Genomic DNA, 121896 nt, shown 5'->3' with positions numbered 1-121896 from the left:
TGGACTGTCTTCTGTGAAGTCAGTAGAGAGCAGATACACACACACACACACACACACACACACACACACATTGTAAAAAGTTCTTAATACTCTGTGACAGATGTCTCTGTGGGGAATCCCTCCTCATACCTGAAGGAAGTCACTTGAAAGGGTGAAAGGTGGGAGTGCAATTGGAATCATCTGTCAAAAAATACCAGCTAGTGACTGCAAGTATCTTAAGATTTGATTTCAGGCTAGTAGCACTAGCTGGTGCATGAAAATGGTAGGGATGGCAGAATCTTAAGATTTTTGACCTGAATGGGTGGGCGAAGGGGGGGGGGGGGGGGTGGTCAGCATCTGAAAGAGTGTATAAAATCCATACACTGCTTTGAGTGCTCTCTAGCTCTAGGCTCTGTGTAACGGAACACCATTATTTATTTTACTGTATCTGTAACTTTTTTTGTAATTGTGTCCATTGGTAGAAATTTGTATTTTAATTTGTAACATCATTGCTTTTAAGTTAAATCAGCTACTTGTATTTTATTTGATTAATAGCAAGCATTCCTTTCTCTGTGTATAAATTAGAACTTTTTTTAGCACAGTGATTTGTTAATAACCTTTATTATACGAGATGCACTCAGGCTTAATTCAGGTGTTAACAAAAGGTAATATTCTCTTACTATATTTATCATTAAGAGAACATGTGCGATTGTATTTTAGCCATAACACCCCTTCACCCTTGCTTTCTGTCCTGAGGTAAATAGTTCTTTAATTATCTAAAGCTGGGTATACACTGGGAGTTTAGCCCCATATCCACACATGCGACCTGGGTGCAGGGATCTGCCCTGCTGCGCTATAGTATTCTGACAGAATATGCCCCCTCTGTCAGAATGTACTGATCAGCACTGGAGCCATTGGCTGCAAGTTCAGTTCCAGTGCTGGTTTTCCAGCAGGACCATTTAACAGAAGCCAGTTTAACGACCAGCTTCTGTTGAACAAGTTGGCATACACACCTGCTGAAACGGTCTATTTTCGGGCTGTGTATGCCCAGCTTTTGTTTTAGGCTTATGTGGATTTTATGCACATTACTTACAACTATACCATCCTAAAACCGCTTCTACTGACAACAAAAGTACATGTGACAGACTGTTTATTGTAAACAACACTTCGTATTAACATAACCATTTCACTGTACTTTTCGCAATACTCTACAAAAATAAATTTATGGCTACAAAAATTGCTTTGTAAAATACTTTCTTATGCTATACACATTTTCAGCAGTAGTTTCACTAGTGGTGCCCAGCCTTTTTCTTTTAATATGGAGCCCATTTTTGGTACCAGTGTTTTCAATTACGAAAAATGTGCTGGTTTTGGGTCCCAATCAATAGGCTTTGCACTTTAGTTCTATGCTACACTTCTATTTGACAAGCAAAAAGACCTTTGACATAATGATCTTGTAAATCTCTAAGTTAACTAAATGAAGCACGAGTCATACTTTGGGAATTTAATCTCCATCTCAAAGTCTTTTCATCCTTTTTAGTTCTACTCTGCTGAGAGTCTGGTCGAGGGGTTACGTTGCCAGTTTCCTCTTTTGCTGGACTGCAGTAGACCATACACATAAGAGACAAATGCTGAGTCAGTTTTACCATGCCTACTATGGATGCTCCACCAACAAGCATAAGAGTTGGCCAAAAAAGGCAATGAAACACTACTGATCGGTCGTACTTTTTAATCAATATGACATCTTCTGGTTTACTGTCATGTCGATGAAAGCATGCAAACGGGGTGTCATTCTTGCGTTCGAAGTACTGTTTCACATCTAGAACACCATCCAGTAGATCATTCTTATCTCGTTGGCACTTTGGAACATAAAAGCACTTCATGAAATAAAAAGAAATATTAGGATTGTTAGTACTGATCAGTTTTTAGAGAGAGATTATGGACACTGTTTACAGTGTCTAGATTTTTCAAACACAGACAATCTGAGATTAAGAGTAATGAGGTCCATATAATATACAGTTATATTGTCAAAAGTATTGGGGCACATGAACTATAATCGCATCCCAATATTAGTCCGTTGGGTTCAATATTGAGTTGGCCCACCTGATCACGTTATGACCACCCACCTAATATTGAATAGGTCCCCTTTTTGTCACCAAAACTGCCCTGAACCCTTGAAACATGGACTCCAAACTAGCGTCCACATTAATGGCAGGACCCAAAGTTTCCCAGCAGAACATTGTCCAAAACATCACACTGCCTCTGACAGCTTGCCTTCTTCCCATAGTGCATATTGGTGCCATCTTTTTCCCAGGTGAGCAACACACACACACACCGGACCATTCACATGATGTGAAAGAAAACTAAATTCATTTAACCAGGTCACCTTCTTTCATTGATCTATGGTTCTGATGGTTACATGCCCATTGTAGGTGCTTGTCACTGTGGACATGGGTCAGCATGGGCACCCAGACTGGTCTGCAACTCCACAGCCCCCATACACAACAAACTGTGATGAGCTGTGTGTTCTGACACCTTGCTATCGGAACCAGCATTAACTTTTTTTAGCTCTTCTATTGGATCAGACTTCACAAACCAGCCTTTGCTCCCTTGTTTATCAATGAGCCTTGGCTGCCCATGACCATGTCGCTGGTTCACCTTTTTTGGATCACTTTAGGTAGGTCCTAACCACTGTAGACTGGGAACATCCAACAGGAGCTGTAGTTTGCGTTGCTCTGACCCAGTTGTCAAGCTATTTAAATTTGTCCCTTGGAAAAGTTATTCATAACCTTAGACACTTAGAATTTTTTTCTGCTTTCAAGCACATCAACTTCAGGGGCAAAGTGTTTACTTGCTGCCTATTATATCCCACTCGCTTTCAGCCTACATTTTATGAATTATCCTTTTGCCGAAATCCTCCCCTGATGCCCCTCTGGCCCCCTTTGCTATCTTACACAGTGAACGGGAAGATGCCTTTTACAAAACCACTGTAAAAGGCACTACTTCAAGATGCCTGCCCTCTTCTCATCTGTTATATTTCTAGAAACCGTTACTAAAGCTTCTATGAAAAAAATTATGAATAGAGGGGGCTGATCTAACAATCAACTGCCTGTCCTCCATTCATAGTTTCTGTTTTTTCATGTGTGTTAACTTAAAGATTTTAAAGCTGAGATATACAAATATTGACTAAATACAAAAGACATGTGTATTCTTTATTTTTACTTGAATCTTTGTGTTCTTTCTGAGTTTCTTCTAGATCTCTGCAGTAGTAAAGTGTGAAACGTTGCCTTTGTGCAGGAGCTTCCTGCAATAAAGACCATCCGATCTTGCACTCTCTCCTGTGTAGAATGACTGGTCTTGTATATGGCCCCTACTCTAAATCTGAAGGCAGCCCGTAGTTGCTATGTTTACACGTTAATAACTGCAATTTAAAAGGCATTTGGTGCACAAAAAGTGAATTTATATCCTTTGCAGCCATTAAAGGATAAGTTGCATGTTCCACCCATATTTAGGTGAGCATGGGCAGATGTCAGTGTACTCACCTTGGGGTTTATCTGGACAGCCTCTTCATTATAATGCAGGGCAGCAACATGACCAGAAGCAGACACATTCACCAGTATCTGAAGACAGGGGTATTTGGACTGGCCATGGCAATCTACACCACATGTGAATGAACAGTCCACCCAGTCATCCATTATATCCGCCTGGATAATTGTGCAGTTGGACTCTTCATTCCATACACTAATAGACAGAAAAAATATTTTCAGTTGAGGTTCATCATCAGGCACCATTGCTACAAGGCAATACCATGTGACCGTAATCAAATGTGGTCTTTTGTGTTCTTTCGTGGAATTTTGAGTGCGAATTACAATAGCATGGTGTTATGCTTTGGGTTTTATAACCCAGATGCTTTGTCTGCTGTGCACACGCATGGACATGATAAAGATGAACTGTGGGATAAGCATATATTGTAAGTGTCATGTGAATTCTTGCATAAATCTTGGTATGCTTTGTAGCTAGATCTATGTAGTAATCCAGTGTCTACTTTGACTCTGCCTTTCTGTAATGAAGTCAAGTCACTGCTGCTCTACTTCTCATTGTGCATGGTGACTGGTGTTGTATAATAAGACATTTGTAATCAAATGTCAATAAACAGTCTTAAAGCTCAACATGCTGGCCACTTACCCTAGTCACCAATATCAATCAAATAAGCAGTCCAAAGAATGGTGCAAGAAAAATTGCATAATCCAGCAATAATATATACAAAAAGCATAATTCCAGATGAACTATAGTGCTGTTGCAGCAAGTAATGCAAACTTGTATGTAGCGTTCTCTACTATGTCCAAATACAAGTTTTATTTACCTACTGTTAGAAATATTTCTTACAAAAGGCTATGCATACTTAAGGATATACTTACCATACATAAGGATATACTTACTAAGGATATGGTTGCATTGTGGTCTCTTTTTATCACATTTGACGAATACTTTTTTCTATACCCACACTTGATGTTGGAAGGGTTCTGTTTTCAACAGTACTATAGGTCATCCATAGTTAATATGCTTAAAGGGTAACTCCACTTTTGTGAGGAAAAAAATAGCAAATAAAGAAAAAATAATATAGCGTATACAATTGCGACACAAGTAATATTGTAATTGAATGTTATTAAAAATTATCTTTTCTTTTTCAATCTGGAGCTCTATAATTTTATGTAAAATGCAATATGGCTACCTGGAGGTGTTCTGTAAACAGAATGTGTACAGAATACCACCCAAATATGTAATTTCCTGTTTGATTGGCTCTCTAATTTCCCCAGTAGTCTGCACTAAGAAACAAGTCAGATTTCAGACACCCCCCTGCAATAAAAATGTCATTTTTGGTGAGGTACTCCCAATAGGAAATCACATCTAAAGGGATGCAGGCCCAACACCTTTCCTCATTAGTGCACTGCAGGTGCAGCAGCTGATTTATAATTATGAAGCCACACCCATTAGATTCATTTTTCCCACATGAACACAGACAAACACACAGGGATTTCTTCAGAATAACAAAAGCTAGAAATCTGCAACAAAGGTTGTTAAAATCCTTGCAATGTTGATAGATCAACCAGAGGGGAATGCTTTTTTTTTTTCCTCAACAAAAGTGGAGTTACTCTTTAAATCTCTACATAGAACATTTGTGGATGATGCAATGTTATGTATGTTTATCTGCTCTACTTATATAATTGTTTGATTTGGGGGGGGGGGCGGTCCGCCCTGTTGAGTTTTAAAACTATTTGCTAACATTTGATGTATTCTTGTTATGGGTTGTAGTTGTTATTGCTCAAATTTATGAGGCCACTGCCTGTTTAACCGCTTTAGCCCCGGAAGATTTTACCCCCTTCCTGACCAGAGCACTTTTTGCAATTCGGCACTGAGTCATTTTTACTGAGAATTTGATCATTTCTGTGTTTTTTTTGTTTGTTTTTTTTTGTTTTTTGTGCTATAAACAAAAAAAGAGCGACAATTTTGAAAAAAAAACAATATTTTGTACTTTTTGCTATAATAAATATACCCATTTTTTTTTTTTTTTTTTAAAAAGCTAATTTTTTCTCAGTTTAGGCCTATATGTATTCTACATATTTTTGGTAATAAAAATCGCAATAAGCGCATATTGATTGGTTTTGCGCAGAAATTATAGCGTCTAAAAAATAGGGGATAGATTTATAGCATTTTTATTTTTATTATTATTATTATTTTTTTACTAGTAATGGCGACGACCTTTTTATCGTGACTGCGACATTATGATGGACACATCGGACAATTTTGATACATTTTTGGGACCATTGGCATTTATACAGCGATCAGTGCTATAAAAATGCATTGATTACTGTAAAAATGTCACTGGCAGTGAAGGGGTTAACACTAGGGGGCGATCAAGGGGTTAATTGTGTTCATTAGTATGTGTTCTAACTGAAGGGGGGTGGGACTGACTAGGGGAGATGACAGATCGCTGTTCATGATCTGTCACTTCTCCCCTCAGAGAACCAGAATCTCTGTGTTTACACACAGAGATCCTGTTTCTCGGCGTGTTACAAGCGATTGCGAGAGCCCGGCACTCGCATCGGCTACAGGGATGCACACGCCTAGTTGCCACCAGAGGGAGCAACGTAACAAACTGGCGTTTCGCCTTCCCATGCCATTCTGCTGTAGTACAACTGCAGCAGCTGATCGGCAAGCTTATGTGCAAAATTAGGTGATATTTTATTTGCCTTTTATGATTGCAGATCTTAGTTTTTATCTCCTATTGTTTAAAACCTAAAATAAGCTGAAAAGTCAAGTAAAAGGAAAAAAAGGAGAAACGATAACCAGAAAATAGAGATGAGCTCAAGAATGGCAAACCAACATATGAAGCCAGTTCGTATCCACTGAACATGGTTTTTGGTATAGCTGTAGTTTTCACCAATTGGTCCCAATACAAGCAATTTATTTTCTAAAATTATAGCATTCTCTTTTTCCATGACTTAGCCATACTTTGGTACTCGGCTATAAAAATAATTCTGTCTGGTGCTGATAGCAAATTACTAATAATTACTATGTAAATAGTAAGGAAGGGCAGTTAATGTTTTTTTCCCAAAACGTCTTTCAGGACAGCACCCGAGAGATCATGGCCCCTCCCACAACAGGAAACGCCTCATCATCCAAAGCTTTAATAGGAGGCCTCCACCCAGCTTGCCTTCAGTTTTTTGTGTTTCTTCCAGCCGGTAGGAACACCTCTGGTGGGAGCCAGGATCTCTCAGGTCTTTCCTGGGAGACCAGAGGTTCTCACCTGAAAATCTTTTTATTTTTCTTCCAGGAGTCTGTGATCCTTCTAGCTTGATGGTTACGGTGGGCTCTCTCTCCTCCTTCTGTGCTCGGGGAGAGCCTGTACTGCCTGGGAGTGCTGCCCTGTGTTTTGGCAGATTGACAGTGTGCAGAGACCCCAGCTTGCCTCCTGCAGCACAGGGCAGCAGCGGTGAAGGCTATTGGCCCGATGAGAGCTCTCGGACACATCCTGTGCAGTGCACAGGAAGGGACGGCAACTCCGGGTTGGGCGCGCAGCGTAGTTTCCAGACGCAAAGTGCAGGAGGAGAGAGCAGGGCCACCTGGTGCCTTTTATCTTTAAGTTCTGGGTCGGCGCAGCAGCGTTTTTGAATCCAGGAACCGCCCATTCATTAAGCTACGCAACCTGCGCTTTGCAATGGAGGATGCAGGAGATAAGGGGGTAAGCCAAGGCACCAGCAAGGCCAAGGTAAGGGACTGTGTTCCTATTTACTGTGGGCCTTTCTCCTATGGGTTATCACCCCTCCCCCCACCCCACCCTTAAAAGGAGCTCTTCCTGTTGGTAGCACAGTGACTAGATGGTTAGCACTTCTGCCTTGCCATAGGGGGCTCCACTAGGATTGGTTGTGGTGGTGGGGCTCACTTGGGCAGAGGGAAGTAAGAGGTCCTTTCCTAGTGCACCTGGGTGTTTTTAGATGTGTGTCTGCTGTGCAGAAGTACTTCAGCATGGTTCTATTCTCTTTAAGCGAGTTAAGCGAATCCCGGACAAAGCTCCTTTGTGCAGATTGTATCACAGATTTAGTCAAGGAGGAGTCTCTATTTGTGGCGATCTTCTTACAGCCATTAAGGATGAGCTCCGCAACACTTTTCAAGCTTGCAGGTCAAACCTGACAGAAGAGCCTGGGCTCTCAGGGACCCCAGGATCTCAGGGGGTTTCTCTGATTCAGAAGGCAGGTCCGGCTTCCCAGGATACTTCCCAAGAAAATATTTCACCCTCTCAGGAGGTGGCGGATTTAGAAGAGTAGGAAAATGGGGCAGATACTGCCCCTTAGTACAAAATGTCCCTCGAAGAGGTAGGGGAGCTCCTTAAAGTAATCCATGATACCTTAGGGATAAAGGAGGAGAAGGAGCTCTCCCTGCACGACTGTATGTATGCAGGTCTAGGGGACTCCAAAAGCTGTGTTTTTCCCATTCATTCGATAGTCACCAGTGTTACCAAATCCACGTTCTTTACTGGCACTGCAAAAAAGTACCTAAAATGACTTTTTAGTGCTAAACAGTGCAAATATCAATATTTTAACTATAAACACATAGCTAGTCGAAGAATAAGCTACTTACTTGTGCCCACTTTTTGTTTTTGTAGGAAAGGCTGCTGATACACATTAGATTTTAGACTACAAGTCCTCCTAAAGTCAGCCAGTAGCACTGAGGTTTCTTTATTGCTAGTCACTGGAAACTGTATAATCTAATCTTACAGAACCAATCTGCTACCCCTGAACTGAAGTTCAATTAGACTTTTATTTAAAGAAGAACTTCAGTCTGCAGTAATCTTTTATAACCCCTTCCTGCATGCTGTTCAGCTTTATTCCTTTATTTTAATATGTATCCGCATTCTGGAGTGCACTGCAGGAGTCGCCGCCACCGTGGTTTCTTTCGATCGCCTATTCAAAACTGTCACCGGGCAGTACAATTGCGTTGCTGCGCATGCACCGCCCGCCGAGCACGCACAAGCTTCTGGCCGGCCTTGGAACGGCGCAGACACAGCTCCATTAATCTTGACCGTAGGGTTATTACGCCACCTTCAGGAGAGGACTAGGCAGAACATGTAATACATGTGAAAAAACAGAACTTTACAGTTCCGCCCAAGGGGTGGTTCCTCTGGTAATAACCCCTCAGCCTGCTTCCCACAGCTCAGTTTTTTTCTGCCTAGTGAAGGAGAAGGACCTAGGCTCCCTGCGGGATCATCGGTCCTTGGACTTTTTTGCTCAATGTTTGCCTTTTGCGCAAGATTTTAAGATCCTGTGATCTGCTATCAACAGCTGGCTGGGGTGACAGGCTGAATAATCTAGATCAGGGGTGCCCAACCTTTTGAAGAGCGAGGGCCACCTAAGCGACTTTGTGGCCTGCGACCGGTTACCATGAGCGGAGCGGGTGCATGGCAGCCCACTCTACTCTATAGAGCCCACTCTACTTTTTTTTTTTTTTTTTTTGCGGATCGGACTGGAGGTAGGCATTTGTAAAAGGACACAAATCCATTTACATCTTCTACTCCTTAGAGGTGAATAGAGGGTCCAATTGGGTCGGACTGACCATGTGAAAGGGGCTTATGGCTCAGTACAGGTAACCCCCAGGTGCAGGGCAGGACTTAGGGTGGTGGGGGCCCCTGGGCTTGAGTCACTTTCAGGCCCTACCTTCTATACATTACCGTATTTATCGGCGTATAACACGCACCCCAAGTTTAGGGAGTTTAAGGAAAAATCTTACATTTAATGCCCATCAATGCAGCCTTATCAGTGTCCATCTCCAGCCTTGCCCATCCATTTGCAACCTTGTCCAGTGTCATTTGTAGCCTTGTCATTGCAGTCTTGAAGTTTAAAAAGAGTCCTGCGTATCTCTGCGACTCTCGGGTCCTCGCAGTCCCGAGCGGAGTCGAGAGTAGCCGAGTGTACACAGCTCGGCTCACAGTCCCGCCCAGTCTCTGTGTTATGTCCATCATAGAGCGGGACTGGGCGTGACTGTGAACGGAGCCGAGCCAAGTACACTCGGCTATGTATCTCGGCGGGGCCCCCTATTGGTTGGGGCTCATGGGCTTGAGCCCAGTCAAGCCCAATGGTACATCCAGCCCTGCCCAGGTGCACTGCTCTGCACCTGCAGATCAGTTTGAAAGCAGCCCAGTAACCACTGCAGAACAGATATGCCCATATATACACTGTGATTTTAGTAATAAACTTACTTTTAATAACAGTATTCTATTCCATCACAGAGAAGGAGGTCGCGGGCCACACGAGGCCCCCGGGCCACTGGTTGGGCACCCCTGATCTAGATCCTTGTATCTCCTTAGCCTGGCCATCGAGCGCGTGCAGACCCTAGCTACGCTCTGGGTGGGCCACGACATGCCCCTCAGGCTCCAGGGGCGGCCGGTGAGCACAACGCTCTTGGGCACACATATGACCGGACTACCGATGTCTTTGTCACAGTGTGCCATGGCCAGCAGCCACCCGGCACTGCTCGGAGAGTGGGTCTGTGATGGGATGTCCCTAGCTCGTCCGGATGGTAAGTACAGCTCTTCCTGCCTCAGCGGAATTGAGCAGCTGGGCATTCCCTGGAAGTTCGATTAGGGGGTCCCTCTCCTCCCTCTCTTCTCTCCCTGTCCCTATTTTTACTCCCCCCCCTCCCCCATGGGAGATGCTGCATGATGGGCTGCTGAGCGGTGTGTGTACCTGTAGCCAGGGGCCCCCTGTGGGGCTTTCACCTTAGATTGGGGGCTGCACTGGGTATCTGTGTCCCTGAGTGTCGGGAGGTCTACATGTGCTGATCGGCATAGCGCTGTTCTGCCATTATTTTCTCTGTCCTTTCACTGTGTACAGTTGTTTGTCGGCCATTTTTGGTGTGCCTCAGTGGAAAGCATGGTCAGGAGCCATTTTCCTGTAGCTCGGCAGCCATTTTCTTTGTGATTATGTCCCTTATACAGGGCGGCCGGCGGCCATTTTGTTGTAGCCCAGCGTGGTTTTTATCCTCAGCGCTGGTTTCTGCTGCTCAGAACAGCAAGGTTTTTTGCTCAGGACACCTGGGAGCTAATACTCCCCCACTTGTAGTATTTTGGTTTATAATACACTGCGACACTACATGGTAAATAGCTAGCTTATACAATCCTACACTTAAAAGGGTAACGAGGTTTTACAGTTGAGTTGGGTGTGTGTGATTTAGGAGGGTAGTGGGGTAGGGGGGGGAATGTATACTCAATTTTTTTTTTTTTTTTATCTCTCTTTCTTCCCCCCTTTGTGCTTTTTTTTAGGCAGGACTGGTACTGTGGAGAGATTACGATCTCATTTTATAGGCGCTTTAGACGGGGAGTGATAAGCCTATGTGAGGGGTTGGTGAGCTCGGACACTTTCGAATGGGGTATGGGTATACCGGCTACAATTGAGACCCCTAGGGGTGGCTCTGATGGGCAGGGGTGGGTGGGGGGCGGGAGGGAGGGGAGTCTTCGAACGCATGCTGCGAGTGATGAGGCGGCGAAGGAGGACAGTTCAAGAGGGGGAGAGGTGATGGGGAGAGGAAGCGGTTCCCTCTCCCCTCACCCTCCCCTTCCTATGGGTATATTAATCATTGGAGCAGATGGGTGTGAGAAATACTACTATCGTCCATGGTTAGGTGGAATATAACCTCGTGGAATGTGAGGGGCTTGAGGGACCCTAAGAAACGGAGGGCCGTGATGTTAGAGATGGAAGGAAAGGGCCCCGGCCTTCTCTTTTTTCAGGAAACCCACTTGACCCCAACCACGGCCTCCCTGCTCCATGACCGGAAATTCCAGGCATACTATCACTCCTTTTACTCCTCGTACTCTCGCGGTGTGAGTGTGCTAGTATGGAAAGGTACGGATTTTTTATGTAAGGAGTCCCAGATAGATGAGGAGGGGAGATTTGTTTTTTTGCATTGCTCAGTAGCTGGGCACGAATACATCCTAGCAAATATCTATATACCCCCCCCCCCCTTTAAATTAGAGGTCATGGACAAATTTCTTATGTTCAGCCTGGGCAAAATGGGTATTCCATGGATAATCGCCGGTGACTTCAATGAAGTTATAGATAAGCGCCTAGATAGATTCCCTTGTTCAGCTGGGAACAAAGCAGGTAGTTTATATGAATTCCTATCGGAGGTTGGCTTAGGTGATATTTGGCGTATGCGACATCCCCAGGATAGGCAGTATTCCTGCTTCTCTAGTAGCCACCAGACGTTATCAAGAATAGACATAGGCTTGGGGAACAAAGAGGCAGTTGGAGTGGTGACAGATATAGAATATGGGGCACGTGGGATCTCTGACCACTCTCCTTTAGCCATAACTTTGAATACAGGTGAGCGCGCCCCTCTGAGGGAGTGGAGAATAAACCCCTCTTGGTTGGAACTAATTGATGGACCTAACCTTTTAGGGGATAAAATAGATGAATTTCTTCAGACCAACAGAGGGACAGCGGCTCCTGGAATGGTTTGGGATTCCCTTAAAGCTTTTTTTAGGGGAATACTTATCCAGAAAATTGCAATAATAAAACGGGAATCTCGAGCCCAAGAGGAAAAAATTCGAAATAATGTCATCAAGGCTGAGAGAGAGTTTGTGGAGGATCCATCGCCGGGGAAACAACAGACCTGGGAGGATAACCAACAGATATATAAAATGGCACTTCTAAAAAGAGCGGAGAATCAACGTATTTTTCAACGCCAATATTATTTTGGCGAAGGGGAGAAAGTGGGTCGAGTTCTCTCTTTATTGACCCGCACCAACAGCCCCCCTATAGGAATACAGGCAATCAAAACGCAGAACGGTGACATTGCTTTTAGGCCCTCTGAGGTTATGACGGAACTGGGTGATTACTATAGAACTTTATATAAATCAACTGTACAGGGTCGTGAAGAGCTAGTCACTAATTTCCTGCATCAAATAGATATCCCCGTGCTTTCAGATCAGGATAAACTGCATCTAGATTCACCACTCACTTTGGAAGAACTAAAATTTGCAATGAATAGCATGCCCAATTACAAATCTCCTGGACCCGATGGGCTTCCAGTGGAAATCTACAAGCGCTACAGTGAACAGCTGATCCCAGCATTATTGGAAACGCTAAATTACTCACTAGAAGCAGGGGAACTCCCTGCTTCAATGCGGGAGGCCAATATTATCTTAATTCTTAAAGAGGGGAAGGACCAACAAGAGGTTTCGTCATACCGGCCGATATCTCTGCTATGTTCAGATATAAAAATTTTAGCCAAGGCTTTAGCAATCCGCCTAAATAGTTGTATTCATAAATTAATACACCCAGATCAGTCCGGGTTTATCCCGGGCAGAACAACCAGTACCAACATTCGGAGAGTCTTTTTGAATTTACAAATACCTAGAGATGGTGATAGCCCAGGTGCCATATTAGCTCTGGACGCCACTAAGGCTTTTGATAGCCTGGAGTGGGACTATCTCTGGGGCGTATTAGAACGCTTTGGCCTTGGCCCCCAATTTATTAATTGGGTAAAATTGCTATATAGGGGTCCCAGGGCCAAGATTAAAATGGGGACCCTATTTTCTGACATGTTCTGTCTCGAAAGGGGTACGAGGCAGGGATGCCCGTTGTCCCCCCCTCCTGTTCGTGCTGGCGATGGAACCCCTGGCGGTGATGGCGAGATCACGCTCGGACATCCGGGGATTTCGGCGCGGACTGGAGGAGGAGAAGCTGGCTTTGTTCGCAGATGACGTTTTATTTTTTGTTGATGACGTGCGCTCTACTCTGAGAAACGTAGTACAACTGATGGAGGCATTTGGGCAACAGTCAGGTTTGGTCATCAATTGGAGCAAATCAGCCCTTATGCCACTATCGGAGTCCGAAGAGTTAATGTCGCCCATAGTTGAGGGACTAGAAGCGGTACCCAAGCTGAAATACTTGGGTGTCTGGATTCCCAGAGATGTAGATCGGTATGCTGAGGAGAACCTGGTACCACTACTGTCAAAACTGAAGCAGAAGGTCAATAGCTGGTGTCGCCTTCCTATGTCTGTGGCGGGACGTTGTAATCTAGTAAAGATGATTTGGCAGCCACAGATCCTGTACATCCTCCACAACTCACCAGTCTGGATCAATCAGAAATGGTTTGACAGACTGGAGAGATTAATTAGAGAATTAATATGGAAAAAGAAACAGCCTCGGATTCGGCTGCGGACGCTACAGCTCCCTGTGGAGAAGGGAGGAGTGGCGATCCCACATCTAAAAACATACTTCCTATCAGCCCAGCTCCAGCACTTAGCTGGGGCTGGTCTGGAGGGGGGTGGTTGCCCGAATCATAAACTGATGATTAACAATGCATATCATAGAATTTTAGTTGAAGTCCTGGAGGCCAATTCTTTTGCCTATAACTGTTCTACCAATGTTTTGGCTAGGAAAGTATGGCAGCTAGCAAAACGACTCCTGGACTATGGGGGGGTAACAGAGTATGCCCCCCTATGGAACAATAGAGAACTGGTGGAGCTAAGTGGCATAGATCGCTCCCTTGAGTGGGAGAGGAGGGGGATTAGAAGACTGGCCCATCTTTACCAGGGGAACACTATAAAATCTTTTGAAGACCTTCGCCAGGAATTCGGTATCTCCAATAAAACATTCTATATATATTTACAAGTAAGACACGGGATACACTCACAGTATGGCACACTTGCTACTGATAGGACGAAGAACCCCCTACTACAGAGACTCCTTGAACATGGACAATCAAAGGGTCAGATTTCTACCCTATATACAAAACTTAAGGACAAAGTCTTGAATGGAGAGGGTCCGGATAAGTGTAGGAAGAGATGGGAGGAAGACTTGGGTCCAATTGGGCAGGAACAATGGGACGAGATCCTAGCACAGGGGAACCTGGTGTCTATCTCCCCATCGCAGCGCATGTCGCATAAGCTCTTTTTATATAGGGCATACTATACCCCTAAAAAAATGGAGCGGATAAGTAGTAAGTTTAATGGTGAGTGCCCTAGATGCGGAGCGCCAGGGGACCTAATTCACATGGTATGGAAGTGCCCAAAACTATACCGCTATTGGATAGAAATTGTACGCAGTATCAATAGGATTTTTAATACCACCTTGGAACCCGAAGCTAGAACTTGCTTATTAGGGATTATGGAAATGGATAGAATCTCTGCTGTAACAAAAATATCCATATTTAGATGTCTGTACCAGGCTAGACGCTTGATTGCGCTGAACTGGCAAGCAAAAAGCCCTCCAGTACTGCAAGCGTGGACAAAAGCCATAAACTCCATAATCTGGTGTGAACGGGCAATGTACATTAGACAAAATAATCTTAAAAAATTTAAGTTGCTTTGGAATCCATGGTTGCATGATATTGGCTATCCTTTAGTCGAGCTAGTATAGGGCGGGACCTAGGTTGTATTTTCCCTGGCCTAAGCCGGATAGGGCCTGGGAGGCTATTGGGATGATTCTTGTTCTTGCTCCTGAATTGCCTCGCCGCTCCGTTACTGACTAGTTAAAGAGCTTTGATTGGATCCTCCAGCATGTGTTCGAAGAACAGGGTTATGGGGGGGGAGAAGGGGCTAATTTTGTAATTTATTAGGGATAACTAACGTGTTAATCATGGTTGTGTTTTTGACATTATGTAATGTTTTTTCTTTTGCTAAAGGTTAATCTGGCATTCCCTGCTGTTATACATATTTTTTTTATAACTGGAAAACCATGTTTTTTGTATGTTTCTTCAATAAAAATCAATTAATTAAAAAAAAAAGATTGGGGGCTGCACTGGGTATCTGTGTCCCTGAGTGTCGGGAGGTCTACATGTGCTGATCGGCATAGCGCTGTTCTGCCATTATTTTCTCTGTCCTTTCACTGTGTACAGTTGTTTGTCGGCCATTTTTGGTGTGCCTCAGTGGAAAGCATGGTCAGGAGCCATTTTCCTGTAGCTCGGCAGCCATTTTCTTTGTGATTATGTCCCTTATACAGGGCGGCCGGCGGCCATTTTGTTGTAGCCCAGCGTGGTTTTTATCCTCAGCGCTGGTTTCTGCTGCTCAGAACAGCAAGGTTTTTTGCTCAGGACACCTGGGAGCTAATACTGGACGCAGACACCTGTAACTGAATGGCGCAGCACATGGTCGGGGTGGTGAGTCCTGCAGTGGGGGCCCCTCAGTCTGCAGCAGCTAGGAGGGTGGGATTGTACACATGTCCCAAGTCCCCAAGGGTGGCAGACAGGGAGTGTCAGCATGGCTTCAGAAACTGGTGTTTCTTCCCCAGAACTCCCTGCAATTGCAACCGGCTCATCTGCAAACAGTGCACTGCCCTGGGGCGCTTTGTCGACGGTCCTTGAAATGTTCATTGCCAGGGTGGCCGCGGCCCTGGATACGCTTCCTTTGCTTTCCAGGGCTTCAATGTCAGCAGTGGTGCTGCGGCGCCTGATTTGGCTAAAATGTTGGTCTGTGGACCAGGCATCCAAAAAAAACTTGACTGTTCTCCCCTTCCTTGGTGAGCAGCTCTTTGGAGCCTCGTTGGAGGACATTATTAAGAATGTCACAGGTGGGAAGAGTACCTTGCTCCCAAAGGCCAGAAGTCTGCCAAAAGAGGCTTTTTCATCCGTCCGGGACTTCTGCTAAACGCTTCCAGTTCGACAGGATGACCGCTGAGGGACAAAAGCGTCCCTGGAACTGCAAGCCTAACAAGCCTGCGAGCAAAAGTGCTACCGCATGAAGGTTTGCCCCACCTGTCTCTCGGGTGGGGGGTCGCCTTCAGGAGTTTGCAGCCCGGTGGGCCTCTTGGCTGTCTGGCCAATGGGTCTGCAAACTAATTTCCTCTGGCTACAAGATAGTTTCTCTTTTGGCTACCAAACAGATTCTTCCCTTCCAGCATACCCTTACTCCCAGCTTGTCAGGAGGCCTTATTGGGGGCAGTAAGGGACCTCCTAAGCCTGGGGGTGATAGTGCCTGTTTCGGAATTGGAAAGGTTCCAGGGGTTCTACTCCAATCTGTTTGGAGTCCCCAAAAAGGAAGGGGTACGTCCAATCTTGGACATGAAAGACCTCAATTGCTTTGTAAAAGTACAGAGGTTCAGAATGGAATCAGTTCGCTCAGTAGTCGCTGCACTCCATCAAGGGGACTCCCTGGCGTCTTTGGACATCCAGGATGCGTAACTGCTCATACCCACATACCTCAGGCATCAGAGGTTTCTGCGATTTGCAATAGGGGAAGCCCACACAGCAGTTTGTGGTGCTCCCTTTTCGCTTGGCATCAGCACCCCAGGTCTTGACCAAGGTATTGGCTCCAATTTTGGCGTTGTTGTGACAATGCGGGATCGCAATCGTAGGTTACCTAGACGATCTTCCGCCTCAGAATTAAAGGAGGATGTGGCGATCACCATGCAAACCCTGCAGGAATTTGGGTGGCTGTTGAACCTCAAAAAGTCTGTGCTTATACCGACTCAGAGCTCAAGCTCTGTGGAAGCGGGAGTTTTTCTCCCTTCAGACAAACTGTAGGTAGTCGCCGCTGCGTTTCTGTATGCGAGTCCTGGGCCTCATGGTGGCCTACTTCGAGACTTTACCGTACGCCCAGTTTCACATCAGAGTTTTGCAGAAGGAGATATTGACAAAATGGGACAAATCTCCGTTATCCCTGGATTGGCAGATTCGGGTGAGCCAGTCCGTCAGGGACTCCCTGCTCTGGTGGCTGAGATCCTCAGCACTTCTGTCCGGGAAGTCATTCCTACCTCTGCATTGGACAGTGATCATAACGGACGCCAGTCTGATCGGCTGGGGAGGAGAACTGGGAGTACAGTTGACCCAGGGCCTCTGGTCGGGGGAGGAATCCAAGTTGCCGATCAATGTGCTCCAGCTCCGAGTGATCAGGCTATGCCTCTCCACATGGTCGACGAGACTAAGAGGGCATCCGATCAGGATCCAGTCAGACAACACCACGGCAGTGGCATATGTCAACCATCAAGGAGGAACAAGACGCTCGGCTGCAGCACGGGAAGTCGTTCACATCCTTCAGTGGGCAGAGTGACATGTACTGGCTTTGTCTGCCATTTACATCCCGGGAATAGAAAACCTACAGGCGGACTACCTAAGTTGCCAGATGTTGGACCCAGGAGAATGGGCGCTGTATTCGGAGGTGTTCAGGCCACACTGCCTGTGGTGGGGCACGCCAGACATGGATCTCCTGGCTTCCCGTCTCAATCGGAAGGTGCCGAGATTCGTATCCAGGACAAGAGATCCTTGGGCAGACGCGTCAGATGCGCTGGTGGCTCCGTGGGGTCAGTACCGACTGATCTACGCCATTCCTGCACTAAAACTGCTACCACGTCTGCTCCGCAGAGTGGAGGCCAAGGGGATTCCAGTAATACTGATTGCCCCAGATTGGCCTCGGCGTCCCTGGTACGCCGACCTGGTACGCCGACCTAGTACGCCTGGTTGCGGACGCTCCCTGGCAACTACCGTTATGAGAGGACCTTCTGTGTCAAGGTTCGATTCTCCATCCTGCTTTACCATCGCTGGTTTTAACAGCATGGCTGTTAAGAGCCAGGTGCTAAGGAACCGGGGCCTGACGGACTCTGTGATTTCAACTATGTTGAGGGCACAGAAATCATCTTCTCGGAAGATATACTATCATACCTGGAAGGCCTACAGCTCCATGTGTGAAGAGAAAGGGTGGCATCTGCGCACCTATTCCGTTTCCAGGATCCTGCTGTTTCTACAGCGAGGAGTAGACCAGAAATTGGCTTTAAGCACCATTAAGGGACAAATATCAACCTTGGCTGTTTTATTTCGAATGACCCCTGGTGTTCCACTCTCTAGTGAGCACTTTTATTCAAGGGGTCTGGCATGTAGTCCCTCCGGTGCGCCCACCTTTGCCCCAGTGGGATCTGAACCTGGTGCTATCGGCATTTTAAAAAACGTTGTTTGAGAACATCAGGGAAAAATTCCCTTGTTGACTCTTTCTCTGAAAATGGTCTTCCTAGTGGCCATTACATCGGCCAGGAGGGTTTTGGAACTGGCGGCCTTGTCTTGCAAGTCGCCCTATCTGGTTATCCATAAGGATAAGGTGGTGTTGCATCCACAACCTTCTTTTCTGCCGAGGGTGGTTTTGGCTTTTCGCATCAATGAAGACCTTGTGTTACCATCTCTGTGTCCTAAACTGACACATCCTAAGGAGGTGGCCCTTCATTCCCTGGATGTGGTCCGAGTTCTAAGAGTATATTTGTCTGCCACGGCTCCCTTTCATAAGTCAGACTCTGTTTGTTTCGGTATCTGGTCCAAAAAAAGCTATTGCGGTCTCGTTGGCCACCATTTCCAGGTGGATCAGACAGATTGTGGTACAGGCCTACGCCTTGAAGGGGCAGGTGCCCCCCTTTCCTGTCACGGCCCATTGCACCAGGGCAATTGTAACCTTTTGGGCTTTCTGACATCAAGCGTCAGTCACTCAAGTGTGTAAGGTGGCGACTTGGTCGTCCATTGATACTTTTACCAAATTCTACAAAGTGGATATAAGTGCATCTTCAAATGCCTGCTTTGGCCACAAAGTTTTGCAGGTAGCCGTGTAATGTGGCACGTCTGCACTCTTTCCTCTGTTTTAAAGAAACAGTTAATTTTGAGTATAATGCACTGTTGCATTTGTTGACCGTAAAGTTCTGATGCAGTTGGTTAAGATGGTGACTCCCCTGTTAGGGAGCACCATTGGTTGCAGGGGAAGTTTTATTGCTGTTTCCACACCTCGTTATGACACTGCTTGGGGACGTCCCTACAGTCAAGATTAATGGAGCTGTCAGTCAGTGAACAAAAGAGAAAATAGGATTTTTGTACTCACCGTAAAAATCCTTTTCTCTGAAGTTCACTGACTGACTGACTGACACAGCACCCTCTCCTCCTATTGGTTTACGTTATACTGCTTGTTGACGTACTGAGCTGCAGGAAGCAGGCTGTTTCTTTACATGTATTACATGTTCTGCCTAGTCCTCTCCTGAAGGTGGCGTAATAACCCTACGGTCAAGATTAATGGAGCTGTGTCAGTCAGTGAACTTCAGAGAAAAGGATTTTACGGCAAGTACAAAAATCCTATTTTTCTCGGGCCCACAAAAGAAGGTTCCCTTTTTGAGGAAGACCCTGACTCCATCTGAAAAAAAGTTCCAAAGCTGGATTCTGCCTTCTCACAGATTTCGAAGTCAACTGACCTCACTTTTGAAGATATGGGCACTCTAATTGAGCCTATGGATAAGAGGATGGACCTATTTCTTTAAAAAAGCCTGGCAGTTCACGAACAATATGAAACCGGCAATGGCAACATTTCTAGGAATCTAGAGCACTGGGTTAATCAGATGAAATCCCATATTACAGCGGATTCCCTGAAACAAGAGATTCTGGACTCCTTTACAACCTTATCTGCAGCAGTGGCATACATTGCGGATGCTTCAGCAGAGTCCATACATATGTCGGCTAGGTCCACAGCGTTGGCAAACTCTGCTAGGAGGGCCTTATGGCTATAAACTTGGCCCGGCAATGCAGTATCAAAGAACAGGTTGTGTGTCATTCCCTTTGCAGGGGATTTGCTATTTGGGGCGGAACTAGAATCCATTTTTGACCGTACAGCTGATAAAAAGAAATAGTTTCCAGTAAAGAAAATTAACACACAGGCAAGCAGGCATTTTTTCATCCCCAGAAAGGGCAGCAGGAAGATAAAACTTAGGCAAAAAGGAAGCCATGGTTCTTCCAGAAACCGAAAGGTAGGAGTGGAGTGCTCCTCAATCCTCCTGCGATTTCCAAAAAATCGCAGTGACTCCTTCCTCCCAGACCGGGGAAGGCTCCAGGAGTCTAGTCTTCTTCTGCAGCAGAGAAGTATTACTCAAAACCAGTTTATTTTAAACATACTCTTCCAGGGTTATATGATCGAATTCACAAAACAACCAAGGTTTTTGGTGACTTGCCATGAAGTTCCTAATTCAGGAACTGAGATCACAGAGAGTCATTGTTCCAGTCCCTACAAGAACGTTTTTCCAGGGTTTCTACTCACAGGTATCCCTTATTGAGAAACACTCAAAGTGCTGTCTTATCCTAAATCGCAAAGTGCTAAATCGCACACTAGTAGGTTACAGAAGATTTCGGATAGTTTCCACTTTCGCATACCAAAAACCTTTTGAAGAGAGCTTGGTTTTCATCCCTTGTCCAGATGCAGCCAAACTGTATTGGCACCTTCTGTTGAGACAGGACCTGCTGATACAGGGCCCTCTCTTCCACCAGAAGGTAGCAAAACTAAAGCTCACAACCTGGCTTCTGAAGAGCAGCTTTTGAGATAGAAGGGATTTTCGGATATGTTAGTTGCTACCCTCCTATCCAGTAGAGTGTTACCAGAACAATTTATTCAAAGGTCTGGAAAGTTTTCAACTCCTGGTGCACTATGTCCAGCCAGCCCTTGGAGGATATTTCTTATGTCCTGGTGTTCCTGTAAGAGGGAGCCGATAAGTTTGGCAGTCAGTACCCTTAAAGTCTAGGTTCCCATGCTGGGGGTGTTTTTCATCAGAACTAGGGATGGTCGAACGGTTCGCCCGGCGGGCGTTTCGCGGCGAATTTCGGCTGTTCGCCGTCCGCCCGATCGGCGGACTATTGACGCCGTTCGCCCGGCGGACTTCCGTGTTTACTGTGTAAAAGAACTTTGACCTATGATGACACATCCATCATGGGGTACAGGACAGCCAATTGAGACATTACAGCACATGGACACTTGGACATTCCCCCTAACTTATAAATAGACCCGATCCGGCGGCCATTTTACATTCTTTCTTCTGTCACTATAGGGAGAGGTTGCTGTGTGGAGCAGGGAGAGATTGCAGTGACCCAAATCGCTAGCTATTTGGTCCACAAAAGTTCTTTTCAGGACTGGTATAGGTGTAGTTCAGGATATAGGTTTGAGGCACTGCTGTGCTACTGATTGTTGCAGCAGCCTGTCTCTTGTCAGTGTAGAGAGAGGGACAGTACACTGTGTGCTGCAGGGACAGTCAGTTTAATCATTAGCTGTTACTATTAGGTCCACAAAAGTGCTATTCAAGTTATTGTTCCAGCAGCCTCTGTTTTGTCAGTTTAACCACTTCAGCTCCGGACCAATAAACACCTTAAGGACCAGAGGTCTTTTTGCAATTTCGCACTGCGCTGCTTTAACTGGTAATTGCGCGGTCATGCAATATTGCACCCAAACGAAATTTGCGTCCTTTTCTTCCCACAAATAGAGCTTTCTTTTGATGGTATTTGATTGCCTCTGCGATTTTTTTTTTTTGCGATTATAAATGGAAAAAGAGCGAAAATTTTGAAAAAAAAAGATATTTTCTTCTTTTTGTTATAAGAAAAATCGAATAAACTAAATTTTAGTCATACATTGAGGGCAAAATTTATTCAGCCACATGTCTTTAGTAAAAAAAATGTCAATAAGCGTATATTTTTTGGTTTGCGCAAAAGTTATAGCGTCTACAAACTAGAGTACATTTTCTGGAATTTACACAGCTTTTAATTTATGACTGCCGATCTCATTTCTTGAGGTGCTAAAATGGCAGGGCAGTACAAATCCCCCCCAAATGACCCCATTTTGGAAAGTAGACACCCCAAGGAAATTGCTGATGGGTATGTTGAGCCCATTGAATATTTATTTTTTTTGTCCTAAGGGATTGAATAATGACAAAAAAAATAAAAAAATTTTTTTACAAAAAGTTGTCACTAAATGATATATTGCTCACACATGCCATGGTTATATGTGGAATTGCACCCCAAAATATATTCCGCTACTTCTCCCGAGTATGGGGATACCACATGTGTGGGACTTTTTGGGAGTCTAGTCGCGCACGGCACCCCGAAAACCAATCACCACCTTCAGGATTTCTAAGGGTGCAAATTTTTGATTTAACTCCTCACTACCTATCACAGTTTCGAAGGCCATAAAATGCCAAAATAGCACAAAACCCCCCAAAATTACCCCATTTTGGAAAGTAGACACCCCAAGCTATTTACTGAGAGGCATGTTGAGTCCATGGAATATTTTATATTTTGCCACAAGTTGCGGGAATATTACAAACTTTTTTTTTTTTGCACCAAGTTGTCACTAAATGATATATTGCTCACACATGCTATGGGAATATGTGAAATGACACCCCAAAATACATTCTGCTGCTTCTCCCGAGTACGGGGATACCACATGTGTGGGACTTTTTGGGAGTCTAGTCGCGCACGGCAGTCCGAAATCCAATCACCACCTTCAGGATTTCTAAGGGTGCAAATTTTTGATTTAACTCCTCACTACCTATCACAGTTTCGAAGGCCATAAAATGCCAAAATAGCACAAAACCCCCCAAAATTACCCCATTTTGGAAAGTAGACACCCCAAGCTATTTACTGAGAGGCATGTTGAGTCCATGGAATATTTTATATTTTGCCAAAAGTTGCGGGAATATTACAAAAATTTTTTTTTTTGCACAAAGTTGTCACTAAATGATATATTGCTCACACATGCTATGGGCAGAAGTCAAATTACACCCCAAAATAAATTCTGCTGCTTCTCCCGAGTACGGGGATACCACATGTGGGGGACTTTTTGGGAGCCTAGCCACGTACGGGACCCCGAAAACCAAGCACTGCCTTCCGGATTTGAATATAAAATGCTATAAAAAACAAACTAACCAGAGTCACCCGTAACACTTATACGGTGATCAGTGGTGAAAGGGTTAACTAGGGGCAATCAGGGGGTTCAAATTTTTATTAGGTAGTATATGGGGGTCCCTGGCGCTATATAAAAACCTGACGGGGAACCTAAATAACTAACTGGCTAACCAGCGTCACCAGTGACACTTATACTGTGATCGCTGGTGAAAGGGGGTGAAAGGGTTAACTAGCAGCAATCAGGGGGTTAAAACCATTATTGGGTAGTATATCGGGGTACCTAGCGCTATAAAAACCTGGCGGTGAACCTAAAAAAATAACTAGCTACCTAGCGACTGTAGCGACACTAATGCAGCGATCAGAAAAACGATCGCTTAGTGACACTGGCAAAAGGGGGTGAAAGGGTTAGCTAGCGGCAATCAGGGGGTTAAAACCATTATTGGGTAGTATATCGGGGTACCTAGCGATATAAAAACCTGGCGGTGAACCTAAAAAAATAACTAGCTACCTAGCGACACATGCAGCGATCAGAAAAATGATCGCTTAGTGACACTGGCAAAAGGGGGTGAAAGGGTTAACTAGCGGCAATCAGGGGGTTAAAACCATTATTGGGTAGTATATCGGGGTACCTAGCGCTATAAAAACCTGGCGGTGAACCTAAAAAAATAACTAGCTACCTAGCGACTGTAGCGACACTAATGCAGCGATCAGAAAAACTATCGCTTAGTGACACTGGCAAAAGGGGGTGAAAGGGTTAACTAGCGGCAATCAGGGGGTTAAAAACATTATTGGGTAGTATATCGGGGTACCTAGCGATATAAAAACCTGGCGGTGAACCTAAAAAAATAACTAGCTACCTAGCGACACATGCAGCGATCAGAAAAATGATCGCTTAGTGACACTGGCAAAAGGGGGTGAAAGGGTTAACTCTAGGGGCAATCAGGGGGTTAAATCTTTATTGGGGGGTGATAGGGGGCTACCCTGGACCTAACACTAACTGTCCTGACAGTTTTTACTGTCACAACTGACACTGAATGCATTGATCAGTAAAGAAATGATCAATGCAATCAGTGACACTGTGACTGGGGGGGGAGGGGGGATCGGGGGGCGATCGGGGGGGGGTTTGTGTGCCTGTGTGTACCTACATGTCAGTGTAGTGTTGGTGCACACTTACTTTTAGTCTTCTCCTCGTAGTCCGGTCAAAAAGACCGCCCCGAGGAGAATGACATCACTTCCTCCTTCCTGTGTAAACAATACACAGGGGAGGAAGCTTCTCATTGGCCAGGAGCGATCCAGAGGGGGTGGCCGAAAACCAACGGCCATCCCCTCATCACGGAGCGCTCCTGGACCGAATCGGACCGCCGTAAACAGCGGGAGGGGGTCCGATCGGACCCCCCACCCGCTGGAAGGCAATCACGTAGATGTACGTGATTGTGCCTGCCTGTGCCATTGTGCTGACGTACAATGGCAATACGGCGGTCCTGAAGTGGTTAAATAGGGACAGGCATGAAGCTGTGTGTGAGGCAGTGAGGGACAGTCAGTTTAATCAGTAGCTGTTACTATTAGGTCCACAGAGGTTCTTTTCAGGACTGGTATGGTAATAGGCTTGTACACGTATAATATTCTTTCTTCCAAATATAGAAAGAATATTATACTTGACTGCTGCCCTTCTGCTGCAGTAGTCCTTTATCAGTATAGGGACTGAGGTACAGTCTGCTAATAATTCACAACTTACTTGTTCCACAAAGGTCCTTGTAAGGACTGGTAAGGTCTAGGGTGCTACAGTACATAGGGTTGAGTGAGGTACAGTCTGCTATTCCTTAAGGACTGGTATAGGTCCACAATACATAGGGTTGAGGTGCACTACTGCTGACTGCTGCCCTATACAGCTGCAGTCCTTTATCAGTATAGGGACGGAGTTTTGTCACAGGGCCATTTAAAAAGTGACAGGCAGAGGAAGAGGCAGGCCCTTCCGCAGGGGTGGTAGGGGTAGGGCAGGAGCAACAGGCTTGAGCCAAAGTGGGAAGTTACAGAAGGTGCGTTCAATTACTTTAAAGGATGCACCAGACTTGGTTGAGTGGCTCACTCAGCCTTACTCTTCTGCACCCTCCTCATCCTCTAGATCTGCACCCTCTTCTTCACTCTCTGCTATGTGCACCCCCAAAGACACTACCACCAACAACACCACCACCACCACATACCTTCTGCTTGAGTCACAGGAATTATTTTCCGATTCATATCAAGACATTTCTGATGCGCAGCCACTCTTGGTATTGGATCAGGAAGAGGAGGTAGCAACAACCGCTACTCAGCAGTCTGATGACAGTAGCCAGATCAGCCCAAGGAGGAGGTTGGTCCCCGGTGTTGCTGCCTACTCCGAGATCTCTACTTATAGTGGTGGGGAAGGTGACGTCGATGATGACGTGTCTAGTGATGTCACGTGGGTGCCCACAAGAGAGGAAGAGGAGGGGAGTTCAGAGGAAGATATGGACCAGCAGATAGGAAGGAGAAGCAGGAATAACTTGCATTGCACAGGAGGGACAAAGCAGACTGCAAATGTAGCAGGAGCGAGTCATCGACCATGTACGGTCACATCTGGCGCTCCCAGGACACCGGCACATGGCTCCGCAGTGTGGGCTTTTTTTAACGTGTCCGCTGCTGACGCCGGATAACCCTCTTGCCCAACGGTTGAGGGCTGGCTTGTCAGAACTGATAGCCCGCCAACTACTGCCATATAAACTGGTGGACTCAGAGGCCTTTCGAAAATTTGTGGCCATTGGAACACCACAATTGAAGGTCCCAGGAAGGAAGTATTTCTCAGAGAAGGGCCTCCCAGAGCTATATGGCCATGTTCAGCAGCAAGTGAATGCATCTCTGGCACACAGTGTCGGTGCCAAGATACATCTGACCACAGACACGTGGTCTAGCAAACACGGGCAGGGAAGATATATCACTTTTACTGCCCACTGGGTGAACCTTCTGACGGCCGTCAAGCATGTAACCCGTGGCACCCGTGTAGATTTGGTTTTACCACCACGGATTGCATGCAGGCCTGGCTCTTCTTCTCCTCCTCCTCCTCCTACTCCATCCTCCTCCCTCACCTCCTCGGCTGACTCCTCCTTTTCCGCTGCTAGCGTCTCTTCCGCTGCGCCGCCCAAGCTCCCCAGAACCTATTCGACATGCCAGGTGAGACGTTGCCATGCCGTGCTGCATCTGTTGTGCCTGGAAGCCAAGAGCCACACTGGCCCGGCACTCCTTTCAGCTTTGCGTTCACAGGCAGATCAGTGGCTAACACCGCTCAATTTGACAGTTGGTAAAGTGGTGTGTGACAACGGTGCCAATCTGCTTAGCGCATTGAAACAGGGCAAAATTACGCATGTGCCATGCATGGCACACGTCTTAAACTTGGTCGTGCAGCGATTCGTTGTCAAATACTCTGGAGTCCAGGACATCTTGCCGCAGGCAAGGAAAATCTCAGCCCATTTCGGAAGATCTTACACGGCCATGGCTCGCCTTGCTGACATTCAGCAGTGACCCAATCTGCTGGTCAGACGTCTTATTTGCGATTGCCCGACGCGATGGAACTCAACCTTCTATATGCTTGATAGGCTGCTCCAGCAGAAACGTGCAGTTAACGTCTACCTGTATGAACTCTGCGGCAGAACAGGTTCTGGGGAGCTGGGGGTTTTTTCACCGCGCCAGTGGCTGCTCATGCGCGACGCATGCAGACTTCTGCGGCCATTTGAGGAGATCACCAAACTGGTCAGTCACAGCCATGGCGCCATCAGTGACATGGTACCTTATGCCTTCTTTATGGAGCGTGCATTGCGTCGTGTCATTGATCAAGCTGTGGAGGAGCAGGAGCGGGAAGATGAGGAAGTCGCAATGCTGGATGAATTCCCAGGGGGGGCTACTCTATCTAAGACAAGTCAACAACAGGAGTCTGAAGAGGAGTCAGAGGAGGATGGTGCCGGGGCGGATGAGGAGGAGCAAGAAGAGCATGCTTTAAACCTTTCTGGGATCCCTGTTGTTGTGCGTGGATGGGGAGAGGAGAATGAAGAGGACAACATTATCCTGGATGATGAGCAGGAGCCAGGCCACCACACCGCTTCCACTTTAGTGCAAATGGGGGCCTTCATGCTCCAGTGTTTTAATAGGGACCCCTGTATAAAAAGCATAAGGGTCAAGGACCAGTACTGGGTGGCAACGTACTTAGACCCCCGGTACAAACACAAAATAGCGGAAATGTTACCGCCATCACAGAGGGCTGTCAGAATGGAGCACTTCCAGGCCTTGCTTCGAGAAATGCTGCATTCTGCTTTTGCGTGCGCTGGCAGAGGAGCAATTCCCACTCCCAGAGAAGGAGTTGCGGGTACCAATCCAACAGCGCCTGCAAGAAGAGGCCGGTTTGAAGATGTGTTGGTGACTTCGGATATGAGGTCATTCTTTCAGCCGACCCATCGACAGGTGTCATCCGGATCCAGCATCAGGGAACGCCTAGACCGTCAGGTGTCCGACTACATCGGGTTAACGGCCGATGTGGACGCTCTGAGGAGTGATGAACCCCTGGACTACTGGGTGGGCAGGCTTGACCTCTGGCCAGAGCTTGCTCAATTTGCAATCGAACTGTTGGCTTGCCCCTCATCCAGTGTCCTGTCCGAAAGGACGTTCAGCGCAGCAGGGGGGATCTTGACCGATAAGCGTACTCGCCTAGCTCACGACAGTGTTAACTACCTCACATTATGAGGGGCTCCCACCATCCCTGTGCTGTGCTGACTTCCTCCTGGGGCTGCTTATTATGAGGGGCTCCCACCATCCCTGTGCTATGCTGACATCCTCCTGGGGCTGCTTAATATGAGGGGCTCCCACCATCCCTGTGCTGTGCTGACTTCCTCCTGGGTCTGTACCTCTGCTGTGCATATTATGAGGGGCTCCCACCATCCCTGTGCTGTGCTCATTATGAGGGGCTCCCACCATCCCTGTGCTATGCTCATTATGAGGGGCTCCCACCATCCCTGTGCTATGCTGACTTCCTCCTGGGGCTGCTTACGGTGCAGGTGTCAGTGCTGTATATCACGGTGCTGGTGTGAGTGCTTTGTCACGCTGCTGATGTCAGTGCTCTCTATCACGGTGCTGGTGTCAGATCACTCTATCACGGTGCTGGTGTCAGATCACTCTATCACGGTGCTGGTGTCATTGCTGTATGTCACGCTGCTGATGTCAGTGCTCTCTATCACGGTGCTGCTGTCAGTGCTGTATATCACGGTGCTGGTGTTAGTGCTTTATGTCACGCTGCTGATGTCAGTGCTCTCTATCACGGTGCTGGTGTCAGATCACTCTATCACGGTGCAGGTGTCATTGCTGTATGTCACGCTGCTGATGATCATCTCCTGCACCCTCTTCTTTGCCTACCCTGACCTTCCCTCTCCTCCATTGCCTTCATGCGCTCCACAGTCCTGAATTGTCACAACAATTTCCCATATAATAAAAGAATGCTTGTAGTTGTCGATCCCAGATTCACCTCATACATGTGTTATGTCATTGGCCATGTAATTATTTTGTGGCTGCAAATTTGACCTGGAGGTTTGCAAAGTTCGCCTCCCATTGAAGTCAATGGGGCCCGCCGCGAACGTTGCGGTTTGCGAACTATCGACTGCGTTCGCGGTCCGCGTTCGCGAAACGTCCCGTCGGAAGTTCGTCCATCACTAATCAGAACCTGTATGTCTCATACACACTATCAGATTTTCTGATGAGTTTTTCCTTCAGATTTACCAAAACCATGTGGTGCAAGGGCCTGTTTGATTGTATACACATTGAAACTCCAAAGGTTTGACATCATATTATATGATTTTGGTAAATCTGAAGGAAAAACTCAGCGGAAAATCTGATAGTGTGTATGGGGCTTTAGTGATTAGATTCTTCAAGGCCCTTACCCAGTCCAGACCAATAGTAATTAGTGGGACTTATCTGTTGTTCTACAGGTTCTGACCAGGGAATTCTTTGAGCCTATTGATTTAGCCTCCCTGAGACTGATTACATTAAAACCTTTACATTACATTAAAACCTTTTTTTAGTGGCTATAACGACAGTAGAAGGATTAGTGAGCTTCAAGCCTTGTCAATCAGGAAGCCGTTTTTTTTTCTATTGTTCTCAAAACAGACCCTGATTTTTTACCGAAGATCGTTTCGGTCCAAAATTGAGTTCAGGAGATTATACTTCCTACATTTTGCACTAATCCATTGGGAAAGAAGGAAGAAGAATTCCATACTTTTGGATGTTAAGAGAGCAGGCCTACCTCAAAACCACTAAGAATATTAAGCGTTCAGGCTCATTATTTGTTTTATATGCTAGTAGTAAGAAAGGAAGGCAAGCTTCCAGGGGAACCATTGCCAGGTGGTTGAAAATGGCTATTACCGATGCCTATTCTTTTTCAGTTCAAGAGTCTAGTTAGTATTCTGGCTCATTCTACAAAAGCTTCGGTGGTGAGTTGGGCAGAGAAAGCTGGCGCCACCCCCAAACAGATTTGTAAAGCAGCTTTGTGGATGAATCAGACGACCTTTGCCCGTTCTGACAGCTGGCAATCAAGCTTTCGAAAGGAAGGTCTCACAGGCTATTGTCCCACCCTTATGGGGTAAGTCTTGATTATCCTCTTGGATGCTGTCCTGAAAGACATTTTGGGAAAATTCAAGTTAGACTTGCCAGTAACTTGTTTTCCAATAGTCTTTCACGACAGTAATATCATGCCCTTTGTTTTGGTGTATACTATGACATTACTGTTGCTTATATGTTTCAGCTGGGTCTGGAGGTTCTCTTCAAACAATGAAGGCAAGCTGGGTGGAGGCCTCCTATTAAAGCTTTGGATTATGAGGCATTTCCTGTTTTGGGGGGGGCCATGATCTCTCAGTGCTGTCCTGAAAGACTATTGGAAAACGAGCTTAACTTGATTTTTTTTTTTTTTTTCACTGGCAATGCTAGTAAGCACACTTGCTGTAAAATTGAATTTAATGTGGTACCTTGAGGCTTTTTGACCTCTAGCAATGACCCCTAAATTTTTTTTATCTGGTACTTACTTGAGCATGAATGGTTTCAGTATTGCAATCCCCAATAAAAAGAACATCATTACTGAAAGGCCCATCATGGTGAACCCCAACAGCATTGCTCTGTCTTCACCAGCATTGGACACTTGCTTCTTCATCTTATCAGATGTCTTCACCCCATCGCTGCCACTCTCTTTCCTCTTCTCCTTGCCGGATACTGGAGAAAAGGCTTCCCTTAAAATAGCAGAGAATCCCGTTATCATATGCACATGTTTGAATTAAAGTATATATAACCTCTCACCTTGTAAAACAATCCATTTAGTTTAAAATATTTAAAATAGAAATGAAAGGCAAAACATCTGTGCTGTCCACAAGGTTTAGGAGTGTGTCTATGGGAATGTTTGACCATTCCTCCAGAAGCACATTTGTGAAGTCAGGCACTAATGTGGACGAGAAGGCCTGGCTTACAGTCTCATTTGACTGTATGTTGCTACTGGGCCATTTAAGTAAAATATGCCTGCCATTAAGGAGTTACCCATAGCTATAGCAGACCACACTGCTGAGGACACAGCAGAACCAGGAGCCTAGTGCAGTCTGATCGTATACCAGTAATTATTTTTTTTAGAAAGCAATAGCATCTGTTATCATTTATGGAGAAAACAGTTTGCATAATTCTATCAGATTGCTATAAAAGATTTTTAAATATGATAGTACTAGTTTTGTAGTGATATTGTGCAATAGAATGTCAAATAATGATTCCGGGGTCCTGTCATATATAGTAATTATTAGGAATTCCCACACAAGATGCCACACCCTAGAGTTATTGATCTTCCCAAACTTCCCAAACTACACATGCTACATATCTAAATAAATCCAACTTGCAGCTAAAAAGTCAGTGAAATCGTTCACAGACAGTAAAACTAGAAGAATTCTCCTCTGAATCCCGTGCAGTCGCTTGTCGCCAGTCCTCTTCAACATATACATCCGCCCACTCTTCCAAATCCATCAGATTTTCAGACCTCTGCTTCCACTCGTATGCTGAGGACACGCAACTTTACTTCCGTATCACTTTAATAGAAGACTGGATGACCTCTAACTCCCTCAAACTCAACAAATCAAAAACGGAGCTTCTTATCCTACACTCAAACCATAATTCCTGAACCGAGACCTCCTGGATACCACCCGCCATCTTTGGGCAGACCATCTCCCAAAGACCAAGGCCAAGAGTCTCGGGGTCATTTTTGACTCACAAATGTCCATGGATGCACAAATAGGAGCAGTAGTCAGTGGTTCTCACCATCTGCTAAGCCTGCTACGCAGACTCATCCCTTTTATTAAAAAGAATGACAAAGCAGTGGTAGTTGGAACAGTCATTAATTCACGACTTGACTACACAAACTCACTTTACATAGGATTACCCCAATATCAACTTGCGTGATTACAACTTATCCAAAACACGGCGGCAAGGCTGATAACAGGAAAAAAAACCCTGGGAATCAATCTCCCCTTCCTTGAGGAACCTACATTGGCTAACCATAAAGAATGGGATCACATTCAAGACCCTCTGCCTCACCCACAAATGGGTGCATAGAGACGCTCCTCAATACCTAATTGAGAAAATAAATCGCTACACACCAAACCGCAGTCTTCAATCATCTAACAAAAACCTCCTCCTCGTTCCCAAATCCCGGTACAAATCAAAGGGGGATCGGAGATGTGCTGTCCAAGGACCACATCTATGGAACGCTCTACCAACCAACATCAGCCTGGAAGAAAACCACCAGGCCTTTAGGAAAAAACTCAAGACCTTCCTCTTTTAGAAGATGGACAACTAAGCTCTTCGCAGCGCCTTGAGGCAATTTAGTTCACGTTGTGCGCTATACAAATATTTCACTCACTCATTTCACTCACTCAACTATAGAGTTTCTAAAGGCAGCTAGGCTATTCATTTTGCTAATTAATTTTTCCTAGAGCCTAGTCAATGTGATGAAATTTCAATTTGCAACGAATACCCAGTTGGCCTGTAAGGAAAAATAAATCTGAATTTTTTCTTGCAAATGATTGAATGATGGAAGTCAACAAAGCTTCACCCCATTCAGTATGCTCTGTGGAAAATTCCCTTGCAAAGTAAACGGCGTAAATAAATCCCTATAAATATATTAATAATAGGTGGAAATTGTGAAATTAACTATTATATATTATATTGATAATGTTCCAATTTGTACAAATGGACTTATTCTTTCTGGCAGACATTTCTTTTTTTACAACAAGCAATGCTTGATACCAAGAACTCTATTTTAATTTGGACCTTTGTCCTCCTTGACGATCACATATCAGGCACAGTTTGTACACTGTTGAGTAACTATAAAATGTGTCATATTACTGGTTAATCTTTTATGGATATAGATACTGTCATTTGCAGAGACTGGGTATTTTTTTACCACATCATAAATTCTTTAAAAGAAATTCACACCTCTACACAATGTCTACTGGCGTGAACGCATTCAAGGTCATGAAAACTGGGCCTTTAGTTGTATGGATCTAATTTTAGCCTTTATCTTGGCTGTTCTTATGTCAAATCGTATCAGCTGATACATTTGTCTATCAAAGTACATTTCGTATTTTATGAAAGTGCACAGGCTTACAGCTAATTGGTTACACTTTTGTAAAAACGTATGCATACTGGATTGCAGCACAGATTCTCCTGCAGCTTGTAGTGGTGTTTGTAAAGCTGGGAGGTACGGTATATATACCACATTTTGAATAAGAGTGTCATTGGAAGGGGTAGGAGATGCAGACTATATGCAGAATAAGAAGGTGCCTTAGGCAAGACTAGGCGAAACATACTAAAATCTGAATAATGGGGTGTCATTGTTAGGGCTAGGAAGTCTATACCACAGTCTTAGTAAGCATACATCAATGCATTATGAGGCCTTAGGCCGCGTACACACGGGCGGATTGTCTGTCCAACTTAGTCTGCTGAACCGTGTTTCAGCGGACAATCCGCTCGTGTGTGGGCTTCAGCGGACTTTTTCAGCGGACAATCTGACGAACAAAGTCTTACGGAATTTCCGTAAGACAGTCCGTTCAAACTTGGTTTTGTCCGTCCAAACTTGGTTTCAGCGGACAATCCGCTCGTGTGTAGGCAAGTTGGACGGACTAAGTATGGCGCATGCTCAGAAAGGATTTACACGGCCGAAGGTTGCATTGCAGTGTATAGGATGTCGTTTTTCTAGTCCCGTCGTACGTGATGTACACGTCATCACGCACGCTTTCAGCGGACTGTCTGCTCATCGTGTGTGGTCAAGTCCGTTCATGCAAATTTTGAACGGATTGTCTGTCGGATTGTCTGACGAACTTAGTTGGGCAGACAATCCGCCCGTGTGTACGCGGCCTTAGTGTTTGTTCCAAATTTTATATTATCTTATCACTCGTTTCAAGTGCCTTGAAAAAGTATTCATACCCTTTGACATTTTCCACATTTTGTCATGTTACAACCAAAAACGTAAATGTATTTTTTGGGGATTTTATATGCTAGACCAGCACAAAGTGGCACATAATTGTGAAGTGGAGGGAAAATGACGTGTTTTAATTTTTTTTTTACAAATATCTGAAAAGTGTGGCATTTGTATTCAGCCCCCTTTACTCTCATACCCCCTAACTAAAATCTAGTGCAGGGGTCAGCAACCTTTTTGCACTTGAGGGCCGGATTCAATGTATGTGAATGCATGGAGGGCCACATTTACTGCTAATAAATGCACCTCTGGCCTCCTTTTCATTAAACAGCCCCTACACATTTGGACCCCTTTACATTACACAGCCCCTCCTGCATATTACACAGCACCCCCCAATCACTTTTATTGCTGTCAGAAGGAATGTAAACATCCTTTGTGAATGTAATAGGCAGTGACAAGTACTCTTTATGGAGGGATCTGGGGTCTATAAGATTCCAAGTCTCTCCTTTGCACTTAAAAGCATTCAAAACGCCAAGTTTGTCTGTTTTGAATACTGTGAGTTTTAATAATCTGGTGCCTTTAAGTCGTCTGGAAACCGCAATTGATGTCATGACATTGCTTCCGGGTTACTAGATCCGAGACCCATTCAATGCTGATTCTGGGTCTCCGGCCAGCCGGCGGAAGTGCCGGCTGCCCGCTCGGGCCTCCCGGGGGGATGGGAGAGCCTGTGCAACCCGTGGAATGTGGCAGAAAGGGGCGGCATACCCTCCCGCTGCTTGGGATAACAGTTGAATGGCTTCTTGGCTGCATTGGTTGTTATCCCAAGAAAGCCAACCGCCAGCTCTAAAAAAAAAAAACGGACGCATGCAGCTGCATGCATTAACCCGGTACAACCCCTTCAAGCTGAGGCTACATATTTGCATATGGTTGGTGTGAAGGGGTTAAAATATGCGCGGGCTGGGTCCACAAGAATTCATCAAGTGCACTGCCAACCCCTGATCTAGTGGAACGCATTGCCTTCAGAAGTTACCTAATTAGTAAATAGAGTCCACCTGTGTGTTATTTAATCTCAGTATAAATACAGCTGTTCTGTGAAGCCCTCAGAGGTTTGTTAGAGAACCTTAGTGAACAAACAGCATCAGGAAGCACCAGACAGATCAGGGATAAAGTTGTGGAGAAGTTTAAACAGGGTTAGGTTATAAAACAATATCCCAAGCTTTGAACATCTCACGAACCTGTTCAATCCATCATTTGAAAATGGAAAGAGTATGTCACAACTGCAAACCTACCAAGACATGGCCGTCCACCTAAAGGTAAGCATTAATCGGAGAAGCAGCCAAGAGGCCCATGGTAACTCTGGAGGAGCTGCAGAGATCCACAGCTCAGATGGGAGAATCTGTCCACATGATATCATGCACTTCACAAATCTAACCTTTTATTGAAGAGTGGCAAGAAGAAAGCCATTGTTCAAAGAAAGACATAAGAAGTCCCATTTGCAGTTTGTGAGAAGCCATGTGGGGGGACACAGCAAACATATGGAAGAAGGTGCTCTGTTTAGATGAGACCAAAATTGAACTTTTTGGCCTAAAAGCAAAAGGCTATGTGTGGAGGAAAACTAACACTTCACATCACCCTGAACACACCATTCCCACCATGAAACATGGTGGTGGCTGCATCATGTTGTGGGGATGCTTTTATTTTTCAGCAGGGACAGGGAAGATGGTCAGAGTTGATGGGAAGATGGATGGAGCCAAATACAGGGCAGTCTTACAAAACCTGTTAGAATCTGCAAAAGACTTGCGTTTGGGGCAGAGGTTCACCTTCCAGCAGGACAACGACCCTAAACATACAGCCAGAGATACAATGGAATGGTTTAGATCAAAGAATATTCATGACCTAAATCCAATTGAGAATCTGTGGCAAGACTTGAAAATTGCTGTTCACAGACGCTCGCCATCCAATCTGACAGAACCTTAGCTATTTTGCAAAGAATGGGCAAAAAAATGTCACTCTCTAGATGTGCAAAGCTGTTGGAGACATATCCAAAAAGACTTGCAGCTGTAATTGCAGCGAAAGGTGATTCTGATTCTGCAAAGTATTGACAAATGCATGCCATACTTTTCATATATTGATTTGTAAAACATTGTTAAAACCATCTATCTTTTTCCTTCCACTTTACAATTATGTGCCACTTTGTGTTGGTCCATCCCATAAAATATATTTACGTTTTTGGTTGTAAAATGACAAAATGTGGAAAATTTCAAGGGATATGAATACTTTTTTCAAGGCACTGTATCTTCATTATTGGAAACTCTGGGGAAAAAAATTTAAGAATAGCATTGGAAATTGCTAAATTCTGGTAAATGCTAAATTCTGAATAAGAGGGTATCATTGGAAGGGCTAGGAGGTATGTACAGACATTTGAATTAGAGGATGCCATTGGAAGGACCAGGGGGCATATAGTACAATCTGAAAGACAGGTTGTTATTGTAAGTACTAAGAGGTATATACTAAATTTTCAATAAGAGGGTCTCATAGGAAGGGCTAAGAGTTATAATACATTCTGAATTAGAGGGCGACATTAGAATTAGTTAGGAGGCAGGCAGGATGTGAGACGGAGCGTCCACCCGAGGGGAGGGGCTAGCCGGCGCTTTCCGTGCCGCGGACGGGATGGAGGAAGCAGTGCGGTGGCTGGAGGAGTATGAGGCACCGACCGAAGCCCCATCCGGGATTGATGTGCGATTCGCCCTGAGCCGCAGCGCGATGGCACGTGGACCTGGAGCCCCCGGTATCCAAGCCGACCACGGGGAGGGAAAGGATTGAAGGTCCTGGGCCGGCCGAATCCCCCCCCCTTCGGCTCTCTCTTCCCCTTCTCCCTCCTTCATAACGAGTGCTGGAAACTTTTGCAGGACCGTACGGAGCTGCTGAAAACTCGGAGGAACACACTAAAGGAGGGTAACAATTATTGGTTAAAGTGCCTGAGTTTTTAAACAAGGTGTTTGCTGCGCTGGGACTATCCCATCTATGTACATAGCAATCTTCTGGGTGGAAAGTAGTGGCTTAAAGAGAACTTGGACTGGGAGAACATCTTTAATATCCTGAATGGGAACTAATTTACCCTTGTTTGAGTTGGAGTTTTGATATCAACAGGAATATATCATCTCAGATGAACTCTGTGGGTAATATACTGTGTAATATTAACCTCTAAAAGGGCCACGCTGAATTGAAAGCTTGCTGGGAAAGACACAGGTCCTGGAACAGTGTAGAAAGCCCTGTAAGTGGTTGCCGTGGCATATGCAAGGGAATACGTCCCATCTGCAAGGTGTGTAATCATAGGAATTTAACCAGCCCTGGGGCTGATCATGATTGTCCTCACATTGGGGAGTGTTATATTCTGGTGATAACATTCAGAAAGGCTATCTGTGATAAGATTTGTTTATAATACTCACCCACATTGGTTTAAACGCAATTGAGGCAAATTCACAGGATCGGTTCAGGGATACTATGGTCTGAAGTCCCTTCTGGTTTTGCTGGGTGGAAACTGTTTGAGTGCATATCCACGGTGTATTTTCCTATTAAGTAAGCGGAGGACCTGACTATAACCTCGGACATGGAAAAGGACCATATTATAGTAGAGGTATATACAGTGGGGATCAAAAGTTTGGGCACCCCAGGTAAAAATGTGTATTAATGTGCATAACGAAGCCAAGGAAAGATGGAAAAATCTCCAAATGGCATCAAATTACAGATTAGACAATCTTATAATATGTCAAAAAAAGTTAGATTTTATTTCCATCATTTACACTTTCAAAATGACAGAAAACAAAAAAAGGCGTCTGCAAAAGTTTGGGCACCCTGCAGAGTTAATATCTTGTACTGCCCCCTTTGGCAAGTATCACAGCTTGTAAACACTTTTTGTAGCCAGCCAAGAGTCTTTCAATTCTTGTTTGAGGTATCTTTGCCCATTCTTCCTTACAAAAGTGTTCCAGTTCTTTGAGAATTCTGGGCTGTCTGTCACGCACTGCTCTTTTAAGGTCTATCCATAGATTTTCAATAATGTTGAGGTCAGGAGATTGTGAAGGCCATGGCAAAACCTTCAGTTTACGACTCTTGATGTAATCCATCGTGGATTTTGAGGTATGTTTAGGATCATTATCCATTTGTAGAAGCCATCCTCTCTTTAACTTCAGCTTTTCCACAGATGGCATCAAGTTGCCATCCAAAATTTGCTGAAATTTTATTGAATCCATTTTTACTTCTACTCGTGAAATGTTCCCTGTGCCACTGGATGCAATACAACCCCAAAGCATGATTGATCCACCCCCATGCTTAACAGTTGGACAGAGGTTCTTTTCATTAAATTCTGTGCCCTTTCTTCTCTAAACGTACCTTTGCTCATTCTGGCCAAAAAGTTCTATTTTAACCTCATTGGTCCACAGAACTTGTTTCCAAAATGCCTCAGGCTTGTCTATATGTTCATTTGCAAAGTTCAAACGCTGATTTTTGTGGTGAGGACATAGAAGAGGTTTTCTTCTGATGACTCTTCCATGAGGACCATATTTGTGAAAGTATCTCTTTATAGTGGAATAGTGTACCACAACTCCAGTGTCTGCCAGATCTTTCTGGAGGGATCGTGCAGTCAAACGTGGGTTTTGAATTGCTTTTCTCACAATCCTGCGAGCTGTTCTGTCTGATATTTTTCTTGGTCTTCCAGATCTTGCTTTAACTTCCACTGTTCCTGATGACTCTTAATTACATTCCGAACAGAGGATATTGACATCTGAAAACGCTTTGCTATCTTCTTATAGCCTTCTCCAGCTTTGTGAGCGTCAACTATTTTCAGTTTCAGTTTTCTAGACAACTGCTTAGAAGAACCCATGGTGCTGATTGTTGGGGCAAGGTCAGATGAGTCTGGCCATTTAAAACCTTTGAGATTGACATCACCTAGTCTTCCCAGATGATGATTGAGAACAATCCATGACACTGGCAGATCTCAGCTTTGCAAAGGGGGCAGTGCATGCTATAAATTCTGCAAGGTGCCCAAACTTTTGCAGACGCCATTTTTTTGTTTCTGTAATTTTGAAAGTGTAAATGATGGAAATAAAATCTAACTTTTTTGACATATTATAAGAATGTCTAATCTGTAATTTGATGCCATTTGGAGATTTTCCATCTTTCCTTGGCTTCGTTATGCACATTAATACACATTTTTACCTGGGGTGCCCAAACTTTTGATCCCCACTGTACAGGAAAGTCAGTCTTCGGAGAACATTCCACCGTGAGAAGCCGTGTGACGTTCAAAGGATGGAGGCAGGCAAATCCAAGTCACATACGGCTCAGGAACTTAAGAGGCTGCAACTGCTGCATTAAGTGCGCTTTATGTAATATTAGATAAGGCTGTGCTGTATTGAAACCATCAATTAGCGTGGACAGGCCTGTTTATCAAAGCGGTGATGGCTGCGCCTCAGACAGCTATTCTCAGGACAAGGTCGCACCATAGGATAGGAAGTCACTACCTCCTTGCTGCGACTGAGGTGAACTGTGAATAGCCCCTGACACGTAATGTGACACCCCCTTCCAGAAGTAAAACTTGAAATGATTCTTACATTAGTTCCGGGGAGAGGTATTGTACATGTGGGATGAAGAGGCATTGACTGTGCGTGTGGGGCCGTCCTGTGTAATAATCCAGAGAAAGCAAACAACCGTAGATTTATAAAAGGAGGTGGGGACTTAAAATAGGGAGCTGGGTTGAACATCGAATAAATCCACTAAAAGTGGAGCCCCAAAACCTCTGAAGGAGAAAATAATGGATAGCACGATCCAACAATATATGACTCAAGGAGTCAGCCCTAAAAATCCTGGAACAGAGAAGAAACAGCAGCCGGTCTTGGAAAAGAAAAAAGGTTTCCGAAAGACATAAAGAGGGGAGAGCACATCAATCTAGTGCAGAGCTAACAGATAGTGAAATGGAAAGTAGTAAAGTCGATGAACCAAGATTGGAGGACCTTCCACCTACAAAAGGGGAAATGCTTGTGATGTTGCGGAGACTGGAAAATGCGATTAAAACAGACATTAAAGGGCTACGGCACGATCTGGCTGGTCTACTAGTGAGAGTAGAGGCCACCGAGAATCGGCTGGAACAACAGGCCCACAAGTTAAGTAAAATGATGGAACAACTAAAGTAAACGCAGAGGGAAATGATGTACAAATTGGAAGACCATGAGAACTGGAGTAGAAGAAAAAACATAAGGATCAGGTCGGTCCCGGAGGTAAAAGGTGAAGACTTAAAAAAAATATTTGAAACTATATTTTCCCAGTGTTGGAGTGACGAGATAGAAGAAGCCCCAAGAATTGACAGGATACATAGAATTGGCAGGGTAAGATCTCTAGGTACTGAAAGACCTCACGACATAATCGTGAGATTCACCTTCTTTGAAGAAAAAGCTGTGCTATGGAAAAAGTTAAGAGGGATGAGCCCCCTGCAATATAATGGAATCGAAGTGCAGGTCTTCGCGGACATAGCGGCCGAGACGTTAGCTAGGCGGCGATTACTGCAACCTCTGTTGGCAGAAATGAGAGCACGGAATGTGAAATACAACTGGGGGTTTCCGGCATGCCTAATGGGAGTTAAAGACGGTAGCGCGGCAAGGCTTAGATGCCAGGAAGATTTGGTGGACTTTTGTAGTAAGCTCGACTTGCATATACCGGATCTCCCGGGCTGGTTTAACAAAGGAGAACATCCCAGTTAGCAGCCGGGCGGTTTTGGCTGATGGGGGGGGGGGAGGCTAGTTAAGAAGACATGGGAGATCAAAAGGGGAGTCAGGACAGGGGCCTACTCATTCCTCCCAAAATGGGGGGAATGAGTAGAGGCGCTGGTTTGGTAGCTCAAGACACCGAAACAAGTAGATTGGGAGGATGGTATGGGAGTATAAAACCATCACCCAATCAAGAGTCGAGAACAGACCACAGGGAGTGGGGGGAGAGGGAGGTTGGATGGGAGGGGGGGAAGGAGGGAGGGAGGGAAAAGAGAGGAAGGGACTGGCCGCACAACACCCCTGCAATCTAGGAAAATATTGGGACATGAATGGAAATTGCCGCAACCGAATAATGTGGGGAAGGGAAAGGAAAGGAAACGGGAGAATGGAAAAAAAGAGTAAAGTTTTAAATCGCTGGAACTACTTTCATTACTTACAATGTAAAAAGGATTGAACACGCCAACAAAAAGGCACAAGATCCTGGCTGAGTTAAAAAGATATGACGCAGATGTTGTCACACTGCAAGAGACACACATCTCCCTGGCATCAAACATTAGACTATATTCCAGGCATTTTCCGACTTGGTACTATAGCGACACGATATCCACGAGAAGCAGAGGAGTGGCATTTGGCTTCTCGAGAAAAACAAGGTTTCAACTAGAAGAAAAAATGAGTGATGCGGAAGGGAGATCTGTTTCTAAAAGAGAAATTAGACCATATGAATTGCACATTGGCTAATATCTACGCTCCTAATAGTAACCCCATTAGATATGTAAATACATTACTAAGAATTTTGATGGAATTTAAAAAGGGCCATGTGATGGGTAATATACATTTTTGTTTGAATCCGGGTGTGGACAGTACGTCTGGGACACAGAGGGTCAGAAACGAACAGTTAAAAAAATTCGAGAAAAATGTACACATTAACCAACTGGTAGATGCCTGGAGGATTTTGAACCCAAAGGCCCTAGATTACTCATTCTACTCCCCAGTCCACGGAACATACTCCCGCATTGACTACATTTTTATTGATCATGGTATATTGGATTGTGTGGTTGTGGCCGAGATGGGGGTGATTACCCTTTCGGACCACGCCCCAGTGAAAATTAAATTAAATATCCCCGGAAACTGCGTTAGGCCCGCTTCATGGCGGATTAATGAAGATTTGATACGCGATGAAGAAGGTAAGGCTAAAATAAGTAGCGAAATCGATCAGTACTTTGCAATAAACGAATTGACAGAGGTAGGAGGTCAAATACTATGGGAGGCACATAAAGCATACATCAGGGGAATCCTGATAGCTCTAGGGGCCAAAAGGAAAAAAATGCGGGCTGAAAATATTAAAACCTTAATGGAAGAGATTTATAAGTACAAAAACATAAAAAAGGGCCGTATCAAAAAGAGGTACTATACAAAAAACTAGTGGAGAAAAGGGAAGAACTGGAGGGCCTCTTGATACAGGAAACCAATAGGGCCTTTAATGGGCTGGCCCGGGAACGATACCTCTGGGGGGACAAACCAAGTAGATTCCTAGCCAAGATGCTCCGCAAAAAAAAATCAAAAAACTTTATAGGAAAAATGTTAAATAAGGAAGGCACCATGGTGTATACAACAAAAGAAATAGCGGAGACGTTTAGGAAATATTTTGAAGGGATATATTCGGATAGACCCCCAGGGATACAAGATGAAGTCAGAGTAAAGGACAATCCAGACTTTTTTTTAAAAAAAAAGCTAGACTCCCAAAAATAAGTACTCAAGATAGAGACCCTTGAGAGGCCAATATCGGAAGAGGAAATAAATAGAGCACTATCAACATCAGCCCCGGGAAAATCTCCCGGACCGGACGGGTTCACAATTTTTTATTACAAAAGATTTAAAGAGAGCCTGATCCCAAAAATATATCGTTATATAAAATGGGCTGGGGGAGGAATAAAAAATGAGTAAGGAAGCCCTATTCGCTACAATCACGCTAATCCAGAAAGAAGGGAAAGATCCAACACAATGTTCCAGTTTTCGACCAATTTCCCTGCTTAAAGTGGATACGAAACTCTATGCAAAGGTTTTAGCCGAGCGAATGAAGGGTCTGATGACAACGTTAATTCATCCAGACCAAGTGGGGTTTGTGTCGGGAAGGGAAGGAAGAGATAATGGCATAAGAACCCTTCTATTGCTTCAAAAGATGCGGGGGAGGGGAACCCCCAGTCTACTTATGTCGATGGATGCGGAAAAGGCATTCGACAGACTAGACTGGGGTTCATGTTTCAGACAAAGAATATGGGAATAGGCCCAAAAATGGTGCAGAAAATGAAAATCTTTTATCATCATCCAGGGGCGCAGATAAAAGTTAATGGGTTGGACTTGTCCTACTTCGAAATGCAAAGGGGGACAAGGCAGGGGTGTCCATTGTCACCCCCTCCTTTTGGTGTTGTCATTAGAACCCCTTCTTGCATCGATTCGGGTAAACCCAGACATACTAGGGGTAAAAATTGGGACGGAAGAACATAAACTCGCCGCATTTGCGGATGATATACTAGTGTATATGAGAAACCCTAAGATTAGTATGCCCAATTTAATAAAAATGCTAAAACAGTACGGCGTCCTTTCAAATTTTAAAATAAACCGGGTTAAATCGGAAATATTAAATATCAGTACCAGCAAAGCAGAGGAGCAAATGTTCCAGAGGGAATGGAAGTTCCCCTGGTGGAAGGAGCTAAAGTATCTGGGGGTTAAACTGGCCACCTCTGAGAAGAAAATGTACAGGCTTAATTACATAACATTATTACATGAAATTCAAGGAGAATGTAAAAAATGTGGAAATAGGCCATTATCATGGCTAGGGCGTATAAATACAGTAAAGATGATAATATTCCTGAAAATTCTGTATAAGTTTCAGATGATGCCGATTGCTCTTCTACAGGTGTATTTTGCAAAATTGAAATCGGTACTATCTAAATTTATATGGAAGAATAAGAAACCCAGAGTGGCACCAGCCACTATGCGACAACCAAAAATTAGGGGTGGGTTGGCGATGCCGGATGTTAAATTACATTATAATGCGGTCGTCTTATCAAGAACGACCAATAGGGACCAAAAGGGAGGCTACGCGAAAAAGGTGGGTAAATTCAGAGCACAGTAGTTGTAAGGTTCACTTAGGAAAGCAAATTTGGAACCCTCCCCATAAAAGGACATTGTCCTTAGATGGTAATAATATAACACAGAATGCACTGCGTATATGGGATAAGGTATATAAGAAAATAAATGGGAATTATAATTCACCTCTTATAGCATTAAAGGATAACGAATATTTTTTATTAGGGTGTAAGGAGATAGGAGGTAATTGGGTGAAGGCGGAAGCACAGTTAAAAGACGTAATCACGGCAAATGGCTTAGCACCCTTGCACGAAATAAAGAATAAAATAGAGATGATGGTGATTGATGATGGAGGTACGCCCAGCTTTCCCACTTCGTAAGAAAATTACCACACCTGATTCGAACAGGAGGGGAATTGACCCCCCTGGAACAACTTTGTATAACAAAGAACCCTAAGGGAATCGTCTCAAGATGGTATAAGTTATTGTTGGCGGAGGGGGGGACTGGGTGTCCCGCCATTCATCAAAAGATGGGAAAGGGAATTGGGCACACATAAAGATAATTTAACGTTAGGAAAAATATTTAAATTGGTCAATGGGTTGGCTGTAGATTCTAAGACGGCAGAGATGTGTTATAAATGCCTGGCAAGGTGGTATTACACCCCTGAGCGCAAGCGTAAATTCTACCCAGACTGTATAGGGGAGTGTTGGCGAGGCTGCAAAGAAGCGGGAACCATGGCCCACTTATGGTGGGGATGTCCAAAAATTAAAAAGTACTGGAATACAATTTTATCTCATATCAAAGAGATGAAATGGAGGAGCTGGCAAGGATTTAAAATGAAATGGTACATATCTGAAAGGCTAAGGGTATAAATCCCATATTGACTTAGATATCGTCTAGATCAAAAAAAATATATTTTTGTGGTTCTCTTTTTTTGCAGGGGTGGTCTGCGGCGTCAGTGAAGGGAGGGAGTAGGGGCCGGGTAGAAGGGGGGGGGGACAGTCTTATGTGGGAAAGAAGAAACGATTGTAAATAAATTACTAAAATATATAAAAAGCCAGAGAAATATAATAAATATAGGATGCAATATGGAAAACATATGTAAGAATATGCATCTATTAAGTAGTAAGTAAAAAAAAAAAAAGGGATAAAATCGCCACAATGATGTGAAGAAGGATGAGAGGGATTCTGAGCGGTAAGCTGATTTGACTCCGGTGGTAACAACGGAATTCACTGACTTGGTAATAAAAAAAGAAAAAAAAAACAAAAGAAAAAGAAGAGTTAGGAGGGATATACTACAATCAAAACGGGGCATCTTTGGAAGGGCTAGGAGGTTTATACTACATTCTGAGTGTGTCAGTGAAGGGCTGGGAGGTATATTAACCACCTCTGCTCGGGAAGATTTTACCCCCTTCATGACGGGCCATTTTTAGCTATTCGGCATTACACTACTTTAACTGGAAATTAAATAGTCATGCAACACTGTACTCAAATTAAATTTATATTTTTTTGCACAAACAGAACTTTCTTTTGGTGGTATTAGATCACCATTTCAGAAGATAGAGCCGGAAACGTCAATGATCCTTAATTAATTTTATTAATACATGAGAGAGTAAAAAATAGATATTTCTTTATTGTACATCATGGGACACAGTGCGCCATAGTAATCACTATGTGGGTATATAGGCACCCTCAGGTGATGGACACTGGTATACCCAATACAGGAAGTTCACTCCCTATATAACTCCTCCTCCTACCAGGAGTACCTCAGTTTTTGTAGCAAAGCAATATATCTAAACCCCAAAAGAGGGGAGGGACCTCTGTTTCCCCTAATATATATTCCAAGAAAAGGATTTTACAGGTAAGCTGTTATAGAAATCCTATTTTCTTTATCGTACACCATGGGACACAGAGCACCATAGTAATCACTATACCCAATATAATATATCACTATACCCAATACAGGAAGTTCACTCCCTATATAACCCCTCCTCCTATCAGGAGTACCTCCGTTTTTTTGCCAGTGTCTAAGGTGTTGGTCACGAGTGAAGATGTGCTCCGGGGAGCTCCAGGAGGGATCCATGCTGGATTTAAATAGCCTCCACAGACCGGATCCATCCAAAGTGTCACTGAGGCCAAGGTGGATGGTACCCAGGCCTCGTATACAAAGCACAAGGTTTTGCCTGTAACGCCTCTCTTTGCAGGGCTGGACCCCAGGACCCAGGGCTTTTTGGTCATGCTTACATTACCTAAAGCTTTTCCTGACGGGGGTGCTAATACAGGTCCATGGGAGTGGAACCCCTATAAAGGGACCCAGTCCTTGAAGGTTTGCTAAATGCAGCCCGGCGTGATGGGTGAAGTTTGGATCGATTTGTTACAGCTGTATCCTGCAGTGAGGAAAAGGTAAGGGAAGAAGCCTAGGAGCTGTAAAAAGTCCACCTATGTTTTTTTTCTTCCAGTAAAAATGTTGTCATGCCTTAGACTCCACTAGGAGTAATTGAACATACCTTAGTACGTTGCTTCTCAGTCAGCTCAGTGTCCCAGCTACATTATGTGTGTGGTCTCAGCAAGCCAGGGGGGATTCCTCATCCAGCAAAAGAACAGTATGTTCGTTTTTCCCCCCTGGGGGAAGGAAGGTACAACAGTAGGTGGTGTGGCAGCTTTCCTATGTTCGCTTATCCCCACATAACTTTTTAAAAATCCCACCTCCCCAGTCCTCCCTTCCCTCCCCTCTCGCTGGGCCTCCACTGACCAAAGCAGCATGCTAATGCCGATCGTGTGCAAACTACGGCTAGTTTAAACAGAGGGGAGGACATGTTGAATGATGGGGCGTGGCTTAAGGTGCGGCACCGTGTGAGGAACGTAAGTCGACGAGGCGCACACAGAGCAGGCGCTGGGGACAAAGACAGATGCTTCTCATCTAATGGCTACAGTCTGGCACACAGGACACGGGAGCGCTGGGGGCACTTAAGGATGCATACAAGCATTTCTAGTACAGGAAATAACATTTATACTCACCAAAGCTGAACTTTATTAGCAGCATTGTTTTTTGCTAGACTATTGCGCAGCGATTTGTGCATTTACTTAGTGCCTCTGCTTTTTCTGCTCAGCACTATGGATCCCAAAAAAACACCACAAAGGTACCAAAAACCCCACCCCCAGGCGCTGGAAACTCCAGCCATACCTCCACACTGTCATCCTCTCCTGAAATACCAGAGATGGCAAGCCAGTGTGAGTCATTGGAGCCAATTGGTGGTGCAGCCGCTTCTCACATCTCAGCCCCTGTGTACATGACTGAAGATGCATTTTCCTCCACCCTGCAGGGCCTAGAAGGAAGATTAGCAGCTTTAATCGCATCCTCCATCCAAAAGGATAGGAAGCATGTTAGATCCCTTCCCCCACCTTAGACCCTTTACCAAGGGATCAGTGGATACAGGATGAGGTTTTACCCTCAGGTGATCAGGAGGAAAGGCAAACGATTATTCCTCTGCAGAGGAGACAACGGTGGATGAACCTTTTTCAGCCTCACAATCTGAGAAATTGCTGGTACAATCTCTTAAAGAGATGGTTCATTCCACTTTTAAGTTACCCCTAACAGAGTTAGCTGAAAGTTCTAACCTAAAGTTTTAACCTAAAGAATTTCTTCTTTAGGTTCCTTAAAACCTTCACAGCCTTTGCATGCGTTTCCTGTCCATGCATTACTAGAACAGCTTATTTATGCTGAATGGGATCACCCGGATAAGCATTTTCTCCCTCCAAAGAGATTCACAGCACTCTATCCCATGGAGGAGAAATTCACCAAAAAATGGAATGTACCAGCAGTTGACGCTGCGATTTCCAGTGTGAATAAAAGTCTAACTTGTCCAGTAGACAATGCACGAATGCTTAAGGAACCAACAGATAAAAGGTTCAAATTCCTGTTAAAATCCTCTTTCCTTGTTCCGTTTCTCAGCCTACAGTCACTGCAATAGGCATCTGTCAGTCCCTAAAGAACCAGTTTAGACAAGCCCTTAAGGAGGTTCTTGCACAACAAGCCCAGGATTTGCCCGAACTACCAAAAGCATTATGTTTTGCCATAGACGCATTGAAAGATTCTATTCATTCTTGTGCTAGTACACATGTGTAGGATCCTGTGGTTAAAAAATTGGTCAGCCGAAGCACCATGCAAAAAGCTCCTGACTGGTTTTCCTTTTCATGGGGATCGGCTTTTTGGGGATGATTTGGACAAATACATCCAAATGATTTCTAGTGGGAAAACTACTCTTTTGCAAGTCAAACGAAAGTATACACGCCCTTCATTTAAGTGGACTCTTTTGCGCTACGGTCATCTGCCTCTAGGCAGTGACGACGGCCTCTGCCATCAGACTCTAGAGGAAAGCCTCAGGGTGAGGCCCAGGCACAAAAGAAGTCCTGGGGGCAGAAACCTGCAAAGCAGAATTCCAAAACCTCATCATGAAGGGGAGCTCCCCCTCGTCAGAGTGGGGGAAAGACTTCTGCAATACTCAGAAGTCTGGCAAGAGGAAATTCAGGACAGATGGGTCATCTCCACAATGACTCTAGGGTACAAACTAGAATTTCGGGAGTTTCCACCATCTCGTTTTCTGAGGTCAAACGTTCCCAAAGGTCCAGGGAAAAGGCAATCTCTGTTTCTGGCACTAGACTGATTACTGGCTCAGAGGATGATCATACAAATCCCCATAGAAGAGCAAGGTTTGGGGTTTTATTCAAACCTCCTTACGGTACCAAAACCTAATGGAGATGTCTAAAGAATCTAAACCAGTTCCTGAAGATCCGCTCTTTTTGCTTGGAGTTGATCAGGTCAGTGGTGTCTATCCTACTAGGAGGAGAACTGGCATCTATCGACATCAGGGATGCATATCTGCATGTCCCTATTTTTCCTTCTCACCAAAGGTTTCTGCGGTTCGAGGTAGAACAGCAGCATTTCCAGTTTGTAGCCTTGCCCTTCGGGGTAGCTGCAGCATCCCGGGTGTTTACAAAAGTCCTGGCCCCACCTCTAGCCAGGTTAAGGGCACAGGGCATAACAGCTTTGGCATACCTAGATGATCTATTGCTAATAGGCCAGTCAGTGGCTCGTTTAGATCAATGCGTGCGCATTACAACCAGTTACCTGGAAAGTCTGGGTTGGATTCTCAACCTAGAGAAGTCTTTCTTAAAACTTGGATACTTGGGTCTGATCATAGACACAGCCCTGAAAAAGGTGTTCTTGCCTCAGGCAAAGATCAACTCCATAAGAGAGCTAGTGCGGATGGTCAGGTCAAAAGGAGATCCCTCCATTCGCCTTTGCATGAGGTTGTTAGGAAAGATGGTGGCTTCATTCTCTATGCCCAGTTCCATTCGAGACTGTTGCAAAATCCTGTCTGCTTGGAACAAAACGATTCAAGCTTTAGACTTGCCAATGCGGCTGTCCCCAAGGGTGTCCCAAAGCCTCAATTGGTGATTACTAACCCAGAATCTGCTGAAAGGAAGATCCTTCAGACCAGTTATCTGGAAAGTGGTAACGACAGATGCCAGCCTTTTAGACTGGGGCGCAGTACTAGAGAAGACAACTGTCCAGGGACAGTGGTCAAGAACTGAAAGAGCCTTGCCCATCAGCATCCTAGAGATTGGGGCAGTGCTTCTCACTTTGAAGGCCTGGACTTTCAGGTTATGGGATTGTCCTGTCGGGATCCAATCCGACAATGCCACAGCTGTGGCTTATATCAATCACCAAGAGGGCACCCAGAGTCTCGCAGCACAGACAGAAGTGAGCCATATTCTAACTTGGGCAGAAAGGAATGTTCCATGCCTATCGGCAGTCATCATTTTGGGCGTAGAGAATTGGCAGGCAGACTACTTGAGTCCCCAACAGTTATTCCCAGGGGAATGGTCCCTTAACCCGACATCTTTCGGGCTGTTTACCAAAAATGGGGGACTCCGGACGTAAATCTTCTGGCGTCCAGATTCAATGAATGAATGAATGAATGAAATACTTGTATAGCGCACAATGCGAACTGAATCACCTCTAGGCGCTGTGGCAAGCTTTGATCATCTGCTAAAAGAGGAAGGTCTTGAGTTTTTTCCTAAAAGCCAGGTGATTTATCTTCCTGGCGGATGTTGATTGGTAGAGCATTCCATAGCCGAGGCCCTTGGACAGCGAATCTCCGATCACCCTTGGATTTATACCGGGCTTTGGGCACGAGGAGGAGGTTTTTGTTGGCTGATCGAAGACTGCGGTTTGGTGTGTAATGATTTATTTTCTCCATTAGGTATTGCGGAGCTTCTCTATGCACGCATTTGTGGGTGAGGCACAGGGTCTTGAACGTGATCCGATTTTTTACGGTTAGCCAATGTAAGCTCCTCAGTGAAGGAGAGATGGATTCCCAGGGTTTTTTTCCTGTTATCAGCCTTGCTGCCGTGTTTTGGATCAGTTGTAATCGCGCAAGTTGATATTGTGGTAATCCTATGTAAAGCGAGTTTGCGTAGTCCAGTCGTGAATTAATGATTGTTCCAACTACCACTGCTTTGTCATTCTAATAATATGAAGTTAGTCAATTTTGTGTCCAGAACGAGGGATCCACTCGCATGTGGAACAGATGCGTTGGTGACCCAGTGGGATGAGTTTTCACTGATTTATGCATTCCCCCCTATTCAGTTGCTGCCACAACTTCTTTTCAGGATAAAGCTGGAAAGAAATACGGTAATCCTGGTAGCCCCAGCGTGGCCCAGAAGGTCCTGGAATGCAGAGATCGTAAAGATGGCAGTGGAGGATCCATGGTCCCTTCCACTATGGCCAGACCTACTGTCACGTACCTGTTTGGTGAGCCTGATGTGTAGAGGAAGGCCTCTTGTACAACTCCAGCTTGTGAGCCACTGATAGTAAGACAGCGGGCTCAGGAGCACGGTGGAGTAAGAGTGCCTATGATCAGTCCAGAAGTCTGTATCGGTAGAAGCCGGGAACTCACAACAGGAAGCCGGATCACAGCCGAATAGCAGGAAAGTGGCCTTGCAGACTTGGCAGCAAATAGGCAGAGGTGCACCACAGGAAGCAGGAGCTTTGTAGCAGGCTGGATGGCTTGGAGCAGGGTCAGACAGGCAGATCAAGCAAAGGCAGCAGGCAAAAGCGTAGTCGGGTCACAAGCTGGTTGGCAACAGATGGGCAGATCAGGCATAAACAGCAGGCAGGAGCGTAGTTTGATCACAGGCAGGTTTGGCAACAGATGCAAGCAATAGGAACTGGAAACAGAGATCAGTCCATGGAAAGCCAGGGCTCAGGGCAGGAAGCAGGCAGGGGTAGTCGGGAGCAAGCCGGATCGGTAACAGGAGTCAAACACACGGGAAGCAGGATTCAAGTAAATGCTGTAGACCAAGCAGCAACCAGTTCAGCGTTGAAGCTCCATTTAAATAGGCTGACTGATGCCCGTTATGGTGACAGGTGCGCGCACGAACGCATGGTCACGTTCACATATGCGTATCTGCAGAGTCGTCTGTGGTTGTTCTGGTCATTCTTTGTTGGCACCTGTGCACAGGTATGCGCCTGCAAACAGCAGCTGTACTCCGCAGACGTCTTTCCTGACACCTACTTTCACAGGGGCCAATATTCCATCCTACCTTACGAATGCTAAGTTTAACAGCTTGGCTATTCAAACCCACATTTTGAAAAATGGAAGCCAGCTTCCAGAACTATATATTATAGAGTCTGGAGGGCTTATGTTTCCTGGTGTAAATCCAAGCGTTGGCACCCTCAGAGGTATATCATAGGCAGAATTCTCGCCTTTCTACAATTAGGGGTAGAGATGAAGTTGGCCTTGAGTACTATTAAGGGTCATGTCTCAGCTTTATCTGTCTTTTTATCAGGTGGATGTAAGACGGCAAGAGGATATCACCTTTGGGCACAGTGTGCTGCGGACAGCAGTATAGGTCCTCACCCCTACGGGTTGTGTCTCCCTGCCCTCAAATAGCATTGTTATGGGACATCCCACATAGTGATTACTATGGTGCTCTTTGTCCCATGGTGTACGATAAAGAAAATAGGATTTTTTATAACAGCTTACCTGTAAAATCCTTTTCTTGGAGTACATCATGGGACACAGAGGTCCCTCCCCTCTTTTGGGGTTTAGATATATTGCTTTGCTACAAAAACTGAGGTACTACTGGTAGAAGGAGGAGTTATATAGGGAGTGAACTTCCTGTATTGGGTATACCAGTGTCCATCACCTGAAGGTGCCTATATACCCACATAGTGATTACTATGGTGCTCTGTGTCCCATGATGTACTCCAAAAAAAGGATTTTACAGGTAAGCTGTTATAAAAATCATATTTTTATCACCACTAGGGTTTTTGATTTTTTTGCTATATAAACAAAAAAAAGACTGAAAATGTTGGAAAAAAAATTATATTTTTATTTCGGTTATAAAATATCCAATAAAATCAAATTTCTTAATTAAGTTTAGGACAAAATTTATTCTTGCTACATGTCTTGTGAAAAAAATCCCAATTAAGTGTATATTAACCACTTGCTTACTGGGCACTTAAACCCCCCTCAGTCCCAGACCAATTTTCAGCTTTCAGTGCTCTCACATTTTGAATGACAATTACTCAGTCATGCAACACTGTAACCAAATGATTTTTTTTGTCCTTTTCTTCATACCAATAGAGCTTTCTTTTGGTGGTATTAGATCACCTCTCGGTTTTTTATTTTCTGCGCTATAAATGAAAAAAGCCCGCAAATTTTGAAAAAAAATGAATTTTTCTTTGTTTCTGTGACAAAATTTAGCAAATTAGCAATTTCTCTTCATAAATTTTGGCCACAATTTATACTACTACACATCTTTGGTAAAAATAACCCAAATTTTTGCATATTATATGATCTGTGTGAAATTTATAGAGTCTACAAGCTATGGTGCAAATCATAAAGATTTGCAAAAAAAGATCACATCTGATGTACTAAGGCCTATCTCCATTCTTTAGACCCTAACAAGCCAGGAAAGTACAAATGCCCCCCAAATGACCCCTTTTTGGAAATTAGACATTCCAATGTATTTAGTAAGAGGCATGGGGAGTTATTTTAAGTTGTCATTTTTTCCCACAATTCTTTGCAAAATTACAATTTTTTTTTCCCACAAAATTTTCATTGTAATAGCTTATTTCTCCCACACGGAATGTGCATACCACAAATAACACCCCAAAATACATTCTCCTACTCCTCCTGAGTATAACGATACCACATGTGTGAGACTTTTACACAGCCTAACCACATACAGAGGCCTAATTTTGAAGTAGCACCTTCAGGCATTCTAGGAGCGTAAATTACACATTTCATTTCTCAACCACCTATTACAGTTTTGAAGGCCCTGGAACACCAGGGCAATGGAAACATCCAGAAAATGACCCCATTTTGGAAAGCTAACACCCCAACGTATAATCTATGAGGCATAATGAGTCTTTTCAATGGTTCATTTTTTTGCAGAAGTTTTTGGAAAATGTGGAAAAAAATGAAAACGAAAAAATGAAAAATGAAAAAATGAAATCTTTTTTTTTACACAAAGTTGTCCGTTTATAAGATATTTCCAACGCATAGCATTTACATAGCAAAAATAACACCCCAAAATACATTCTACTACTCCTCCTGAGTATGGCAATACCACATGTGTGAGACGTTTACACAGCCTGGCCACATACAGAGGCGCAACATGCAAGAAACACCGTCGGCGTTCCAGGGACACATAGCCTGCACATACCAAGAATTACACCCCCAAATACATTATGCTGAGCAAAGGGTAAAGAAAAGATTACCTGTGGTTTTAGAAGCGCAGTTGTCCACAGGAGGATATCACTGGTCCAGGCAGCAGGCAGGGACTTGGTCAGCAACAGCGAACACAGTTTTTTAGGCAGCAGGCAGGGATACTGTCCATATTACAGTCCAGGGTCAGTGCAGAGATGTCAGCAGTGCCAAAAATATTGGTCCTGGTAGTAGGCAGGTCCTTGTGGTGTGGTCAGTGCGGCATGATGGCAGTAAGTCCTACAGGCAGCAGACAGAAGTAGAGCCTCGTTCAGGACAGAATGGGGATAGGGGTAGAGGCTTCTCCCTCCCAAATCTCTTTGAAGCCTCCGAGTCTCCAGACCCTAATCTAGGAATAAGAAAACAAAGAAAATAGTTTTCTTCTTCCAGAAAAACTATACTGGAGCCCCTCCCATATGTGAGACCCCGTGTTGAATCCCACTAGTCCAGTTGCAGAATACAAGATCAGTCCAAGAGGCAGGCAAATATCGTGGTCAAACAGTCCAAGGTCAGTTCCAGATCAGGCAGAGATATGTACAGAATCGTTAGGCAGAAGCATGGTCGAATAACAGTCCAGGGTCAGTTCCAGATCAGGCAGCGGTATGTACAGAATCGGCAGGCATAAGAGTGGTCAAATAACAAGCCAGGGTCAGTTACAGAGCAGGCAGTGGCATAAGGGGTGTGAAGGTGTATGAAGGCAGGAACTAAGGATTATGTTTACCATACTTCACTAAAAATGTATTGAAGTATGGTAACGCCGAAAACAGTCGCCTATACAGAGGCCTGGTTGGGAAGGACATTGTGCACAATAATAAGATGTGTCTCTTCTGACTCCTGCTCTGGTACACACCTTACATCTTTTTTGACGTCTTTGGCCTGTTGGTTTGGGGGGATTTTACCGGGAAAGTGGCGCTCGGAGAGTCGACTAACAACGTCTGATCGGATATTTTCTGGTGGGCCGTTTGGGAAAATAGGGGCAGTGAAAACTTCCTCCTGGTAGCCAAAGAAACGTTTGGGGTTTTGGGTGGCGTTGCGGTAAATGACATAGGAATTATAAATGGCCAATTGAAAAAAATAAATTGCTACTTTTTTGTACCAATGGTATGTCCGTCTTGTGACAAGATATGGTTCCATCATTTGGTCGTTGAAGTCGACTCCTCCCATGAACAAATTGTATTCGGAAATGCATTTGGGTTTCTTTACGGGGCCATTCCTTCTGGGGATTTCCACAAAGGTATCGTTGTGGATAGAAGATAACATATACACATCCCTTCTGTCCCTCCACTTCACTGCCAGAACCTCCTTGTTTCTCAGACTTGCGGTTTCTCCTTTTCGCAGCTTCTTGTTCACCAGACTTTGAGGAAAGCCCTTCCGATTCTTTTTTACGGTGCCACATGCTGGCGTCTTCTTCCGGTGAAGGTTATGGAACAGGGGCAGAGATGTGTAGAAGTTATCTACATACAGGTGGCAGCCTTTATCCAGTAGGGGGTATATGAGGTCCCAAACAATTTTTCCGCTGGATCCCAAGTAGTCCGGACAATTAGGGGGCTGCAGCTGGGTGTCCTTTCCTTCGTACACCATGAAGGAATATGTGTACCCTGTGGCTCGGTCGCATAATTTGTAGACCTTCACCCCATAGCGGGCCCTTTTGCTGGGCATAAATTGCTTCATTCTAAGCCTGCCACTAAATTTAATAAGGGACTCATCCACACATATGTGTTGGTCCGGGATAAACAATTTGGGGAATATTTCTGAAAAATAATTCAGTATTAGTCTAATTTTGTAAAGCCGGTCATAATTTGGATCATTTCGTGGAAGGCACTGGGAATTGTCACTGAAATGTAAGAACCTCAGGATCATCTGATACCTGGTTCTGGGCATTACCGCAGAGAAGAGCGGTGAGTGGTGGAGGGGGTGGGTTAACCAGTAGGTACGTAATAGATTTTTTTTGTTGAGTCCCATATTAAATGTGAGGCCTAAAAAAACCTTGAACTCCTCCACCGTTAGGTCTCTCCATTCGTAGGGACGGGCATAATAAGAGGTCGGATTTTGAAAAATAAATTGTTGTGCATACAGGTTGCACTGGGCCACAATTGACGATAACATATCCTCCGTAAAAATTAAATTAAAAAAATCTATTGGCGTAAAATACTCTGTGTCCACCTGGACTCCTGGCTGGGCGGTGAAAGGGGGAACATTGGCCTCTCCTGAATTAGGAGAAAGCCACAAGGGGTTCTGAAGGGCATAGGGAAGGCCAGCATGGCTCCTAACCCTTTGGGGCTGAGATGACACCCCACTGGTACTTGGCCTTTCTTGCTGGGGCACTGCGGTGCTGGTGGACGGCACTGCGGTGCTGGTGGACGGCACTGCCTCACTAGAACACCTTCACTTGATGGGCCGGATATCTTCCTCCTCGGATTCAGTCAGTGTTTCACTGCTGAGGACTGGCTCATAATTTACGTAGGCTTCAGAATCCGAATCTGAAAAGCAATCTGAAGAGGAGAGCTCCCCGTTGCTCTCGTCGGCCGTGGAAATAATTTGGTACGCCTCCTCAGCGGAAAAGACACGTTTAGCCATGGTAGCACTGATGGGCACTGATGAGGTGGTACAGATGGGCGCTTTTGAGGTGGCACAGATGGGCGCTTTTGAGGTGGCACAAATGGGCACTGATGGGTCGGCACAGATGTGCACTGATTTATTGCACAGATGTGCAGATTTATTGCACGGATGTGCACTGATGAGGCGGCAGATGGGCACTGCTGAGGCGGCAGATGGGCACTGCTGAGGCGGCAGATGGGCACTGCTGAGTCAGCACAGATGGGCACTGCTGAGTCGGCAGATGGGCACTGATTTATTGCACGGATGTGCACTGATGAGGCAGCAGATGGGCACAGATGGGCACTGCTGAGGCGGCACAGATGGGCACTGCTGAGGCGGCACAGATGGGCACTGCTGAGGCGGCACAGATGGACACCGATTGGTACAGATGGGCACCAATTGGCACTGGCGGGCACTGGCGGTGCACAGGTGGGCACAGGTGGGCACTGGCAGGGTAGATCTGGGCACTGGCAGGGTAGATCTGGGCACTGGCAGGGTATATATGGGCACTGGCAGGGTATATATGGCAACAGATGGCACAAAACAGTTAACTTTTTCAACTCACACTATCTCTCTCCTCACACGCTATCGCTGTGTGAGGAGACAGATTCGGCAATGGGTGATCTCATTTGTTTACATTTGAGATCATCACCCATTGGAGGCGGTGATCGTGCTGTAAACGGCCGCTGTGATTGGCCGTTTACAGCGATCTGTGATTGGCTGTGTCCAGGGGACACGGCCAACACAGATTTTCCCCGATGCACGCTCCCGGGAGCGCGCGGGGAGCTCTTAAAGGGGACGACGTCAATAGACGTAGTCCCGGAAATTGAGATCCGCGCTGTAGCCGTCATTTGACTATAGCGCGGATCTCAAGTGGTTAATTGGTTTGTGTGACAGGTATAACGTCTACAAACTCTATTATATACCTTGTATATATGAAAATGTATCAATTCTGATGTACTGACAGCCTATGTCATCTCTTAAGGTCCTTAAAATGCCAGGACAGTACAAATTCCCCCCAAATGACTAATGTTTTGGAAAGTAGACAGGCTGAGGCATTTAGTAAGAGGCATGGTGAGTTATTTTGAGTTGCATTTTTTTTCACATTTTTTTTTATTTTTTTTACATACTGTCACCAGTGCAGTACAGTGTCGTCATATGACTGATGTGGCGGTGATAAGTATATTATAAAAAAAAAAACTCAATAAATAACTTTTAATGCAGTTTATTTTTTTACATTTTTTTCTGTAAGTTTCTTTTTTGCTATTTGTTTTTTTTTTTTTACATACTTTGCTGTTACAGTAATGATCATTGTAACAGAAATGCCCAGGGTTACATTCATGACAGCTGTGATTACTAGTGATATGTGATTGGCTACAGCTAATCACATTGTACACAGTGCTGTGATTGGCCCAAGTACCATGTGATAGCTGTGGGCCAATCACAGCTTCATTCTGCAAGAATTATAGCTATTATGAATGAAATTAATTCATAACAGCTTTGTTGATATTGTGATCATGATGCAATCCACGGGACATAGGGCAATGTAAATATTCACCAGCACACCAAGGATCTTCAGTTGTATCCAAACAATTTTTATTGAAGAAAGATCACATCACAAACAGTGTAGTGCAACATTTCCAAGCCGTGCAGGACCCCTTTATCGGGCGTGTGATTATCACACTCATCACATGTCTCATGAAGGAGCCCCGCGCAGCTCCAAAATTTGCACTACACTGTGAGGTGATCTTTCTGCAATAAAAATCCTAACTCTAAATTTTGAGAGCCTTCACAGTGGAAGCGCATGCATTATAATGGATAGGTAGAGGGCATGTGAGCCTGAAGGGAGCCCAGCCCTCCTTAAAGGCACAGAGGTGCACTGGACACCTAGCACAATTGTGTCCAGTGCATCCCCCTCACCAATATTTCAACAGTACAAACAAATGGCCACTGCCCTCACCTATAACTGGCCTTTGCCGCAAGGAGCACATGAAAGAGCAATGCATGTAATACAAAACCAGAGAGTACCTGTTCAAATTACTGAGTTTCCAGCACAGCTACAGAGCTTACCATGATGGGTTGTCCTGCTTAGTGTGGTCAGTTTTTAATAGGCAAGCAAGGGGACTAGCAGGAACACCAGGGATTTTTACATAAAGGAAGCAATACAAAGAGAACAGGATACTTTATCAGACATACAGTATCTCACACAAGTGAGTACACCCCTCATATTTTTTTGTAAATATTTTATTATATCTTTTCATGTGACAACACTGAAGAAATTACACTTTGCTACAATGTAAAATAGTGAGTATACAGTATAACAGTGTAAATTTGTTGTCCCCTCAAAATAACTCAACACACAGCCATTAATGTCTAAACTGCTGGCAACCGCTGGCAACAAAAGTGAGTACGCTGCTAAGTGAAAATGTCCAAATTGGGCCCAATGTGTCAATATTTTGTGTGGCCACCATTATTTTCCAGCACTGCCTTAACCATCTTGGGCCTGGAGTTCACCAGAGTTTCACAGGTTGCCACTGGTGTCCTCTTCCACTCCTCCATGGCGACATCACAGAGCTGCTGGATGTTAGAGACCTTGTGCTCCTCCACCTTCCATTTGAGGATGCCCCTTCTTTAGCAAGGCAGTGTTCATCATGGAGGTGTGTTTGGGGTCGGTTTCATGTTGGAATACTGCCCTGCGGCCCAGTCTCTGAAGGGAGGGGATCATGCTCTGCTTCAGTATGTCACAGTACATGTTGGCATTCATGGTTCCCTCAATGAACTGTAGCTCCCTAGTGTCGGCTGCACTCATGCAGCCCCAGACCATGACAGCACCATGCTTGACTGTAGGCAAGACACACTTGTCTTTGTACTACTCGCCTGTTTGCTGCCACACACGCTTGAAACCATCTGAACCAAATACATTTATCTTGTTCTCATCAGACCACAGGACATGGTTCCAGTAATCCATGTCCTTAGTCTGCTTGTTTTCAGCAAACTGTTTGTGAGCTTTGTTGTGCATCATCTTTAGAAGAGGCTTCCTTCTGGGATGACAGCCATGCATACCAATTTGATGCAGTGTGCGGCGTATGGTCTGAGCACTGACAGGCTGACCCGGCAACCCCTTCAACCTCCGCAGCAATGCTAGCAGGACTCATGCATCTATTTCCCAAAGACAACCTCTGGATATGACGCTGAGCACGTGCACTCAACTTCTTTAGTCGACCATGGTGAGGCCTGTTCTGGGTAGAACCTGTCCTGTTAAACCGCTATATGGTCTTTGCCACCATGCTGCAGTTCAGTTTTAGGGTCTTGGCAATCTTCTTATAGCCTAGGCCATCTTTATGTAGAGAGTAACAATTCTTTTTTTTCAGATCCTCAGAGAGCTCTTTGCCATGAGGTGCCATATTGAACTTCCAGTGACCAGTATGAGAGCTATAACACCAAATTTAACACACCTGCTCTCCATTCACACCTGAGACCTTGTAACACTAACAAGCCACATGGCACCGGGAGGGAAAATGGCCAATTGGGCCCAATTTGGACATTTTTACTTAGGGGTGTACTCGCTTTTGTTGCCAGCAGTTTAGACATTAATGGCTGTGTGTTGAGTTATTTTGACGCGACAGCAAATGTACACTTTTATACAAGCTGTACACTCACTACTATACAATGTAACAAATTTATTCAGTATTGTCACAATAAAATATATAATATATTTACAAAAATGTGAGGGGTGTACACACTTTTGTGAGATACTGTACAAGTACATGGTATAGCAGGCACATAACAGAAATATGAAGTGTTGGGGTAACAAACGTTTTAAACCTCTGAGGATGTATAACTCGCTTGCAAATTAACACTGTGGACAATTTTACTCTCTGCCAACCTCACACTTCTGACACACTTTATGTCCTTCCCTCATGTTCAATATTTTTTTAGGACTGGCTATCACAAGTCTAAGCTTAGTTTTGGTAAAACTAAATTTCCAAGTTTGGCAAAATATTGTTAGCTAGACACAAGACTTCATCCACTCAAATTTTTAGCTGTGCTATAATATTTTATTTAAATGTTTTTTTTGTTGTAATGCCATGCATAATCCTTTTCTGTCAAATTATTTTGGGAGCAAATAACATGGTCCATTGCTACAGCAATGCCACCTGTCCTGGAAAACAAAAGTAAGCACCAAAAAGTCATTTGCAGGCTTAAAGGAACAAGATAACCATATTGCTTATCATTTTCTTTATTCTGCTTGTCATTCCATATCCAATATACCAAAAAGGTGGAAATTACCTTTAGCCATGAAAAAAAAAACATTTTATAAATGCAATTTAGCAGAAACAAATGAAAGATTTAGAAAAGCTTAGCAATTATCACTAACAATAAAGAGCCATTTAACAACTGTCATCTCTGCCTTTATAAAAGATAACTTACCTCATTTCAAAATATGAATCCAAACCTGCTGAACCTACTTTCCTAAATAATATTTTAGTAAGCTATTGATTCAAAAACCGCCACAAATACCCAGCTGTATACAAGAAAAACAAGTATTCACGTTTCACTATTCACAAGAGAATAAGACAAGCAAATTAAGCATCTCTTGTGAGCTCATACAGGTTTAGTACAGATTGTTGCCACATGCAGAAATTTTACAACAGGTACGGCACTCACAGTTTCAAAAGATTGGACAAATAGAAGAGAGATATTGCAAGAGGTGTTTGTGGTACCCAATCTCAGCAGCAAATCTCTCCCTGCCTGTCTATGGACAATGAATAAAACAAAACTCACAAAGCATACAATCTGAAATTATGTTAATCTCATTTTTGAATAAAATCTGCCTATACATGACAGGATTTGATTATGTAAAAAACAATCAGACTACTGAACAATTATTTGACATGCGTATCAATTTGAAAAATCTCATGACTTGCTGGCCGTGCTATGGTCATCTCTATATGGAATGGAACATTGGATAAAATTATTCAGCTAATGCATCTGTTTGCATGCCACACATGCTATGCTGAGATCTGTTCCCATCAAGGTACATGATTGGTGAATGATATCTGTAACTTGAAAGCTAAGCAAGAATTTATCTAAAAACAAACACCTCTCACCTCAAGGAACGTCTGTGGCTGCCCTGTAGAGTAATCTGGATGGGCACGCTAAATGACTGCCTGTGTGCTACTGGCGGCATCCACATCTTTTCTCGGAATATTGCCATCAGTCCAGAGTATGTAACACAGACAGACGACTAACTCCATACCTTGGCCATCACCTCTGGATAGGGACCACTTAGATACTTTTCCAAGTGCTTATATGTGCTGTCGTTAAAGTGTCCCAGATTAATATGCTTGAAAAGTAAGGATAGTAGATTAGCTGCTTTAGTGCCAAGAAAGAGTTTGTCTCTTGTGAAGATAACAGGCCTCTAATTAAGGCTTGTGTAATGAAAAGCGTATTTGATCACCTGGGTGCTTCTACATCAGGCACTGACATGTTTCTATAGAAACCCTTATCCCACTGAGACATTCTAATGTCTCAAGAGCATGGTATGGACTGGAAGGGAAGATTCTGACTTCTTGTACAGCTGGCTCACATGTCGAGTCAGAGGAATCACACGTCACATTCGCATCTGTGCTGCTACACCAGGGTTTCTCAGCCATTTTCTGCTGGATGCAGATCAAATCTGAATTAAACAAGGAATGATTGTTTACATATCTATTCCTAGATTTGATGAACATCATGCCATAAAAAACAAAGTTTAGAAACGGATACAAAACATAACATATAGTCCACAAACAGATTAAAGGTGAGAAGTGCTCCAAAACTGGGCCAATAATTCATAGAGTCCTAAATTATTGGACTATTTTTGGGGCACTTAGCACTTTTAATCTGTGCACTATATGTTATATTTTGTGTTAATTAATACTCTTTATTTAGCACTAGCACTTTAATATTTTTTTATCATAGATTTGTATTTATCACCATATGAATTAATGTATTTTACCTATTCTTTTGAGTACTTTTATTTACTGTTTCTGGTACAAATTATTGAAATATGCACAAATACAGATCAACAGGTTGTCCACACAGAGGGATCAAGTGAAAAACATAGAATTACACAGAACATCAATAAATTAACCAAAAACAGGTCTATTATGTAGAGTAGGAGGAGCTAAGAGGATGATCCCACAGCACAGGCCCTAGGTCTGCAAAAATACTGAAGTCTAAAGGCATCAGCACATATCAGGAAAGAACGAGGGTGGGAACGGGAAGAAGCCCAGTGTGGAAAGGAGAAAAAAAGAGGAAGAATGAGAGAGAAGACAAAAACAGAAAAGGGGGGAAGATGAGGAGGAGGCACAAAAGGAAGGGTGAAGGAGAAGGTAACATACCCGCAGGCTAGGATCTATGCCAAATCATTAATTAAGAAGCACCTGCTTGATGCAATGGGGAGAGCGTAAGACCGCCAAGGAGACCAAATTTTAAGAAATTTGGAGGGGGAGTCCTGTAGAATACTCAACATTTTCTCATTAATCATAAGGTTAGTCAATATGACCCTCACCACAGCAATGGAAACGGGGGCTTCTTCCAGGCTCTGGCAATGCCCCTCTGTGGCAATAGATAGGCAAGTCTCCAATTTTTGTTGGTATCAAAACAAGCACTGGGGGGGCGTGTCCAAGATGGCGCTGGGAGAGGACGCTCCGTAACAGAGCTCCCGGAGTCCGGCCGTTAATCCTCCTTAATTGGCGGCTTCTGAGTGACCTTGAGTGGTAGAGTGCACTCCGGCAGCAGCGGGGACTCCCGGGTCATGCCCGGCGGTCGGTCACGAAGGTCTTCGCAACCTACAGCCGCACGAGACAAGGCCCCGGCCGGAGGCCGGGCCGCATCCTCGAGTCACATGGCGTCTCAGACGGAAGCCACAGACTCTCCTTCCGCGGCCGCGGCGGACATCGCTGCGGCTCTGCAGACCATAGCCACGGGTCAAGCGGTGCTGATGGACAAAATGGACCACCTGCAGACCAGCGTGGATTTTATTTGCCGCGACCTGGACTCTTTTCGTGGCAGGGTTGCAGAGGTGGAGCAACGGGTATCAACGACGGAGGATGCGGTGCGGGACCATGCCGGTGACCTCCACACCCTGAAAGTCAGAGTCAAGGCCCTGGAGACCCGTGCGGAGGACGCCGAGAACCGGAATCTGCGCAACAATCTGTGCATCGTTGGCCTTCCGGAGGGCTCTGAAGGTAATGACCCTGTCTCCTTTATAGAAAGGCTGCTTAAGGAACTGCTACCGAGGGCCCATTTCTCCCCCTTCTTCACAGTAGAAAGAGCCCACCGTATGCCGGCTACAAGAGGCCCACCGGGCGCTCCCCCTCGCACTTTTATTTTTAAACTCCTGCATTATAAGGACAGAGATGTGGTGCTGCGGGCGGCTAGAGGGGTCCAGGATCTTAAGTTTGAAAACGCACGGCTAATGATCTTCCCTGACTACACCATGGAGACGCAGCGCCAACGCAAGTCCTTCGATGGGGTCCGAGCCAAGCTGCGATCCAAGGGCTAGAAATATAGCATGCTCTTCCCGGCCCGGCTGCGGGTGGAGGATGGGGAGATGGTGAGATTTTTTACTTCCCCGGCAGAGGCCTCCTCATGGATTGAAACGGTGCAGAGGCACTGATTTACCAGTAACCTGAACTTTGTTGCCACTCAGTTGGCCACTTGGCCATATCCTGCTTCTCTGTTTGGGGTCTTTGGGGGGGTGGGGGGGCCAGTTGACTGGAACCTGTGGAGAAGCGGCCTGGTCGGGCCAGTAATCTATTGTGGATCCCCTCCCTCCCCCCCCCCCTGATGGAACATGCCACCTGCTCTGCTGAATCTGTTGCCCTAAGGACTCCCCAGGGGCTGCTGTGCTCCCGACCCTGATGCACTAAGGAACTGGACATGGCCGCTGCCCTAAAGGAACGTTGTCCCCTTCGGGCCTTCTTACCGCCCTTGCCCAGCTGGTCCCCCTTGTCTTGCCAGCACGCTGCGTCTGCTGGCCGCCCTGCCAGTCTCACGGACATCTCCTGCTATCCTGCTTATCTGGGGGTTCTGGTGGGGTGGGAGACGTGCTGACTGCCACTTGGTGAGGGGTGACCCGGCCTAGTTTTAGCTCCCATGGGGGTTTGCTGGGTCTTCGAAATTTAACACTTGCTCGGCTGAGCCAGATAGTCCCTGGGGCCCCTATGTCGCAGTACCCCTGGCCTATTGGATCTGTGGTTTCTGGCCGTGTTGGCCGTCTTGAGGGTGGGTGGCCCTCATGCCCTTCCATTCCCCTTGCCAAGTTTGAATTCTAAGCCCCGTGCCCCCGGTCTCGGCCGGGAGAAAAGTTTGCAATGACTTTCCGGACTCCGATACCCACTCTATGTACTGTTTACCAGAGGACGGGTCTCTGGTGCCCTCTTGCAGTGCACGTCCCCACGGGGGCCTGTTGTCCCTTTTTGGTTTGGGAGTGAAGCCCCCTCCGGGTTGGGCGGGGGGTGGCGGGGTGGGGGGTGGGGGGATTGGTGATGGGGTTATTGTTTTATTCCAACATGTTGGTGTTTGTATGAGTCAGCTTGTTAAATGTCATTACTGTTTTATGTCTTCCATTGAAACTGTACTGCAGCGGATACAAAATGGCGGTGTGGCGGGAGCTCGATCTAGTCCTGCGGAGTGGTATGTAGAGCTTAATGTCTTCCTGTAAAATTATATCCTGGAACACCAGGGGACTGAACTCTAAGAGGTCACTGGTGTTCCAGTTTTTGCAAAAGCATTCTCCCCACGTCTGTATTCTGCAGGAGACACACCTAATAGGAAGCAGAGTTCTGAGTTTGCGCAGAAATTGGGTGGGACACTCCTATCATTCGACCTATTCAAATCTAGCGAGGGGAGTGAGTATTGTTATCCGTAAATCTCTATCTTTTCAACTCTTGGCCCTGGAGGTAGACCCGATGGGGAGATTTGTCATTATCTATGCTAGTATTATGTTGCTGGAGGTGGTGTTGGGGGGGTTATACCTGCCTCCACCGGCCTCGGTGTCTTTATTGTACCAGATTGTGACAAAACTCACGCAATATGGCACAGACAATATCCTGCTGATGGGGGACTTTAACATGGTCCCGGACCCCGTAATGGACAGAATGTCGCAGGCCTCCGGCGCTTCTTCGGCGCTGGGGGCATGGGCCGAAGTGTTTAACCTCACTGACGTCTGGCTTTGGCGACACCCCCAGCTGAGGGCTTACACCTGTCACTCAGCGACGTACAAGACTTTTTCCAGGATTGACCTGGTGTACTCGGGGGGTCCTGTCCTTTCTAAGGTGTGGGATATCTCCATTTTACCCAGGGGGGTCTCGGACCATGCCCCGGTCTCCCTGACGCTGGAATTGTCCTGACCCCCCTCGGAGAGTCTCTGGCGCCTCTCCAGGTTCTGGCTTGCTGACCCGCGGATAACTGTACCGGGTAGGGCGGATATTGCTGATTTCTGGAGCACGCGAGATAGGGATGTACCCATTCCGTATACGTGGGATGCCTTCAAAGTTTGTATGCGCGGGCACTTGCAGGCATGCATGCATTGGTGGGGTACGTAGAGAAACCAGGAGGGGCCTTCAAGAGGCTGAGGACAGGGTTCAACTCTTGGAGTCTAGCTATGTTAGGGATCGAACGCCTCAGACTTACTCCTGTTTCAGGGAAGCTCTGAGAGACGTTGAACTTTTACGGGCCTCCGCTACAAAAATCCACTTACTCCACCAGAGTCAGAGAATTTTTGAGCAGGGTGAGCGCAATGGTAGGCTGCTGGCCTGGCTGTCTCGGGAGCATTCCTCTCCGGTAACGATCTCGCGCATTCAGGCACCTGATGGGGAAATTCTAACCGATCCGTCTCTGATCAATGCTAGATTTGCCTCTTACTATCAAGAGCTTTATAGCTCTAGGGTTCGGTATACGGAGGAGGAACTGGGTCTCTACTTGGCTCAAGTGGACCTGCCGTGTCTTACTGACACGGCGAGGGAAACTCTGGATAGCCCCCTGACACTGTCAGAAGTCCAAAGGGCTGTTAAATCATTGCGGGGGGGAAGACGCCAGGCCCGGACGTGTTCCCTGGGGAGTTTTTTAAATATTACGCGGAAGATGTTCTACCTGTCTTTAGAGAGGTCCTGTTGAGGGCGCGAGATGATGGGGTGCTCCCTGGGACAATGTCGGAGGCGGTTATTATAGTCCTCCCTAAGCCTGGCAAGAATCCTGAACTGTGTTCCTCGTACAGGCCCATATCTCTCCTGAATGTAGATCTGAAAATCCTGGCGAAGGTTCTGGTGGGCCGCCTGAACACGGTAATCACAGCTTTGGTGCACCCGGACCAGTCCGGGTTCATGCCGGGCAGAGGGACTGACATTAACATACGCAAATTGCTGACTCATTTGGATAGAGCACAGGAGGACAGCCCTGGGGTGGTGGTGTCCCTGGACGCCGAGAAGGCTTTCGATTCGGTAGAATGGGATTACCTCTGGGCTGTCCTTCGCAAATTTGGTTTTGGACCTGTGTTTGTTCAGTGGCTGAAATTGATGTATGCCTCACCGACCGCTCGTATACGCACCAACAATTCCATCTCGCGGGCCTTCCCCCTGGGAAGGGGCACCCGACAGGGCTGTCCGCTGTCGCCGGGGCTTTTCGCCCTGGCAGTGGAGCCGTTAGCCACTAAAATCCGTGATGCATCCGCGGTTCGGGGAATTCGGGTGGGAGTGGTAGAGGAGAAGATATCCTTGTATGCGGATGACACTATTCTGTATCTAACGGAGGTCTCCTCTTCGCTCCCTGCGGCTCTGCGGTTAGTTGATGACTTTGGGACATACTCGGGTGTTAAAGTCAACTGGGAGAAGTCCTTAATCTACCCTCTGAGCCCGTCCGGGCCTAGGCCCACTCTGCAGAACCCGCTAGTCTGGGTGGAAAGTTTTAAATACTTAGGGATATGGATGGGTGGTCCACCGGCTAGGTATATGGAGCTTAACCTGAACCCGCTGTTGGCCCAATTTTCTAAGCGATGCACGGACTGGAAGGCACTGCCCCTGACCCCGGTGGGTAGAGTGAACCTTATTAAAATGGTTTACCTGCCGAAGTTTCTCTACCTCTTTAGAAACAGCCCGATTGAGATCCCGGTGGCTTATTTTAACTAGATAAGATCTATAATTACCTCCTTTGTGTGGCTGGGCAAGGTGCCACGATTGGCACTGTCCACCCTGAAGCTGGCAGTTGGGCAGGGCGGGCTCGCCCTTCCTGACTTCCAGCGCTACTACTGGGCGGCGGTGTTGGTTACTGCCCGGTGGTGGTTTTCGCAGCCAAGGGACAACCCAGCGGTGACTCTGGAAGCTGCGATTCTGGGGTCTTACGCAGCTCTAAGCAACTTACCTTATCGAGGAGTCGGAGCGCATCCTAACATTACCACCCTGATGCGTACGACGGTTCGGGTGTGGAGCCGGGTGGGGATGATCCATCGGATTCCTGGTATAGTCTCCCCCCACATGCCCCTGTGGGGTAATCCGAATCTGTCTCATTTTGCGGAGTATCCCAGACCCACAGGTGTGGGCTAGGAGGGGGATAGTCACATTACAGCATGTAGTGATAGGGGGTAGGTTGGGTACGTTCCCCGAACTCAAGGCTAAATTTGATCTACCGAACTGGATGTTTTTCCGGTTTCTGCAGCTGAGGCATGCCTTTCAGCATCAGTTCCCGGATGGGGTGACTCTTGGGAAGGATCCGGTGGAGGCGTTGTTGACTGCTAAACTTCTACTGGCCCCCCTATTCACACTCTACTTTCACCTGACGGCCTCTAAGACGCCTAGTCTGCCCCGGCTCTACACCAAATGGAAGGGGGACATCCCATCCCTGAGGGAAGACGATTGGGAGTCTTGTGTCTCCTCCTATGTATCAACCTTGATATCGGCTAGAGACCATTTTATACAGTTAAAGTTTTTGCATCGGGCCTATTATACGCCGCAGAGATTGGCGGTTATATATAGAGATATATCCCCCACGTGTGCTAGATGCGGTAGTGAGGAAGCCACCTTTATGCATATGGTGTGGTCCTGCCCAGAGCTACAAACGTACTGGGAACAGATTCTGACTGATATTAATCAGACTGTTGAGGGCTCTCTACAGTTGAAGCCAGAACTTATGCTTTTGAATGTGGTGGATGACCAGGCTGTGGGGAAGTATGGAAGACTATTTGTGGCCTTTGCTACTTACTACGCTAGAAGGGAGGTGTTATTGAAATGGAGGTCTGAGCTCCCGCCCACCGTCACCGCCTGGAGAAATACCTTGAATGCTGTTTTGCCGCTGTACAAAATTACATATATCAATAGAAATTGTCCGCACAAATTTGACAAGGTCTGGTCCTCTTGGATAGACTCGTGGGGCTCCCTGTCGTTGGTGGTGTCTCCCCCTGACCCAGAGGGGAATTGAGGATCCACCGGCAGGGAGCATGGGACGTGCGTTTGGTGACTGTTACCTGTTCCCCGGATGGCCCTTTCCCGGTCCTCTCTCTCCCCCCCCTTTTTCTCCCCCCCCTTTTTCTCCCTCCCCTCTTTTCCATTAGATGGGCCTGCGGCTCAACCTTGCCCTTCTCCTGCTTTCCTGGCACCCTCCGCATTTCCTCTTCCCTGCTACTGCCTCCCTACGCCTCCGGGACCCGGCATGGCCTCTTTCCCCCCCTCCCCCTACGGGTACCCTCCATTGCTTCCCTCCCCTCCCCCCTTTCCCCTTACCAAACGCCGTTCAATTTGGTGTAGAAGATTGAATAATTCTATGCACGGATCTGACGTATGCCCATTATCTAGTGATTTGTATCCTGTTTGATGTATGTACATGGATATTTTATTGACGGAATGTATGCCTTGAGCTGACCTGTATGTTTTTTTCTTTGTTCGAATAAAGTTCACTTTTGTTAAAAAAAAAAAAAACAAGCACTGGGGCGATCAAGTGCGTTGAGGGAGGAATAGATCTGCAAGATGGTGCCAGGGGAGTGACGACAGGTAAGCTTGAATGTTGTCTTTTGAAAGAGGTAATTGGAATTATGTCACAAAGTCACCCCGTGTCGAAGTTGAGCATATTGAAAAAACTCAATGGGTGGAGCTTCATGGGTTTCCTGAAGTGAAGGCTACCTTATAGTACTTCATTATATTGGGGACCCCAAGACCTCCCTGCAGTCTATACCTAAATAGGGTAGAGCGAGGGACCCAGGGGCGTAGAAAGGCCCAGATAAAAGATAGGATCCTTTGCAAGCGTAGAAAGAAAGAAGGGACATGGACTGGAAGGGTCCAGAAATAATATAACATTTTTGGGGCATCTTTATAGCATATATGCGACCGAGTCACAATAAGGAAGAGAACAGCCATGATTGCATGAGGACGGTAATAGATCTCAGCAACGGATAATAATTGGTTGCAAAGAGGGATGAATAAGAGGAGGTAAATTTGAAGCCTAAGTAATCTAAAGAGGAAGTGCTCCAGTGGTATAGAAATGAGGCTTGAAGGTGAGTCACCATTGAGGGCGGCAGGGTGATGTTCAGGGCAGTGGTTTTCTGAGAATCAGTCTGGAGGCCAGAGATAGCTGAGAAGTGAGAAAGGAGATGACAAAGATTGGACAGAGTAGTCAAGGGGTTAGTCATGGTCAAAAGGATGTTGTCCGTGAAAAACTATCCTTGTAGTGTAGGCCCACATACTGAATACCCGTTATGTTAGAGTCACCCCTAAGGGCTATCACCAAGGGTTCCAGCACCAGTATACATAGGATTAGGGACAGGGGACACCCCTGCCTGGTTCCATGGGAAGGAGGCAGAGAGGTGACCAGAATATTTAAAAGTAGCAGTAATAAAGAGACGCAATCCTCTCAAGCGAGAGGAGGAAGCCTAGAAACTTGCAACGTTGTAGGAGAAAATCATGTGACTTGTGACGTAACGTGTCGGGAGGAGCCGGTGATGACACTTCCGGTGTCTCGTAATCCTGGCTTTTAGTGAGGAGGAGAGCTGTCCCATCGCAAACTGATCGTTTTGAAGTGTTTTTACTACTATGTAAATGTGAGTGCATGTGATTTTACTAATTAAAAAGCAAGTTATTTAATCAATCTTGCGTGATAATGATATTTTATTTACTTTGAGAAATTGAACCTGGACAAATCAAACTGTATGTGGAGAAGTCCTAGTAATCGTGAAGCCATTAGCTGAAGCCTGTTTCTGATCTGGCTGATCTTTTTCTTTGGATTAATACCGAAGGGAGTCTTTCTTTGAGGTGAGCAGGCATTGCACACTGAGGTGGTAGTGATTATCTACCGGCACATCTTTCCTGCAGAAACTGTCACAGAGCATGAAGTGATTTTATTCCCCTTTTTTTATTAACATTTATGAATTTTGCTCATGTGGACTCTTTTTACATTCTTATATGATCACTATGTTTCAGTTATTGGAGTTTATTATTCAATTTTGAGGTTCAGTGCACTATTTGTTTTTTATTATAGATTTGATACCAGAACACATTTTGAATAGTTGAAGCTGCTTCTCATTTATATTTATATTTTCACATAATTCTTGAGTTTTATCCATCTCAGCGCTTTTGTAATTTTTATTTTTATTGTAGGAGATGTATCAGGTGGACCACCTTGCAGACACTGTCCCCCGCTTGCCAGGCCGGGAACAAAGCCCACTTGATCCCTGTATATCAAGGAATGAAGACATTTGGTAATGCGGGAGCCCAGGATTTCCCTTAGGATGTTCAAATCTTCGTTGAGTAAGGAAATTTACCTGTAGGCATGGGGGTCTAACGCATCCTCTGCAGATTTGTAAGTAATGTGTGCCTCCAACAAAAACCGGGACAGGCACAGAGCCTTGGTATAAGTAGTTGTAATAGGTCATTAGGTGAGGTGACATTAAGGTGGAGAATTTATGATGATAAAGCCTGGAGAAACTACCCGGGCCTGGCGCTTAAGAGGGAAGCAGCCCGGGCAACATCGGATTTAGTAATGTCAGCATTGAGCGTTTCTTTAGTAGAAATGGAAAGAAGGGGAGATCAAGATCCTGGAAAAAATTATCTGCAAGCCCAGATATCAAGGATAACTTGCCACAAATTTGTGGCAGTTTTGAATTGTAAGTCTGTTATCTTGCTGCACATTTTCACTGGTCAAGTTGTACACTTGCAGGGCACTTAAAGTTCAAGTTGACACTTTTCCAATTTGTAGAAAATTAGCATGGAAAGTCTCTAGGAAGAGCAAAGTTGCAGTTATGAGTCTACAGCAAGAGCTCTGCAACTCTACAGCATGAAAATTAAGCCACAGTGACACCTGTGGTGGGATGAATATTGCAGAACATAACTGAACCAGAACTTGCAGCAGACTTGCAGAACGTTTGCAAAGAAAATGGATTTGCATTTGTGCAATTGTGCAACAAACTTGTGAAGCCTGGCATGCCTAGCAATAGCTTAGCAAGTCCTTTTCAAACTTGCAGCACAATTGCTTGCTATCTGGGAGTTTAGTATAGAAAAGGGCAGGTTAGGCATAAAGAGAGGATAGGAAATCAGTGAAGGAAGCAGCAATTTTGTCTTGATCTGAACTAGAGCTGCAACTAGCGATTATTTTCATAATCGATTAATCGGCCGATTATTTTTTCGATTAATCGGATAAAAAAACGGAAAAAGGGGAGAAATATACACACACACACACACACACACACACACACACACACACACACACACACACACGTGTCCCCCCAGTATAGATGACACATTCCTCCCCTCTCACATGGTGTCAATGCCCCACCTCCTCTCAGTGCTCCCCTCCCCCCCTCCGGTGTCTCGGGTTTTCTCACCCCTTCATTGTGACAGCGGCTCCTCCTTGGTGTGCCGGGGTGGTGTGGGGCGGAGTCTCAGTCCGGACCCGCCACACGTGACTTGGCCGACTCCTCCAAATGGAGCGAAGGGCACCCCGAAGCCGGGAGATGGATGCACGCATGTGCAGAGCACAACCTCCAATCACGGCAGCGCTTGAAAGCGGCCCGGCGAGGGCTTAACGCTCCTGCGCTCTGCGGCTGGTCTATCGGAAGGCTGCTGGGTAGAGGGGGGAGGAGGAGCCGAAAGCAGTGCAGGCGCGTTGCTGGCGGGACGTCAGCTGGGTGGAGAATGCAAGCAGGCGTAACTGCGTGGTCATGGACGTGGTGCATGCGTAGGACACGGGAGGATAAACAGGATTCTAACGGACCGGCAGGGGGGAAGGTGCAGACTAGGGGTGCAACGGATCAAAAAACTCACGGATCGGATCGTTCCTCGGATCAGAGTCACGGATCGGATCAATTTTCGGATCAGCAAAAAAAATAACACTATCCCCGCCCCCCACAGCCACATTGTTTATTTAAATAAAAGGTATAACACTATCTCCCCCCAATAAAATGCAGCTTATTACAAGCATAAAAACATAGTCAGCATATCACTGATGATTTGCGCCAAGCTCACCACCGATCAAAGTTCCTCCAAACAGACCGCCGTGATGAGTCCCGGGATGCCTATTGGCGCAAATTGTCAGTGATATGCTATGTTTTTATGCTTGTAATAAGTTGCATTTTATAGGGGGGGAGAGATAGTGTTGTACCTTTTATTTAAATCAACTGTGGCTGTGCCGAGCAAGTGGAAAGGCATAGATAGGATTAGATAATAACTAACTACTATCTAATAGATAGTAGTTAGTTATTAGGTTAGATTAGGTAATAATTAACGTAGTGGTACCTGCAAAAAAGAAGTTTTGAATGAGGGCAGGCAAGGCATCCAGCGTGACCCCTCCAGAATTCCTTCACTTGGGCTGACACAGGCTGAACGGCGCGCTGGGGGTGACGTCGGGCGCCGCCGGGTGTACCAAGATGGCCGCCAGCTCCGGAGCTAGGCTGAAGCCGCAGCCTTTCCTAAGGCCGCGGCCCGCTCCGCGGATCACATGGTGCGGACCAACTAATCAATAATGAAAATCGTTGATAACGATTTTCATTATCGATTATTATCGATAATATTGATTAATCGTTTCAGCCCTAATCTGAGGCCAGATTACCATCCCTAGCGCGCAACGAATTTGGGTTTTGGGAACATCCTACAGAATTCAATTTGTTTGCAATCATCATTCCTGGCCTTTGGACCATCTCAAAGTTTTCTCCGCTCGCTCAGAAGCCAGGAGGTCTAACTCAGCAGCGAGGGCGTCACGTGCTTTCCTTGTAGTGGCCGATGGTCAGGATTTACAGGCTTCATCAGCAGAGGCCATTGCGATCCCAGTTCCCGAAGCCTCCATTCCGCTTTAGTTGAAGCCAGCTGGATGAGTTGGCCTTGAAGTGTAGCTTTGTGAGCCTCCCACAATGACACCGCCAACATTCTCTGAAAAGTACATTTGGATACAGATTTGGACCTCGAGGTATGTGTCCTGGGACGTGAGAAGGGACTCGTTAGGCCGCCATTGGAAGAGGGGACAGTGCAGACCAGAAATGGCAAGGGACATCACAACGGGGTCATGTTCAGACCATGGGGAAGCAGGAATGGAGATTTTGTCTAAGAGTGAGATGCCCTGGAGAGGCACAAAAACGTGGTCAATCCTACAGACCTATCATGGGGTTGCGAATAAAAGGAGAATTCTCTGCCCCAGAGATGGAGTTCGACCAAAACATAAGATTGGAGCATCACGCACATGCGGGCCTCCAAGGAGGAATCATGAGAAGGAGCAGTGCCGGAGGTGTATTGCCTATCAACCAAAGAATCTAGGGCGAAGTTGGAACTTTATTTACAGTTTGAGTGCCACACTTTTATTTTGGTTTATTTTCATAAGGTTGGTGTGTCACCTTTTTGTGCAAGCTGCTTTTCCTCCTAGAGCGTTCACTTGTATATTATTACATTTGCACTTCTAAACTTTGTCTTTGATCTGAACTTAACTCTTAATTTATGATATTATGGCAATAAATTATATTTATTATTATTTATATTTTATCACAAGTATGCTAATAGTAATAGTACTATGTTGTGGAAAATGTCGTGAATGCTATGTGGCAGATTTTCATTGCTAAAAAACCTATGATAAAATCTATGCACCAAAGTTAAATGATCCACAGCTCACTGCTAATGTTTATGTAAAGCCTAAACTTTTTTTTTCAGCTTTGAAAGGAGTCAGGTGTTTTTTTTTTCTTGTTTGTCTCTTTCCCATTAGATAGATTTATTCTCCTTCCTGTTCCAAGGCCTCAACAAGAAGTCAGAGGAAATCCCCTTAGACAGTTGTCACTGAATAGATGTCCCCATTGAATGTATTTCCCTCATTCCTCTTTGTGTGACAACTGTAAATTTTGTATTTCCCACCATCTTCTCCTGGTGAAAATGGTTGAAAGGTCATTCTGAGTTTGAATAATGAGTCTACCTTAACCATTTCAGTTCTCATACCAATATTTCCCTTAGCCACTTGCTGACTAGCAGTTTAACTCTTACTGCTGTCCGCCGCTCTGACCCCCCCCCCCCCCCCCCGCCCCTTATGCCGTGGTTGGATACAGTACAAGATTGTCAGCAGACTCACAGCCAATGATTTTGGCTGTGAATTTGCTGATCTCTGCCAACCACAGCACAGAGATCAGTGTGTTAGTGAACGCAACATCCCTGATCTGGCTGGTTCTGATCTCACTTATTGTTCAGAACTGAGATCAGGAAGAAAAGCTAGCCAGTCTGTGAGTAAAATCAGCACACATATACCTGTTAGGCACACAGTTAACCCCTTGATTACCCTCCTGATCACCCCATCATCCAGCAAGTGTCGTTACAGTGACAGTGTACAGTATTATCACTGATCACTGTATTAGTGTCGCTAGCGACATCAGATAGTGTTCTTCCCAGTGTGAGTTAGCGCCAGTCCCTGATCAACATCACACTATAAGTCTCTAATCACTGCCATTACTAGTATAGAACTGGATCCTTCCTAAAATTTCAGGAAGTGATCATCTCACCCCTTTTTTATCCAGAAGGCGCTGTGGCCCAAATCCAGATGCAGTTAGCCGGCTGCTTGATAGGCATTTTCCAGATGTACTCCAACCAACTCAACACAAAGGTCACCTGTCCTGACCAACTTTACCTCTGCATGAAGGTCATATAGGGGGAAAATCATCTAACCTTTTACCTAAAAGTGATAAACAAAAACAAAAAAAAAAACTGAGAAATGTTTACACTTCAGCTATATACCTATTGATTTGACAATCATTTTGCCATTTACACGTGCAGACCATTTAGATCCGCCTATCAGTTCTTTCAGCGGACCTGAACGGTCGCTGCACACATGTCTATGGAGTGACGGATGTCAGAGGTGACATGTCCGCTAACATCCGATCCACTCCGCAAAATCCAGACGGATGGAAACCCTATTTTCCATCTGTCTGGCGGAATGGGTGAAAACGGACAGGTGGTCCATTTTCATCCGATCCCCCATAGAGGAGAGTGGAGATCTGACAGGTCCGTTTCTGCACAGTGTGCAGAGACGGACTTGTCGTCCGCCGGCTCAGCAGGGATCAACAGAGCGACCCCTGCTGAGAAAGCGGAGGGCTGTATACAGATCCGCACATGTGAAAGGGGCCTAACTTATTTGAGCAAAGTATTACTTTTTGTTTTGTTTGTTTTTTTTGTTTTTTATCAGGACAAACAGCCATTCTTTTGGCAATATTGTCTAGCAAACATTTTTCTTTGCAATTTAAAGAAGAACTCCAGCTTTTCACACAGTGTCACGATCTGGAGTCAGGCTCAGAGACCAGTAGCTATAGCAGCAGAGCAGATATTCACACAGGTCACCCTGGCTGATGGCACGGGTTCACCTGAGGTGCGGGGTCTAAGCACTAACCGGTATTCACCAGAGCTCCCAAAGGTGGAGATGGGCTTGGCTGCGTGTTAGTGCCAGGTCGCGGTCCTCAGGATAGCCCCACCAGGTGGTGAGCAAGCCGGGGGTCTGGTAGCAGATATAGCAGGTAGAGATCAAGCAGAAGCGTAGTTGAGAAACAAGCCAAAAGTCGGTAACCAATAGTTGCAGGTTGGGATTCAGCAGAAGCGTAGTCCAGGAGCAAGCCAAATGTCGGTAACGAAAGGTAGCGAGGATACGGTCGGCAGCAGGAGAGATAGAAGCAAGATATTGGCTGGTAAAGGCAAAATATTCTGGCAACCAGGAAGTGCAGAGACATGGCTTAAATCAGGAAGTTCATGGGAGGAGCAAAGGGTTCAAGGTTCAAGGCAAACAAGATTCAAGACAAGATCACTAAAGGGATTGTCCAAGGAGCTGTCCAAGGAGCTGTCCAGCATTCTAGGTGGCTCAGCAAGCAGAGTCACTGCCAGACACACCAGAGGTCCCAGGTTCAAACCCAGGTCCTAACAGTACTCCCCTCCTCCCAGGACGTCCCCTGGACGTCTTAGGGCCAGGTTTCTGAGGAAACCTCTGGTGGAATTCCCTTGTTAATCTAGGGGCATGAACATTCTCCTCAGGCTCCCAAGAATTTTCTTCTGGCCCATATCCTTCCCATTGAACCAAATATTGCAATTTGTTCCTAGAGATCCTGGAGTCAAGAATTTTTCCCCTCCACAAATTCTTCTTCACCCTGTACCTCGACAGGTGGGGGAGGAGGATGAATTCTTCCAGAAAAAGTATTTTCATGAAATGGTTGCTTTCTCACCTACTTGAAAAGTGGGAATAGACCTACGATGTCTGTCAGCAGCCTTCTTGTAATATTCCTGTGCCTCCTTCAATGTATCAGTCAATTTCTCCTGGATCTCATGTAATGAAGTTAGTCTGTTGGTAACAGCAGGAATTGAAGTTGAGATGGGGAGATCAGGAATAAAAACTGGATGATACCCGGTGTTTAAGAAAAATGGGCTTTGGGATGTGGAACTATGTTTAGAGTTATTATAAGCAAACTCTGCCGTAGGAAGGTAGTCCACCCAGTCATCCTGAAGATAACTCACAAAGCATCAAAGGTATTGCTCCAGAGTTTGATTGGTCCTCTCGGTCTGACCATTAGACTGCGGATGAAAAGCCGAGTACAGATTAACTGTTACACCCAAAGCTGAGCAAAAACTTCTCCAAAATTTTGAGGTAAACTGTACCCCTCTGTCAGACACCACATCATCAGGAATTCCATGAAGTTTAAAAACTTCTCTAACCATTACCTCAGCAGTATGTTCGGCGGAGGGTACCCCTTTAACTGGAATAAAATGAGCCATCTTAGTGAGACGGTCAACGACTACCAGAATGGTGGTCATCCCTTTTGAAAGAGGAAGGTCAACCACAAAGTCCATAGAAATTGACCCCCATGGTCTTGATGGAACAGGTAGTGGTAGAAGTAACCCCAGAGGAGAAAATCGAGGTGTCTTATTGCGAGCACAGGTTAGACATGAAGCCACATAACTCTTAACATCTTTCTTGTACCCAGGCCACCAAAAGGAACGTGATAAGAGTTCTTCTGTTTTAGAAACCCCCAAATGACCAGCAAGCTTAGAGTCATGTACCAACCTGAGGGCTTCTACCCGAACTGATTCAGGTACATAGAGGCAATGCGCTTGAGTCCAAAAACCATTGTTGTACTTGAGGTTAATGTCCTTAGGAGGATTATTAAGAAGTGGGTCATTCTCATACCCCTCCTTGAGAAGATTAAGAAATGTCTTTGAACTCATGGCCCCTAGAAAGTTCTTTTGAGGCAGGATTGTACATTCAGAGGTGCTTTCCTGGAGAGGCCCAGACAACATCCGTGATAGGGCATCAGCCTTACCATTCCTTGACCCAGGGCAGTATGAAATAACAAAATTAAACCTGGAAAAGAAAAGGGTCCAACGTGCTTGTCTAGATGACAACCTTTTAGCAGACCTAATAAATTCTAAATTTTTATGATCGGTGAGAACGGTTACAGGGTGCTTAGCTCCTTCCAGCAGATGCCTCCACTCAGAAAATGCTTCCTTAATTGCCAGAAGCTCCTTGTTTCCAATGTCATAATTCATCTCGGCTGAAGACATCAGTCAAGAGAAATAAGCACAAGGATGAAGCTGCATCTTTTCTCCCATTCGCTGAGAAAGGATAGCTCCCACAGCAGAATTAGAAGCATCAACTTCTACGATGAAAGGTAGTTCTGGATCTGGATGTACCAGTATTGGTGCAGAAGTGAAGAGAGTTTTCAGTTTACTAAAGGCAGCCTGTGCCTCAGGTGACCACAAAAAGGGCACCCCTTTCTTTGTCAACTGTGTGATTGGAGCAATTACCCTAGAGAAATTCCTTATAAATCTTCTGTAAAAGTTGGCAAATCCAACAAATCGCTGTATCTCTTTAACATTCTTAGGGGCGGGCCAATCCACCACAGCTTTGATCTTATCGGGATCCATGCTTACCCCTTCAGAAGAGATTATGTATCCCAAGAACTGGATCTGAGTTTGTTCAAACTCGCATTTCTCCAATTTTATGTAAAGTTGATTTCGCCTTAATCTCTCGAAAACAATACAGACATGCTTGCGGTGTTCTTCCAAAGTATCAGAGAAAATGAGAATGTCATCCAAATATGCTATTACAAACTGATCAAGCAAATCTCGAAAAGCATCATTAATAAAATGTTGAAAAGTTGCAGGAGCATTGCAAAGCCCAAAGGGCATGACCAAAGACTCAAAATGTCCATATCTGGTTCTGAAAGCAGTTTTCCATTCATCACCGGAACGAATGCGGACAAGGTTGTATGCCCCCCTGTAAATCTAATTTGGTAAAGAGCTTGGCAGAACGGAGTCTCTCAAGCATTTCTGGAATCAGTGGGAGTGGATAGCGATTCTTAATTGTGATCTTATTTAAATCTCTGTAGTCAATACACGGACGCAGGGTGGAGTCCTTTTTTGTCACGAAGAATAAGGCTGCGCCAGCAGGAGAGGTTGAGTGTCTGATAAAACCCTTCTCAAGATTCTCATTAATCCACTCCCTGAGCACTTTCAGTTCAGGTTCTGATAAAGAATAAAGGCGACCAAATGGTATTTCTGCCCCTGGAAGCAATTCAATGGGACAATCATAAGAGCGATGAGGAGGCAGCTGATCTGCGTTCTTTTTATCACAAACGTCCCGAAACTCAAGATATTGTGGGGGTAGCTTGTCGTATGACTGGATAGTTGCCAAAACTGCTTGTAAATCTTGGGTTGGTGGAGGGCTTATTTGATAAGATTCTTTGCAATGTTTCTTGCAATGGTCAGATGTAAAGCTTAAAGAACGTGTCTCCCAGTTGATGGAGGGATTATGGATAGAGAACCAAGGAATGCCCAGGATAATGGGGAACTTGGGTGATGTAATCAGCTCAAAGCTGATAGTCTCCTGATGGTCAGTTTCAATTAGGAGTTTAAGTGGGATTGTCTCGTGGGTAACAGGGCCTGAAGTCAAAGGTGAGCCATCCACAGTTTCCATATCAATTGGGGCAAGTTTATTTCTTATTTGAATGTTATTACTTTGGGCAAATTCGATGTCGATGAAGTTTCCCCCAGCCCCTGAGTCCAGCATAGCAGAGCAAGGTATTTCATTGCTTTCAACAATAAGCTTTATAGGGATGACAAAATGAGTTGATAAAGAATTAACTTTATTTGCTTCCTGAATCAAAGGAGAGATGGACTGAGAAATTGAGTTTATTTGTTCAGATACTGTAACATCCATTGCTGCAATTGTTCTTTTAAATTTATTGGGACAATTAACTGCATAATGTCCAGAGTCTCCACAATAAAGACATAAGTTTTCTGAACGTCGTCTTTCTTTCTCCTGAGTAGTAATAGATCTTTTAATAGCATCCACCTGCATAGGTTCAGCAGTGTCAGAATCAGGAAAAACTCTTGAACCCTTAGGAGGATACTGAGTAGTAGAAAAAACGCATGCCACCATTACTGCCTAGGATTCCCAGTCTCTCCTTTCTCCTTTCAGTAAGTCTCTGATCAATTCGAATACATAATTTAATAAAAGCTTCAAGGTCATCAGGACTTTCTACTCTGGCAAGCTCATCTTTTACTTGTTCCGAGAGTCCTTGACGGAACTGACTCTTCTGTGCTGCTGGATTCCAATTGGTATCTGAGATCCAACGTCGGAATTCAGTTATGTACTCTGCAACAGAGCGTCTTCCCTGCCGTAAATTGTGCAATTTTGCCTCAGCAGTAGCACAGCGGTTAGGATCATCCAAAACTTGGTTCATCAAAATTATCCAGGATGACATCATCTTTCTCCACATAAGGGGAGGCCCAGGCTAAGGCTTCCTCAGTCAGGAGGTTGATAATAAACAGCACCTTTTTCCTGTCAGAAGTGAATGCAGCAGGTTGCATCTGAAAGTATATACGACATTGATTAAGGAACCCTCTATAATGGCGGCGGTCTCCGCTAAACTTGAGTGGTAGGGGCATTCGTGCATTAGTTTCTATGGCAGCAGTACCTCGGGCATGAAAATTCCGCAATTGTTTGTGTAGATCAAGGATTTCCTCTTGTAGACCTTTCACTTCAATTTGTAACTCAGAAAATTTTTCCTGATAGTCAACACCAAATGCCTGTAACTCAGCGATTTGAACCCTGAGAGGAGCCACGGCAGCTGCTACAACGGCCTCCATGTTTTTGGCCAGAATATTCTGTCACGATCTGGAGTCAGGCTCAGAGACCAGTAGCTATAGCAGCAGAGCAGATATTCACACAGGTCACCCTGGCTGATAGCACGGGTTCACCTGAGTTGCGGAGTCTAAGCACTAACCGGTATTCACCAGAGCTCCCAAAGGTGGAGATGGGCTTGGCTGTGTGTTAGTGCCAGGTCGCGGTCCTCAGGATAGCCCCACCAGGAGGTGAGCAAGCCGGGGGTCTGGTAGCAGATATAGCAGGTAGAGATCAAGCAGAAGCGTAGTTGAGAAACAAGCCAAAAGTCGGTAACCAATAGTTGCAGGTTGGGATTCAGCAGAAGCGTAGTCCAGGAGCAAGCCAAATGTCGGTAACGAAAGGTATCGAGGATACGGTCGGCAGCAGGAGAGATAGAAGCAAGATATTGGCTGGTAAAGGCACAATATTCTGGCAACCAGGAAGTGCAGAGACATGGCTTAAATCAGGAAGTTCATGGGAGGAGCAAAGGGTTCAAGGTTCAAGGCAAACAAGATTCAAGACAAGATCACTAAAGGGATTGTCCAAGGAGCTGTCCAAGGAGCTGTCCAAGGAGCTGTCCAAGGAGCTGTCCAGCATTCTAGGTGGCTCAGCAAGCAGAGTCACTGCCAGACACACCAGACGTCCCAGGTTCAAACCCAGGTCCTAACACAAAGATTACAAGCTGGCCCAAATGAACTACATCCCTCATTAACCTATGAGGCTGCTGGATGTGCAGTATAAATTGTATGCAACTGTGGCTACATACAGCATACCGCACTGTGTTAGGGGTACGAGCAGAGACTTCCTTTCTACCCAGAACACAGGAGAGTCTACAGCAGTGGTGCTCAGCCAGAGGGAGTGATGTATTCTATCAATGAATACAAAGCTTCCTCTGATTGGCTGAGTCAGAGGTGTGACATCATCAGCCCAGCTCTCTGACTCAGCCAATTAGAGAAGACAGTGACAGTAAGAAGACTGTGATTATTGCTAGTGGCTATAACAGCCGCTTACAATAACTGCATTGTTCTGTACATAATAAAACTTCCTCAACGTTCAAAAAAAAAAAAAAATCTGGCATGCTGATTATATTCAAGTGGGTACATTTACCCTGCCTATATATGGTTCAAATCTCGGCCAATTTCTGCTGAACAAGCTGAGATTTAAACCATTTATGGCTGGCTTTACACACAACAGCTGAGTTGGGAATAGGGATAAATGGGGTACTTCATATTCTCTCTCATTGAAACTCCATACAGCCTACAAAAGCAGAGCAGGCAGGTACAAGGAGCAGATAGGCAAACAAAATCTGTCATGTCAAAATATCATGCGGCAACACAAACCTATTATATTTTTTTTAACTTCCTTGGTGATTACATTGCTTCTGCCTCCTCCCCAAATACCTCTTTGCCGCTACTTACCCCAATAAGCAATCATGAACTACACATTGATGCAGTGCCAAAATGTGGTCACATGATATAATGCAGCATAGATGCTTTCCTTAGCACTGCCCTGTTTCACCCAAACCCACCTGCCCCCTCACAAAAAAAGCCTAACTTTATAGAGTGCGTGCTGGGAGGTGCAGTTTGCAGAGTTACTTCTGGGGCATCTGGATAGCATACCTCCCACCTTTTTGAAACTGGAATGAGGGACACCTACCAGCAAAAGTATGCAGGCATAGGAGACACCCCTTAAAGAGAATTGTACAAGAAAAACAAGATTGGTTAAACCCACAAGTGCTTTTTTTAACACTACTATTTCTTTATATTGGCTTTTGGAATTTACATATGCAGCAATTTAGAAATCAGAAAGGTTTAGCACTGGAAAAACACATTTTAAAAGATAAAAAGTGCATTTTATATACAGTGCCTTGCGAAAGTATTCAGCCCCGTTGAACTTTTCAACCTTTTGCCACATTTCAGGCTTCAAACATAAAGATATAAAATTTAATTTTTTTGTGAAGAATCACCAACAAGTGGGACACAATTGTGAAGTGGAACGAAATCTATTGGATAATTTAAACTTTTTTAGCAAATAAAAAACTGAAAAGTTGTGCAATGATGATCCAATGTTGTCCTAAATAACTGATGGTGATAAATAGAATCCACCTGTGTGTAATCAAGTCTCTGTATAAATGGACCTGCTCTGTGATAGTCTCAGGGTTCTGTTGAAAGCACAGAGAGCATCTTGAAGACCAAGGAACACACCAGGCAGGTCCGTAATACTGTTCTGGAGAAGTTTAAAGCTGGATTTGGATACAAAAAGATTTCCCAAGCTTTAAACATCCCAAGGAGCACTGTGAAAGCGATCATTTTGAAATGGAAGGAGTATCAGACCACTGCAAATCTACCAAGACCTGGCCATCCCTCTAAACTTTCAGCTCAGACAAGGAGAAGACTGATCAGAGATGCAGCCAAGAGGCCCATGATCACTCTGGATGAACTGCAGAGAACTACAGCTGAGGTGGGAGAGTCTGTCCATAGGACAACAATCAGTCGTACACTGCACAAATCTGGCCTTTATGGAAGAGTGGCAAGAAGAAAGCCATTTCTCAAAGATATCCATAAAAAGTCTCATTTAAAGTTTGTCACAAGCCACCTGGGAGACACACCAAACATGTGGAAGAAGGTGCTCTGGTCAGATGAAACCAAAATCGAACTTTTTGCCCACAATGCAAAACGATATGAAACCTGAATCCAATCGAGAATCTGTGGAAAGAGCTGAAAACTGCTGTTCACAAACGCTCTTCATCCAACCTCACTGAGCTCGAGCTGTTTTGCAAGGAAGAATGGGCAAGAATTTCAGTCTCTCGATGTGCAAAACTGATAGACATACCCCAAGCGACTTGCAGCTGTAATCGCAGCAAAAGGTGGCTCTACAAAGTATTAATGCAAGGGGGCCAAATAATTTTGCATGCCCCACTTTTCATTTTTTTATTAGTTAAAAAAGTTTCAAAAATCCAATAGATTTTGTTCAACTTCACAATTGTGTCCCACTTGTTGGTGATTCTTCACAAAAAATAAAAATGTTAAACCTTTATGTTTGAAGCCTGAAATGTGGCAAAAGGTTGAAAAGTTCAAGGGGGCCGAATACTTTCGCACTGTACATCTATATAGATCAGATAGATCTATATAGATCATCCATACTCAGCCATCCCCATCCATGGCTCATCCATCCCCATTCATCCTCATCCATGCCACATTAGTTATCATCCATACCACATCCATACCACATCCATACCACTACAGTGCCTCACAAAAGTGTAATAGGTAGTCAAATTAGATTTGAGATTTATGCCACTGGAACACCTGATGGTGCTCCCTGCATGTTGGGCCTCTCTATGTGGCCAGGCTGTGTATCACTGTACTCAAGAGGAGTAGGAGAATCGATTTTGGGGGTGCAATTTTTGATATGTACATGCTATGTGTTAGAAATATTGTATAAATGGACAACTTTGTGTAAAAAAAAACGCATTTTCATTTTCTTTACACATGTTCCAAAAACTTGTAGAAAAAAAAGACATGTTCAAACGACTCGATATGACTCATAGATTATACATTGGGTTGTTTTCTTTGCAAAATTGGTTCATTTTTGGGGCATTTCAATTGTCCTGGTGCTCCAGGGCCTTCAAAATTGTAAGAGGTAGTCAAGAAATTATATGTGTAATTTATGCTCCAAGAACGCCTGATGGCACTCCCTGCATGTTGGACCTCTGTATGTGGCCATGCTGTGTAAAAGGCTCACACATGAGGTATCACCATACTCAGAGGAGTAGCAGAATGTATTTTGGGGTGTAATTTGTGGTATGCATATGCTGTGTGTGAGAAATAACCTGATAATATAACAATTTTGTGAAAAAATAAAAAAGGAAAAAAAATCTTGATTTTTCAAAGAATTGTGGGAAAAAATGACAACTTCAAAAAACTCACCATGCCTCTTACTGAATACATTGGAATGTCTACTTTCCAAAATGGGGTCATTTGGGGGGTATTTGTACTTTCCTAGCTTGTTAAGTTTTTAAGAATTGAGATAGGCCGTCAGTACATCAGGTGTGATAAATTTTCAGAGATTGGCACCATAGCTTGTGGACTCTATAACTTTCACAAAGACCAAATAATTTACACCAATTTGGGTTATTTTTACCAAAGATATGTATTAGTATAAATTTTTGCCAAAATTTATGAAGAAAAATTACTAATTTGCTAAATTTTATAACGGAAACAAAGAAAAATTCATTTTTTTTAAGAATTTTTGGTCTTTTTTCTTTTATAGTGCAAAAAAACCCCCAAAAAACCCAGAGCTCTATTTGTGTGAAAAAAAGGACAAAAATTTCATATAGGTACAATTTTGCATGACTGAGTAATTGTTATTCAAAATGCGAGAGCACTGAAACCTGAAAATTGGTCTGGTTAGGAAGGGGGTTTAAGTGCCCAGTGGTCAAGTGGTTGCAACGGCCGACTATGGAGTGGCAACTTAATCCAGCTAGTTTTTTTTTCTTGAAATTGTTTAAGCAGTGGGTCTATATTAAGCCTAATATATTGGTCTAGGTTAGGGTGTATAACTATACCTAGGTATTTGAACTTATCCACTATTTTGATCTGTTCAGCTATCCAAGGTAGGGACCCCACCAGTGGATCTAAGGGCAGTATTGTGGATTTGTCACAATTTATTTTGAATCTGGAGAATGTCCCGAATGTGTGGATCAATTCCATAAGTTTTACCAGGGATGTAGATGTGTCACCTAGAAAGAGAAGTGCATCGTCGGCATAAAGTGCCAATTTGTCTTCCAGCCCACCTCGTTTAAATCCAATTATTTCTGGGCTCCCCCTTATGGCAGTGGCCAGGGGTTCTATGGCTAGGGCAAAAAGTAATGGGGACAGGGGGCAGCCTTGCCTAGTTCCCCTGTGTAGATAAAAGGAAGGAGATAAGGTGTTGTTTACTCTAATGCATGCTTTTGGCGCTTTGTACAATAATTTGATCCAAGAAATTGTTTTCTCCCAGGTTAAGCTTTTCTAGTACTCTCCATTGGTATGTCCACTCAACACTATCAAACGCCTTAGCGACATCTTGCGATAGAATAGCTCTCTGTCCCTGATTATCAGTGGGGATTTGTATGTTGAGATAGAGGCAGCAGAGATTTTTTGCCATGGACCTGTTTGGTATGAAGCCGGATTGGTCTGGCTGTACTAGTTTAGTCACCGCTTTTGAGAGTCTCATGGAGATGACTTTAGTAAGGAGTTTTAAATCCATATTCGGGTTTATCAGGTTCTTTCCCTGGTTTTAAAAGCACTACCACCACTGCTTCATACATAGATCTTGGCAATGCAAACTTACATTTTAACACAGTTGCAAAGTTTGCTGGATTATATTAGTAGCTCCCTGATTGATGAATGAATGAATGAATGAATGAAATACTTGTATAGCGCACAATGCGAACTGAATCGCCTCAAGGTGCTGTTACGAGCTTTGATCATCAGCTAGAAGAGGATGTTGCTTGATGCTGGGAACAGTTGACTAGGCAGTTAGGTTTCAGGCACGGTGCTTATAGTTTTTTTGTTTGAAATAAGCAGTTAAATATGTTAGTTGACCCTTGTCAGTTCTGTTTAGTAAAACCGTCAAGACAAAGATATCAAACCAAGTGCAATAACATAGCAATGAATAGACTTTTTTTAACGATCAGTTGAAAAGTAATTGTAACTTATTACACCTTGCTTTTGTGAGTAAACCCAGATATGGTGCTACTCAAATAATGAGAAACCTAAAGTAGAAGCAATGAACAAGAAAAATCTGAAATAAGCAGAAATTTTCTGTTGGTTGAGTGTTCTCAAATTTTATGAGAATAAGTTCTTTGATCTTTTGTCAAAACCGATGAATGAACTGCCCATGTATGTAATCAACATTTTTTCAAGAAGAACCCTGTTTAATAATACTACAAGTGTTTTGCCCCGTGATGTGACTGAATAGGATTTCATTTAGTTAGGATGATTTGCACTTTCAAAGAAGTAGAAACACATCATTTTAATTCCTCTTCATCCTGTGCCCTAACCGGGGATTTATTCATTTGGGATTACATTAATATATATTTACAATATAGTACAGACCAGTGTTTCCAAACTTCATGCCATTGAATAACGGTAATGTGATTTATTTGCTTAAATGTCAACTTTAAGAAACAGAATTGGCTCCTGAACCAGTCAAACCTACTTCTAGGGAAAAAAAACACCTCTGCCTAGAACTATTACATACATCAAAAAAAATGTGTGTGTATGTATATATATATATATATATATATATATATACATACACACACACACACACACACATTTGTTTTTAGGCAATGTGGATCCCACATTAATTATAACAACAGAAAACTACAAACACATCCCAAATGTCTCTGACAAGGTTCAATGTCACTAGAGCACCCGTCCATAAAGGTGTTAAAAAGCCCTAGCCTCCATTACTCAAAGGACTGGACAAACGGCTGTCATCGGATTATCTGTAGTTAGGTATCAATCAAAATCTAATCCTCTCTGATTTCTCTAGCTGCTCTGTCTACACTTTTAATCACAGTCCCCAACACACAAACGCAGAACAAATGAAATACTTTACCCGAAAACAAGAATACGGGGCCATCAGACTGTTTTGGATCCTGAGTGGATGTCTTTTTGTTTGTCATCCTTCATACACCCTTGATTGATCTTTGCTTAATATCCCCTGAAAGAATTTTAGACCTGAAGCTTTTGTATTTCTGAACATGTTGCCTTGCCAGGGATTTTTTTCTTTTCTTTTTTTTTTTTTTTTTTTCTGACCTCTGAATAATTGATGACTATTTTGTTGTCTCTGGCTGAACAGGCTAAACTTGTACATAATCTTTTTGTGTTAAAGAGTAAGGAAGCTTTAGCTTCTCAGTAGCTCATACATATTTTAAGAGGTGGCATCTGGTTTTGTTTTTCTAGGAGGCCAATAAAACCGTCAAATGCAACAGTATTCCCAGGAATGTGTGCATGAAATAATGGCATACAATTTCACAGTCATTATCCAATTCATGTTTGCAATTAATCCACTGTTTTGTTAATTTTTTGCTTTCAATAGGCATTATGAAGTTTATTTATGACTTTCCAGAAAGGTCACATCACACAAATTAAGATATTTATGGCTCCTAGATTAGCCATTAGATAACAAAGATAAGATAAGAAGTCTGATCATACTAAGTAGAGATGGAGAGGGGGAAAAAATCACTGTGCAAGGACAGGAAGTACACCTCCAGGTACAATGTGTGGAGCGCCCTGAAATATTGCAATGGGATTACAGAGAAACCAGACTAGATAAACTCTGGTTTTAATGTGTATGTTAAATATTTCACAAAATGATAAAAAATAAATGAAAAGGTGAACCAAAGCAGCCCATAGATGATTCAATTTTCTTTCCTTCCACTGTGGGTTAGTGTTGATGGGGGAATGCGTCCCTCTGCACTATTGTTTTCAGCCAGCAGGGGGGCACAGGGAGCCTTCCCAGCCAACAGAACTCAGAGATTACTGCTAGTAGCTATAGCAGCTGGCAGTAGTCGCACATAAAAAATATGACAGGCTGGTTGTGCCCAAGTCGATCAATGGATCGACTTTGGTACAATCAGCCTGCCCATACATGGATTGAATCTCAGCCGGTCCCTGCTGAACTAGCCAAATTTCAATACATTTATGGACAGCCTAACACCCTACACACACACAACCAATGCAGCCAGTGCAGCAGTTTGGGAAGTTGAATGCCCTGGTCTCCTTCCCACATCATTCCTTAGGGCTTCTGGAATAGATCAGAGTGTAACCACTTGACCAATTAAAATCACTCTCATACATCCTGTAAGCCCTAAGGAAAGAATGGGAAGGGCTTTCAAATCCCCAGACTCCTGCACCAGCTGTGTGTGGATAGTGACAGTTTATAAAAGTAATTACGTTTATTGCCCATGGAGGTAAGTGCAGCGGGGATCAGGGGGTGGGGAGGATGTAGGGTATTAGTTCACCTTTTAATTTTTTTGTGAAAAGATGAACTTATACTTTGATACAGTTGCACTATGCTGGATAACATTAGTAGCTCCCTGGCTGGTGTTGCTTGTTGCTGAGAGCAGTGCTTTAAAACAAAACTTGAAACAATAATGCAGTTGATGAAGTAAAGAAGTATGCCTAAAGCTAAAGTTCTTTCATTTTACACCATTGTTGGAAATAATATATTTTGTTTAACTATTGTTAAATTCATAAAACCCATTTCTATTGTAGCTACCTCAGGGAAATTTGTTATGTTGCGTAGATTATCAGCAGAACTGTTTCACTTTGCAAAACTGATATTTTCACTCATTATATGGCAGTGATTGCTTACCATTTTACACAGCTTGTTTTCTACAAGCAGAAGACACTATGGGGTTGATTTACTAAAGGCAAATAGACAGTGAACTTTGCAAAGTGCAGTTGCACTCTGCAAGGGCAGTTGCTCCAGAGCTTAGTAAATGAGGTAAAACTTCAATTTGCAAAGAATACAGAATACCCAATCACGAGCAAGGAAAATTAAAAAAAAATGCTTTTTTGCTTGCACATGATTGGATGATGGAAACCAGCTGAGCTTCTGCTCATTTACCAAGCTCTGGAGAAACTGCTAGTGCAAGTGGAGTTTGCAAACTGCACAGTCTATTTGACTTTAGTAAATCAACCCCTTTGTCTCTAACAGCTTGCTAGCAATTGATTTCAGACTATCCCACAATGGCCACCACAATTTACCTCTATGAAAAAGCTACAGAAACTAGAGACATCTGTGCCAGCCTGGAGTTTGGATGTGACATCACAAGGAGAAAGGTTCTGTAACACAGTCTAGGAAGGAAGAGATAGGTGAGGGTAAGTTCTAGTAGAGGGCAGTTGAGAGAGATTCCAGACAGACATACCCTGGGTTCTGATGATCAGATTCCTGTTGTTCAGTGCCTAGAGGACAAAACAGAAAAGCTGGAGCAGGTCCTGTCTGATTTTTCTGTCTGCCTAAATGGACTGTGGAGGGCTGATTAATGTACAATACTGTAATTGCCACATGATAACAACAAGCAAGTCCATTGTCATCCAGTGAATGTCCCTCGGCTTTACTTTGTTGCAACACCATACTATTACATCCTTAGCTATTTGTCTCATCAAGAGGTATGAGTTGTACACACGGTAGGACATTCTGACCACAAAATCTGTCAGATTTTTTCCAACGGATTTTGTCCTTAACTGGTGTTGCATACACATGGTCAGACAAAGTTGTCGGAAAATCCAATCGTTCGGAATGTGATGACGTTCGTTCGTTACGATGGGACTACGTTGAGGCTAGTAGCCAATAGCTTTGATCTCGTAATTTGATCTGAGCATGCGTGGCACTTTGTCCGATTGGAATTCTCTACAAACGATCGAAAAAGTCAGATCTGATTTTTTTGTCAGAAAATTTGAGATCCTGCTCTCAAATTTTTTTCCGTTTTGCTCTCAAGTCTGATAGAGCCCACACATGATCGGATTTCCCGACAATATAATCCGATCTGACCTTTTCCGGCGACAATACAAGGCAATAGAGTGATAGACTGTATTGCATAGTCAAGAAAAGATTGGCATACAGGGGATACATATAGACAATTGCTTTACTGTAGTGTCTGTTGGATAAATTGAACTGAATGAGAAAAGATTTTCCTTTAAAGCAAATCATCTTAAAAGGAACTTACACCTGTTATTTCTTCAGGATTTGTTACTGCACAGTTGTCCACAGCCCCTGCACAGATTTGTGCGCTCACTAATGGGCAGCTTTGGGACTTATATTTCAGTTAGCTTAGCTAGATAAGGAGAAGTGAACTGTTATACTACATTTTGATGTTGATTCCCTAACACCAAAATTGTGAAATTACTTTTAATTATTGAACATGGTTCTCGGTTTAACCATTTTTTCCTTTTCAACGTGTGGACACTACTGAAATTTGCCTTTAATTTACAATTGCCTAATTCACTGTGTCCTGGGATTTCACAGGTGTACCCATATTTACATAGGGGCTGTAGCCACATATGTATCAAAGCTATTACTTCTGGGTGCGCCACACTATTATCCCCCAAATCCCTTTGGGTTGCTTCATTCTTCATTTATTATATTTTATATGTTCTTTTTTTATTTAATATAGCACTGTAAAGACATTTCATGTAATATGTAATAAATGGAAGTTTCATAATTTAAGAGAATTTTTACAAAGTTAAGCATTTTCTTGGGAAGCCCCAAATGGAAGTCATCATGAACTGACACATAGGCTTCTTGGGAAGACACACATTGCAAGATCCACCATCTGCATTGCATTAAGCAACCTTAATGGCTCCTGATATAGTCATGTTGGAAAGGCAAAGTGCAGTTTGCAAAGTTTAGTAATATGGCAGGGAAAAGTCAAGGCCCGATAACAAAGTAAAACTAGGTCAGTGAGGGGCACTGATCAGGTTGTTTGGCTGGATAATAACAGTTATCTTGTAGTATCTCTTCAAAGGTAGGGTATTCATTTTAAATGTGTCTAAAGCCAGCCATAGATTATTCAAACCCTGTATGGGCAGGCTGAATGTACCCACGTTGATTGATCAATCAGCTTGGGTACAACCAGCCTGTCAGATTTTACATGTGATTATTGTTAGCAGCTGTTATAGCCGCTAGCAATAATCACTGTGTTCTCCTGGCGTGGACAGCTTCCCACATTGGCAGAACACAATAGCTCAGAGGAATTCCCCCATCAACACTGACTGTATTGATAGAGTAATTGAGCAATTTTATTTCCAGCAACTAGTGGTTGCAAGAAAGAAATTCACTCCATCTATGGCCTGCCTAAGACAGCCATTTGTCAAGTAATAGATGCACTTGAATTTCAGATGAATGTCAGTACCGCCTATGGGCTTTACTTAATAAAGTGATGAGCAGAAAAGAGCAGATTAGTAAACAATCACCTTGTAAAACAATCCATTCAGTTTGAAATAGAAATAAAAGGCAAAACCTTTGTGTATAGATAGAAAAAAACATTATAAATACCTTTTCATCCCTTTGGGATGTCATGACAAATCTGATCATTGGAGGAGAGCAGGCTGAGTTCCCAGCATAGCTAGAGAACTGACCACAGTTTGTTTTCCTGCTTAGTGTGGTCAGTTTTTAATAGGAAAGCAGAGGGACTCCCAGGAGCACCAAGGATTTCACACAAAGGAAGCAATACAAAGAGAACAGGATACTTTTTCATACAAGTACATGGTACAGCAGTCACATATCAGGAATCTAAAATGTTGGGGTAACAAATACTTTAACCAGTTGCTGGCCGCCTACCGCATATTTACTGCGGCACGGTGGCTATATTACCTGTACGTGATTTTGTGCATTAGCCACTGGGGGAGCTATCGTGCACTGATTGGACACACGGAGAGCAAATCAGCAGGTCCGGCGGATGTGATGTCCACCGGCCACCCACGATCAATCGCTTCCCACAGAGATAGAACAGTGGTCTGCCGATGTAAACAAGGCAGACTGCTGTTCTGTCAGGCATGGCCACTGTGATCTTGTGTTTCTGCTAATCAGGTGCATGGATCACTGTGTCCATTGCTGTAAGCCCATCCCCCCACAGTAAGAAAGCACAAACAGGGAACACACTTAACTCTTTGATTGCCCCTGATGTTAACCCCTTCCCTGCCAGTGTCATTTATACAGTGTCAGTGCATATTTCTAGTACTGATCACTGTAATAATGTCACTGGTTCCCAAAAAAGTGTCAAAAGTGTCAGGTGTCTGATCTTAATGTCGCAACCCCACTAAAAATAGCTGATCACCACCATTACAAGTAAAAAATAAATAAATAAAAATGCCAAAAATATATCTGCTATTTTGTAGACGCCATGGCTTTGCGCAAACCAATCAAAATACATTTATTGGTGTGTTTTTTCAAAGTAAATTTTCCTGAAATCACAGTTGGGTTTTGGGGCTAATTTTCTAAATTTCGGATTTCAGTGCCAGTCCGGCTGAGTTGCACTGGGTACTCCTTGACCGCAGGTGTCGCTGTCACTGCCGTCAAGAGTAAGAAAGCAGTTTAGCTGGGTGTATTGAATGCCACTGTTCTTTCGGAAACCAGCCCAGTGGGAGTGTTCTCCCGCTGTGCATTCTGGGAGATGGTATTTATGGTACTGACATCACGTGCTTCGAGGTTCCAGAGATTATTTTCTGCCTGTTTGGTTCAGGTGGTCCTCCTGGCCTGGGGTACATAACCATGCATTTTGAGTCTCGGAGCTGGCTAGCCCAAGGCAACGCAACTGCAGGGACAGGCCTGAATGGATTTCGGGGCCTATTGATCCAAAGGTGGTCTGGTGCCGTCTCATCTGAAGTGAGAGGCCCAGCAACTGTAGAAACCCCAAGGAAGGACTCTTCAGGAGAAGGCCATGCGCAAGGCTGGCTTCTCTGAAGGAGCCTGGAGGCTTAGTTGAAGGACACAATCTGGATCTACACTCATGCGGTATCGCCGGATCGGCTGAGAGATACTGGTACCGTATGATAGCTCTTTAAATTTGTCTATGTCCCTCAGTAAATCACAAGTCTGTGGCAGAGACTTTTTCAAACATCTTACGCTCAAGTCTGTGGCAGAGACTTTACTTAACACCCTACCAGCTGCTAGGCCTAGTGAGAGGAGGTCTATCCGGGGGTTTTAAAATCCAGTTGTGAAACGGTTGCTATTCTCTGGATTCTTCTATAAGAGACTTTCCATTTTTTGCAGTGTAAAGTACCTAAGCTTACTCCTAACCCTCTACCCTAAACTGAGAGACTCTGTTTCTGTTTCAAATAAATAACTCAAAAGAAGATTCAGTGTCAGTTTATACATTTCTTTGGGCCATCTACCACGGCAATCCCTAGACGGAGAAGCAGACAAGAAGGTAACGGTAAGCCCAATCAAACCAGCAGCTCCTTCGGGGGTCAGTGCTACATTGGGATTTTTTTACCAAAAAATATGTACTAGAATACATATTGGCCTAAACTGATGAAGAAAAAGGGTCCATAAAGACTTGGATGAGCGAGTTTGGGATGGAGGAACTTGACTGGCCTGCACAGAGCCCTGACCTCAACCCAATAGAACACATTTGGGATAATGAGTGAAGACTGCGAGCCAGGTCTTCTCGTCCAACATCAGTGCCTCACCTCACAAAAGCGCTTCTGGAAGAATAGTCAAACTTTCCCACAGACACACTTCTAAATCTTGTGGACAGACTTCCCAGAAGATTTGAAGCTGTTATAGCTGCAAAGGGTGGGCCAACTCAATATTGAACCCTATGGACTAAGACTGGGAGGCCATTAAAGTTCATCTGCGTGTACAGCCAGGGTCCCAATACTTTTGACAACATCGTGTAGGTTTAATAAACATAACATTTGTGTTGAGGAAATAAGGTACAATATAAGACACAGACAAGAATATATGTCTAGCTCTTCTATATACTTTAATCTAACTTTAACTTTAATTATATCATACAGTTAGGTCCATATATATTTGGACACGGGCACAATTTTAGGTTTTTCAGGTATTTACCAAAACATATTCAAGCTATAGTTATATCATGGATATGGATTGAAAGTACGCACTCTCAGGTTTAATTTGAGGGTATGTGCATCCACATCGGAGGAAGGGTTTAGGAATTACATGTCATGATTATGCAGTAATCTTTCTCTGTCAGCTTACCTCTCCTCATGTGTTTAGACTAAGAGGCCAGCCACTCTCACCTGGCTGTTTTTATAACCTCTCCTTTAAGCATGGCTCCACCCCCAGGCCCTATCAGGGGACCCTATATTAACCTGTGCACTGCAAGCCAGCGGCGCTAATCAACCATTGTGTATTTGGCTTCCTGTTTCCTGCTTGCCGTGTGCTCTTCATTTGTCTCTGTTACCGACCTTGGCGTGTTCTCGACTATTCCTGTCTGCTCGTGACCCTGACCGTTTGGCATGTCCCTGGCTATCCCTGTTTGCCTGTGACCCTGAACCTTTGGCATGTACTCTGTTTTTTCTGTCTGCTAGTCATCCTGACATCTGCCTAATCCCTTTACTATTCTTGCTTGTTCCAGCCTGCTGCTTCCTTCTCCTGTAGTCTACCGTGAGCATGAGCTGTGAGACCCTAGGGGCCGCGACCTGGAGCCAGACTGCAGTGCAGTCCATCCTCACCACTAGAGGCTCTGGTGAACACCTGCTGGCTCTTAGACTCCGCACCCTGGGGAATCTATGCTCTAGCTCCCACTGGGATCTGTGTTAGTGATCCAGTAGGCCTGCTTCCTGAAACCTTCCTGGTTACTATCCACAGCAGTCAGTCCCAGGGTCCACTATCTTATCGGTGCACTTCTGACTCCTATGGAGTGCATCTGTCACCTGGTCTCAGGTGGCCTGACAGTCTGATCAGCCATGGACCCGGCTGAAGTGCCTCTTCCTGCAGCTGATCCATTGCAGGGCATAGTTCGCAGACTCGAGACCCAGGAATCTAATCAGACTCAGGTGATCCGATTCCTTCAAGATCTGGCTTCCCGCTTCGAGCAGCTTCAGGCCTCCTTGGGAACCCTGAACCTGCAGCCTCGAGTACAATCAGCGGCTGCACTTATCGTACCAGTCACAGCCATGCATTCATTATTACTGCCAGCTCCGCTCCGTTTCTCTGGGAACTCCAAGGCCTGCAGGGGGCTTCCTCAGCCAATGTACCATTCATTTTGAGCTCCAGCCTCAAAACTTTCTGTCTGATCGGGCTAAGGTAGCCTATATCATTTCCCTCCTCTCCGGTGAAGCTTTAGCCTGGGCTGCTCCTCTGTGGGAACTGAATGATCCAGTGGTTTCTAGCCTGTCTGATTTCTTGAAACTTTTTCGGAATATCTTCGAGGAACCGGGTCGTGTCTCCTCAGCGGCCAGCGCTCTTTTACGCTTCTGTGGGACAGTATGCTCTTCAGTTCCGTATCCTCACAGATGAATTGAGCTGGAATAATGAGGCCCTAGTTGCAACCTTTTTACATGGCTTCTCTGATAGATTGAAGGATGAATTAGCAGGAAGATCCCCTCCCTGCTGATCATCACCTTGTGTAACCAGATTGATATTCGCTTTCAGGAGAGGGTCCTGGAAAAAAGACGCCAGCACTCCCCATTCTTTAGGCAGCCTGAGCCCCCTGTCCCTTCTCTTCGATCTGAGGAGCACCCCCTGCCTGCTAAGGAACCTATGCAGCTGGACTGGACCAAGGTATCTCCAAAAAACGCGATAGGCTCAGAACTCTGGGCCTGTGCCTCTTTTGTGGAGTCAAAGGTCATTTTTGTGACACTTGTTCTCTTCGTCCGGAAAACCGCTCGGGGGCTAATACATCTGGAAGTTAAAGTATTAGACCCTGCGATATCACCTTCCCCTCGTTTGCTTTAGGCACGTCTGGATTCCCGGAGCTGCTGGCAATTTCATGGATTGGGAAACTGCATCTTCCATGAGACTTACCCTTTTGCCCCTTATAACGCCATTGGTGGTCTTGGCGATTGATGGCACTGTTCTCCCAGGGGGCCCTATCCACTTCCAGACCCTCCCTGTTGGTAGGGACACTCCACCAAGAGTGCATATCCTTCCTTGTCTTACCTAAGGCTTCATCTCCTATCATATTAGGTCTTCTTTGGTTACGGCTCAATTCTCCACGCATTGACTGGACTGCTGGACAGATCCTGGCTTGGGGTTCCTCCTGTTCCTCTTCCTGCCAACTCAAGGTCACTCCAAAAGAGAAACTTCCTGTTAGAACCTTCCCAGTATCTTCTGCTCTTTCCGCTGTATATAGCAATTTCTGGGCTGTGTCCTGCAATAGTTGGACTGATGCACTCTCTAGATCATGTGGCACTCTGGATGAGGAGCCCACCTATGATCCTGAACCGAACATTCGCTCCAGTTTGCATAACCATTTACCTTTGCCTGTCCTTAAACTCCCTTGGACGCACAGCTAATTTGTCCACAAGTTCCACAGTCGCTACGCCCTGTGATGCAATTGATGTAGTCGCTCCACCTGGCTATACTATTCAATCGGCCTCTGCACCAGTTATGCCCGTCCAGCCCATGCCCAGTGGGCTTCCTGATTTTTCTTATTCAAGACTTTCTGTAACCTGGTCTCACCCTACTACTACTATGTCCATTCAAACCTGTCTAAGAGGCTCAATCCATCCTTTGGACAGACTGCCCCATTCGGCCAGGTGGGTTTTTCAACATTTTTTTCAGGACTCTCTGCATTCTGCTTTTGTTTCAGCTATCCAGCTTGACTCCTGTGACACGTCACCTTCTAACCAACCTGGTCTCAGGGATCCACTGACCTCTGCCCAGTTTGATGATCCTGTGCTGGATGTCCAGCTCATCTTTAAGGGTCTGGGGGACCCTGCTCAGACTCCTGAAGAAGCCTTTAGTCCTCAAAAAGTCCTCTCGTCCTCTCCCTACCTCTGTTTTGGTCTCTGAGGATAATCTAAAGTACGAGGTTAGTCAAGTTCTGGATTTCCGGTGCCGTAGAGTCATTCTTTAGTACCTCGTACATTGGAAAGGGTTTGGTTCCGGAGGAGAGGTCTTGAATCACAGCATATGAGATCTTTGCACCCCGTCTGTTGAGGAGGTTTCATCTGGAGCTTCCCTTTTAGCCTGGGCCCAGGCAGGGGGAGGCCTTGTAAGGGGGGGGTACTGTCATAGTTATGCAGTAATCTTTCTTTGTCAGCTTACCTCTCCTCATGTGTTCAGACACTCTCACCTGGCTGTTTTATAACCTCTCCTCTAGGAAGGGGGTCTGGCACTACCGGACTTCAGATTATACTTCCGGTCCATTATATTGGCCCTCTGATTGGAAATATGGTAAAGACACCAAGCTGTGGGTTACCCTGCAATCGGAGCTTAGTGAAACCGATCTCTCCACCCAGATGTGGATACCGAGGAAATACAGAAGTTTGTCATCCGACACGTCTCCGTTGACACACTCCTCCCTCACGGTCTGTGACTCCCTGTGTAAGGCTCACGGGTGGCCATATAATTCACCCTTGATGTCCTTGACGGGGCATAACTACTTTCCGCCTGGTAACATGGACCCACAAATTCATTCTTGCCACTTGGGATCTAAAACTTATCTGCATCAGGTTGCTGGCCCTTCAGGTATACTACCACTTTCTGCCATAATCAGTGACTCTCCCATTTCTTACATGGACCAATGGAAACACCGACAACTGGTGGCTTTTGTCAATTCACTTCCAAAACCCTTGCGCTCCCTCACTGAGCTGACACCTCTGGAAAACGCATTCTCCAATGTTCACCCAGTAGAGAAACCCATTTCCTATTTTTATCATATGTTGTTGTCACTTGCCTCCACCAAAACCCCCACATTCATGCGCAACTGGGAACTGGATCTCCAAAAAGAGCTAACTCCGACCCAAAAGACTACTATCCTCACCTTGGCCCATACCTCCTCTGGAGCTTCGAAAATGTCTGAGGTGGCCCACAAACTTCTGACTAGGTGGCACTACACCCCAGTGCTGTTACATAAGGTTTTCCCTCAAATATCACTGTCATGTTGGAGGGAGTGTGGAGAGAGGGCTACACATGTCCACATTTGGTGGTATTGTCCACAGATCCACCCATTTTGGCTCACTATTTTATATTGGATTAGAGAAATCCAGGGCTTAGAGGTCCCCAATGACCCATGGTATGTCTTATTTCATTGTACAGGTACGCCAGCAGGCCCATACAAAAGATCAGTTATGCCCCACCTCCTTAATGATGCAAAAATTCTCATCCCACAATTTTGGAAAACGAAAACCATCCCAACGCTTCATCGTTGGCTACTAAAGGTGGATAACATTTACCTCTTGGAGGATATGACCCTCTCCCTTAGAGGCAAATCTTATCTTGCAAAAAAGCTATGGGCCCGTTGGGTTGCCTTCAAATACACTACTGTTTATGCGGAAATTATGTCTCAACCTGTGTAATTCAGTAACATAAAAACTATGTTTGAAAGTTCTTCTGAGGCGGATATATACCCCCTCCCTGTCCCCCCATCCCTTCATTCCCCCTCCCCGTCCCCCCATCCCTTCATTCCCCCTCCCCACCCTTCTCTCTATCTCTCTCCCCCAGCCTTTCTTATATCTATGCTTTTCTCTTTCTTTGTTTCTCATTTTATTTCTTTTAAACTGGAGAGGAAGTGTACCTCAAACAGGAGCGCTCGTTTTGAGGGTTCCAATGGGGATACTCTTAATATTGTGATTAGCTGATGGGTCTTGGCACGCCAAATATATGATGCGACCTTGACTTATTCAAGGAGCTATGATTAATCATCACTAGCGACTGTAAAGTACCATCCTGTATGTAAATATTATATACACTATCCCAGACAATGATTATTGTGTTATATTTTATATACCTCTTTTCCTTAATAAACATTGATTAAATAAAAAAAAATAAAAAAACCTCTCCTCTAAGCATGGCTCCACCCCAGGCCCTATCAGGGAACCCTATATTATCCTGTGCACTGCAGGCCAGCGGCGCTGATCAACCATTGTGTAGTCATTGTGTGTTTGGCTTCCTGTTCCCTGCCATGTGCACTTGGTTTGTCCCCGTTACCGAACTTGGCGTGTTTTCGACTATTCCTGTCTGCTCGTGACCCTGACCCTTGGGCGTGTCCCTGACTATCCCTGTTTGCCTGTGACTCTGAACCTTTGGCGTGTATTCTGTTGTTCCTGTCTACTAGTCGCCCTGACATCTGCCTAATCCCTTTACTATCCTTGCTTGTTCCAGCCTGCTGCTTCCTTTTCCTGTAGTCTACCGTGAGCATGAGCTGTGAGACCCTAGAGGTCGCGACCTGGAGCCAGACTGCAGCGCAGTCCATCCTCACCACTAGAGGCTCTGGTGATCACCTGCTGGCTCTTAGACACAGCGCCCTGGGGAATCTATGCTCTAGCTCCCACTGGGATCTGTTAGTGATCCAGTAGGCCTGCTTCCTGAACCTCCCTGGGTACTATCTGCAGCAGTCAGTCCTAGGGTCCACTATCTTAGCGGTGCACTTCCGACTCCTACGGAGTGCATCTGTCACCTGTCACCTGGTCTCAGGTGGCCTGACATTACAGCTCTTAAGAATAGCCACCCCCCCCTTTTTCAAGGGACCCAAAGTAATTGGATAATTGAACCAAAAGTTGTTTCATAGCCAGGTGTGGACTACTCCTTTATTTCTTCATCAATTAAGCAGGTAAAAGGTCTGGAGTTGATCACAATGCCGCATACACACAATCTAACTTTCTGACGGGAAATGTTGGATGTGCGCTTGTTGGCTGAAAGTCCGACCGCATGTATGCTCCACATTTGTTGTCAGACTTTCTGCCAACAAATGTTGGCTAACAGATTCTCAAATTTTCCGCCAACAAAACTTTGTTAGAAAGGATGAACCACCGCTCCAAAGTAATCCTTGAGGACTAAAGCTCGGTCTCCTATTGATGAGCCCCAGGTGCTGACCATTACACACACACTGAGAAAACAAACAGAGCAAAACTCTGGATAGCCGCACACTGGAAAAAGAATTGAAATCCCATTTTTAATTGAAACAACGTGGGTCACATCAAAAGAGCATCAAAACATCCACAGCAGAAGGAATAACAGGGTACAGGAAACTGACGCGTTTCACACCGTAATCAGTGTTTACCAACAAAAAAACATTGTTGTCGGACTTAGCGATCGTGTGCACACAAGTCCGTCGCACAAAAGTTCACGCATGCTCATCATGTAAAACTAGTGTTTCTAATGGAGATATCACATTCGTCACGTGGAAAATTATGAAATCTCTCAATGCAGCGCATTCTCTTCTTTTTATAATGCTATAATGATAAAGTTGCTTTGCTGCTGATATTCACAGAGTTCTGTCAAAGGTATTTTTTATTATTTCTAGTGATCTCCAGAATAATCTTTTTTTTTTTTAAACACCATTTTTATCTATATTTTTTAACCTCAAAAATACAACTATGTTGGTGTCCCTTTTAATTTGACATTGTATTTAGAAATGTACCTGCCTACTCATAAACTGTCCTTTTTGATGTAAAACACATTGCTATTTGTCAAAACAAACATTTTAAATGTATTAGGGAGCACAAGGTCAGAACAAAATAAAGAGGAAGGCAACGCTGGAGAAATATTTGGAATTGGTGATGCCTTTGTACCCCAGGGCAGACTTCAATTATTTGCCTGTCAAAATTGTTAACCTGAGGAGTCCATTTAATAGGGAGCACAATACGGTACAGGACTCTGAGAGATCAGAAGCAGCAGCAGATGACATATATGTCCCGAGGCTGTGGCCTTACAACAGCCTGCATTTTTTGCCAGACCACACCAAACCCAGGCCATCACTCTCAGCATTTCCTTCCACGCTTCCTTCCATGCTGCTGTGGTGGGTGAAGTGGCTATGGTGTTGGTGTTGGAGGTGGTGGAGGAGCATGGTCCAACTCGCAGAGGTGTGTTTGAGGTGTGAGTTTGCCCCTCGTCCCCTTGTTTAGGGCCTTGAGAATAATCTCTTTGCATATAGTGCGTTGGGCCTCCTCCATATTTTCTAATTTGCTGGCAGTGACGCATCCAAATGTCTTGTGTACACCAGGGGTCGTGGTAATTGCCGCAGTAGCCTGTTTTAGGAAAGCAGCCATGGACGCCTCCAGGCTCCTTGCCTTCCTGGTCCTTTTGGTTAGAGGGCGGAGGGGAGGAACCTGGGATTCCATCAGGCTGCTTGCCAGGGACTCCTCCTGGCTGAGACTTTCCTGTGCATGAAAATGGTACATAGTTTTATGTTTTTGGTCATCAATCACACACAATTTTGAGCTCATGACTGTTGCAAATTGAATGTTAACAAATAAAAAAGACCATCATTCCAACCCCAGCATTTTTCGTTCTTCTCCCAATCATTTTTGGCTACTACTGTCTATTGATATGTAAACCACTTTGTTAAATCAGAAATTTGTGATCAATAACATCTAGTTAACATCATTCAATTTTTGACAATAAATATCTTCAACAATGCTATACCCGGGTCAAGCTGGGCTCCTCCGCATCTTCTTCCTGGGTGGAAGGCCCAGGTTGGACCTCAGGAGCCTCAGCTGATGTGGAAGGAAGTGTTGATAGCAATGGCTTGGGTTCCATCTGGTCGGACAAAAAACGCAGGCTGTGGTAGTACCACAGTCTGGGGACATATACGTCATCTGCTGCTGCTCTGGATCTCAGGGAATCCTGGACCTTCTTGCACTCCCTATTATATGTGCTCCTCAGGCTACCAATTTTGGCCTTCAAATAGGTGATGTCTGCAGTGGGATACACAGGCTTTACCAATTCCAATAGTTTATCCAGCATTGCCTTCCTTTTTTGCTTTGCTTTGCTTCGAATAGTCCCTGCATTCGACTTGCCAGAGACATGGCAGCTCCCTGTACTTGTCTATGAAGTTGGGCAGTTTGTCAACCATTTTATCTGCAAGACACTACACAAGACAAACCCTAATGTCAGGCTAAACTCTCCTAATCTTGTCCCAATATAGGCCTCAATCTATAAGCAATATAGGCCACTAACCACTGATGCCCCAAGTTACAATTGTACCTTCATTTGAACGATTGGCGCTAACAATCCTCTGTCCTGAACTCACAGATCGTACATACGTCGCCCGCGTGTTATGCTTGATATACACTGTGCATGTGTTAAACTCCGCCCCTGTCCTTCTTCCTAGTGTATTCCCCCCTCTTCTCTTTTGGGGCAGTGGGAGAGCACATGGCGGAGACACAGCAGGTGTGTGCTGTGAGCAGCAACGACGAGGAAAGCCCAGAGCAAGGCAGTTCCACATCCAGGAGGAAATATAAGGCCCCAAATATGTCCTTTGAAGAGATGGTGGAGATGGTGGACATCTTGAAGAGGACAGACTATGACGGGAAGCATGGACCGTACAGAAACCCTAATGTAAGAAAGGCCAAGATCATGACTAAAGTTGTGAGAAGTCTGCACAGGACTTTTGGGGTATGACGATCCAAGGAGCAATTGAGGAAACACTGGTCAGACCTGAAATTGAGGGAGCAAGATCAGTATAGAAAGATCAGGTAAGTGCTGAAAAAAAAAAGTATTTGTCGTGTGTTCCTATTATTATTACTTTCGCTCTGGTCCATATGCTTTTCTTTACTGTTTTAGTTTAAAATGCCAAGTTTGAGGTTCGTGGGCACAGGAATTGTTCGTAATAAACATTGTCCGTTCGACCACTAATACAAAGTTTTTGGCAGATGAAGGTTAACTACATTTGTTCATGCCTGTTTTGATTAAAATAAGTGTATTACATTGTTATCTAGATGTGTTTTAAACTATAATGAAATGAAAACTTGATTCAGTGTAAGGAGAGGACACTCAGCAGCTGTTTACACATCTGGACGCAGGAGCACTAGTGTTGGACACCATAAAAACGCAGGTGCTCTAGTGGATACTAGGGGTCTCTCCATGTATGAAACTTGTACAAAACAGGTAAGTATTCCAGCTTTTGAAAGGGAAAAAATCATGTCTTCAGCTTGGAACTTTGCCAAAACAGACAATTGGACGACACTTCCAAGCAATGTTTCATGTTACTATTTCTATCCTGAAATATCTGTCTGCTAAGTATGCCTTTTTTGCATTCACATAGGGGAGAAAAGAATCAGGATATCTGAGGACACCAGTAACCCCAAACCTACAGAAGAAAGGAAACTCGGCACACAACCTGAGGATGTGGATGCAGAGGTTCAGGAAGTGATGGGTGAAGTGGTCGAAATGGTGTCGACAACAAGTCAGTGTCTGAGACCACAGCTTCAGGTAATAGATGGATGCCTGCATATTTATAATACATGGTGTATTTTTTTATTTTTAGGTGATGTGGATGTTGTGGAAGAAGAAACTTACTTCAGTAGGGCAAGTGCACAAGTACTCATCAGCGAGATCATGGTGTGCAATCATGATTTAGTAAAGCTCAAGCAAAATATCCATGATGTTCAAAAAAGACTGAGCAACATCATTGATGTTTGGGGCAAAATCTAGACCAAAAAAAAATTACATTTTGTTGTGTTTTAAAAGTTTTAAAGTAATTGCAAAGCCAAATTTTGAAGATGCACACAGTGGGGGTTATTTACGAAATGCAAATTTACTTTGCACTGAAAGTGCACTTGGAAGTGCAGTCACTCTAAATGTAAAGCCCCGTACACACGAGAGGACTTATGTCCGACAGACTTCCGAAGGAGTTCTGTCGGAGTTCCGACAGAGTTCTGACGGACTTTTCGGCTGAGCGGACTTGGCCACACACAATCACACTAAACTCCGACGGATTCGAACGTGATGACGTACGACTGGATTCGAATAAGGAAGTTCATAGCCAGTAGCCAATAGCTGCCCTAGCGTCGGTTTTAGTCCGTCGGAATAGCATACACACGAGCAAATTTTTCGAAGGGACCGGGTCCGGCGGAGTTCCTTCGGAAAAATTTGAAGCATGTTCCATATTCTAAAGTCCTTCAGACTTTGGCGAGTCAAAAGTCTGTTGCAGCCCACACACGATCGAATAGTCTGACGGAATCACTCCGTCGGACTTTGGATGTTGAAAAGTCCGCTCGTGTGTACGGGGCTTAAGGGGTAGATCTGAAATGAGTGGAAGCTCTGCTGATTTTATCATCCAATCATGTGCAAGCTAAAATGCTGTTTTTTTTATTTTCCTTGCATGTCCCTCTCGAATCTACAGCAACTTTACTTTCAAGTGCACTTGCAGTGCAAATTGGATTTTCCTTTAGTAAATAACCCCCACTGTGTGTTTCGTGGCTTTAGCAAAATAGATGTAGGGAAAATGCACACATTTTAGACATGGGGTCATGAGGAAAATCCAAATTGTGAGTCACAATTTGTGTGCATCTTCAAAATTTGGCTTTTACAGGGGTGAGATCACCCCATCTGATGAAGGCAAAATCAACAGTTTTGACATACTAATGTCTCATATGGCCTTCACTTTAGCAAAGTTGAACTTTGTAAGTTCTTGAGTTGGGGATGTGTATATTATGGTTTTAAACATGCCTGTTTAGCCACAAAAAGGCAACTTTATGTCAAACATACACCAAGATTTTGGTTTGTTAAAAAAAAAAAACATTTATAACGCACATGTGAATGTGCTTGAAGTAAAATATTTTATACTCAACGATGTGGGGCTTCTTCTTTCAATGCTCAATACCAGTTTATTTTTTTTAGTTGGTGTAGTTACAGTGACAATGGGGGTTATTTACTAAAGGCAAATCCACTTTGCATTACAAGTGCACTTTTAGTAGTGCAAAGTGGATTTCCCTTCAATTCGTAAATAACCCCCACTGTACTGTAAAATTTGCCAAAATCAGGCCATTTTAGGGACTACAAGCAATTCATGGAGTTGAAAAGGATGATTATTTTTATCATTAATGCATTACATCCATTAACAACAAAAACATTGCGTGCGTGTAGCAGACCCACAGCATAACATAATAGTTAGCTGAAGAAGAGATTGTCACCTCATGTATCAAATAAGTTACCTTTGCACTATTCAAGAAAATGGCCAAAAATAAAAGGCAATTGGAGAACCTAGGAGAAAGATAAGAAACACAAACAGTAATTCAAATGAAATATGAGTTTAGTTTTAAAAAAATATATATTTTACACAGCTTCCAGATTTTCTGGTAAATCAATTGTTCCCCTACCCACGAAGGACTCCACATAGTTTTGCTGTACTTCGCTGGCGATTTGGGGGGGCAAGCCAGGACAGCCACTTTCAAGCACCGTCATTGTTTGTTGAGGTGAAAACTCAGCCTTAGTCGCAACTGAGGCCAGATAGTTGGCTGCATTCTTCCGCAGGAAATTGTGAAGAATGCAGCAGATCAAGATGATGTGATTTTGTTTTTATTCGGCCATGTTGATGACCATTTGGAAAAGCCAGAACTGGCTGGCCATTATGCCAAAGGCATTCTCGACCACTCTTCTGGCACGGGCCAGCCGGTAATTAATAACCCTCTGCTCCGGGGTCAGGGTCCTCATGAGGAACGGCCTCATTAGATGGTCCCCCAGCGCAAAGGCCTCATCTGCCACAAAAAAGAACTGGAGGCCCGCCGCGTTATCCTGTGGAGGTAGCAACCCCAAGGTGCCACTCTGCAAACACCGGCAAAATTCTGTTTGGGCGATCACTCCTCCATCAGACATACAGCCCTTTGTCCCTACATCCAGATATAGGAACTCATAATTCGCCATCACCGCTGCCAACATCACAATACTACTGTACCCCTTATAATTAAAGTAGTATGACGAACTACAGGCGAGGGTTGATGACAGGTATGACAAGTTCACCGCCCTGTGGTCTATATGGCGCCATCACTCAGCCTCGCTAAGCTTCCTAGATGGTCTATGCTCAGGAGGCGCTCCGCACTGAACTTAAGTGTTTATTTTGGAAGCCATCTAGAGGGCCACACGGTTCTGGTGTCGGCTCTCTTGGTTGCCCATACATACCCATTTTTACTGGTTCTTTCTCTCCTCCCCTCCCCTCCCCTTCTCTGAGACAATCTATGCTAGCCGTCAGGTCATTACCTTGAGACTGTTCCGGGGGTTGACAAAGTTTACTCGAGCACTCTCCATTCTAGGGTTCCTGTCTACCTTGCTTTTCCCCTGCTCCCTTCCCACCTCACCCCCCCCCTCCCCGCCCTCCCTGTCAACGTATTCCTCCATCTGTATATGTTTAGAATTGGATATTACCAAGTTCTGTTACACACGAGGCTCTCTATATCTATGTACCTCAGTACTTGTGTATTTTTGGAAAAATATTTTGTAATTTTGTATTCCTGAACTTGCATTGAACTTTGAAATAAAAAAATATGTTCAACCTTAAAGTAGTATGACCCCCAGTTGGGTGGTGGGGCGATCCGGACATGCTTCCCATCGATCGCACCACCGCAATTGGGAAAATCCAACTGCTGGTGGGAGGCCACAGTTTTCCATTCATGTGGGTTGGAAGGAAAAGGTTGTGCAGTCAAACAAGAAAAAAAATTAGTACTTTTGCACATAACATTGCAAGCAGATTAAACACAAACATTCTTGGCCAACATAAGTATAACATTTATTGAAATGAGTATTTAAAGACAAAAGTATAAAGTCCACGTATCAGATTCCTCACCCCCTCTGATGGCCCATTGAAAATGTTTTAGGGTGGGGGGTGATATTTTCGACTGGTAACCCTCTCCACTTCATTAAGAGCTGAATGCATAAATAATGTATGTTACTTTGGCCAGCCCCTCCTTACTTACACTATTGGCAGCCCACTGGACAGGTAAGAAGTGTCATAATCCAATTATATGAATACACACTGTCCAAATTGAAGCACACGTTAACATTCTTAAATTAACTATCAAGATAATAGGAAAGCAGTACCAATTGAAAGTATTCAGGCAGGCACTTGCACTACATGCTTTGGTAAATTCATCCATAATTATGAACACAAAAGAGGTAGATAGCAGATAGAGTATTGGTATCGGTTGGCTTAGTGGTTGGGGGGGAGGGAGGGTTCCAAATGAGTTTTGGCCCTCCCCAAATAAAATCTCTTGCACTCTGCCTGAATTTAAGGACAACAATAACATTTGGACACATTTTAGAAGGTGTTTAGTGTAAGCACTACAATGGAGCTGACAAAATACATTGTTAGGTGACTAGGCTAGGTGTGTATGGGCCCAGGATAGCATGCTGGGGAGGTTAGCGAAGGCAAATATGCATGAAGGACAAAAAAGGAGCAGTAAAAGCATACAGCATGCATGAGGACAAAGAGTACATTCACAGCATATTACAATCATGGTAATTATGGAATGATAGAATAAATACAATACATAAGCAAACATTAAATACATAGAATGTGATGTTAAAGGAGAAAACTTACCTTAATATAGTCCTTCTGCAGGACCTGAATGATGGCAGAACAGGTCTCTGGAATAGTGATTCCCAGAGCCTGGGGGGGATCTCAGTCATGAACTTCAGGTCCTGGAGACTTCTCCCCGTCACCAAGTACCGCAAGGTGGTGACGAGCCTTTGCTCGGGAGTGATGGCTTGATGCATGCAGGTGTTGTGCTTCGTAATATAAGGGGTCAGCAAAGGATTATTCTCCTGGAGCTCCCGCAACAAAGGCATATGACAGAATTTGTCACGATTAAGCAACCAATTCTTGGTCCAAGAACTCCTCCTCCCCCTGTTCATGGACTGGACTTGGGTCGAAGCAATAACTCCAACACCAAGCCCAACAACAGCACAAACTCTACAATGAGTATGTAACCAAAACAGGGCTAATAAACGTACGGCTGCTCAGAACGAACTGACAGAACGCACTGAAAATCAGAATGGACCTGAGAAGAACGAGCTGACAATCATAAACGACCGGACAAGAATGCACTGCAAATCAAAAGTGAACTATAAATAGAACGCACTGAAAGACGGCAACAAACTGATGAGCACGCACTAAAGAACAGATACGAACCGATGAGCACAAACTGAAAAGAAGAAATGAACTGAAAAGCCTGAGGCTGAAAAGCATGAATCGTCTCTCACCAAACTTCTACTAAAATGAGATAAACACGAGATTAGCAGAAGTAGCTCAAAGGGTGGCGCACTGGCTATTGAACTTCCTTTTTATCAGCTGTCGTACGTGTTGTACATCACTACATTCGTAATTGTTGGCCAACATTTGTGTGACCATGTGTATCCAAGACAAGTTGGAGCCAACACTCTTCCAACAAAAATCCTCGGTTTTGTTGTCGAAAAAGTCAGATCATGTGTACGCAGCATAAGTGTGGTATTTGCATTTGCAATCCATTGCTGGAAACCTACATCATGCGTTCAAAGGTGATGTCCATGCAAGTGAAACAGGCCACTGTAAGCCTTCAAAAATTAAAGAAATCCATCAGAGAGATAGCAGCAACATTAGGAGTGACAAGTCAACAGTTTGGTACATTCTGAGGAAAAAAGAACAAACCGATGCATTTAGCAATATAAAAAGGGGGCGTGGCTTAGCTATGGCAGCGTGAGGAAGCACAGCCAGGAGCTCTGCACGGGACCGAGCCGAGAACCTCAGCAGTACGCACGCAGACGAGCCGGTTTTTCATGCCAGGGGACCGCAAACACCCGCTGGCCACCGAGGATCGGAGGGGACCCGAAATAACTCATTACTTCCTGCGGCAGGACCCGGTCTCCTCGCCGGCCGCGCGGACCAAGATGGCGCCGCCGTGAGCTCCTCGGACCAGTGCTGCAGGCGCAAGTAAGAAGGGTACACTGGCGGGGGCCACGGCGATGGAGGAGGACTTCCCCCCCTCTCGTTCCCAGGGCGCATTCGCCCATACAGTCCCCAGCCATCCCGGTCACGGACACACAGCCACACACTGAATATGCAGGGGATCCGAGTGGCGTCCTGGAGGGATCTATCAGGGAGATGGTCTCTGGCCTGCCCACTAAGCAGGACTTGAACGCCATGGCAGCCTCTATAGTCAATGCTCTCACGAGGGAGCTGCATGACCTGAAGCAGCAAGTGGACACTGTAGAGGGGAGGGTGAACGTCATTGAAACCTCTAATGTCTCCACCAAGGCTCGCCTCCTCTCTCTGGAAACGGAACATAGGGCCTTCCGTCGCCATCTTGTGGATGTACAGTTGCGCCTGGACGACGGTGAGAACAGGAGCAGGTGAAACAATCTGCGCCTCCGCGGTATCCCTGAGGCCACCGCGGGCCCTGATCTCCGCGCCACTGTCACGGCTATCCTGAATCAGGTCCTTGACAAACCGCCTACTGCTGCGCTGGAGCTGGACAGGGTTCACCGTGTACCAGGCCCCAGGGCCCCTTCTACAGCACCACGGCCTTCTGCTTCCTTGGATTACCCGCGAGACGTCCTGTGCAGGGTACAATTTTTCACCATAAAGGAAGAGATTCTGCGCCTGGCCTGGGAAAAGGGCCCTATTGATTTCGATGGAGCCTCCATACGGATCTTCCCGATATATCCAGGCAAACCCGTGTCATGCGGGGCATGATGAGGCCATTGCTGGATCTGATACGGAACGCCGACGCCACATACCGATGGGGTCACCCCTTCCATTTGATCGTTCGGAAGCAAGGCGCGGAGTTCCACCTCTACTCTCCTGATCAACTGCCGGATTTGTTTGGCTTCATTGACAAGGCGGCTATCACCGTTCCGAACTGGTTTGACTATCTACTCACCCAGGAGTCCTCTGGCCCACCCTTGCCCAGGCAGCATCGGGCCCGACGGTCTCGTTCCCGTGCACCGCATCGCGAGGTCTCCAGGCCACATCCGACCACCTCTGAGGCCTAATCGTGATGCCCCTATTTCGGACTGGTAAGATTGTGCCTTCTCTCCCCCCTTATGGCCTGCCCGCAACATCCTGGTCATGTCTAGAGACCCCGCCAACTTAGACTCTTCTGACTGTCCATTTCGCCATGCCTCGGGCTGAGGTGAACTCCCCGTCCCACTGTGAACTCTGCCGGGGGTACTATTGTGTCTCTCTCCGTTTAGGTGTTATGCCCTTTGTTTTACCTGGACTGGTGCCGGTTCTCAGGTTTGGGCACCCCGTCCTCTCTCTGCCTACACCTCTCCCTGATAGGAGATTGGCGATTTGCCCGGTGGGCGGGGGACGGACGGGCCCCTCGTTATGAGTGCTGCCTCTGGTTCTGTGCCCCCTGTTCTGAGGCATGTGTAAATTTATGTGATGGGGAGAGCCCCTATCTGGTTGTCGGGTTTATCCGCTGGGCCCTGCTCCTTCCCCCCCCCCTGCGGGGCTTGAGGCGTTGGCCTTCCTGCGGTGGGGGGTGGTGGGGCCGGTCGGGCGGATGGGCCTTTGGTGGGTTGGCTGAATGTGCTTTAGCTGTGGGTTTAGTCCTATTATTACATTCATGACCCTTTGGCTCTCTCGTATATAGTGACTGTTGATACTCCTGCGGGGATCGTGTTATGGCCCTGGCGCCTGATGGGTGGGGCGGGGGAGCGCTGGGCCTGTCTGCCTGGCGGATATGGGTATTGTGGGAGGGGCCTGATCTGCTCGCCCATAGCACGGGCGTCGGACATCAGTCACCTCGGCTCTTTTATTTTGTATTTTGTATTTTGTATTCTGTAAAGTTGGGTTTAATGTTGGCTCAAATGTCTTTATCTTTTTCTCTTTAGCATGGTTCTCGTTGCTCTCATCCTGTGCATCTCCTGACACATTGTCTCAATTGTCTCATTTGTGTATATTTTTCTGTTCTACCGCTGTTCTGCTCTCAGCTACACCTGTTCCATTGTCCACCCCCAATTAGGGCAGCTCCCCGTTTGGGTACTACTAGTGCTTAGCGGGGGTCTATTAAGCTATTGCATTTGGAAGTCAGTTTTTCCCACCCTCCCTCTTCCCTCTTACCCCTCCCCCCCTGCCTTTCCCCCCCTTCCCCCCCTACCTCCGTCCCTTCCCCCTCACAGGTGGTGGTGCCTCCCGGTGAGGTTTCCGGCGAGGAATTGCTATTCTCTCTGCTCGACGCATCACGGTCGCTGCCTCCTCAGATGACATTATGGGTCTCCTGAAGGTCACCTCCCTCAATGCGCATGGCCTTAACGTCCCGGAAAAGCGCTCGCAACTCCTGGCTACCCTGTGCAAAAGCAGGACCCATGTTGCCTTTCTGCAGGAAACGCACTTCCATGGTGAGCGTTTCCCCAAATTGACGAACGGGGCCTTCCCGACGGCATACCACAGTATATCGCCTATCTCCAAGTCCAAGGGGGTCAGCATCCTCCTGGCCAAGTCGTTACCATGGGTTTTTGAGGCGCAGCGGGTGGACCCCCAGGGCCGTTTCCTCCTCCTTAGGGGGAGGGTGTTTGATGTGCAGGTCACCTTCGCTAATGTTTATTTCCCTAATGTCGACCACCCGCAATTTTTGCGGACATTGCTGCCCCAACTGCTTGAGTTCTCGGAGGGCATGCTCATTTTTGGGGGTGATCTCAATTTTGTTATGGATCCTTTGATAGATGCCTCTCGTGGAGCCTCCCATCTCTCATATGCTCGTCTTAAGCGGATGAAAGCGGACCTTCACACTCTACGCTTGGTGGACCCTTGGCGTTTACTACATCCCCAGGTCCGAGACTATTCCTATTTCTCCCAAGTTCATCATTCTTACACGAGATTGGATTACCTGCTGCTGTCCCATAAAGATCTGTCTAAGGTAGTCTCGACTGCCATTGATGTCATCTCCTTCTCGGATCATGCGCCGATCCATCTGACACTTCAGCTGGGCCCTGTGACTCAGTCTCCCCCGTCGTGGAGACTGAATGAGGCCCTGTTGCAATCGGAAGATACCCGTGCGGAGGTATTAGCCTCGTTGCAGGAATACTTTGCTATAAACGTGGCTTCGGTTGACAACCCTTTGACGATGTGGGAGGCCCACAAGACGGTGGTAAGGGGCACCTTAATTCGGATAGGGGCCCGACTGAAGCGGGAGAGGACGCGACGTGCGGATGAACTACTTGCTCAGAACAGCTCCTTAGAGTGTGCACACAAAGCCAGTCTTGCACGGTCTACGCATCAGGCACTTCTTAAAGCGCGTGAGGAGCTCCGTTCACTTATGTTCCATAAAACAAAGCAAAAATTGGCGTGGGCCCACCGCTCGATGTATGAATTCAGCAATAAACCCGGTACAATGCTGGCCAGAGCATTGCGAGGCCCCCGCACCAAAGCGTATATTTCTCATATCATGACCTCCACGGGCCAAAAAGCGAACACATCATCTGACATAGCATTAGAGTTCCGCTCCTTTTTTGAAGGCCTCTACAACTTAGACAGGCCACATTCGGATACTGCTGATTCCGCTGGTGGATTCACCCCTCGGTCCTATATAGCCTCGTCCGGCATGCCCTCTCTCTCGGCTGAGGTCCAGGAGGAGCTGGAGAAACCTATAACGACTGCGGAGCTAGGGGTAGCACTGGCAAGCTCGAAACCCAAAAAAGCCCCTGGCCCCGACGGTTTCACCCCAACCTACTATAAAACTTTCTTTGAGACGCTTTCCCAACCTCTGGTTTCGGCCCTTAACTCGATTACGGAGGGTAACACCTTCCCGTTGGATTCTCTGCGAGCTTACATATCTCTTATCCCTAAAGAGGGGAAGGATCCACTGCAGTGTGGGAGTTACCGCCCGATAGCCCTCCTGAACACCGACCTTAAACTGTTCGCCAAGATACTGGCCAATAGGCTGCTCCCCCATATACCGGGTCTGATTCATAGAGACCAGGCGGGTTTCGTCCCGCAGCGGGAGCCCCGAGATAACACCATTCGGGTGGTGAACCTAATCCACGCGGCCAGGTCCTCTGCACGACCCCTTCTCCTGCTGTCTACCGACACGGAGAAGGCTTTTGACCGCGTGGATTGGTCGTTCATACAGGCTTCCCTGGAACACATAGGTCTCCGTCCCTCGATGCTCGGTTGGATCCTTTCCCTATACTCCCATCCCACGGCTGCGGTTAAGGTGAATGAAACGAGGTCCGGTTTCTTCAACATCCGAAACGGCACTCGGCAGGGCTGCCCCCTGTCCCCACTGATTTTTATACTCTCGCTGGAGCCCCTCCTGTGCAGGATTCAGGGAGACCCGGGTATTACAGGTTTCCATAAATCCTCTGGGCCCCACAAGGTGGCCGCCTTTGCGGATGACTTGATCTTTTTCCTGACAGACCCTTTACGTTCTCTCCCCAATCTCCTTCAGTCCTTGCAGCAATATGGAACTCTCTCTATGTTCTCGATCAAGCAATATAAAAAGGCTTGGAAGTCCATGGAAGATAACAGTGGTGGATGATCGCAGGATCCTCTCGATGGTAAAGAAAAACCTATTCCCAACATCCACACAAGTGGACACTCTCCAGGAGGAGGGCGTATCGTTGTCAACGTCTACAATCAAGAGAAGACTTCACGAGAGCAAATACAGAGGGTTCACCACAAGGTGCAAACCATTTATAAGCCTGAATATTAGAAAAACAGGATTAGAATTTGCCATAAAACATCTAGACAAGCCAGACCAGTTCTGGAAAAGCATTCTTTGGATGGATGAAAGATGAATCTGTACCAGAATGATGGGAAGAAAAAAGTGTGGCGAAAGGCTTGGAACAGCTCATGATCCAAAGCACACAACATCATCTGTAAAACATGGTGGAGGCAGTGTGATTGCATGGGCATGCATGGCTTCCAGGGGCACTGGGTCATTGGTGTTTATTGATGATGTGACAGAAGCAGCTGGGATAAATTCTGCAGTTTTTAGTGATATGCTGTCAGCCCAGATTGAGCCAAATGCAGTAAAGTTGATTGGACGGCGCTTCACAGTACAGATGGACAATGATACCAAACACACTGCAAAAGCAACCCAGGAGTTTTTGAAGGAATATTCTGCAATGGCCGAGTCAATCATTTGATCTCAACCCAATTGAGCATGCATTTGACTTGCTGAAGGCAAAACTAAAGGCAGAAAGACCCACAAAGAACAAGTTAAGTCAGCTGCAGTTAGAGCCTGGCAAAGCATCAGAAAGAAGGAAACCCAGTCTTTGGTAATGTCCATGGGTTCCAGACTTCAGGTAGTCATTGAAGTAAAGGATTCTCAACAAAATATTAAAAATAAACATTTTATTTATGATTATATTCATTTGTCTGATTACATTTGAGCCCCTGAAAATGGGGTACGCTATGTATAAAAATGGCTGCAGTTACTAACATTTGTACTTGATATTTATGTTCAACCTCTTGAATTAAAGCTGAATGTCTGCACTTCAAATTCATTTGGATTGTTTTGTTTTTAATTTTATTCTGGTAGCATACAGAGCCAAAAGTATGAAAATTGTGCCTGTGTCCAAATATATATGGACCTAACTGTATATAGATAGATAGATAGATAGATAGAGATATATTTATATTTATATGGTTTGTAATATAGCTGCTTGCTAGTAAGCCAACATTTAAGGGAAAGGAGATTTGTGCCTTGTTAAAAATGGCTCCCCATGTTCCCGAGCACAGATGGTGTGTACTTAACCTTCAATATCTCTGGAGAATTCAGCAGGAAGCAGAGGAGGAAGAGGAACAGAGCAACATACGGAGACTCTGGACTCATACATTGAATATTAAAGGGTCATTAACACTTCAAAATGACAATCCAACATTAGCTAAATAGTCTAGATGTAATGACAAATATGTAAATGAACAATTATTTAACCAGCTAGAGAGCATTGCTCTTCAAAAACTCAAAAATTATCCTTTTTGCGTTAACTGCTGGCCGACCAGCCGCTGCAGTTTTACTGCGGCAGAATGGCACGGCTGTGCGACACTACATTACCTTACATCGATTCACCTATTGATCACTAGGGACGAGCACGTGTGCGCCCACAGCGTGTGCCCTGAGCTGATACGAGTGGCCAGGGGATGCGATAACCGTCAGACACGATAACAGTCGGGCACCCGCGATTGCTGATGAAAGAGGGTGAACTGTGATCTGTGTGTTTAAACACACAAATCCTGGTTCTTTCAGGGGAGTAGAGACAGATCATGTGTTCATACTAAGTATGAACACTGATCTCTCTTTCCTCCTAGACAGTCCCATCCCCCCTACAGTTAGAACACACCTAGGGAACATGGTTAACCCCTTGATCGCCCCCTAGTGTTAACCCCTTCCCTGGCAGTGACATTTATACAGTAATCAGTGCATTTTTATAGCACTGATCGCTTTATAGTTGTGAGTGGTCCCAAAAATGTGTCAAAAGTGTCAAATTTGTCCGCCGCAATATCGCAAGCCCCGATAAAAATCACAGATCGAGGACCATGCTACGGGAGACATTATTTATGGTCCATAAAGCTGTAGCACTTAAATGGATCCAGCCCACACCTCCATCCATACATACATGGCTTCTGTTAGTGAATCAGGTAATACTCTATGAAAAATCTGAGAAATAGCTATTGTATTTTTGTGTTTCTTTTTTTTATATTCTTTATTTTAACATTTTTGTCCCTTATACAATTATTCTCTATTAGGCATACAAACTTTTTCAATCATTATTAACATCACATGTATATAACATTTCTCCCCTCACCCCCACCCTCCCAAAGAAAAGAAAAAAAGGGGCCCACATCCCTCTCCATCAACTCTATCCTTCTATTAACCACTTACAGATCGGACCATTTTGCTGGTCAAAGACCAGACCACTTTTTGCGATTCGGCACTGCGTCGCTTTAACTGACAATTGCGCGGTCGTGCGACGTGGCTGCCAAACAAAATTGACGTCCTTTTTTTCCCACAAATAGAGCTTTCTTTTGGTGGTATTTGATCACCCCTGCGGTTTTTATTTTTTGCGCTATAAACAAAAATAGTGCGACAATTTTGAAAAAAACGCATTATTTTTTACTTTTTGTTATAATAAATATCCCCCAAAAATATATAAAAAAACTTTTTTTCCCTCAGTTTAGGCCGATACGTATTCTTCTACATATTTTTGGTTAAAAAAATCGCAATAAGCGATTATTGATTGGTTTGCGCAAAAGTTATAGCGTTTAAAAAATAGGGATAGTTTTATAGCATTTTTATTAATAATTTTTTATTATTTATTTTTTTACTAGTAATGGCGGCGATCAGCGATTTTTATTGTGACTGCAATATTGTGGGGGACCCATCGGACATTTTTGACACATTTTTGGGACCATTGTCATTTATACAGTAATCACTGCTATATAAATGCAGTGATTCCTGTGTAAATGACACTGGCAGTGAAGAGGTTAACCAGTGGGTGGCAGTGTAGGGGTTAAGTGTTCCTAGGGATGTGTTACTAACTGTGGGGGGGTTGGGCTTTCATTTAGTGAACACTGATCTCTGCTCCAATCACATGGAGCAGAGATCAGCGTCACTAGTTGCTAGGCAGAATGGAGAAATGCTGTTTACACGGCATTTCCTCCATTCAGCCGTCCCGTGAGACAATCGCGGCGATCGAGTCCGCGGGTCCCGCGACCGGACCCACGGGGGTCCCGACCAGCGCTTCTCCCTCTTATTATGTAGCCAATCTGCTATTCTAGAGATCACAATTGCTTCATAATATTTTTTAAACTCTGGTGCTGCTAGGCCCCCTCTATCTTTTTCTCTTACTATTGTGTTATATGGGATGCAAGGGCGTTTGCGTGCCCAAATAAATTTTAGTACCATAGATTTTACTTTCCCAAAGAAAGACTGAGGGAGGGGGATTGGGAGCATCTAAAAAAGTGTAAATAAGCAAGGGAAGTATAAACATCTCAATTGCGTTTATCTTTCCAATCCATGAAAGCATTTTATGGTGCATCCTATTCAGTTGTTCTTTAATTTTGTTAAGTAGGGGAATATAATTAGCTTCAAATAAATCACCTAAGTGTGCTGTCAGTTTTATGCCTAAATACCCTAATGCCGCGTACACACGAGCGGACTTTTCAACATCCAAAGTCCGAAGGACTGAGTCCGTCAGACTATCCGATCGTGTGTGGGCTGCAACGGACTTTCGACTCACCAAAGTCCGAAGGACTTTAGAATATGGAACATGCTTCAAATTTTTCCGAAGGAACTCCGCCGGACCCAGTCCCCTTCGAAAAATCCGCTCGTGTGTATGCTATTCCGACGGACTAAAACCGACGCTAGGGCAGCTATTGGCTACTGGCTATGAACTTCCTTATTCGAGTCGGGTCATACGTCATCACGTTCGAATCCGTCGGAGTTTAGTGTGATCGTGTGTGGCCAAGTCCGTTCGGCCGAAAAGTCTGTCAGAACTCCGTCGGAATTCCAGCAGAACTCCGACGGAACTCCTTTGGAAGTCTGTCGGACATAAGTCCTCTCGTGTGTACGGGGCTTTATTCTTTCCTACACCACGTAAGCGATAGCTTGGCTTGGATTATTCTCTGCTCTTCTTCTGGTAAGGTTAAGTTTAAGATCTCTGATTTAGTCATATTCATTTTAAAATTCATTAACTTCCCATACTGTTTTAGTTCCTTCAAGACTATTGGGATTGTTATTCTGGGCTTCGAGACATAACAGAGCAGGTCATCCGCAAATGCTGCTACTTTGTACTCCTTATCTCCCACCCGAATCCCTTGGATTTCTTGATTTTTGCCTATTGCAGCCAAGAGGGGTTCGAGCGTAATTATGAATAGAGTGAGGAGAGTGGGCAACCCTGTCTTGTCCTGTTGGATAATTCAAGGGGGCAAGATAGGGTGCCATTTATTCTAACTCTAGCAGACGGGTTGTAGTAAAGGGACTCAATCCATCTCATTGACATAAGGACCGTGGGGGAACCCTTCCTAATAACTTTCTGCACCAAAAGTATTGAGTTGTCTCTCCCCTCCCTCCCTTGGACAAACCCCACCTGGTCATTATGGATCCATTTCGGTAGATATATTTTCAATCTCTCTACTATAATTTTTAACCACTTGCTTACTGGGCACTTAAACCCCCCTCAGTCCCAGACCAATTTTCAGCTTTCAGCGCTGATGCACTTTGAATGACAATTGCGCGGGCATACAACACTGTACCCAAATGAAATTTTTATCATTTTTTTCCCACAAATAGAGCTTTCTTTTGGTGGTATTTAGTTACAGCTCGGAGTTTTATTTTTTGCTAAACAAACAAAAACAGATGCAAAAAAATAAAAATAAAAAATCATGTTTTAATAGTTTGTTATACAATTTTGCAAACGGGTCATTTTTCTCCTTCATTGAAGTGCGCTGATTAGGCGGCACTGATGGCTGCATTGGTGGGCACTGATGGGCTGCATTGGTGGGCACTGATGGGCTGCATTGGTGGGCACTGATAGGCTGCATTGGTGGGCACTGATAGGCTGCACTGGTGGGCACTGATAGGCATAGTTAAGGCGGCACTAATAGGCACAGATAAGGCGGCACCGATCGGCACAGATAAGGCGGCACTGATGGGCAAAGATGGGCACAGATGGCATGGATGGGTGGCACGGATAAGTGGCACGGATGGGCACTGATAGGTACCACTGATAGATGGGACTGATGGGCACTGATAGGTGGCACTGATAGGTGGCTCTGATAGGTGGCACTGCTGGGCACTGATGGGCGGCACTGCTGGGCACTGATGGGCGGCACTGCTGGGCACTGATGGGCGGCACTGGGGTGCAGCACCTTTGCGGCAGATTGTGGGCACTGTGGGTGGCACTGTTGGTGGCACTGCTGGATGGCACTGTGGGTGGCATTGTGGGTGGCACTGTGGGTGGCGCTGGGGGCACTATGGGCACTGCTGGGTGGCACTGATGGGGGGCACTTACTTTCATTCAGGATGGCACTGCGGTGGGCAGGTGGGCACTGGCAGGGGGCAGGTGGTCAGCTGTATTGCTGGCCGTGATCGGGACTGATGTCCCGATCACGGCCGCCGGTGATCGGCTTTTTTTTTCTCTCCTCGCGCTGTCAGCGCGAGGAGGAATAATAGCCGATTACCGGCTCCGTTCTGTCACATGATCAGCTGTCATTGGCTGACAGCTGATCACGTGATAAGGGGTCGGGATCGACCCCTTACACGGATCGGTGATCAGGCGAGTCTCATGGACTCGCCGATCACAGAGCGCGCCGCGCGCGCCCCTCAGGGGGCGCGCAGGCCGCTCGTAACCAGGACGACGTCAATAGACGTAGTCCTGGAAATGTAGGTCCGCGCTAATGCCGTCATTTGGCAATAGCGCGGATCTCAAGTGGTTAAAAAAGAGCTTTATATCCGAGTTTAATAATGAGATTGGAACATAAAAGTGTGGCGATTAGGTGGCAACAAACCACATGAACCAGTAAGGCACTAATTCAAGCAAAGAAAATTTTACACCTTTAATAATGAGATTGGCCTATAACTCTCTAAGGCTGCTGGATCTTTACCATCTTTCAGAATCAGGGCTATATGTGCTAGAAGTGACTCCTGATGGGTTTACTTCCTCTTTGTCTCCCTGCAAAGGTAAAGCATAATGGGCTACTATGCATCGCATAGTAGCCCATTATGTGTCACTTACCTGACACAGGAGCCAGCGATGTCACCGCTGTCCCCTGTAGCACGGAGCGTCCATCTTCTTCCAGGTATCGCTGCTCTGGCCACTCACAGTGCCAGAGCAGCGACGACGTCACTCCCGCACATGCGCACGGGAGCCGCCACTAACAGCATATCGCCGTTAGCAGCGGCATGCTCAGTGTGCCTGCTTGTCGCTGTCTACAGCACATGCACCGTAGACAGAGTTTTTTTGTAAATATCTCCTAAACGTGTAGGTTTAGGAGATATTTCTTAAGCCCCATACACACTATCAGATTATCTGCTGAGTTTTTCCTTCAGATTTACCAAAACCATATAATATGAGGACAAACCTTAGGAGTTTCAATGTGTATGCAATCAGGCAGGCCCTTCTACTACATGGTTTTGGTATATCTGAAGGAAAAACTCAGCAGATAATCTGATAGTGTGTATGGGGCTTTAGACTTACAGGTAAGCCTTAATCTAGGCTTACCTGTAGGTAAAAGTGGTTTGTAAGGGTTTACAACCACTTTAATCCCTGCACTGTGTGTGATACGCATCTCCTGGAGACATGCCACTCCTGCCCCCAATAATAGAACTTCGTTATTTTTACTTTATATCTTTTTGCTTTTGTATTTAACCCCCTTACATTATACGTAATCAAATTGACCACTACCATGTATTACTTCTTAAGAGGTATTGGGAGCGTATGATCAAGCCCAGAGAATATCTGAGCGACAAAGAGGGAGAGAAAAAAAAAGGAAACCCCTAAATAATCTGCCCCTCCCTGAAATCTCACTATCGCATCTCTTGGACTCTCAGACCTTATTGCGGGGAGACGTGTAATCCTCTGAATTCTATCTATTTTTAAGATCTCTGACTCCGATTCTCCTGATCTTCTAATTTATAAAGAAAGGCTCTTTTCGCTTTTTGTAGGGAAATTACATATTCTGCTATTTCATCAAGTCTCTGATCATGGGCATCTAATCTTTCCTCAGTCTCTTCCACCCTCCCAAGGACCAGCCCAATGTCTGCCCTTACTGCAGCAATGTCCACTTTCAGCGATACTTCCATTTTAGCGAACATCTCTGCTAACACCTCCTTTATTTGTGGCGCCTCCTCTTGGGATGGGGATTGTGTGCTTCTTTCCCTTACCGACTCCACATCTCCCACTCTTTTCTCCTCCACCTCCTCTTGGACTTTAGATTGCATTTTAGCACTTCCTTGCGGACTACTCCCATCGCAGTTCAAGCCCATTGTCTTTGCACCATTAACTTTCCAGCTTTTCTCTCTTCAGACATTTTCTGTCTATTTAACCACTTGACATCCATGCTATAGTCAAATGACAGCTACAGCGCGGATCTCGATTGCCGGGACTACGTCTATTGACGTCGTCCCCTTTAATGGCTCCCCGCGCGCTCCCGGGAGCGCGCATCGGGGAAAATCTGTGTTCGCCGTGTCCCCTGGACACAGCCAATCACAGAACGCTGTAAACGGCCAATCACAGGGGCCGTTTACAGCACGATCGCCGCCTCCAATGGGTGATGATCTCAAATGTAAACAAATAAGATCATCTCCCATTGCCGAATCTGTCTCCTCACACAGAGACAGCGTGTGAGGAGAGAGATTCTGTGAGTTGATATAACAAGTGTTATTAGTGCCATCTGTGCCCGCCAGTGCCCATCTGTACCCCGCCAGTGCCCATCTGTACCCCACCAGTGCCCATCTCTACCCCTCCTGTGCCCACCTTTGCCATCTGTGCACCATCTGTGCACCATCTGTGCAACGTCAGTGCCCATCTGTGCACCGCCAGTGCCCATCTGTGCACCGCCAGTGCCAATCGGTGCCCATCTGTACCCATCGGTGCCCATCTGTACCATCTGTGCCACCTCAGCAGTGCCCATCTGTGCCACCTCAGCAGTGCCCATTTGTGCCGTCTCAGTGCCCATCTGTGCCGCCTCAGCATTGCCCATCTGTGCCGCCTCAGCAGTGCACATCTGTGCCCATCTGCTGCCTCATCAGTGCACATCTGTGCAATAAATCTGCACATCTGTGCAATAAATCAGTGCACATCTGTGCCGACCCATCAGTGCCCATCTGTGTCATCTCAGCAGTGCCCATCTGTGCCGACTCAGCAGTGCCCATCTGTGCCGCCTCAGCAGTGCCTATCTGTGCCCATCTGCCGCCTCAGTGCACATCTGTGCAATAAATCTGCACATCTGTGCAATAAATCAGTGCACATCTGTGCTGACCCATCAGTGCCGCCTCAACAGCGCCCATCTGTGCCACCTCAAAAGCGCCTATCTGTGCCACCTCAAAAGCACCCATCTGTGCCACCT

At 45.1% G+C, this 121896-nt stretch overlaps 1 protein-coding gene across 3 annotated transcripts; it reads right to left on the bottom strand.

The window, feature by feature from the left end:
- Window positions 1–1112: 1112 nt before the first annotated feature.
- KCNMB3 (potassium calcium-activated channel subfamily M regulatory beta subunit 3) lies at window positions 1113–87249 on the bottom strand. 3 transcript variants are annotated; one of them, XM_077487933.1, is made up of 4 exons: window positions 87102–87249; window positions 30222–30417; window positions 3522–3720; window positions 1113–1856 (listed from the first exon to the last, which is right to left on the bottom strand). In XM_077487933.1, exons 1-4 carry the CDS (start codon window positions 87166–87168, stop codon window positions 1449–1451), a joined length of 870 nt encoding a protein of 289 aa, XP_077344059.1. In that variant the 5' UTR covers window positions 87169–87249; the 3' UTR covers window positions 1113–1448. The 3 variants fall into 3 exon arrangements, with proteins under 3 accessions (XP_077344059.1, XP_077344058.1, XP_077344060.1); XM_077487932.1 differs by lacking the exon at window positions 87102–87249 and adding an exon at window positions 60977–61327 and having other exon boundaries at window positions 30222–30422; XM_077487934.1 differs by lacking the exon at window positions 87102–87249 and adding an exon at window positions 60297–60420 and having other exon boundaries at window positions 30222–30422.
- Between the last annotated feature and the right edge of the window lie 34647 nt (window positions 87250–121896).

This window comes from Lithobates pipiens, unplaced genomic scaffold (assembly GCF_037356315.1).
Source record: "Lithobates pipiens isolate NorthernLeopardFrog02 unplaced genomic scaffold, aLitPip1_a1.2 Scaffold_18, whole genome shotgun sequence".
Taxonomy (NCBI): Eukaryota; Metazoa; Chordata; class Amphibia; order Anura; family Ranidae; genus Lithobates; species Lithobates pipiens.
Note: the sequence above shows the minus strand (reverse complement) of the source record. Positions and strands in the feature narration are given on the sequence as shown.

Coding starts and splice junctions, on each gene's coding strand:
- KCNMB3 (XM_077487932.1), bottom strand. CDS start 61,083: ATGGCAATATTCCGAGAAAAGATGTGGATGCCGCCAGTAGCACACAGG. Junction 30,423..60,976: donor AGCCACAGACGTTCCTTGAG/GTGAGAGGTGTT, acceptor TGCTATTTTAAG/GGAAGCCTTTTCTCCAGTAT. Junction 3,721..30,221: donor CTGAAACCATTCATGCTCAA/GTAAGTACCAGA, acceptor TCTGTCTATTAG/TGTATGGAATGAAGAGTCCA.